General features: G+C 41.6%; 2 protein-coding genes across 6 annotated transcripts; one reads left to right on the forward strand and one right to left on the reverse strand.

Moving 5' to 3' along the window:
• The first annotated feature begins 20307 nt into the window (after positions 1 to 20307).
• On the forward strand, positions 20308 to 79965 carry PFKP (phosphofructokinase, platelet). 4 transcript variants are annotated; one of them, XM_088150604.1, is made up of 23 exons: positions 20308 to 20752; positions 31040 to 31113; positions 37892 to 37969; positions 39055 to 39244; positions 44137 to 44302; positions 46785 to 46829; positions 46919 to 47027; positions 49046 to 49141; positions 51428 to 51520; positions 53967 to 54092; positions 54971 to 55035; positions 56058 to 56127; positions 59118 to 59264; positions 61675 to 61745; positions 62011 to 62098; positions 63302 to 63454; positions 69448 to 69600; positions 71047 to 71211; positions 73277 to 73338; positions 74812 to 74923; positions 76167 to 76266; positions 77768 to 77873; positions 79292 to 79965. In XM_088150604.1, the coding sequence occupies exons 1-23, from the start codon at positions 20671 to 20673 to the stop codon at positions 79428 to 79430; spliced, it is 2490 nt and encodes an 829-aa protein (XP_088006730.1). In that variant the 5' UTR covers positions 20308 to 20670; the 3' UTR covers positions 79431 to 79965. The 4 variants fall into 4 exon arrangements, with proteins under 4 accessions (XP_088006730.1, XP_007422072.1, XP_088006729.1 ...); XM_007422010.3 differs by lacking the exon at positions 63302 to 63454; XM_007422009.4 differs by lacking the exon at positions 69448 to 69600 and having other exon boundaries at positions 20311 to 20752.
• PITRM1 (pitrilysin metallopeptidase 1) lies at positions 79749 to 117457 on the reverse strand. 2 transcript variants are annotated; one of them, XM_025175654.2, is made up of 27 exons: positions 117299 to 117457; positions 116206 to 116314; positions 115148 to 115254; positions 114541 to 114692; positions 111340 to 111454; positions 111151 to 111247; positions 109692 to 109852; positions 108517 to 108643; positions 107036 to 107124; positions 105214 to 105342; positions 104574 to 104687; positions 103417 to 103513; positions 101992 to 102126; positions 99600 to 99738; positions 98721 to 98837; positions 97407 to 97539; positions 96749 to 96869; positions 95356 to 95432; positions 94756 to 94921; positions 93469 to 93569; positions 92187 to 92307; positions 91099 to 91170; positions 90346 to 90458; positions 88147 to 88272; positions 87407 to 87552; positions 85395 to 85497; positions 79749 to 82128 (listed from the first exon to the last, which is right to left on the reverse strand). In XM_025175654.2, exons 1-27 carry the CDS (start codon positions 117334 to 117336, stop codon positions 82035 to 82037), a joined length of 3099 nt encoding a protein of 1032 aa, XP_025031422.2. In that variant the 5' UTR covers positions 117337 to 117457; the 3' UTR covers positions 79749 to 82034. The 2 variants fall into 2 exon arrangements, with proteins under 2 accessions (XP_025031422.2, XP_088006728.1); XM_088150602.1 differs by having other exon boundaries at positions 106928 to 107124.
• Between the last annotated feature and the right edge of the window lie 26722 nt (positions 117458 to 144179).

The raw sequence follows: 144179 nt of genomic DNA on the forward strand, positions 1-144179 counted from the left end.
TTTAAAAAAAATCAGCTTGGGAAAATGGACTTGAAGTAACCCAGTTCAAATGAGAGTTGGCAGTAATTCTTCATCTTTTTCAGGCACATAAAGGACTAGAGATAATAGTAATGAAACTGGGCCTAGAGACTATGCAGAGATTTCAACCTAGGTCTCCTAATTCAATGTTGATAATAAGCAAGGATTCATTGGTTCTTTAAAAAAAAAAAGAGGAAAACACAAAGTAGAAAGTAGAAGATAGGAGATATGGCAGGTTTTTATTGCTTTCACCAATCTGGGATAACATTTACTGCCTATTAATAACATGCAAATAAAATATAGTTCAACCAAAAATGAACATGGAAAAGATAAATCAAAGAAAGAATTCTGAAATGAGGGTAAAGATGTTTTGAACACTGTGGACCCTCCCCCATCGTCAGGACGACCCAGCTGCCAATCCAACAGCAGCAGCCAATCAAAAAGCAGCAATAAGAAGGGGGAAGACAAGATGGCTGCCTGGGAGCTTTGCAGCTCAGCCCTGATGAGGAAGAGGCTGAATAAACCAAACCAAAGCTCAGAAGTAAATAAAGGGGCAGACTAAAAGATAGGCAGCCCTGATGAGAAAGAGGCAACCGGACAGGAGGCGGCAGCTGAGAAAGCTGGGAGGAGAGAGGCGTTTGTTTCCTTCCCTCAGACTGGCCTGAGGGAAAAGTTCTTCCCTCAGAGGGAGAAAAGATTCAGAAGAGGAGGAGGAGAATCCAGAAGCCCAGCCAGGGGCACTCAAGCAGAAAACGTGAAGAAAAAGTCAAGACTTTGACAGAACAGAAAGAGAAAGCAGAAACTGAAAAAAAGATAGAAGACAGATGAAACTGTGTAGAAAAAGGAATATAGCTCTATAGAGACACAATATGGAAATACCAGGATTAAGACAACAGAAATATAGAAGTCAGCCATAAACAAATATATTGGAAATATAGAATAGAAAGATATGGACTTTAAAGAATATAGTGTAGCTAAAGAGCATATAGAAAATAGTTGAAATAGAATACAGTTTTATTAGTAAGATACTAATTCCTGGACCAGTTGAAGGCATTTATAATTTACAATTCCTTTTTTTTAAGCTTTCCTTCTAATGTAAAATTAAAGTCTGCCCAGCCATTGAAGGGAGATCGGGGGGGGGGGGGGAGAGAGAGGGAGAGAGAGGGAGATCAGGAGAGAGAGAGAGAGGGAGAGAGAGAGAAACCCAACCAACTATTCAAATTGCCAGTGCTTTGTATCTTTATTGAGTCTGGGTCAATCTGATTCAAAAAAGAATCTGCAACAACCACTTGGATTGAAAAATTCACTTATATCTGCTGGATTGAGGATTGCAAAAAAGCTCAGCTTTTGTGCTGCCACCACGTGGCCATCAACTGAAGAATGTGGAAAGCAAATGAATATAGCCATTTGGAGAGCTATGTCTTTAGTTCACCACAGGAGAGCATCCTGGCACTGTCTACTGAAAATCTAGTGTGAGATGGAGAAGGCAGGACAAGTCTGAGGAGAGACACTGTTTGAAAAGAGAAAATAATCTCTGACCAATCTCTCACTTTTTTCTTGCTATAATGGCTCATTTTCTCTGCAGGGTGGGAGTGGAAAGACTCAGGCAAATTAGCCTATTAGCCTCCTTTCTCTGAAAGTTTGAAGAAGGAGACTTTGATTTGATTCCTTAGAGAAAGTGTTATATAGATACACTTTGAAATTATGGTGTCAGACTGTAAAATGGTTGGAACAAGAGCAGAATCTTCAATAGGAGCAAAGGTTCAAAGTCAACATCCTTTGCCATGAGATATAGTGACTTCATTATATTGATGGTGAATTATATTTTATTTCAGTCAGGAAGAGTTAGAAGTCTGTCTGAGAGGACAGGAAAAAAGTCAGTCAGTCTGGGCTGAGTTCATAACTGTATCCAACTAATCAGGATAAAATCAAGGCAGCTTAATGCCTACAGCCTAACAGCATCACACATTTAGTAACTGGATTGCAAGGGAGGAAAAAAAACTCTAGACATGAAACTCTGACAAATTGCTGTTGATTGGACAATAATGACCAGCAGATATTTGCTAAGTTGGTTCATTGTAATACTGTGGAGCAGACTACTGAAGAGATGGAAGCTAGAAATCTAAGATGACTTCCATAGACTTTGCCCTAAAACTCCACCATTAATATTTTTCTGTTACATTTTCAGGATTGTAGAGCCTATGATGAAGGGAAGGCGATATAGTCTAATTTGGGGGAACAAGCAAATGCTAAGAAATGCAGTGCTTTATGCTATGTGATTATATAGTCTTGTACCCAGGGACAAGAGTGGGGACTAGTTATCTCCACTGTTGCCAGTGCAAGCAGCTATTATCTTCCCATCCCATAATAATAATAATAATGCATCTTGCTTGCCTCCATTTCTATAATCAGAGAGCAAGCAAAAGAATTTTCCATCAACTTATAGCAGACTATTTAACAACTCCTTTGGGAGACACCTGACATTTTAAACCAGAAGTTCCTTGTTTGATGAAAACTCTCAGTTCAGCTTTAACATTCCTGCTTCTGGACTGTCAGCAGATAACTTCTCCGCTGTTGCACTTTGGGGAAGACAAAGAACTCCCTGCAAGCTTCAGCCCTACGGCTATTCTTGACCTTTCCTTTGAAGTCTGAGGAGCTTCTTTTGTTGTCAAATCTGACTCTTCTGGCTTTCTTTGGCAAGTCAGATCTCCTGCTCTTGTTACAGATAAATTAAGCTTAATAGCATTGTGGTCAGAAAACTCCTTGCTGCTGCTTCAAGGTCATCTGGGGTTTTTTTGTAGCACAGATACAGTAGCCCTAATCAAATTGCCCACAACTCTGAATCTGTTCATTGCTTAATGTCCAAAAGAGAGAAGGCTTATCTCCCTGATTTTTTATCTTACTGCAAAATTTGCCCATTTGCTTAATTTCTCATTATACTAAATTCCTTACTAATCTATCTTTTCTTTTATTAATTAGATCACCTACACTCTGAAAAAGAATTCATAGAAGCCTATCATATCTATTGGACTGCCCCTAAACTTCCATGCCAGGTGTCAGGCTCCACTCTTAGGCTTAACAGTAAATCACAAGATGCCAGACACTTAACTTTAGTTCACCATTTGTCTAGATTTGGCAAAAGAACCTCAGATAAAACTCAGCTAGATTAGAACCTTTATTGCAGACAAGAATGAAGCCTCAAGCACAATTGATTGCCCACAACAGTGCAAAGAAGTTAGAGACTTTATACATCCATTCTCCAGGATTTAAATTTAGGATTCCAAATACTGGAGAGCTGGCTGGTCTTGGTCATTTGAGTTATGACAGGTTTCTTTAGTCTGAGAACTGGTGGTTTCCTTCCTGGCCTCAGTCTGAGGCCATTCCTATTTTCAGTTGATGCTTACCTTTGTACAATTTCACGCTATGTTGTAGGTGCATTTTTTAAAAATTAAAATGTTGATAATAAAATGGCTAAAACCTTAGGAGATATTTTATACAAACACAAATGTCTTTATTTATTGTATTTGTAGACTGCCAAATTAATAAAAGGACTTGCAAGATTTGGCTGTCTTGTGAGATTTTGGCCCTTCAAAATGGACGTCCTTGATTGCAATCTAGTAAAGTTGTAAACATTGTTTCCCTTGCAGTTGAGCTCTCTTACTGCACCAAGTTCCTTGTTTGCTCTGAATTGTGAACTCCTAGAATCTGGGAGGCAATATTAAGATCTGTGTTACTGGTGGCCTTGCTACCTACTAGCTCACTGACTTTCTCAAGCAGTCAAAGTCTTTCCTGCTAGATCTTCATCCTGGAGCACACAACTAGAAAAGTTAAATAGAGCACACTAAGTTGGAAGAAGGAAACTGAAACCTCTAAAACAAAAACAAATCTAGAACCTCTAAAATTAAAAAAAAAATCTAGAACTGAAACAGTTAAGCCCAAATCCATCCTATATACCCCCATTTTAAGCTTCAGTTACAAATCATTCAAAGATGTTCCTTGAATGTAACGATGACATTTAAGGAAGGAGAAAGTGAATCAAGCCTGTGCTGCAGTGCTAGCAGAAACAACCTTGAAATTATTGCCATGAATTATGTGAGATTCATCTGGGTCATTTATATGATTAGAAAAAGAAAGCAGGCTGGATGGAAACAGAAAAGCTGCTTCCTGCTCAAGAAATTTATAAAAAGAAACAGAAAGGCCAGAACATTTTGAACTTTAGAGAGCTTATATTGTATACCCTTTATTTCATAGGGGAGTGATCCAAGTGTTGCAGAGAAGCCTTCTTCACTTTTCCCACCAGGTAGAGGACCAGTGTTTTTTGGCACCTGAATGCAAAGAAGATCCGAGCCCTTTGCCACATTACTGTCCCAGACAGGAGTGCTTTAGTCATGTCCCTTCACAAAAATGGCTGGATTCTGGACAGCTGCTCATTGAAATGCAAAATGGACTGACTGGTACTGGCTGAAGTACACTGGAAGATCTTGTGCAATATACAGGTTCTCTTTTATGCAGTGGAACCAGAAGACAAGCTGTAAATCACACAAGAACTTCAGATGTACTCATTCAAGTTGTGTCAAGCATATTCTCAAAAGATGTACTGTAGCTCTGGCATTTCATTGGGAAATTGTATCCAAATGGCCGGAGGTGGCCTGAGTGGTGGTGTGTGTTTAAATTGTGTTTAATTAGGGGTTGGGGGATTATTGCTTAGTTTTCAAATTTCCCACTGTAAACTGGCAGGAAACACCAGGCTTTTCAGTTCTTATGATCAGAGGGGAGTCACAGTAGCCACAGATGCATCTCACAGGTTTGTTTACCCAGCTTTACTGGTAAGCAACCTTTCCCAATGTGATGACCTTCCAATGTGCTAGAATACACCTTTCATGTCTCCATGAAAGCTTAGTCAGCCTTTTCCAACCAGGTGCTCTTCTGTTGAGTTAGGTTCCCAGTATTTCCAATCAAACTTTGGGTATGCTGGCTGGGAATTCTGCCAGCTTTAGGTCAATACAGCTGGAAGCACTAGGTTGGAAAAGGCTGGGATAAAGAGGGTAAAATTAGGTTACTTGCTGGGGCAACTCAGTTGCTCTGAGAATTATTAATACCCTTCAAAATTATCTGCAGTTTCCTAAAAACATAAGAATTGAATATTATTCTCAAGGTAAGGACTTGTAAGAAAACCTAACATGAATGAGCTGAAGCAGGAGACATCAGGCACTTATTTTCTAGTTTCCGAAAAGTAGCTCCTGGGGAATCAGATCCATAAAGCAGGGAGAAACTGAAGCATTAGGATCAGGGAGAGCTCCCAGACAATATTACTTCCATCAAGGAAGACAACTGGGAGCACAAACAACCAAACAGTTTAAATTAGGAATAGAGAACCTGTAGCCCTTCAAGTTTTGTTAAACTACAACAGCATCCCTTGCTGTTGCCCCTACTAGATGGAACAGCTGGAGAGTTGTAGTTTACAAACATCTACAGCAACCTTTGCCAGCTTGGTAAGTCTCTTGGTATGAAGAGTTGTTGTTGTTTAGTCGTTAAGTCGTGTCCGACTCTTCGTGACCCCATGAACCATATTGCACCAGGCCTTCCTGTCCTTCACTTGGAGTTAAAAGCTACAGTATCAGTGTACTCGCCCTAAGTGTGTCAGGCCATGAAGTGATCTCAGCCACTGGTCTTGGGCCATGTAGACAGACAATTTTCCATGGGTTGGAAGAGTGCTTTCTCTGAATGCTGGGCTGGCTTGGGGTCCAGGTGTTAAAATCCAACCAAACTCCTGTTGACATGCATCTACTTCTGCCTTGGTAGCCTTGTCCAAGCACTAGGAACTGGGACATGAGGCTATTAAGCATTGTGATTACCAAAGCACAAAAGTGCATTTGTATTGCCCTGAGGTTTTCATAAGCAAGAATATATTCTGACAGCTGTGCCAAGCCCAGTGCCCAATGAAATTTCCACAAGCAGGATGTCCAGCCACAAACAAGCAAAGCACTGTTTGTGCTTGCTTGTCTTATTCTCTAAGCACTTTGGAGTCAATATGTCTCTCTTCAAGCTGAGTCATGCTGATCTTCATCTGAACTGCCATTAATAATCAGTATAGAGAGAAATGACTAATCTTGAGAAACCCGGCCAAAGATGCTCTAAATGTCAGTGCATTGTGTTGCACACCTTTGTATTGCCTTAGTGGATTGAGGCTGATGTTTTTCCCTCTACCAAAAGCAGAACTGATCAACATTAAGACAGGACAATTATGAAACCGTAATTTTTCTTATTAGGACTTATGGACAGTCAATTGGAAAAGACTAATGGACAATTGGTTTTATATATGGTAACGGCAGCGAGGTTACTATATGCTCAAGATGGAAGAATACAGAAATACCTATAATGGAAGAATGGATTGTGAAGATGGCAGAGCTTGCAGAAATGGCTAAATTGACTTGTTTGATCAAGGAGGGAACAATAATTATTTTTGTAAAGGACTGGAAACCCTTTATGGACTCTTTGCTGAGAATGGATAAAAATCAATTGATGATTTCTGGAGTTATTGATTAAAATGGAATGTATATGGGAAGAAGGAAATTTTCTTCTGTAACTTGGAATTCTGGGAGTTGAAGTCCACATATCTTAAAGTTGCTGAGGTTGAAACACACACATACACATACACACACAGAGAGAAATACAGACATACATACAGACAAGATAATTACGATTAGGGTGGAATAAGTTGATGAACTGAGTGAGACCAGGGTCCAAGATAGAGATCTCAGGTTTGGAAGGCCTCCTAATATAGTTGTGACCATTCTTCTTTCCTCTCCCAGAAAGAGGAACAAGTGAGGAGAAAAAGAAAACAAGATGGGTGGATAGGAACATAAGAAAGAAAGGGTTAGTTCAGTGGATGGGTGGATGGATAGAAGGCAAGGAAACAAAGAGGTACAGGATAAAGCCTCCTTCAAACGTGAGTTCAACTCCTTATTCCTACTTGGAGCACATCCATCTGGTTTTCTGGGCAGCAATATGGAAGTGGTGTGTTGCTGTCTTCTGGGTACTCTTTCAACTTCACATTCTAGCCTATAGCCCTGGGGTTTCCTGGTGATTTGCTGACCAAGAACAAACCAGGTCCAACCCTGTTTAGCTTTTCAAGATCAGCCACAGTGTGAGCTGTCACTCAGTTGGGCAGGGAAAGTGGACTGAGTGGGAAAAGTTAATAGTGGGTGGGAAAGATGTGGAGATTACTCAGAAGGCATTACTTCAGTGTTGTCCAAACTTGGCCACTTTAAGATGAGTGGACTTCAACTCCCAGAATTCCTCAGCCAGCCATGCTGGCTGGGGAATTCTGGGAGTTGAAGTCCACTCATCTTAAATTGGCCAAGTTTGCACAACACTGCATTACTGAGGTCTCCCATAGTCTTGGCAGTGGCTACACCTTGACTGAAAGCTAAACATTTCATAAAAGATGAAGGATTTTTAGAACGCTAAGTGCTCACATTAACTAGTGTGCTATTCATACATTCTATTATTCAACATAAGCTCAGGATTTGCAACAAAATCCCCCCCCGCCTCCCAGCATACTAGGAATGTCACTTTTAATTTAGAGAACATTATAAAATTCAACCTTGGTGGTCATGGAGATAAACTTGTAAACATGTTGGCCTAGCAATTCCAGAAACCAGAGAAGAGGTGAACACTTTCTTCCTGAAAATCTCCCCCCAAAGTCCTTGATTAGCCCCAGTATCACTACGTTGCAAAGAATAACAAAAGGTTTTAAACCTTGCTTTACTGTCTGCTTCCATACTTTTTTTTTTGGTGGGGGGAGTTGTGTGTGTTTCTGCTTTTTGTAACAGAAAAAGAAGTGGGGAATGTCAGGCCAAGACACAAAAATGTCCTTAAAGTGAGATGTAGAATAACACACACCACAAAGTGAAGAATTCTGTTTCCTTTAAATGCCATATATTTCTCAGGGGTATTCATATATGATAAACAGCTGGGTGTGCCCTGACCATTTATGGCTGCAATGTTTTAATGCAAATTGGCAGGGCAGTTGTCACATGTGGGAGGGATCATCGTCGTCATCATCATCATCTTTGTTTTTTTCCCCTGGGCTGGGGACGGAAGAATTTGAGAGAGTTTTGGTTTGTTTCTTTTATATTTTCTAATTCAGTATATTTCAGTCCTAAAATAGTTTATTTTGTTTTAAAATGATGCAAAATGATGATGTAGGTTTGGGCAATTGATTTGGAGGGGCCCTGAAGATATAGGTGAAGTACCTAATGAATGTTCAGAAAGAAGGGGGAGGGGGAAGAGGAGGAAGAGGAGGAGAGATGAGGAAAGCAGAATTTGTGGAAAGGGAATTTTAAAGGATGGAACTGTATGGAAATGACAGATTCAATAATAATTTTTATGTACAAACCATTAAAATATATTGTTTGGTTTAAAAAAATAAATTATTATGAGGTCTGCTTTATTGCACAGGGAAGCTCATAAGATAAGAGGAAAGTCTGCTATATTTCTATAATCTCTTGCTACTATTGTGTGCATATTGTCTGCATTAAGAAACCATCATTTGCAAAAGTAATCTAAATTCTGCATTGAAAACAGCCTTGTGTGAATACATTACATTAACTGAATAATTTTCCTTCCCTGCACACATTGTCCAATATGTCTTGGTAGCCATAAGCACCAGGAGAAGAAGGAGAAGAAAAGAAGAAAAGAAGGAGAAGGAGAAGAAGAAGAAGAAGGGGAGTGGGAAGGGGGAAGGGGGAAGGGGGAGGGGATCTACAGCCATCTCACTTTATTCTTTTTTGCTCCTGGAAAATTAAAGCATACAAATCACAGCATGAAGCAAACACCTTGAAGAACTAAATGCCCCCTTCCAACTTTTATGATTCTATGAAGAAATGGTAGAAAGGAAAATAAGGCAGATTGAATTCAGGCTCAGATGGGTTCATTTATACACTGTCCTAATAGCCTTTGGGAGTCTAGATATATAGACACTTGTAGTGTGACTCACCATAATAGCTATTATACTGACAGATTGCATCATTAAATAAATCTTAACATTTGCCCTGCATGGGATGCTGTCGCAGCTGATGGATGACGCATTATGGCAGAACTGGAACCATTGGAGGGAAAGTGAAAGGAAGCAGATTCCAGCTGAACACGTGGAACTGTTCATCAGTTGAATAGGCTGTCCTGGGAAACAATAGATTTAGGTAGAGCCATGTATAAGGAATCCAAGAGTTGAATTTCACATTGCAAGAACATGTACTGAGCATGATTATGGATTAGATCAGTGTTTCTCAACTTTGACAACTTTAAGATGGGTGGACTTTCCCAGCATGGCTGGCTGGGGAATTCTGAGAGTTGACGTCCACCCGTCTTAAAGTTGCTGAGGCTAAGAAACACTGAATTAGATAATCTCCAAAATCCTTTTCAGATTGTATGATGCAAAGGACATCGCGGGGGAGAATTATGTGACACTGTAAAGGCTAACTAATATCAATTAATTAATTATTAGCGCATAAACTTCTGTGATCATGTCCACTTTGGATAGATTCTCCCTCATGTACCTAGCAAATGGTTCACGCAGCTACCTCTTTGGAAACAACCCATTCTGGAGTCAATTGCTGGTTGAAACCATTGCTTTGATTCTCCCTTAACCTTAGAAGTAATTACTTCTTTCATCAAAATATCTCCAAACAGCTCCACACACTTTGTTTTGGAAGATCTCCAGTAAAGCAAGGTATTTCAAGGCATCCAGTGTTTATTTTGAAATGAGATGAAAGGCATCTGCTTATTGGTTCTTTTATCATTTTCAAGCTGTTATTTGTTTTTCCCCCCACCCACTTCCTTCCATCCATATAAATACCTACCTATTTACCTACCTACATTCCTCACTCTCTGTCTCTGTCTCACCTCCCTCTCTCATCTCCCACTAAAAGGAGTTGAGAAATATATTCTCAAGAACTCCAGACTGTATACATCTTTTGCCTTTGTTTCCTCAAGAAAAAAGGCAATTTTTCAGGGAAGGTTAGTTTTTAAGTACGAGGCTAAAGAAATCTCTGCCTAAAGCTCTGGGGCAAGAAATTGACTTTCCAATATTCGCATTGACTCCACAAATGATTGACTCATTGAACACTTTGACTTTTTTAAGTAAGTAGTCAACAAACATTAGCTAGGTCCTGCACTAAACCTAGAAGAATAGCTACCCCTTGTAAAGTTGAGTTAGGTTTTAGCTGACATTTAATTAAGGAGATATATATCCTACCCTTTGGTTTAGGAAAAGGAACATCCAAGCCAGCTTCATGGAGTTCACAGGATTTCCTTACAAGCCTTTAACAGGAACTAAGCACTGGATCAAGGACAATACCTTCAAAATTGTGGGCAGGAAGTCAAGCAAAAGAAAACAAAGCAACCCCCAGACCCTTGGCTCAAATTAAGCATCTGACTTTAGTAGAAATGGGCAGCATCCTTTATCACTGGTCATACTGGGGAGAATTGGAGTTCTTCATCAGCTGGAAGAGTACAAGTTGCTCCCTCCAACTTTATTGAGAGTTCAACACAGGGAGAACTGAGATTCAAACCAGTGTGGGAAAAGAAATAATTTGTGTTCAAGCCATTGAATATACCCTCGTATGGAATGGAAACATGACATATTTCTCCAAGACATTCCTAGATATTAAGAGCTGTCCTTTGTTCCATTGCCATAAACAATTAGGAAGAAGGCAATGACAAGCCACTTCCAAATCATGCCATAAAAACTACATTATGATGTGCTTGTATAAATCCCCAGGAATCAGGCAACTAAAATGTTATTCTAATATTATTCAATCAGTAAGATCATCCTGACTGCTGGAACCCAATGGGTACTTGAGACCCTTCCTTCCTTCCTTCCTTCCTTCCTTCCTTCCTTCCTTCCTTCCTTCCTTCCTTCCTTCCTTCCTTCCTTCCTTCCTTCCTTCCTTCCTTCCTTCCTTCCTTCCATTATATATCCACCAGTATGAGATTCGTGACTCTGGGTAGCTTACAATTAAAATATAAACAATACCAAAAAACCAAAAAAATAAAACCACCATACAAACAATACAAAATGTTAAAACAATTAAAAACCATGCAATGCAGTCACTGGGAGAGCACAGGAATTCAAGGACAGTACAGCCATTTTTTGGGCTCCACCCCACTCTCTGATCCCCAGGCCAGATGGCAAAGCCAGGTCTTCAGGCCCTTCTGGAAGGCCATCAAGTTTGGGGTCAGCCTGACCTTGGGGGGAATGATGTTCCATAGAGTGGCTATAGTGGCAGAAAAGGCCTTCCTCCTGGGTCCTATGAGAACAAGTTTCTTCTGCCCGACCTGATGGGATGGGTAGATGTCACTGAGGAGAAGCAGTCCCTCAAATAACCCAGCCTAATGTCATATAGGGCTTTATAGGTCATCATCAGCACCATTAATTGAACCCGGAAGCAAATTGATAATCAATGTAGCTCACAGAGCAGAGGTGTAATGTGCACGGATCTAGGTGCCCACATAACTGCTGGCACTGCTGCATTTTGCACCAACTGAAGCTTCTGAATACTCTTCAAGGTATGACAGCCCCATGTAGAGCATATTACAGTAATTCATACAGGAGGTGACCAGGTCATGAGTGACTGAGTGTAGAGCCTCATGATCCAGAAATGGGAGCAACTGGCACACAACTTGAAGTAGTGCAAGGCCCTCCAAGGCACAGCTGCTATCTGCTCTTTGAACAGGAGTCGTGAGTCCAGAAGGACCTCCAGATTGCGCACTGGGTCTGTCTGGGGAAGTGCAACCCCATCCAGAACCAAAGATGGTAAATTCCCAGATCCAGGTGGCCTCAAAACCATGCAATCTTGCCAGGGTTGAGCTGAAGCCTGTTGTTCCCCATCCAAACCCCCTACAGCCTCCAGACATAAGACAGGACATTGGCAACACTGCTTACTTTGCCAGGGGCAGAGATATATAGCTGGATATCATCAGCATACTGATGATACCTCACCCCATGGCTATGGATGACCTCACCCAACGGCTTCAGGTAGATATTAAACAGGAGTGGAGAGAATACCAAACCCTGCAGCACCCCACAATTTAGGCTCCGAGGGTGGGACCTCTTGCTCCCATTGTCTCATTGTCTTCACTGAGTGGGGCTGCAGTGTGCTAATGCAAGCATTCAAAATGTTGCATTGGTTGTATCTTGAATATTTGTTTAACAATGATGGTGGTGAAAATAATAAGGTGTCTTATTGGGTCCTCTCTCCAGGAGCCCAAGGCAGTGTGCTTAGTATTCCTTTCTCACAAGAACCACTTTGTAAAGTAGGATGGGCTAAATGAGATAACTGGTCCAAAGTCACCCATGGGTTTCAATGGCTGAGGACAGACTTGATCCCACTGGTTTGTCTCCAATAGTAACTTAATTATTACATTTGTTATGGGTTGTCATTCTTCCCACCTCCTCTCATTAGATACAATGACCTGAAAACTTTCTGAGCTCAAGGAGAAATAAGCTCAACTGGATCTTCTTGTATAGCTATAACTTCCAGTCTGGAAAACCATGATTAGGGGTTTACTTACAGAGCCAGAATACATAGCAAACCAGAAAATACAGCTGTGTTTTGATCAAAGTTCAGAGCAATATTTGACTACATTATTTATTTTAAGCTTATACATAATTAATTGTGGAAATCTTAGTTAGGGCCATATTCTAACTAAGCTATTTTTCCACGGAGGCTGTTTATCTCCTGTTGTGATATTGCTTCTATTTGTCTAGCACTGCCTTGCTTATGAACTCAGTAGACCTTTTCCACTTACAGTCCTTCCTCCTCCAATACACACTCAGAAATTCAATTGCGATATGTGCAGCCCTGTCTCATTTCTCCCATCATCCACCTGTCTTGCCTGATTATCTTCCTCCTCAGCCTTCTCCCACTTCCACAGACCCATTCTCTGAGTCCTATGTGCTTGGTCTCCTCACACTACATAGCCCTCACATAATTCATTCCAGCCCTTTGGATAATTTGTAGGGTTGGGCAAGGCATTTACACAAAGTGCATTGGTGCAAATGAGGTGCTCTTCTCCAATGTGTTGAGCCAACCATGTCCTTTGGAACAATGGGTTCGGTTGTTCTGAAGGCTTTAATACATGCTTGCACAGCAATTTTGTTAGCAGTTCTGGTGGGTAGGTTGACTGAGCACCAGCTAAGATTCTTGTCACCCACCCCCAACCCCCTGCCCCTAACACCTTCATTTAGAAACATGCATTTTATTAAATAAATTAATAATGTTCCGTATTGATACAAGAACATGATTACTGCTATAGCAGAAGAGTTATAGGAATATCAAACTGTAATAAACACATATATGTAACATACATGTGTATGAGGCCTTTCCTTAAGGTGTAGTGGAGTTATTTAGAGCTCAGGGCTTTGGCAACACATCAGTGACCTGAAAGAACTTTCCTGCTGGTGTTAGTTAGCTTAGTTCTCCATGGGCCTCATTCATCTTTTGGTCACACTGTATGTCTTTTTTGCTACTTTCATCCAGTCCTTTAATTTACAGACCACATGCGCAGCTTCCACAGCTCTTAAAGTTCCTGTTATCTCCTTTCTGGCAGTCCAGAGTCTTCCTATCAGTTCTGACTTTCAGTTTTCCCACTGATCCTGTTTCTTCCCACAGTTCCTTTGTTTGCAACCTTATGACCTCAATCCCTATTTATTCTTCTGCCTGTTAATTTTCTCCCTGGTTTTCCATTCATACTCCAAAATGTTTACATTGCACTGAAGTTGTAGTAGAAATAATCAGTGCATACATAGTCAGTGAATATAGATGTTAGAGTAATACTCATCAAAGAATGCCTGTAATTCTAATAATTAGAGGATGCCAGGCTAGGAAACTCTAAAGAGTATTGAATGGGTGAATTGCACTAGGGACAATCCAACATTTCCAGTATGATTCCCCTCAGATTGAGAGAGCCAGGTTGGGGAAGGCTGGTCTTGTCCAGCTCCCCCTGCCCCCTTAAATGGAGAAAACTGATACCACATTGCTAAATAACTCCTTCCAACAAGATGATTCTATGAATAATTCCTATATGATTGTTTTTCCTTTTCTTCTATGGCTGTAGTGCTATGGATGGATGGATGGATGGATGGATGGATGGAAGGAAGGAAGGAAGGAAGGAAGGAAGGAAGGAAGGAAGGAAGGAAGGAGTTATCGAAATTCAAAAGTCTTAATCCTGACCAGCATTGCAAGATGTTGGACAAAAATCTATTTCAGCCATCAGATCATTCAAATTTGATCCTTGGTCTGTCAAAATAATGATAGTTGCCATATTATATGTTCAAATAATGGCTTTGAAGGTCCAATATGAAAATTGTTGTACAGACCCATTACCATTGTGCAAAAACAACTCTGATCAATAAAACCATACATTTACATGGCACCAGTGTTCGGAGTAGCCTCCTTTGGAATTCTCTATTCTGTGTTTTCTTTCTTAAGCATTAGAAAGAATTTTCAAAGCAGAGGACAATTTAAACAGAACAAAGCTCATTAAATACATGCTTGGGAACCTTTTCTTCTTGAAGGTTTCCAAGGAATGCTAAATTGGTTGTTGGGTCCCATCCAACCCTATGCTTTGTGTATTTATAGTAACATACACTACACCCATTAGATAAAGAGCTTTCTCTTCCCCACATTTTAAATGAGAATTTCTGCTCTCTCAGGCTGAATTTGACTTTCCCACCCCCTTGTTGTGTTGATAGCAAATTTCCCCCTCCCCAAGCAGCACACATCTTATAAAATGAAAACGTTGCTTGTATTTGATGTTTTGACTTGTGGAGAACAAAAGCTTTCCTTCTGATGATTTGGTAATGTAGTAATCTGGAGTATTTATTATCCACTTGAAGTATACAGTATTTATTTACTTTTAAAATGGAACCAAAAGCCATAATATTTTTATTATGTGGCTCTGGGCTTCCTTGGATGGCAGTTTAAGGAAGGGTCAGACTGCCCTGCAGATTACACCTAGCCAACATTGGCTGATTTCAGAAAGATAAGCAGGGTCCAACCTGGTTAGTACTTGCAGGTGAAGACATCTGTACAGAAGTGGTCCACCAGTACCTTCTTCTGTGTAGGAAGAAGTTTCCCATCCAAATACTAATAAGACCCAATCTTGCTCAGCTTCCTAGCCCAGATAATCAGTCTCCCACCTATTTAGCCAAACTTGCCTGGTCTCCAAAAGCTCTTCAGGGTTAAACTTGGTTAACTGTTAGATGAAACACCTCAAGAATCTAATAGACTGGGAAGACTATCCTGGGGAGTTGAAAAAAAAAATGCGAGGAGATGATTCAGAATTGCTACCAAGAAAATTAAATGGACGTAGACATGTAGTCACCAGAAGTCTTGCTTGACTCAAAGACTTTTATCAATCAGAGGCCTGTTTCCTCATTTTCTAGTAGAGCGACCAGGGATTCTGTATCTTTAATAGTATCATAGAAGATATGTTTCAAGTGATGTTGATTGGAGAACAACCTACCCCTGCTAACGCTTCTTCTTGAGCATCATTATTAATTATATATATCTGGCCATCCCATCTCCTTGTCCTGGAATAGCATTTTATATTATTAACTGCAACCATGTTTATTTTTGTTTGAGAGGAACTGAACACCAACCATTTCCATTGCTCGCTGGAGTTGCGGTATCTGTGATACTTCAGACCTGTACAATGGAAGATGCATCTTCCAAGCTTATGCTAGTAATAGGAATCAGTGTGGCCAATGATGAAGGAAGCTCCAGGTTGCCCATCTGTCTAGCAGGATTCCTGCACCTAGTGCCTCCCTGTGTCAACATGGTTGTCTGGAGAATCTGGGCCTTGAAATCCAGCTATGAGAAAGCTGCCCCACAGTGTGAACCTAGAGCAGTGTTGTCCAAACTTGGCCACTTTAAGATGAGTGGACTTCAACTCCCAGAATTCCCCCAGCCAGCATGGCTGGCTGGGGAATTCTGGGAGTTGAAGTCCACTCATCTTAAAGTGGCCAAGTTTGGACAACAATGACCTAGAGGAAATCTAAGGGAAGTTTTAAAAGGGAGAGGAATGTCTTCCCTCCATCCTGGTTCACTACTTATAAATAAGATTGCCAACTTTTAAGCTTGCCTCCTGCAATCCTAAGCAGGTAGCAGGTTGTTAAGACAGATATTAGAAGGTGATAATAATTTCCTATCTGTCTAATTAACAGTCTTTCTTCATCTCTTTCTTCTAGTCTGTTGGACATACCTACTACAATAGCCCTGAATTGTACCCCAGCTGACCTGAGGAATATATGCCACGTAGAACATTACTTTGCTTATGAACAGTATTTTTATACTATGGAAGAAAAAAAAATCCCAAAAATATGTTTAAAGATTCAAAATCAGTTCAATTGAAAACAAGTTAAAATGGTAGACAATTAAGGAAGTGAATCTGAAATAGCAAAGCTTTTATGCTGTATAAACACATATGTTCATTGGCTGTACTGAATTAACCCACGATGCTGAGTCATAGCATTGTTTGTTTAGTGTTGGTTTGGTGCAATGTGGTTTATTCAACAACCATAATTAAAACCAACCATGTTTAATGTGACATGTGAACCAAGCTACTCTCAAAGCCATAATTCAGTGTATCGTTTGCTTTAACTGTAGTTTGTTCAATAAACCACAATTGATTCCATTTGCACAACATGCTGATATGGTTGACACATTGCTTATGGTTGGATTCACACAATATGCTAGGCCCTAATTCAACTTGTTTATGGCTTAGTAAATAGACATATATACACAAGTCAGTTATATATCCTCATACTTTCACACATAATAATATCCTCAATCTACATGACTGAGAGCATGATTCCTTTCATATGAAATAAATAAAATAAAATGCAACAAATAGATATGTAATTTGAAAACAAATCCATCAAATATATTTTTAAATAATCTTAATTTTTTAAAAAAAATACATATCTTGACATGGTGATCCCACCAGGCCAGCTGTTAGAGCAGAGAAGTTGGGCTTCCTATAAATTAGGGGCCCTGCTCCCTCCTTTTGTAATTAGAAAAACATGGCTTTAAAAATAACTTTGAAAGGCCTTTTCCCCACAAAAAAAAAAAATTAAATTAAAAAATGCTCTGAAGGAAAGGTATGCCCGGATGCAGATCTTTGGTAGGAAAAGAGCACCCCAAACAGTAAAACAGCCTACAAGTGTGGAAGGAGGGAGAGATGGCAGTTGATGGCAGTTAATCTGGATGGGAAAGAGGAAAAAAACCAGTTCAAAAGCGTCAGAATGTTGTGACTGAGAACAAGGTTGCAGACAGAACCAGGGTCCAACTTTTTGAAAGAGACGAGAACAAAAAACAAAGGTGAAAAAGAAAAAAATAACCCGCGAGACGATGTCGGAACGTAAGTCCATAAGAAAAAAAAAATTGAAATATTGTATAAAAGGAAGAAAACGAACGAATGAGCAAGCACAAAAGCCAGAAAGTGATTTCACGGTGCCAGTAAGCGAAGGACACAGGGTACCGTCTGTTTGAAAGCTGTCCCCCCAAGTAATCTGGATTAATACTTTATATCTGACACCTTTTCAAAAGCCAGGATGATTAGGAATGGTTCGTTCCCACTGTGATTAACTGGGATCTAGTGCTGATGATTTATTCTCTCTGTGGTTTGTTTTCTTTATACTTACTAAGGCCCAGTTTAACAGCACCTGCTCAACCATCTAGACTTGGAAGCTGCAGAGGGTCAAATCTAGTTATTTGACAGGAGGCAATCCAGAAATCCCAAGGCTATAGGCCAGTGTTGCTCAAACTTGGCCACTTGAAGATGTGTGGACTTCAACTTCCAGAATTCCCCAGCCAGCCTTGCTCCTTCTGGGAGTTGAAGTCCACACATCTTCAAGTGGCCAAGTTTGAGAAACACTGGTATAGGCTTCACTGAGGAATTGGAAAAAAAGATCTCAGAGATCAACAGCACCACTTTACTGCTTACCAAATCATATCTGATTGCCTGGCTTTGCATTCTGGGGCAGCTGATTCCCTCTAGGAGGGAGGGGGTTCCTTCTGTCATTTCATGTCTACCATGCATGTCGGCTATCTTTTCAGCTGCTTTTGAATCGGAGCACACTGCTCTAGCTTAAGAGTACTAAATGACCCAGGGGTGTCTGCAGGGAAGGCAAAAAAAAAAATTGGCCAGCATGACCATTTCAATCATGCAGCTGTGGCTGCCATTTTGACTTTTTTGACCCTCCCTGTGAACGCCCTTGGCTAAACTTGTCTTTAAAAATACCCTATCTTAACCGCTGATAGGACCAAGGAGGAAGGGCTTGCATGGCAAAAGAACACTTTTCTGAAATAACGTTAAACCCATGTTTAAGACTTGCTGCCCAAACCACTACAGGCACTGGATCTCCTTTTGCCTGGAGAATGTATTCAATTTCATCCCATGTTTCTGTCCACAAATTTGGTGCAGAATTTAGAAAGGTTTTTGGGGCCTGTCTTTCAAGTCGTGCTCCTGAGTTAAGCCAACATTCTGGGATTTATAAAATACACAGAGCCACAAATTAGCTAGCTACATTTTAGCCAAGCGTGTTGCAAAAACCTGGCTCCTATGGTCAGTTTACGATCCAGTGCTTTGATGAGAACCCAGAAAATGGGTTTATTCCCTAAATCATGGTTAGCCAGGGCTAATTGTGCTATTTTGCCACAACCACTTAGTTCACAGGTAACGGAATATCTTCGTGCTGCCCTAAATTCAGTGAAGTGTTATGTGTCTAATTCTCTGCAGGTTTGTAACCACTAAATACAGCCTGACTGTTAAATAACAGGATGGGTCTCTTTGTATGCTCTCTGAGTGTTTTTCAGATGATCTGTTTGTGCCAGTAATTGCTATATTTAATTAGGACTAACATAATTAAATCACGGTCGCTCCTTTAGTGCAATGAAGTTATTGTAAACAAGTAGTAGCATGGATGTCTGCTTTTAAAGAGACAAGTATTGCTTCCTACCAAATCAACCATTTTTAAAAAATATGCAAACAAGATCTATAATGCAGTAACATTAGAGTTTAATCCAACGGTCCAAGACCTCTTCCGGACCTGATGTTTTCATGGAAGTGTGGAAGAAAAAGGTTTCTTAGGCAGCTTTATGTGGATTCAGGGAGCATGTAATATCCTCAAATCTTGTTATTCGCCACATGTGTGCTGCCTTTAGGCCCAAGGTTTGGTTCAATTGGACTAAATCTGGGCTGCAACTATCCAGACAACAAATAGATGGCAGCAAAGCATTATGAGGTTGGTACCAGCTGTTGACTGCCCCTTAGGCGTCATTCTGGGTTGTTGCAACTCATCTGGTAGTCCCAAATTGTTACTTTTTGAAGCAGGTTCTGTAGCTGTCAGTTTAGCCACCTACCTACCTAAGTCAGAGATGCAATGCAGTTCATTTGAATTGAGAGATCTCTATGTCTAGGCGAAGTAGCGCTCTCTATGAATGAAGGATCTAGAACAGCGTTTTCCAGACTTGGTGACTTTAAGATGTGTGAACTTCAACTCCCAGAATGCTGGCTGGGGAATTCTAAAACCGGGTTTATGGTTTACGCATCCATAAAAATAATTTAGTGCACTGGGTGTACTCAGTCTGTGGCTGGGTTCACACAGCATGGCACGCCATGATTCGTTTGTATAGAGTGGGATTCACACACTACGCGAAGCCAAAATGTGGCTTCTGAATCCTGGTTTATGATAGCTTCCCCCCCCACCGCCTTCGAGATCTGCGGACTTCAACTCCCAGAATGCCTAGCCAGTAAGGCTACTGATGATTGTCCTGGGAGTTATAGTCTTAGCCGGGGGGGGGCGTTACCAACGTCGGGGCAGGCAGATGGATGGCTCGGGGTACTGTGCAAAGCAGGTATCGGTCGATATGCAATACGCTGCGCTGGCTTAGCAAGATATGCGAAGGCAGCCATCGCGGCTGATCCAAACGTAACGTGAAGCCATGCGTCTGTTTTACAAACTACACCGGCCGGGCACACTACACACAGGAACTGCAACTGCGGCAAAGCTCAAGGTACGTGCAAGGTGGGGATTTCTCCCGGCCGATTCCCCTCCCGCCTTCCCTTCCCTTCTTCCAGGAACCTCGCCCCCTCCTCCCGGAGAGCCCCTTGCAGCCTACCGCAGGCTTGCAACCCCTCGTCCCACCCTGGCCGCTCCTTCCCATTGGCCGCCCCTCCCGCCTGTCAGAATGCCGAAGGTCCGCTTTCTCAAAGGGAAAGGCGGGGCCGAGGCGGCTGGCGTAGCAGCGCTGTCCCCAGGCGGCTGGAAGGAAGAGCGCGGGCCGCGGCGAGAGGAGCTGCACGGAGAGCAGGGCTACGCGGCATCGCCTCGCGACGCGTCTCGCATGATTTTTCCCTCTCTCCCATGACTTAGGCAAGAGCCAAATCCTGTGCAAGGTGAAGATCCAAAGCGTCTGCGTCCGCGCCACGCACAGCCCCGCAGCCCGGGACGCCGTCCAGCCGCAGCCGGAGACCTCGCGCTCTCCCTCGCCCTCCTGCAGGGAAAAGGAGACGTCGCCGCCGCCTTCTCCTTCCCCGCGGAGATCGGCTCCCTCGGCCAGAGACCTCGACGCCTCCGAAGCCATGTCGAGCAAGAAGCTGTTCGAGAACCTCTCGGGCAGAGGCAAAGCCATCGGAGTCCTGACCAGCGGCGGCGATGCTCAGGGTAACGGGCAAGCGGGCGAAGGGCTGGGGGGGGGGGCAAAGGGGAAGGGGGTTCTCCGGCATGCCGGAGTGGGTGGGAGGTTGCAGGCTGTGCAGCGTGGATGCTCTGACAAGGTGGGAGCGGGTCGCCACGGAGGCTCCAGCTCCCATCAGTCCCCGCTTAGCTGGAGGGTGCTAGGTCGGGGAGGCACCGTAGGTGGTGAAGGGTCTTTTGAAAAGCTGCCTCAGCCAAGCAGGAGCAGCAGGCTCTCCTCGGTGGTAGCACAGACAATGCGGCCTTCTCTGATCTGCTCCGGATCCACGATTCCCGGGATCTCCGGCTGGGCATGCTGGGGATGAGGGGAATCCCGCTTGCAGCACTGGGGTGGGGACAGAGCGGAGCCTGGACCGTCGGGACGAGGCACCGGGCTGCAGAAACGGGGGAGATAAAAACGGCGCTCGCAGGATGCCCTGAGTCATGGCTAATGCAGCCCTGATTTGCTCTCCGAGTCTAACCGCAGGCTTCACACGAACGCGGTCACGGCATGCGAGCAACGACGCCGGGGCCGCTCCTTTCGGGCTGCTCGTTTTCAGCAAGCGGCCGAAGTTTCCCAGAGGGAAGCCGAGAGCCCGCAGCGCACGAGTGGAGCTCGAGTCGCGAACGTGCTCGGCGGGGGAGCGGCTTCCTGGCCTTTGCCCTGTACGGTGACCTCCCTCCCTTCCCCCGCCCAGGCCCGCTTTGCCCTTGTCCGGGGAGAGGAAGGGGCTCGCCGGAGGGTCATAGAACCAACCCGTCGGCCGGCCGGCCGCACAGCCGAGAGCGGAGGGGAAATTGGCCCGGCCCGATAACCCCTCGCCTTTCCCTTCGCTTTATGACACACCATTTTTGAAGAAGAGGATGAGCGCCCGCAGGCTGTCAGGATGCGAGTCATAAACCGCTGGGACTGATCACGTCCTCAAGAAGGAATGCTTGTCCCTAACGGGCTCTTGGCGAGAGAGTTTCCACGTAGAGGAACGCAACCCTGAAATAATCCGAATTAGTGCCTGATCGCGGTGTCGCGTTCATAGGCTCCGGCACCGTACCCTATTCGTGTGGAATCAAACTGGATCATAAGCGAGGGTCGCGGTGTATCGCGGACAAAGCGTGCCCTGGAGTCCCGGGCGTGTCTGGTGGGGGAGACATCACATCCCGCCTTTCATTCCCCCGGGGAATTGCGCCTGATTATTCTCGGCTGGCCCGAATCTTAACAAGATCGCGAGTTCCCGGCGCTCATCCTTCGTACGCTATGCTAACATGCGGAAACCGTGTCGGCTTATTGCCACGTGAGGAATTGGCGTCCCGCAGTCGAGGGTCACTAAGAGGCGCGCTTTTGGACATGCCGGGTAAAGGCTGGCTGCGCCGGCGCCCTCGTGCGGTCTTGGAGCGCTTTAAAGCCTTCTGGTATTTGGGCCAATGGTGGGGCATGGAAAGAAGCCGGTTAGGATGCGGATACTGGAAAGCGGGGGGGGGGGGGTTGGGGGAGCGGCACCGCAGAAAGTGCTCCAGCTGCAATTGGGTGAGTGTTTCACGTCCCCAGGATGGGGAGAGGGTGTCCGGAGGACCACCGATCGCTCCCTGCGCCTGGTTTGACCGACGAAGAGGAAGGAAATCACCCGTGATGCCCACGCACGTGTGCGCTGCTTTCAGGAAGCGACCTGGACTGCCTGCTTACGCTCGGTTGTGGCGGCGGCAGCAGCCGCTGCTCCCTCTGTATTGGTGAAAGTGTGCCGGGATCCATCAGGCTTCCTAAGCAGCGAGTCGCCGCCTCCGCCGTCGTGCACAGGTGCGAAGCTCGAGCGCGCCTTCGCTCGCCTGTGCGCGTGGGCGCTCGTCGAAATAGGCCCCGCCTCCGGCGAGGAGGCGGCGGCGGCCGCCGAGCGTGGTTCGGTGACGTCGCGCAGCGTGTCGCCGGCCCGCACTCTTCAGCTCCAGGCTGGGTCTGCTTTGCTCCGCTTATTTTTTAAGCTTTGATTTCCTTTCTTCTTTTTTGTTTTCTTTTCTTTTTTCTTTCCATTTTAGGGCTCTGGTTTGGGTTTGTAACTGGGGCAAACAACCGAGAGGGGGCAAGTTCCATCGTGCAGGATCAGGCTATATTTTGAGGCTGGGTTTAGGCATCTGGATACTCCTTCCCGGTTGGGTGGCTTTGCTTTTACTCCGCAGGAAGAGAAGTATTTCTCTGAGGGAGTGCAGAGTGCACCCCACGCATCACTGCTGTGGTAGTAGCAGAAGAGGTTTCCAGCATCCTGCCCACCTAAGTTGCAGTTCTGAGGTGGCTCCTCTGAGAAAGGAGGTTGGCTGGGGCTGACTTCTGAGGAAAGCACGGCTGCTGAGCTGATGTTTAAGATTAAGGAGGTTGCGCTGGCAGCTGCTGCTGGGCCTAATCTTTGCTCTGCACTTTCTCAGTGCTGTCTTTCTGCAAAGGAAAGCTCTGCAGAACTCTTAATTTTCTTCAGGAAATAGCTTTAATCATCCGGAGGGTGAGCCTTGGCACAGTTTTGCTGCATAGCTGGGTCTTACATAACCAAGGCAAAAACAGGCCTGTGTCTGTGAGAAACAAGAAAACTTTTCTTTTCCTCCCTTTTTTTGGGCCAGAGCCTGATACATTGCTGCATTTAATCATCATCCCCGTGTTCAGCCCCTTCTAGTTCACTTTGCTTGCCTAAAGAGCTTTTTGAAAATGGTTGCATGAGTCAGAAGAGGAGGTAAAAAGAAAGTTTGGATTAGTTATGACCGCGGCTCTGGAAGTTGGATTTCAGCCTGCTTTATTCCACTGGTGGCTAGGGAGGAAAAACCTCTCAATCCCCTTTAAAGACTTTGGAGATTGCTTTTGTCTGGAGGGCCATCGAAGTATCCCTCTGGATAAAAGACACGTGTAATGGAGAGGGAGCATTCTGGTTTATTAATCTGTGCAGAAGCAGGGTCCTGGGAAAAATATAACTGTTTTCTATTAATATTCCACAAGGAGTGTGTGTCTGCAAGTCTTGCTTTTGAGTCATAGTTTCAAGGTCACAGGGACAAGGTGGAGCCCAAAATGTCTGAGTGAAGGTTCATAATAGCTGGGGGAAAATTGTGTGAAGCAGCTTGGTTAAACCACCGGTTTTCCTCCTTTTCTGCACATTGGCCAACCACATCATTTCAGAAGAAAATGCTTTGACTTTGCCTCCTTTTGTTTTCCCCCAAAGCCATTAAAATTTCTTTTTAATTCAAGAATAGGTCTTATGAAATTGTTAATAACCAGTGAGAACCTTGCTTGTTTGCCTCAGAAGCCTGTGAAAGGTGTTCTGCGAATTGCAGTTTTGATTGGGAAGCAAAGTTTTAATTACATTTAAATGAAATTAAAGTTTTTTGGTAGCAGCCAATACTTTTTGGACTCATTGCAGCATAAGCTATACAGACAGTCCTATACTTACAAACAGGTTACATTCCAAGAGGCTGTTTGTAAGTCCATTTTGTTCGTACGTCCAGCCAGGTATAAAAAACATGCCTCTGAACACGCGACAGTGCTGCCAAGAATAGGTATGAGGGACACAGTAAACTAGCACTTTCCTGCTTTCTCTCGCCTTCTGGGACCTTCTAGGTTGGAGTTGTGGACAGGTTTGTTCGTATCATCAAAAGTTCGTTAACTTTCTCAACTGCCCAGAGCCGTTTCTAACAAGAAGGGTGGTGACGAATTTGATATATAAATAAATAAAAATAAATAAAACTCAAAAGTTTGTAAGTAGAGGACTGTCTGTATATATGTTTGTGTACATGTGGATAATCCCTACTGAATTTGAGAATATGTCTCAACAAGGTTAGACTTGGTTCACACAAAGCATTTAAACTTAAACCTGGGTTAGGAAAACATAATTGCTGTATTAACATGCTATGCTCAAATAAAAAAATAAATAGTATGAATTCATGCAATGGTTAGATTTATCCCTTGAGATCCAAAAGAACTTCTTTTCAGCCTTGGTTAGCCTGTTATGCAATTCCAGCCATGGTTGGGCTTCTGTTGTAGTCTTAACCAAGTAATCTCTAAAATGTAGTTGTGTACATTCCAGTAAATTTGACAATGTCCTATTGAGGGAGAAGACAAAGTCCTTATGATCAGCAGGCTTTGAGAAAGACATTTTAGGACAACATGGGTCTTTTGAAGAAAACAACATACCTTATCAAGACTTCTACAAAAAAGAGTTGCTCAATAGCAAGGCAGGTCTTAGAATTTGTCCTTGCTGTCTGTGTTTGTGGAGTCACAGTTTGCAAGTCCATTGCTACCTTTATTAGTAGGCCTTCATTTCAACTAAAGGTTGGAGTTGCTTCTCAGCAGCCTACACCCCTGCACATTTACCTAGAACAGTGTTTTTCAAACTTGGCAACTTTAAGATGTATGGACTTCAGTTCCCAGAATTCCCCAGCCAGGAGGCTACAGAATTCTGGGAGTTGAAGTTCATACATCTTAAAATTGCCAAGTTTGAAAAACACTGACCTAGAATTAGTCCTCAGATGTTCTCCCAAGGAGAAATCCAGTGACTGGGCTTTAATTACATGTTACCATGTCCTGCAACAACGGAGGCTTTATTTGTTGATTCCCATGAGGCAAAACATTGAGGAAATCTTGTTGAGGCTTAGTGTGAATTCCGTTGTAAGTACTTGGCAAGCCATGGCTTATGCTTGGGCCTCTCTGTCAAGCAACTCCATAGGGAAAGATGGAAGGGTGCCTCCTGAGCCCTCTATAAATTGAGCTTCTGCTATACCTGAACATCGTGGTTTGTTCACCAACCTAACGACAAAGACCATGGCATTCTCCAGTTTTTAACAACCGATGCAACCTTGACTGCATGGGAAACCTCCTAGGTGGAGAGTGAACATATTTCATTGATCCACGATTTAAACCTGGATGTTACAGAGTAGTTTTTTTTAACTACACCCCATGCATGATAATCCAGAGTTCTTCATAGGTCATTACATTCCAAATGTTTAGCATAGAGTTCGGGGTTCCATTATTTGTTACAACATTCAACGTTAGCTTCTTTGAAACTGATTTCTCTTCCAAATACATAAATATTAAACCAAAAGGGAGCAGGCCAAAAAAATACCCATCTGTGTCCCCTCCACTGTTCTGCTCCTCCAGTTTGAGGCAAGAAGGAAGGGGAAGGGGAAAAAGCCCCAAACCACTGTTGAGACTTTGAAGGGCAAGCTAATGCCTGTTTGGAAGTGCCCAAATCTGTGAGCAGTATGACTAATTTTTTAAATTATTCTTACATGCCCTGCCTGCCTTGGAAGTTGATAAAAGCATGCACATGAATACTCCTGTAATAATGCTGGAGAAGTCATACATCTTGACTTCAGCAAAGAAAGTACTCCATTGTGTTACCTGATTAGCAAGCAAGTTAAGTGTGAGCTGCATGTCCTGACCTTTATAGGGATACATGGCTGATTCCAAAATTGAACCCGGTGTACTTGTCAGTCATTCCTGATCAAACTAGAATGAGGGATTGAATGAGGTCCCTCAAAGGTCAGTCTTGGGCCCCAGATTCTTCCATTGAATGATGATGAAGAAGAGGAGGAGGAGGAGGAGGAGATGGAATGCCTCTCAGATTTTCAGATATCGAATTGGATGAGATTAATTAGTTCATATTAACTTCTGGTTAGTACCCTAGAAGAAAGAAAAGTTAGAAATGGGTGAAAATAATGGGATGAAATTTAGCAGACATATGCAATGTTTTCGTTTAGAGAACACAAATCAAATGCATAAGTATAGGCTGGGGGATACCTGGTTTGGCAATGATGCTTTTAACAAAGATCTTGGAATAATAATTGATAGCATACGAACCAGTACAGTAGTGTGATGTGGCTTCAAAGAAGGCAAATGTAATTTTAGGCAGCATAATTTCCAAAGCACAGAAAGTCATCGTTCCACTGTCTTCTGTTTTAGTCAGGCCCCATGTTCTGCTCTAGATACCATCCTTTAAGAAAGTTTCAGAGAAACTGGAACAGGTTTAGGGAGGACTGGGAAGGAACAGGATAGCGCACTTCAAGGATCTTGAAGGATATCACACGGAAGGAGGTCAGGACCTGCTGTTTCTCACTGCAGAATGAAAGACACAGAATAATGGATCTAAGTGACAGAAAGGCAGATTCTGATTGGATGTTAGGAAAAAACCCCACAACTTTCTAATAGAGCAGGGTGGCAGTGGAGTCAATCACCGAGGGACCTGTTGGGGTCCCTTTCATTGGATGTTTCAAGCAGTGGCTAAATCACCATCTGACTGTGATTGACTTGATGGGCCAAATGTCCCCCTCCAATTGTGAATTTAGGATTCTGCCTTTGTAATGCTGCACTGGTGATGAGGGCTGTTCATTTGGGCCCCAGTAGCTAAATTAAGTCTCCACCTGAAAGGAATGATCCTGCATCTCTAATAGTGCAGTCAGGTACCTGAGTGACAGCAAGGACTGGTGTCAAAGGGCATGTAGGGGGTGAGACTCTAATACTTCATTGGAGACCCTATTGTACCTTTCAAGAAGACGGTGAGAACATTTCGTAAGCAAAGGCTCCTGCTCTGAGTGTGATCTTCAGGAAACTTCTGGTTGACAGTGGACAAAACAGGTGGGAACAGATGTAATGTTGGTCTGAGCCAGTGTTTTTCAACCTTGGCAACTTTAAGGTGGCTGGGGAATTCTGAGAGTTGGTCCACACATCTTAAAGTTGTCAGGGTTGAAAAACACTGGATTCTGACCCAACAGAAGGCCCCATAGATATTCTTACGTACAGTATGTCTTTATATGTAACAGTGTGATCAAACTCTATGGTGGGAAGTGTTAGGGTTCAAACCTATCTCTAATTAAGTATTAAGGATTCAGCCTCAGCTTGTGGTGAGAAAGATGAACTTGCATTGAAGCCTTTTCATTGTTTTCTTCTTGCTGATATCCCTCTTGCTGAATGTTGACTCAGAAAATTGGGCCTGCAACTTGTAACCAACTTGTAATAAAATTGGCCAGAGACAGTGGGCAATACAGTAAAAGTAAAGATATCTCCAAATTAGATGCTTATTTTAATTGTTGATTAGAACAGCCAGTCAAGACCACAAATCTAAAACAATAGTGGATCTTAATTAATTACAGTGAGGTTACTAAAAAAAGAGCAGCATAATGGTAACAAGCAATTTCTTCTTTTTTCCCACTGACAGGGAAGAGAGTTTCTTTTTTAAAAAGGATTCTAAGACAAATACATTAGAGCAGGAACAATATCCATACAGTTTGAATTCCATGTGGGAGTTGTAAATTATGCAGCTTCACTAATGATTTATGAGGTTATATCCACAAGGTTGTTTGATGTTTTATGGAATAGGGAATGTCTGTGATTAAAGTTGCTAAGCTGTTTTCTTCACCTTTAATCAATACATTTTGGATTCATTTAATGGAGTAATAACATGCAGTGTTTCCAGGAGCCACACTGTGCTGTTGTGCAATCATTATTGATGAATAATGGCAATTATGGATAGTGTAAGATTTTTCAGCAGTTTGAACATGAGCCACAAGCAACTTTTAGGCTGGGTAGTGAAATAATTTTGCCTGAAAAAGGTTATATAACACAAACAGCTGACATTGACAGGTTGAAATTGGTTGGGAGAGAGTAAGAACAGCCATCTTTGAATTTAATACTTTGCGTTTTGTTTTGTAATCATGTAAAGATGGATGTCTCTGCTTTTCAGTTGCATCAGACTGGGGCTACGTGAACTTGCATCATTCAGACAATTTTCCAGCAACATCAAATGCAGATTATAAATTGGGGAATTGTCTCTTTTTGAGACAAACACCAACTTTTTTTGGTTTAAATTAAGCTTTTGATGGCAGCAGAGATTACAGCAATGCCACAGTGATACACTAGACCAGTGTTGTCCAAACTTGGCCACTTTAAGATGAGTGGACTTCAACTCCCAGAATTCCCCAGCCAGAATGGGAGTTGAAGTCCACTCATCTTAAAGTGGCCAAGTTTGGACAACACTGCACTAGAAGGAGCAGGCTGAACTTTTCACATTTTTTGTTTTTCTGTTTGAATTTTGTCTCCTGTTAAAAGCTTAATATACCTATTTTGGTAATTAAAAAAAAATACGTGGACAAAAAGATGTGCCACTGAAAACAGGTGATTTGTCACTGAATTATAGCAGAGTGAATCTGGTGGGGCCTCAGAAATGGGGCTAGGGTTTATATGCAATCTATAGGGGGTCATACAGATTGCTCATCCCTACTGTAAGTGAAGGATCATTAACAAATAAATACATTATTATCTTGCCACAGCTTTAAAATTTAGATGATACCATTCACTTGACGGGTTTTCTTCAAGATTCATTGAAAAGCCTATTTTCTCCTAAATCAGCTGAGTATTATGATATCTTAAAGAATAAAAAGTGCATGAACTTTAAAAGGACTTATCCACTTTAAAAGATGTATTCACTTCTATCAGAAAACATCCATAGCATTCTATCTGATGCAGAACGTTATGTCACCAATTCAGGACCTTTTCAGTGAATTGCACAACACAGCTATGGACTATGTTTTATTGCCAGCAGGTTAGGGGGCAATTAAGACCCATGATCAGCACTGACAATGGAGAACCTCTGACGTATAAACAGATTCAAATCCACCTACTGTGCTTCTTGTATTTTCTTGAGAGTGTTTCTCACCACCTGTCAGAGGCTCTCCACATTCCCTACATTCCTTCTGTCCTGTGATTGACCCACATATTTTTATTTAACACTAGGAAGAGAGGCTGGTTAGAGAAGCTAGCTCTTCTTATTTACCCTCATGAGTTGCAAGATTCTAAGCCCAGTTGCAACTGTTCTAAGCCCAGTTAGATAATCATTTCCCACTTTTGTCTTAACTAGGTGCCCAATACCTACCAGATTCTTAACAATGTAGCTAATCCTCACTAATATGTAACCTTGCCTTGCTGATACTAAACCAAGCAACACTGTTGGGGTGGGGGGGGAGAGTTGAAGAGCTATAAAGTTTGCCCAATGAAAGCAATTGGTTTTTGAGTTGATTTTATAGAATGTCCTCCTTGCCCTACTTTGGTTCACCGTGAATGTTCTGGGAGGAATCTCTTTGATGCTATAAGTATTGTGATTTCTTTAATAAACTTTAATTAATTGTAATAACCCTGGTATCTTCCCCTGTGTACACCCTCTTTGGTATCCAATCCAAAAATGTTAAAGCCGGCAACACCTTCCACTAGAAATAGGCAAGGTGTTGGTCTCAACCTGAGAACTGTCCTCTCTGACGTGCTGCTGATCCTTGGTTTTGAGTTGATTTCTGGGGTTGAGATCTAAACGCAGATTCTACATGTCTCTGAATTGTGCAATGGCCAATTCAAGTTCTTCCCTCCACTGCAGAATGTTAAAGTTGGTGCAATAACTATTCCCTTCCCTATGTAGAACCGTCTTTACTTAATTAGCCAATGGGACAGTATAGGAGACTCCTGTCTCCATTTGTTTGTCTCTCTGGAAGAATTTTTGAATGCTTCATTTTTATATACTTCACCACAAACACATCTTTTAATCGTATTTGCTTCACTGTGGAGAGTTTTGATTGAAACACAGCAGTACATAAAATGGAATAAATCAAGCCTAAGCTGAGAAGTAGCATTTGGTGCAGGGTCACCCAATGGACTAATGGCTGAATGGTGATTTGAAACAGGTTTTTGTTTAGACTTTTGTCCATACTGAACTATCTGGACTCCTGTAATGTGATTACCTAGTGGTTGGAGTTGATAATTTTTCTGGCACTTCTGGACTGGAGTTTTCCATTAGATTACCTTAAACATCAGCCATGTCTGGATGCCATGCACATTAGGTGACTCAAAAAGTTTCCATTGTTATTTCACTGTCATTAATGGGCTCATAGTCTTTTGAAGGGTGCATTGGTTCAAGTGCTTATTAGCTTTATCTATTTATTAATTATATTTAAGTTAATTTGATTGTTTATTAATTGTTTAATTAGTTTAGTTATGTGATGATTTCCCCCCTGATGCTGGGAAAGATTGAAGGCAAAAGGAGGGCAGAGGATGAGATGGTTAGATAGCATCACTGAAGCAATGAGCATGAAACTGAGCAAACTCAGGGAGGCAGTGAAGGACAGGAAGGCCTGGCGCGATATGGTTCATGGGGTCACGAAGAGTCGGACACGACTTAACGACTGAACAACAACAACAACAGATTATGTATTGTCACCTACGTTTCCAGTTGATGTTAGATGGTAATGATGCCTCTCCATGCTCCTCTCTTCCAGGTATGAACGCAGCAGTCCGTGCAGTGGTGCGCATGGGGATCTATGTTGAAGCAAAAGTATATTTTATCTATGAGGTTAGTGTTTACTGTTATTCTACAGAAGCTCTGTTGCTAATCCCCAGACCTGTTATCTCTGAAGAGAAAGATCTTGCGAGCAAAATGTAGGACGAGATAATAAATTGGGAAATAATCTCATTGTCTATCTGACCTACAGCCCCACGTATGTTTAACAATTAGTATAAAAAAGGAAATTGAGTAGGGCATAGGGAAGGAAAGAAAGGAGTTTCTTCCTGTTGTCTTTTTCTCCATTGTTCATCTGAGTGGAAAAATTAGGAGCATATGAAAATGTCTTCTACTCTCTCAGGTCTTTGATTTATCTACCCCCAACATTATCCAGGCTGAGTAGCAGCAGCTTTCCAAATGTTCAAGTATGAGTCTTTTCCAGCCCTGCCTGGAGAGGTCAGTTTTTGAACCTGGGTACAGCTTCTCCCACCATATTCCTGTGGTCTTCTTTTCCAAAGTTTATTCTTTTTAGCCTATCCTTTATCATTTCCAGCTCAACTGGACTCCACTGTCAAATTCGCCGTGCAGACTTGCCTTGGATTGCTATGATGATGACTCTGTATTATTGCTTCCCACCCAAACTTACTGGGAACATCTAATAATTACATTGGAGTTAGATAGTGGCAGCAGCAACCAACTGATCTCACTCCAAAGCCATCACAAGATTGAAAGGGAGAGAACCCATCCTACTCATAGAGAGGGCATTCCAACTCCCAGTTTTCAAGAAAAACAGTTTTTAATGCTCACAGGTAACCATTTCCTCTCTACTGAATCCAAAGATTTCATCCTCACACTTCACGCACCAGCTTCTGATAGGCAGCCCTGCACAGAAACCAAACAAATGTTGCCGAGTTGATCCATTAAGGTTAAGGGGAATCTTAACGCAGCCACACCTTTTTGGAAACCCCAAAAAAGGTGCTGCTTTAATAAATAGCAGAAAGGGACTTTTTGCTTGTGTGAGGTCAAAAGTACTTCTGAATCATTTCCAAAGTGCATAAATCTTTGAGTGGATTATGAGATTTGAAAGATATTTCATTCAGTAATTCCTCTGAACTGATTTGAGGCATCAACTCAGTCAGGCCTTTGAATATCTTCGGAGAGGTTCACCGATGGTTCAAAGCTCTGATGGACTTTCTGGTATCTTCTGGCCTTGCACAATCTCGACCATTCTTGCAGCTTTTCTTCCACGTTAGGGAGAAAGCTGAATGAAGGCTGACCAATTTACTTTCTGATATACTGACAGGACCGATGAGTTGATGGATTTCCTTACCTCCATAAACCCTCCCTATCAAATACTCGGAAGAGTGCTGCTGTGCTGTGTGCGTCTCACTCTTCTGCTAGAATATCTTAAGCAGGTTCTAATGAAGGGAGAAAAAAGAAAGAATTCGTAGTTATTCTATTGCTTTCGTTTTATTTGTTTGCTCTTTTTTCTGTGATATTTTATCTTTCCCTCAATCAACACCTTTTTATTTTTATCCTTCCTTAAATTTCAGTTTATTTCTCTGACCTGCAGTATAATCTCTGTGGTCACTGTGTTTGCAGCTCTTTGGCTTTTTCACTTCCCCCTTTCATTTCCTTTTATTCTCCCTATGCTCTGCAAATAAAAATAAATAACTAGATTACTCTGTTTTACTTTGTATGGCTCTCTCTTCTGTCTTATACTGAGGCTTCTTCTTTGCAAGTAAGTCTGCAGTAGTGTTCCTCCTGCTTGAATACTGGGCATAATACAGAACATTTCTTTGTATCATTGTATATTCTGTGCATAACAGCGATAACCACACTCAGTTCTCAAAGCTCTTTTTTAAAAATTGTTACAAACTGGCTCGGCAACTTGACAGTCTCTGAAGGGGTTAACTTTGCCAATGAGTCAGCCTTCCATTGGAGGGCAGTGAATCCTTTGATCTTTAACAAGAGCTTCCTTTTTGAAGAGTTTTTGAAAGCTTTTATTTTTAAGTTGGAATGGGACAATTCCAGTATTGGATCAGCACAGCTTCTCTAAAAATGTTTTTTTCTGGACATTTTGAAAGCTGCTATGCTGTCTTTTCCTCATCCCTGCACTCTCTGCCTCAAAAAAGATGTACAGGGGAAAAAATGTAAAATTATTGCATTGAAAAACCTGAAGGTATTCAGATGACACTTCCCAGAATGAATGTCCTCTTAAAGGTTTACCGTCCTGCTATTTTCCTCCTATTCTGTCCCAAAAGGAAGCACTGCAGGCTTTTTGAGGCTTCCCTTTTATAGTCTGTGGTTGAATTTTTAATCGAATCTTAATGCACGTGAAATCAAATCTTGCCTCCTTTGAATCTCAAATGTTAGTTGGAGCTTTGTGGATTCATACACCCCTAGGACATAGCCTGCCAAATGGCCTGTGTACAGTGTGTTATCTTTAGGCATATTTTTGGAAATAATTTGCTTAACCAAATGCCTGTATGTAGAACTCTCCCTAAGACTCTGCAGGCAAAAAGAGAACTCTTGTGTGCTAAATGCAGCTGCAGATTAAGTTCACAGCCACTTCCCATTCTCCTGGAAAAGTTCCTCAGCTAATAAAATTTTCCTTTCATCAGAATAGTTCAGCCGCTGCCCCAAGCCTAGTCATTGTGCATCTAGGCCTTTGCTCCTGCCTGCCTGCCTGCCTGCCTAATGCTATAACTCTTTTGTCAAAGAGCAGCAGAGCATTGGCTCTGCAGATCGACCTGCTGTGTTTCTCAATCCTTTTGTCTTATTGCCAGAGCAACTGGCTGTGTTCAGTATAGCATGACAGGGCTGAAAGCTTCTCTTCGGTTCACACCTCTTGAGCTGTTGTGCTGAAAAGGAGCAGACTCCTTTTCCCTTTTCTCCTGATTTACGTCAAGATGTAGAACTTAACGGATCTAGTGCTGTCCTTTGTCAGCCGATCCTAAGAATTAAGGGCGATCTTGGCTGGTTCTCCACTGATCAACAGTGGAGGGGTTGGGTGAGGTTTTCCATCATGATCCAGACATGATCCAGGAATTGAAGAGATCCAACTGTGGAGCTTATGAAGGGGGAGATCCATTAAAGTGCCTGGTATACCAGTGGAGGGTGTTTAAAATTCCTGCCTCTTGGGTTATATGGAAAAATCAGTTGGTCTTGGTTTCAGCAAAATTGTGGATTAAGGCAATAACTTCATTTGTCCAAAATGTTATTCTGTGGGGGAAGTCATTTCATCATCTTTGCGTTCTTTTGCTTCGAAACGACCTAAAACGTGTCAGAGACTTACTTGGTTTGCATGTGTGGATACACACACCTGCACCTCACTGTTTCAAAGATGATCCTGGCTGGATGGTGGAGAATTTCATTTTGTGCTCTGAAAGTCCCAGCTGGCTGAGAATCATAGGAGATGCAATTTAGGGACTGTCATTTTGAAGGAAGTTGATATAGGTGTCCAGTAAAATCTCAGCCTCAAAGTCTTAACCTCAAAAATAAGTCATACTGTTATCAGTGGGGTTTACTATATTTTGTAGTGCAATCTGATCCAAGCTAATGTCTGTTTAGTGCCAGATGGGGGAACGAATGGGCTGGAATTCTTTTATATGTTTGGTGCAGTGGGTGAGTTCCAACTCCTTCATCTTTATTCAGCTGATTTTTTTCCCCACTGTTCTCCCACCCTCATCCCTCCGCCAGAGTTTGACATGTTTTGCCAAGCAATTATATGTGCTCTGAGGTTGTGGGAAAATGGAGCCCCCTTGTAAGCCCAACAGCTATTCTGATAACCGTATTGTGTCTGCTCTCAGTCAGTGAATGCTAAGAGTGGTATTTAGCAAACACAACTCAGGGTGGATACAATTCTTCCAGCTTAAGCTTGTCCTGTAGCTCTGATTCCAGTGCAATCTGTCCTGAGATACCAAAGAGCGTGATAGAAAACAGACCTTTATTTCGAACAGCCTTGCCCAGCTCATAGCCTGAGGCTGCAGTTTCCAGAATGGATAGCTGGCGTTTTTGGCTGAGCAGTCTGGAAGATGTGGTCCCAGCCCAGTTGGAAAGGATGAGACTGGGGAAGGATGGTCTAGAAACCAGCTGCAGTTGTCCTCTTCTGCGGTAAATACATTTCTGAAGGCAAGGGCTGCTGGACAGCTGGGATTGTCTGCTGCATGTGAGAAACGGAGGAGGGCTTTTGAAGCAACGGTTAACCCTGTGATGCAGCTCTTTGTGGTCGAAGCATCTCAAGAAACTGCAAGGCTGCAGTCTTGTGCTTCATTTCGTTTTATCTCCTCCCCCCATCATACCTGTGCAACTTCCCTGTTCTCAGTGAGCTAGATTGCTATATCGAAAAGCTGATTTCCAGTGGTTTATTTTAAGTAGCAGCATTTTGATTGTGCTAAATATGATTAATGTGCTAGTAGACTGTTCACCTTTAACCTTAAAAAAGGTCTAGTTGCAGCTCAAACACATCTGTCTTTCCTCTCGATAGATCCTGTCTCCTTTCCCCAGAGAAAGTGAGGGGACTGTGATTTATTTACATTTTTAAAAAGCCATCTCATGATTTGAAAGCAAGATATTCCGTAAGGAAAGCCCAATAGAACAGTTAATACTACACTATAAAGCTTAATGCACCTCGCCAAGCAAAACTTTATTAAATGTTACAGCTCTCTATTAAGTAGGATGTACGCAGGTGATTTAAGAAACATCTGAGCTTCAAACTCAGAGATTTTAATTCTACAGATTTGGGGAAAGGAGCTGAAAACTAAAGAATGGGGACTCTAGTATAGAGGTGCAGATGTTAAAATGCTCTTTCCCTCAATTCAAAATATAAAATAGAGACAGAAAAAAGCAATGCCTCTTTAGTGACCGGCTCTAGTGGTCTAATTTTGGTTTACCTGGACTGTTTCGTTAACTGAAAAATGAGTAAGCCCTATTGTGCCCTCTAATGCATGTTTTTTTGCTATAAAGAAGAAGCAGTTGTACATACTGGAGCATAACTGGACAAATTGTTGCTGTATCATGGAGGTTTCCTACCAAAGGACAGATGATTCTCCATTTCACGTCTGAAACCTTGAGCACGATGGCTTTAGCTAACGTTTTATTGATCACATGGCTCCTTTCCACAGTAGGGTGTAAAGGTGCCAGTGGATAATGTAATGAGCTTATGCTTGTCCTTGGTGGAGAACTTGATGTTCCATTTTATTAAAATAAAGTCACCCTGTTTGGGGAGAGTTTTTTGGATGTGAAATGCTGTCTGTATGCTCTCTACATAAATGTTCCATGTAGCTTGTGGGTTTATTATGGAAAAGAAGTGTTTTAGTTTGCATGCAGGCTGCTAAGTGGAGTCAAATTATGTAAGAGGATTTACATAAAAAAACAGATTAGGAAAAATTATCAATGAAAGCTTTAGTCTGTCTTGTCTCTGTCCTTCAGAGAAAAGGGAATGTAGAAGCAATTGAGTAGGAGATAATTGCTGGACTGTATTCATTAAGAGAACTTTTAAATTTTGGATTTGATAACCTTTCCTGGTGAAAAGAGGAGAGAGCCTGTTCTGTGAATTCCACTGGGTTTACATTGCCAGCACGTTAAAACAACTTTCTCCGATCTGGTTCCCTCCAGACCTCTGGAAAGTGCAACCTCAGCTCTTCTATGTGGGGGAGGGTGGGTCAAAACAGGCAAGGTGGTGGATGTGATGTCACGGTCTAAACCCACCCCTTCGAATGTGCACGTGACTTCAGCACCTATACAGAAGAGGCAGGACTTGGATTGCAACACCATGCCTGTCCACCTTGCCCTGAGGTTAGACACTCCTGGGGTTACCCATTTGGATTTTGAATTTTTGCAGGAATTAGAACTGCTGTATGCCTTGATAACTGGCAGGCTAAGGGATATGAGCTGGGTGTCTAGTTTGCATATATTGTACAGGTTTAATAATAAAAGTTACATTTCTCTTCCATTATTATACTTGTCCCTCGTCTTTCTCTATTCCATCTGAGCAGTGAGGTTACATGAATTCCTGCTGTTTAGCAGTTACAGACAAGCCGCTAAAGTGGGAAACTCATTGTAATGTCTCCTGTTTTACATGAGATTCTACCAGTATTAGAAACTTGGCATTTAATTTAGAATGTGTTTGTGTGCGCAAGCATGCACGTACACACAAACACGTTTCAAATATTTTATATAACAGAGCATGTAGGGGCCTGTCTGTGCCACTGGGAGCCCTGGATATAATCTTACTGTTAGCAGTCTGTCTCCTGGAAATATAAGATAAAGCTCTTTTTGTAGTTCTGCAGTTAAATAGTTTCAGGGATTGGGACTTAACTAGTAATATTAGTACTGAAGATTTCTCAACCTGTTTTAACACCATTGAGTATGTTAGCTTTAAAAAAAAGAAGAAGAAGAAAAGCATCAGTGTCAGGTTTAACCCTTCTGACTGCATGGATGTGTCCATGTAGGCTTTTTGGCAATGATACAGAAATGGATTGCTTCTGCCTTTTTCCGGGACATTTAGCCTAAAGCCATGGGGTTTCCTCTAGTCTCAAATTCAACTATGAAATAGGTGTCTGATCCTGCTTAGTATTTTTCAAGATGAGCCAAGGTTGGCTAGATATGGAAACTCTCAACGTATCCGAACTGAATCTAAATAAACTGAAAGAACTGTGATTGACAGCAAAGGAAGTTCACAGTTCTCTGAGATTTTATCTGTTCGTGTACTTGCTTGTATTCCTAGTGGGAGTGTGAGCTTAAAATTGCGTTATCTGAACCAAAAAAAAAAAAAATCTCCTTACATGTATTATGTTTTTTTTCTCTCTCTCTCTCAGATATAAACAGTTATTTTTTCCCCCCACAGGGATACCAAGGTATGGTTGATGGAGGTGAAAATATTGTTGAAGTTACATGGGAGAGTGTTTCAAGTATCCTCCAAATGGTAGGTACTGAATTAAGGAGAATTTTAATACAAATGATTACCTGTGTAACATGCTAAATCATCGCCAAACAACTGAAGCTAGAGATCAGAATAATATGCATATTTGAATGATCCAAGAAGACTTACTGGCATTCTAGCCTTCTGTTGCTATCCAGCTTTTTCACTGTGCTTGCAACAGAACCTAGGCACGAAATCTAGAGTCTGATGTCTTTTTATATTGCTTTTCATTTCTCTAATTATGAGTCCTTTTACAAACCATTGTTATGTTAGGTGTTGATTATTAACAGCTTTGGGGTTGGGTGCTCCACTTGAACATCAATTTCATGGCTCTTCCCTGCCTACTGAGGAATTGGTACAATATCCTGAAAAGCTACAATGTTTGCAACGAAGGAACATACATAACAATGTTCTTTTCTGCTGGCACACTTTTCTTTGATAGATTGATTATGTGCTATCAAATCAGTGTCATCTCTTAGCAACCACATAGATAGATGTTAGGGATGATCTATCCCTAACCTGGTCTTTCAGGTCTTCCAACAGTGCAGAGAAAATTTATTTTGCCTCTCCTGGCAGGTGACAGGACAATACCTACGATTAAGCATTTGACAAAAGGAAATGAGATCATTCACAGAACAGATTCTCTGTTTCGTAAGATTTGGCTGGCACCCAAATTTCTTCCTGGCTCCTTAATCTTACTGTGTTTACATATGTACTGAGGGTGTGGAGGAAGAGAACACCAAGTTCAGTGAAGTCAGGAAGGTGAAACAACAGCAGATATTTTCATTTTTGAAAATAGGAATTCCATTTAGCTTTGTAGTATACGTGAGATGTGTATTAAGATGAATGCCTTGCCTGTCAGTTGTGAGAGTTGAAATTTCTGCATCTTTGGAGGGTCTTAGTTGAGAAAGACTGTCATAGACATTGTTTGTGTTCTGTAAGCAACTTTTGTTATCTGCCTATTACTAGTAATGCAAAGAGAGAAATGAATTCTTTCCAAGTGGCCCGAAATGTTGCTTATGGATGATTTATGGCTACTGAAATGAGATCCATTTTTCTCAACTGAACTCTTTCCTTCTGTATTCTAGGGGGGGACTGTTATTGGCAGTGCTCGCTGCAAAGCTTTTCGGACTCGAGAAGGCCGCTTGAAAGCGGCCTGCAATCTGGTGAAGTGTGGAATCACAAACCTTTGTGTGATTGGGGGAGATGGCAGCTTGACTGGGGCTAATCTCTTTCGGGAAGAGTGGAATGGCCTGTTAGAGGAGTTGGCGAGAAATGGTAAGCTGTCTTGTTGCTGTCAAAGCATTGAATCACCATCGTACGCCACGAGAACACCTGTTCTCCAAATTGTTATCTGATTTCCCAAAGTCTGGATACTGTCCAGTCATGAAAATGTAGCAGTGGTTCCTAAAACCCACATTTTCAATCCAAGTTGTAACAAAGGGAAGTTTAAACCAGTGAAAGCTGGGATACCTCTGTATCTGGTTAGCATGGAACAAGCTCAGAAATCCCAAGAAGGTCCCTTCCTTAGTGGTGGGAGACCTGGTTTGCATTGAGTATGTAGAAGTACACATATTATGAGCACTAGCATTTTGCTACAGTATTTTGACCACACTGTAGAGATGCTCCACTCACTTTCTTGCTTTGTTCACTATCAATAGCAAAGTTCAATTGTTTGGAATTCAGATGTGTTCTGAGTCTGGAAAATGGAGGCAAGGGGTAAGGCAGAGGGAATTAAAATGTTGGACTCTGGAAGCAGCCAGCTGGGAGTGTTCTGAGCCATCATCCTGTGCCAACATTGGTTCTCACGGTCCTTCACATAATGAATAATGTACAGCCTTTTGATGTTGCCAGGAGAGTTAGCAGCATGGCAGGGTGAAGCAATTAGTGCTACACATCCCATTGTATACGTGAAGCTGTGTGAGATTGAGTGATTGTGTTAATAATTTTTCCAAACATGCGGTGTTTGTCATGCAGGAAGATTCACAGATAGGATCCCAGCACTGTTGGGCATAGAATTGCTATCTACACAGTTAAGACACAATGTAACTGCAACCTTAAATGTTTCTCCTAGTGTTGGTCATCTTAATTCCCCTTGGGGAATTACATCAGTTTTCTTTTGTTTCTCTCAGTAAATTCTTTAGTTTACAGACCACAAGCACGTTATCAGAGATTCTGTTGCCTTCTGCTTGGGCCTTCTTATCAGTTCTGATTTTCAGCTTTCCTGCTGACCTGATTTCTCTACACAGTTCTTTTGTTTTGCAACCTTATGAGTTCCCTCTGGTCTTTAATTCTATCTCCTGTTAATTTTTTCCCTCGTCCTCCATTCATGTGCTGAAATGCTTCACTGCATTAAATTCCCTGATTGTACATGCACTGATTATTTCCAGTGCATTAAATTGCACTGGAAATAATCAGTGCATGTATAATCAGGGAATGTAGATGTTATGATAATAAGGATAAATGAATGTCTGTGGTTCCAGAGTATACCATAACTCTGCAAATACCAGTGAGTATTCTATGGGTCGTTCACTGCACCACTACCAGCATAATCTGAGGAAATGTAGTTCAAAATATGACCATCTCATTAGGTGTAGATCACTGCTTGGTGGAACACTTTTGAAAGAACTTTGTTAGCTTGAGTTCGGAGATTTGCAGGAACAGGGAGTATCTCTACTCATCAGTAAAGTGGAGCTCTGCAGTAGTGGGGGTAATGAGTAGCACCACCAGTTGTGGGTCAAACGCCACATCCTTGGTCACTCCTAATGTCCAGCACCCTAAAACCTGCTGCCCATGCAGATATAAAGGTGGGCATATTTTGGCTAAGTCTTGGTTCTGTTTCACTGACCTCTTTCAGTTCATCCTATAGTTAAAATTTCTTGGAATTGACAGCCTCATTGTTGAGTTGCGAGAAGTGTTGGAGCTTGTTCACAAAACCATTCAAGTCAGAAAATGCTTGAGCTAAGAAGGGTCGGCTTCTCAGAAAGCCATCATGCTTTAGAAGCAACTTGCCATGGCTGAGCCCTCATCTGATAGGTCTAAAATACTAGGTCACAAAACAAGAGATTGATTCCCATTCACTTGCCCAAACAAATGATAAAACTCAAATTCTGGAGAAACTCTGATCAATTCCATGAAGTACGTCCCGGGAAGTTAGTTGGTGTCCTTTATAAACCATAATTCCAGTATGAGCCACTGATGTAGGTGCTTCAAGCAGGTTGCTCTTGTCAGAATAGCATGTAGTTTGTCCCTGAATTGCCTGGCAGAAGGCACACGCAATCAACTGTATTGGCACTGTCCTGTTGTCTTGCTTTTGTTTGCTTTTATGAGTCAATAGAGTCATTGATGGCTAGCAAATGAAGAAAGTGAGTGGTAGCATCTCTACAGTGGGGTCAAAATACTGTATGCTAGTGCTCATCACATGTGCACTTCTACGCACTTACCTCCTATATTTGCTTCTCTGATATTTCTGCTTGGGTACTTCACTGTCATTTCAAACTCCTCTTATGCACATTTTTCATGTATCTTCCTGCAACACCTTTTTTACCCATTGACACCCACCCTGGTGAACAGGTATATAGCTTTGACTTTTATCTGTCTCCCTTTCCACTCCCCCCATCCTCTGCCTTGTTTTTCAATCCACTGCTAAGTCTTATCATTTCCAACATTGCAAAATGACATCCCTTCTTCCTTCACTGGTCCATGCTGTGTTCATCTGTTGCAATCTTCTTCTCTCTGGGAGCCTATTGTTATTGGTCCCCTCCCCTCCCCTCCCCTCCCCTCCCCTCCCCTCCCCTCCCCTCCCCATTCTATTCTATTCTATTCTATTCTATTCTATTCTATTCTATTCTATTCTATTCTATTCTATTCTATTCTATTCTATTCTATTCTATTCTATTCTTTCATTCTCATTAGCCTTCTAATCACTCAACATTCTTTTTTAGATCCCTGCCTTAGCTTGCTGTGCAATTTTGGATCCCGCGCAAGCTTCTTGTCCTTCCCTGAACAGCCCTCTATAACCATCCCTCTCCATTCCCCCATCCTTATGCCACAGTATGTCTTTGAACTTTGTCTTTACTCTTCCGGCTCCTCCAGCTTCCATTGCCTGGAAGTCTTACTTCCTCTGCAAATTTTACCTGAACTTCTTTGTTACCCTGGAACTGTGTCTTAGAAATCTGTATTGCCATTTCTCTTTATTTCATACAGTTGATCCCCAAGCCCGCCTCATGTGTGAAATCTTTGGCTGAACTAATTCCCCTACACAGTTGTTAGCCACATAAAGCCAGCAGGCCTTTTCTATTTATCCTTGCCTTGCCTTGTCTTCCTTTTTCTTTTATGTTGTTTTTCCCACGTCACATTTGGAAGACTGTAAGCTCCCTGTTGTGGGGATCCCTCCTTTTTTTATCAGTGACAAGTTGGTGATGAGCAGAAGCTGGACAAAGATGGCTTAATTTGGGTTGCTTCACTGATCCTGAGGTTGGACTCAGTGGTCTAAAGGACCCCTTTCAATTCTATATTCCATGAACTAATTCCTTCCCCTGAGAGAAAACAGTCACCAGCTTGGAGAAGCGAGAAAAATATAAATAGGCTAAGAGGATGAAGTAGGGGTTGGCGATTCTTAGAATCTGTAATTTTTAGATCTGTAGAAGATTTGCAAGGCGGCATCAGTATCAGAACTCTTCAATTTGGAGAAGGATGGAGAGCATGACATGTACTGGCTACTTTTGTTGTTATTTTTAGCTGACTTCTATTTTTAGGATAGATGTTGAGAAATGGGGAAGCTTCAGCTGCACGCTGATCTTGGAACCACCATATACAAATCTAATACCCACAGCCGGCAAGATGTCCCCAAAGCTTGTTTGCCACACACATATGCAATTGTCCAGATGTTAGAGAACTTTTCTCATGTTTGTATTTTTTCTCGCTTTATTTCATATTTCTGTAATTTCAGCTGTGGAATTTCATGCATGAAAGCTATTGAGTAGTTGAGTTCCAAACAGGCACGTGTAACATCTCACCCCATGAACAGGGAAAGTAAAGTTGACAGAAAGTTTTTTTTTTTTCCTTTTCTCTCTCTCTCTCTCTCTTTCTCTCTCGCTAAGCTTCCTGTTTGCCTCTCAGTTCTGAAAATGGCAGTTCTGAAAATGCCCTCTATTTGTAGTAAGAAAAATGACTACGAAGATTAATTTGAACCAGCATTACAGTACTGCTTGTACAAGCTCTCTTCTCCTTCAGGTCTTTGGCCTACAAGAATACTTTTCTTCTCCAACTGTGTTCAGTTTGGTGAAGCTTTGCCATATCGGTAGTAGAAGCTGGCATTCAAAACTGAAAGAGCTTCTTGTCACCTTTAGACTTCAGGAAATCATTTGCCTTTACTTGTGAGTGAAACGCTGAGCAAGCCTTTTGCCATATCTTAGTTAAAATTTGCAAGGGGGGCAGGTAGAAGTGGCTTAGGTCCACTCATTTAAACATCAATAATAGGCTTCAAATGTGCAGTCCTATCTATAAATCCAAAATGGCCTTTTACTGACCTCCATAGAGTAAAAACCTTATGGATGTAAATATATGGAGTCTTTGATAAAGTCAGTCCATTGGTCCATCTATACCAATGCTCCTTCTCCTCTTCCTTTTCCTCTTCCTCTCCCCCCCCCCCCTTCTCCTTCCCAATGAGCAGCAGTTGTCCAAAGTTTGAAGAGAGGCCTTATTCAAATCTGCTACCTGGAATATTTCATACTCACAAAGTGAGTTCTCAGACATTCCAGAAAATATCCAACGAGGCTGGCATTTATGGCATTCAACCTGTTTTTCCACCCTTCCTAAAACAACCATAGGAAAAAAGGAAATTACCATACACTACAGACAGTTTATATTCTGAATTAAAGGTCAGATTAACTTTTCCTTTTTCATATCATGCACTTATGTAGTTGTTGTTTAGTCGTTAAGTCGTGTCCAACTCTCCATGACCCCATGAACCATATTGCGCCAGGCCTTCCGGTCCTTCACTGCCTCCCTGAGTTTGCTCAGTTTCATGCTCAATCATGCACTTATACAGCTGCACAATGCTAAAGCGACATTGTATATATCTCGAGACTGTAAGATCCTCTTGAAGTTGTCTTTGAGACCCAAAGGGAAGGGATGCTTCTTGTATACTTACGTTGCTTTTTTGGCAGGTGAGATTGAAGAAGAAGCTGTAAAGAACTATGCTTACCTCAACATTGTGGGAATGGTTGGCTCCATTGACAATGATTTCTGTGGGACCGATATGACCATTGGCACAGATTCAGCCCTGCACAGAATCATTGAAGTTGTGGATGCCATCATGACCACTGCTCAAAGGTACTTGATTCACCAGAAAATGTCGGAAAGATTGAGATAACATATAGGAAATTCAAGTAAAGGCTAAAAGTCCATAGTTTAAGAATTACGCTGAAGTGCACTAAAAATCTGATCCATTGCAATCTTCTGCTAAAATTCCAAGGGAGGTAATTATCATGTCGTCTGTGTTATATTTTGTGAGCAAGAGAGGAACTAGTTGCAATGTCAGATGTGGACTTGCTCTCAAAAGTAGTATTCCTGTTTCACACTTTGGAAAACTGTTCCATGAAACTATGGTTTTGTGTCTTTCACTGCCTTGTCTTCAGTGGCAGTCAAAACTTACCTGCTGCGAATGAGTTATATATAAAGGCTGGCTTCATAGATTGCACTAGGCCAAAAGGTAATTTGCTGATTTAGTATAACAGCTTGTATGAATTTATTCATTTTGGTTTATAAACTCTGGTCTGTGGTTAGATGTGTGAACAGAGCTAATTGGCATTTGTTCAGCAAGTCCGTGATTAAGCAAGCTTTGGCTTAGCATAATGTATGAACACGGACTCTGATGTCCTTTTCCCACACATTTTTTCTAGAGAGGGGAGGGTGAGGGTATTCACTGGCTAGAAAATCCCCTTTTTCTTCCACCTTTTAGAAAACCATTTGAGAAGATCAGTAGGTATGGATACTTTCAGGAAGACCTGGAATAGCTGAAGAACATCTACATGTTCTCTCAGTCTTTTCTGGAAGATATAATGCACCTTAAGTTCCCCATGATATTTTGGGATAGGGTATTCCATGCTGTAGTAATAAGCTGCATTTATGGGGTACTGCTGTTTATTATAGCATACTATTGGATTCAGCTTCTGAGTAACTCTAAACTACGTTCCGTAGATGTCCTCCATGTGGAGAGCAAGAAGCTCCTCTTCCACCCACTCCTGCCCCATCATGTCATTGGAAGCATTTGTTTCCTTTTTAAAACTAACCATGGTTTATTGTACCTCAAAAGACCAACTTGTGGTTAGTTTAACCTGGAATTTGTTGCAACAAACAACATAATCAAGGATCAAAAAACAGCCGAAAGCCCAAATGAGTAAAAAAAAAAGGACACTTTATTCCCAGTATATTTCAAGATATGTTCCCCTGACCTAGGAAAATTCTTCCTTTGTTTCAGATGTTTCCTAAGTAGCTGCATGGAAATGCTGTGTAGAAATTTGTTCTTGAGAAAAATGCTGGGGTTTTTTTACCTTATTTTTAAGATAGTTGATTTTCCCCCCCAGAAATATCTCTTGATGGTGTTTAGTGTCATGGAGGGTGCTACTCCTAACATTATTGTTTTCTGTTACATGTTTACCAGCAAGCAGATGCCCTCCCTAACTTTTTATACTTTGTGATCTTAAAAGGTTCAGTGGGAGGACTTTCTCCCTTGGTTGTCTTCTCTTGGGATTTAAGAAGTGTGGAAGGGAGAGTGCAGATTCTCCATACAGAAGTTTATATAATTAAAATTTAAATATGCATACGCATCCCCTGAGAACTATGACATGAAATCAATGCAAAGACATTCTACGTCTACTTCTTTGAAAGGAATTTTAAAGGCAAATGCCCCCCCCCACTTTTTTTTATTAAACTGAATGAAAACTAATAAAAAATAAATGCAGGAGAGTTTTTCTGCCCAGTGCAAATTGGGGCTTCCTTGCTTGTGGTTCATCCATAAAAAATGCCTTGTGGAACATGCCAGGATCACACTGTAGTCTATAATCTAATCTTCATGATGTTACGCTCTGGCTTAGCATGTCACTCAACCTGGACTTTTTGTATAAGTCCTGTTGCCATCAAAGAGCTTTAAGCAGTTCTGTGGAAGTCTGCAACTTTTGGCTGTGTGTAGAGAAATGGAAATGGAGCCCTCGGAGGCATTCATGAATTCCTAGGAACAGCAGCTGAGCCCTTTCATCACTTTCCCTGGCATTTGTCACATCGTTAGACATGTGCTATGATAGGAAGGTGGCATGTGAATATGAGGAAGGGGAAGGAAGAACCTGGACTCTCCTTTTCTAGTGTTTTCGCTGTCTGTTGCTTAGTTCTGTAAGCCAGTAAGAGGAAACATGATTGAGAAAGTTTGTGGAAATTTCCTTTGGCTTATGGTAGTAACCATAATTGAAAGGCAAGAGCAATGTGAAGAGTAACCTATAGCTACTTGTAAATAATATGTCTTCCTTAAATTTTAGAGCAATGTAGTGGTTTCCAACCCTAATTATGGAGGAGTGTGAGGGGAAAAACAAACACACACACACTTGGGTGGTTCTCATAAAATGGTACTGTAGAGTTTGTTGCCAACCAGAAAGTAATGAATTAAGGAAAGTCCATCTGAGAGAGGGTGAGAAGGAACCAAAAAAAAAAAAAAAAGGAAAAAGCATAGGAGTCATCCACTTAGTTCCAAATCAAGATTTGTATATTTGAATAATATTTTACTATTCGTTTTGGTTCTTGATCTTTCTTGTGATTTTTGTAGCCATCAGAGGACCTTCGTCCTAGAGGTGATGGGAAGGCACTGTGGGTATGTATCTCAAAGAGAAACCACTTTTAGTAAATGTTGTTGTGGTATATACTTCAGATACTGATTGGGAGTTTCCTTTTCTGCCCTAGGTATCTAGCGCTTGTTAGTGCTTTAGCCTGTGGTGCAGACTATGTTTTTATCCCTGAATATCCACCTGAGGAAGGATGGGAAGATCACATGTGTGCTAGGCTTTCTGAGGTAATCCTTTTCAGCTTTGGTTTTTTAATGCCTTGGGCTTCCTCAGAAGATTATCAGCTCCCTTTTTTGTTCCCATTTTGGTAATCTCGATTTTGTTGTCTTCCATGCCTTCAAGCTCTATAATGTCTTGGTCAGTTTTTTAAAGTTTTTCTCATCATCTTCTAAAAGTTTATCCATTGGAATCTATTTCCTTTCTGCGATATTAGTTATTAATATTTCAGCCCATGGGTTGAAAAACTCATTAAGATAACAAAACGTTATAGCCGGCTTAGCCATTTTAACTCTTTTCTGCCTGGTCCTTTAGTTCCCTCTAGTGTCCATTTGCATTCTTCATCAAGCCTCAGTCCCTAATATAGGTTTAGTTCCATTTCAGTCATTTCCCATGAGTATGTTATTTAATTATATACCTGTTTTTCAAATTTTACAGCAAAAATAACCAACATTCCAAATCTCGTTTAAAACTTTCTTAAATCAAAATCCCCCCCCCCTTTTTTGTTTTTGGCCAATTTTATGTTATTTTAAAGCCTCTGTTTAAAAATTCTCAGATCCGAAGAAGGTAAAACTCACCAGGTGTCAAATTAAGCTCACCATTTTGAAGGTCTCTGATATCCATAAAGTGGTTAAATTGAACATTTCTGAATGTGATTAAAAAGTGAGTTCGGCTGGCTTGGTGTCCTTATGAAAGATTCCGCCACTGCTGAGAGCAACAATGTCGTTTCCTTAGGCTCCTGGTGCTGAAACCCGCGGGAGACAGCTGTTTTAAGGTTTCTTCATGAGCTGCCATCCAGAGCACTCGTGAGCAATCTCCCCATCTCTCCTTCTCCAGAGAGATTAGAAGGATCAGTCTACTCGCTGGTCTTTTGTTCGTCACAGCAGTCGTCTCCGCTTGTTTGTGGAGACATCTTCAGTCAGCCATGGCTCATACTGTCTTGAGTCTGCCATGGCTCACACCGGAAGGCAGAAGATTATCAGCTCCCTGATGAAAACTGAGCGAGGACAACCAAACTTTCCAGTCTTTAAAAGGCAACTGCTCCAAAATGGAGAAGGTGCCCTGTGAAGGGTCTCCCTTTTTGGCATTCTTGGATTATTTTTCTGGTGTTCTTTTTAAAAAAAGAAGCAATGTAGCGAGGGTGGCCCCATGATGGAGTCCAATTACTTTTTAACTAAAAGTTAAAACTGTCACTAAATCTACAGCTGACTGGGCTTGCTGCCACCCGTCCCCCCAAAATAAGGTATTAAAAGTTCATTTTAGTAACAGAATTTATTTCTGAAGACCTTGGGCTGTTCTCTTTCAACATGTCACTCTCAGGAGAGTCGTATGCCTTAGTTCTCATGCTCAGCTTCAGCATGGCAACAGAAGGACTCAACAGCCTTCATGAACTGTGATTGTGACCAGGGTTGGGGAGTATGGTCCATTACAACTCCCAGAGTGTCCAGCCTTGGTCTGTACAGGTCCTTGAAGTCCAACAAAGTCTAGAGGCCCATTGGTTCCTCATCCCTGCCTCACAGCACGATCCACTATCCTGCTGACCCTCTGTAGCATTCACATGCATCTCAGCTGATGAGCTGATTTGAAAGGGTTCCTGAGAGCAAAGAGATTGAAACCTTTTGACTCATTTTATCCTACTGAGTTTTCATGCTCCACAGTATGGAGCCATACTTGTCCAATGTGGAAGTGGTTGTGGTCAAATGTGTATATAAACTTTCCACAATCCAGTATTCTCCTGATGTGTTGCAACTGTAGTTTCTATTCCTAGTCATCATGGCTACGAATTCTGGAAGCGAAAGACCCAGTACATCTGCAGCGTGCCATGTTGAGGTATATACATTCAGTAACATTAGAAAAAAAGAATAACAACAAGGCAGAGTTCCACTGGATGCCTTATGTACATTTTCAGAATATTTGTATCTCATGTAGTAGATGAAAAGTTTCCTAACTATGGCCAGAATTCAATCTTCCACTGCTTATTTCAACTTTTGTAGCTTTACTGATCTGTCTTCAATTTCTCTCATCCTAGAACCGTGCCCGAAAGAAAAGGTTGAATATTATAATTGTGTCAGAAGGAGCAATCGATTCCTGCAACCGGCCTATCACTTCTGAACAAGTTAAGGATGTAAGTTATATAGGTGTCCATCATGACTTCTGCTGACTATATACGCGACTCCAAAACTCATGTAATTTATCTATAAATATTGGGGGGTTTTTTTGTAGTGTGTCCTATAATTGAAATGCAGTCCTAGTAAGTATGCTTACAATCAAATAATTGCCTTTAAAAACCACACATAGGCAGAAAAATCTAACCGTAGAAGATTTACTTTCACATTATTTCCTTCTGTGTTACATTTAAGGGTGCATGTTGAATAAATACCTGGTGGGTAAAATGTTTTGACAATATCGGTTAAGCTTGTTCTGCAGATGCTTTAGTTTGAGTTCTATTGCACGTCTCCCTGGGCCTGCTATGCTGGAAATTTCCCTGTTTGAGTCTGCTCAAAACAATGTTTGGTAGAGGTCTCAGTCCATTTCAGTTCCAAGCATGGTTCACATGAGATAGTCAGTTGGCAAAATTCCAGCTTTCTAAAAGTGCCGTTGTTTTGTCTAACTGGAAGCCTAGGGAACACATTTAAAGTATTTTTTTCCTGTGCATTGGGGACCTTTACTAGATTGTAATCAAGATGTGGAATGGAAGAGACAACTTTTGTTTTACTACTGTGTTGGTAGAAGAATACAGATTAAGACAGTGCCTCAGTTTCCACTGTAGCAAGTTGCCATTTGATTCATGGTTGTCTGTATTAATCCAGATAGTCAAATGACCCACACTTAGAAAATCCGTCCCCTGATGGTGCAGCCATCTGCATAGATTAAATAGTCAGAAAGGTGTTCCATAAACTTCCTCTTTTTTTTTTTTTTTTGCTGAAGTCACTGTATCAAACTACACCTTACCTGAAATACATATTTTAAAATGCAAGGTTACCGCTGGCACAAAATGTATTTAACAGGAACTGATGTGGGATCCTTTTTTCCCCATTCTTAACTGGACACTCATTGCAATTTATTTAACCATCTAGTTATACACACATTCTTTAAAGCATATGGTTAAAATAATGTGTAATTTGGCCCTTATTTTTTTAACGCAGCATGGTTCAGTTTCAGCTGTTCCATGCTGACTCCCTTTGTTTTTGCCTTTTTCCCAGCGACATGGGAATTTAAAATCTGCCCAGAAAGTATTTTTGCTGCTTTGAACATATTGTTCTTAGTCTATTTCCCCTCATGTGTTTTGTTAATAAACATCTGAGTAAAAGCCCATTAAACAAACCTGATTTGGTGTTTTACAAATGAGAAAGCCATTGGTTTCGACATAATCTATCAACAACCCTTGTCAAAGCAAACTTTTACACTGAATTGTGGACTGTGGCCGTACAGTGAATCAGAACGGCTATAAAAGGATATAAACACATTAGGGACAGCTTATTTATTTATTATTATTTTAGTCAATTTATGTGGCCACTTGTCTCTCACATAGCAACTCTGGGCAACTACAAAAATTTAAAAATCAATTAAAAAGCAACAAATAATATGCATACAGAGCAGGGGCCCCCAAACGCTTTAGCCTTGACTTCTTCATGAAGGTTCAGATTATTCATCGACCCCCAAATGTGTATTATATGAAAATAATTTGATAAATTATTTAAGAAGATTGAAGGCAAAAGGAGAAGAGGATGGCAGAGGATGAGATGGTTAGATAGTATCCCTGAAGCAATGAGCATGAAACTGAGCAAACTCAGGGAGGCAGTGAAGGACAGGAAGGCCTGGCACGATATGGTTCATGGGGTCACGAAGAGTCGGACACGCTTAACGACTGAACAACAGCAATTTAATAAATGCTACTTTAACTAATAGTACTATGAATAATAATAATTATTATAACAACAACAACAATGACCCCTTGAATAGTCCCATCAACCCTTGGAGGTCAATATTGACCAAATTTGGAGAACTGGATCTAGAGCAGCTGAGGAGAACGACAGTTACAACCTTAGCAATCATCGCATGCCCCCCCTCCCCCTCAGCCTCCTGATCCCCACAGTTGGGTAAACAGCCATGTTTGCATGGCTTTCCAGAATGCTGGCAGAGTTGGGACCAGCTGGATGTTGGGGAGGGGGGTGGATTGGTGTACCAGAATGCAGGTGCTGCAACAGAGAAGGCCCACTTCCTGGGTCCTGTCAGATGGCGTTCTCTAACACAGAAGAATCCCAGAGATTAAGTTTACTGATGGAAGAATTAGAATTTATCATACACTGTATGCATGAGAGGCATTTTTCAAGGTTTAAGCTAGACCTTCTAGTCAGTGCTCATGTAAGGAAAATGTTGGCACAGTTTGACCTTTGGACTTCTTTTGCAGCTTGTGGTGAAACGATTAGGGTTTGACACACGGGTAACCATTCTTGGCCATGTGCAACGAGGAGGCACACCCTCTGCTTTTGATCGGATTTTGGTGAGTGAATCCAACCAATTTGTTTCTATCAGAAGAATAGCCTGTCCACCACTATACATTTTTATGTGGCGTTACTTAATTCTTTCTGTTTGTTCTATCCTTTGAGCAATTGCAGGAATTAATGGAAAAATGTCTGGACTTAGGTGATAACTCAGGTTTGAATTTCTATTCAGCCATTAAGTTGCTAGACAAAATTGAAAAGATCCTCCCTCCCTCCCTCCTTCCCTCCCCTTTTTAAAATTTAAAACAGATATATTTCCAAAACAGATAATATCTATAGATGGACAGATAATTACTGAGGTTATACAATTAATGCTCAATGTAACATTAATAAGAGATACCAAGTAGAGTACATGGAGGTATTTTCATGATATTTGAACTTAATAGCAAAATCTCCATTATTATTTATAATTGTTAAAAAGAGAAGGAAAAAAGAAGGAAAGAAATCCCTAGAAACCATATAGATTTAATTTGACTTTCCTCTTCTTAATTCTCCAACCAATTTACAGTATCTATTGGTATAAACTTTAGAAACCCTACTCTGTGTTTGTATGTACCTTGTTGTGTAATATGTGATGGATGGATGGATGGATGGATGGATGGATGGATGGATGGATGGATGGAAGACATTCTTGCTTGAATTTACTTAAACTTCTGTTATGTATGTATACTGTTCGTTTTGCCATTACTGCATATTTTCCCATAAAATATTGCTTTCTCTCAGCATCACCTCGGTCTTATGAGAGTGCAGTGACAAAGAGGTGGGGATGCTGGTCTTCCTCAACCAGCTATCCTCAAGATGGATTCAGTTTTGGCTCCTGTAATTCACATCCCACGTGGCTGTTAGAGTAAGCTGGTGTCTCCCAGCCTGAATAAGAAGGAAGAGTTTGTTGTACCAGAGACACAGTACACAAAGCTTCTAAAATGTACACTAGAAAGCGTGCTGGTTTGTTATGTCCTCTGTAGCAATATATCACTAGAATGTAAATAAAATGGGAGACTAACATTTTTTGAGGTAAATTCACCTGTCTAAATTAGTCCCTTAATTTTCAACACCCTAGTCTGGGATAAAACACATTTTTCTGAGGGTGTTCGCTAAGGGCAGGCAAACTATTCTGTTTCGGAATGTTCTGAGCTTGATGTGGTGAGAAATACTTCCATACCTAACAATGAAGACACCAACAAGTAAAGAGAAGGTTCCTTCTTAGAAGAGCAGCTACTGCTGGATCTGTTCCAGAGGAAGAGGTACCAACACCCAAGTTCAGGAGTTATTTATTGGCACCTGTGCATGCCTTATATTACAATTAGATTGTTTGCTGTGAACTTATGCCTATATGTAATGATGCTGTAGTAATACAGAAAAAGCCCCTTGAGCATGCTTTCCACTCTGCCAGGACTAAGTTGTCATTTCTTCACTCTTAACAGCTCTTGCATTCCTTCATCAAGATTATTTTCTCATTCCCTCTATAGCTGTATTCTAGATAGACAGATAGATAGTACAAAGGCTGTATTCCTTATATGAGGGATGAAATACAACTTTTGATATGTCAAACTTGGGAAAATTACCTGCTTTTGGAGAAATGAAACTATGGGAAGTTTCTCCAAGTTCTGTAGTTAGGTACACCTAACCACATCCTCTTACAAAGGTTATATGTGCTTAGTTTAAATTGAAGAAAAGGAAATGGAACATATTAAAAGCCAAAAAAGAAAACGTTCTCTCTTAGGCAAATTATACTTTCAAGCTTGTTCATATTTCTTAGCCATTACACCAGAATGGTCGGTCTAAAGTGGTCCAGAAGTGGTCCAATCTCAAAAGAGGCCATTCTGAGTGCTGCAGCATGGCTGTACATTCACAAAAAAAGCCAGTTGGAGTCAGAAGGGAACAGTGGAAGAGGCAGAGCCCAAAGTAGAGGGGTTTGTAGCAATTCAGGGTCACTTAGCCTTCTTTGCCTATCTCTAGTATGCATACATACAAGCCCATACAATGACCCAGAGAATCAGAGTGAACCTCCAGTGTCAAGGGAGTTGGATAAGGCTGATTGCTGCAAGGAATTAGATGAGCCACAAAAAAGAGCAAATGGACAACATGGGGAGTTGACAGAAGATTTGGGGGTATCTCCCTATTAGATATGATCCTTGATCCCATCTAGGTCCTTTAAAAGACATATTTAATGTAGAAGTGGAGCCACATAAGTAAATAAATAAATACTTAGTCAACTCTGGTATCATGAAAGCAAATACTACATTCTCTAGAAGGTTTCTGGCCCTTTCAAAGACTCACAGGGTTCTGTGCTGATAATATGATAATTGGTCTCCCTCTCTTCTTAATTTTATGGAACTGATATTTTTTAAGATGCATTTCACAGGGGACTGTTGGCATGCTTCAAAGTCATTCTCCACCACATGTTCTAATATCCATAAAAGCTCATTGTTTGGCTCTTGACAGGCCAGCCGTATGGGTGTGGAGGCTGTCCTTGCCCTTCTGGAAGCCACCCCTGAAACTCCTGCCTGCGTGGTGTCCCTGTCTGGAAACCAAGCTGTCCGCCTGCCGTTAATGGAGTGTGTTCAGATGGTGAGTTGCGGCAAGGAAGTGGCTGTATTCGTTTGTTAGTATTATCTAGCAATGAATAGCCTGTTGTCAGCTGGAGCACTTGCAGTGACATAAGAGAAATGCTTATCAGCACTGGGGACAATGAACTCCAGTCGTCTTACAGTAGGAGTAATTGGGCTTAACTGCTGGGGAGAGTTGGATAGCAAACTCGGCTGTTGGATTGTGATAACCCAGAGACCTTTGATAAAATAGTAGTCTGTTTACCTTAGGCTTTGTTCTTGTGCTACTTTAGCCCTCGTGAGTTTTTGCTTGTTTGGCAGTCCAGAGCATTTGTGCACCCGCATGGGTGTGTATTACATCATAGGCATATACTGTACATTGGCTGAGATCATTCTTGGTGCTCAAAACCATCCAGTAAAATTAAACTGGAACATTCCTTAGGTTGAAGTCTATTAATGCATACGTTCAGAGAATCTGCCTTTCCCTATTTGTTTCTGTATTTAAAATGTCAGTCTTACCATTCACAAATATTGAGCCAAGGCAGCCAAAAATAATACACAAAAGAGTGAGTCAAATTAACAGTTACATGCATAGAACTAAGTGGCCAATAAGTCAGTCAATTTACTAGTGTTATCTACAGCCTTGAATAAGGCTGGATTGTTTAACAGTACATGTGTTTACTCAGAAATAAGCCTTATTGACTGCAAAGGGGCTTATAGTTTGGGGTAAATGTATATAAAATTGCATTGTAATCCCATCAAAATCATTTAGGATTCAATTACTTAATCCCATTTGTAGAATTGCAATGATAGTCTACCGGCTTTCTACTCTTGGGACTTGTTTTGGGGGGTGTTCTTGCCTTACATATTATTTGTTTTTGTTTTCCCTTAATTCCAAAGACTCAAGATGTACAGAAAGCTATGGATGAAAGAAGATTCAAAGAAGCAGTAGAACTCCGTGGAAGGTACTATATTATCTGCCATCTTTTGGCAGAAATTGTTGGGTTGCTTTCCAGTGAACACTGGCTGATTATATCAAAGGCTTCTATTTTGTGGGTAATCATGGGAAAAAATGGATTCTTTTCCCAATAATTTCTTTCTATTCAAATGGGGAAAATCTTAGGTCTTGAATTGCACCAGAGTTAGGAGATAATGGAGAAAGCATGACTTTTTGAAATGCCATTTAGTTAAAATGGTGGAAATTGCTTTGAGAAAAAGGGAGTATATTCTGAAGCATAAATATACAGTATTAGTGAATCTGGATCTTTCTCAAATGTACATGTGGTGGTAAGTATATGAAGTAGACTTTTTCCCTTTGGCGCCCTCCAGATGGGCACCATGGTTAGGGTTAGGGGATGTCTAGATATTTTTTGTTTTTTAAAAACACGTGAATTGCTGTTGCCAGGTTTCAAAATGTTATCATTCTTGCTGTCATTGGCTGTGTGCCATGGAGGCAGATGACTCTTCTTAACAATCTGTACAGACAGGATAATAAACTCTCTGTATAGTGACTGCCCCCCCTTTATTGCAAAGCAATAAATTCTCTTATAATTTCTTGAATTAAAAATGGTTGATACAGAATGAGGCAGGCTAAATTTCACAAGAGTTGTGTGTTCTTACAGTATGATGAGATTTGGGCTATTTGATTTACTTTGTATTAATTGATTGCATGTGTAAATATAAATATTAGGTTTTTAAAAAAAAATCATGGGAAATTGCATGTAGTACCTGCAAAGGTAGCTGACTTCTGGAGGAGGAACATCATTTCAAGGAGTTGAGGCTCAGTGCATTAAATAAAGGGGTCTGATTAATTAATGTATTTGTTGTTTGTTTATTTACCTACCTACCTACTTACTTAACAAATCTATATGGCCACCTGTCAACTCAAGGAACTCTTTTATGCTGGTTTAAGTCATAAAAATACTGTACCACCATGTTTTCCAGTAATGTTCTGAAAAGAATAACAAGATGAGCATTGTTTTTATAGGAGTTTTTCAAACAACTTGAATACCTACAAGCTCTTGTCTGACAAAAAGTCAGAGGCTGAACTGCCCAAGGTACGCTTTATAAAGTTCTCATGTTCTTTGTGTTATTTCTCATTTCTGTTTGCTTGCTAATTGTTTGACATTATGTTAGAAAAGGAAACAGATTTGTATTTCGAATCAGAGTTTGGAAAAACTGCAGTGAAACCTTGTTTAACAGACCAGCTGCAGGGATGGGGTGTCCCTTAAATCAAGGAAGTCCATTGAATCAGTTAGGGCATTGCTGAAACTGATATGTAAACATCATGTAAATAGCATAATTTGCATACTTTGCATAATGCCATAATTTGAGTAATGCAAATGATATCGGTCACAATAGAATTTGGCCTGCTGCTGCAAAGTTCATTGTACTGAAATCTGGTAAAATGGGGTTTCACTGAGTTCTTGGGGATGATAGAGGGCAGAGGGAAAGGCCCTGAAAGACAGGAAGAAGAGCTGCCACCAAGCCAGTAATCAGGTAAGAGACGCTTGAGCCCCAGCCAAGAAAGTAACTTGAGAAAACATCTCAGACAAGCCCTTCCTTATTTCTCACGAAGATAAAGGAAAGGAGGGGGAAGCACATTCAGACTTGCAAGATTCGACTATAGCTTTACAATAAAAGTAGTCCTGACCTACATGGTGTTGGTTTCTTAGTCTGGTCTACCTTGTAGGGCTGGCAGAAATCTTCTTTTTCTTATTATTGTGCTTGTCAAAGTCTTATTATATACTTTGATAGGGAGATAGTATTTAAATATTAGAAATGAAACAAATAAAATACTGTATAATATTTATAAATTTATAAATTATTGTGTCATTTAATTAAGCTTAGTAGTCCAGTGATCAAATTTTGGAAATGAATTAAAGAGGCTGCATTTAAAAAGATATCATGGGAGTCTTTCAGAAAGTTTCTAGTTCTGATTGAAAGACCGTGACTAGCTGTTTTGAGAAGTATGCATTTTTGTTTAGGGCAAAGGAATGTTCACATCTGTGTACCTTCTAAATGAGTTTAAAGTCCAAGCTTTATATGAAAATTATCCCATGGTGGACTGGAGCAGAACGGCATGAAAAGAGTTGTGGTGCCTTAAAAGCAACTTCCTGATTATTTCACTAATTTCATTGGTTGTGCTGTTGAGTAGCATTTTAAAATCAGATACTGGTCAGTTCAAGGTACATTTGGCTGTACTATTTTTGTTTAATGTCTAGATAAGTTAGAAGTACTTGTAGGTGGAGTGTTCCTACTAAATCATTCTGTTCTCTTTAACAAGTTGGTAGAACTTGTCATTAAAAAAAGTCCAAGTAACTTTACCAAGCTTTTTGTCTTGCTCTGTCTGGAGGCTCTTAAGCCATATATTTAGAGATGATCTTATTTTTTGGAATTTTGTGGAATTTGGAACACAGCTATTTAATAACTTTCATTTAAAGGTGTAACTGAGGATTAAGGATATTAAGCCAGGGACATATGTCAGAAAATAGGTTGCCTTGTTACAGTTCTTTGGCAGATGGATCAGATTAATTCATCTTGTACTGTATGTGAACACAGAGATTTCATTGTGTAGTTTGAAGTTTGACATCCGTGTTCTGCTACAGATAATTAAGAAAAGACGTTTAGCACAATAAACTGATTGCTTCTTTTGGTGAATCCCATAATGCACTTTAGGGAATTCAACACCTTGTTGACAAAAAAAGGATGGAAAGGTGTTTGCATGTCTTCCATCCCTTCAAAATGTTCTCTTTAGAACTGTGCATTTCTAAAAACAGTTTTAGGGAAATAGTTCAAGGCCGGTGTGAATATTTTCCCCATATTGAGAGTAGAGGTAGCCCCCAGTTTAAGAATGAGTTCTGTTCCCAAGGTCTGTCCTTAAGTCGAATTTGTATGTAAGCCGGAACAGTATTATTGTATAATACTGTAGAAGTAGTATTGTGTAATGAACTTGAACCGTTATGTATATAACTCAAATTTTGCTACAATACTGTAGGCTCCATTCTTAACTATGGGTCAACTGTATACCAGGCATTCTTACCTCGAGGACTACCTGTATAATGAAATATTTCCAGTGTCCAGCTGGATGGACAGGATTTCCAATTTTGGATTCTGCCCCCTCTGAGATTTTTCCAGCCTCATGGAATGCCAAAATATTTTGTGAACTTTAGAATGCCCTATCAAGTTAAGAAGTGACTGGCATGCTAATGATGTTACAAAGGTGAAGAGAATGATTGTCAGATGCCAAACTAACAGAAATGTTCAGTTGTGCTTTCCATTGCTCAGGCAGGGTGACATATGGCCTTCCATGCATTGGTTGCTAACCCTTAGGAAACAATCTTGCAGGAAAAGGGTTTCCAATGGAAATAATAATTGAGGTTCACGTACAGCAATATTTCTGAATAAATACATTGCAGCAGATAATGACAGGTTGACTTTTTATGTTGGTTTGTTGGGTAAAAAGTCCTTACTGTAGAGGGCACAGTGTGGGATTTTTCACTGGATATACTGCTGCTTGGGAACAGCAAAAGGTTTTATGGATGATGACTGATTGACGTGCAATCTGAGGCTAGTAGACAGGGTTTAATCACCTGTTGTTTTGTAATGTTTTAGTTATCTGCTGTTTTCCAGCACAATATAGTTATTGTGTGTGAAAGAATGTAGCTTTTGATATTTATTTCAGTTATAAGAAAATTTATCTTTTCTTTTGTTAATTGCATAGGTAATAGCCAGATTAAAACATTCAAATCAGTTGTGTAATAATATTGCTTGCTTTGCTGGTTTTCTAAAATGATGTTTAGGTAGTTAGAGCCTTCTTCAAACAGGAATGAATGTAGGGGCATTGGGATTATAATAAGAACTCTGATTTTTTTTTTTTAAACATGGGCTTTCTAAAATCGGGAGACCTGTCTCTAATTGCTTACACTGGAAGTTGTTCTAAATGTCTGAATTCATGAACTGCTGACTTCATTTTTTATTCTAAAATCATTCTGCTATGCCCTGTGACTTCTGTTGTATCCCAAAAACCTTGTCACTTCTTCTGCAGAGCAATTTCACTGTCGCTGTCCTAAATGTTGGTGCACCAGCAGCTGGGATGAATGCTGCTGTTCGTTCCGCCGTGAGACTTGGGATCAGTGAAGGACACAAGATGTTAGCTGTCACTGATGGCTTTGAAGGCTTTTCTAAAGGGCAGGTCAGTATCATCACAATTGTATGGGAAGTAGCCTCAGCAGGTAGATACACCTGGCCAACCTTGCCTGGGCTCAGAAGCTACATTAGTACTTGGATGGTAGACCCCCAAGATATCCCAGGGTTGAAAGGTAGACTGGGAACTCATAAGAATATAAGCAGTGCCGTGCTGGATTGGACCCCAGGCCCATCTAGTCCAGCAGTCTTCTCACAGTGACCAACCAACTGTCCAAGGAAGCCTACTAGTCTCCCAGCAGATGGCCTCTAGAGACAGTCACACTGCCATCAAGGTTAATAGCCATTGATCCCCATGACTTCCATGAGTTGGTCCAACCATTTTTTGGAGAAGGTGGCAATGGCACTTCCATATTGTTGCCAAGAAAACTGCATGGATGTGTCTACATAGTCACAAGAAATTGAGGACTCAGACTTCACCTTTATTTTTTAGATAGAAATCATAAGCACATTAAAAGTTCCCATTATAATTCTACCAAAATAGCTATCTGAAGGCGGTTTGCAGAAGAGGGAGGGGGAGCAGTATTCCTCATTGGACATAACAACTGATAATTTGAATTTGAATGTAATGACACTTTTTGGAGATGGATATTTGGCGCATGGCCTTCGTCACCTTTTCTCCTCCAGATGTTCAGGGTTATAATATACATGGGTTGGGAAAGTGATGTCCAGCGTACTGTGGCATCATCATGTCTTCTTTTGGATGCCTGTGATAATAACTTGTCACTTCAGGAGTTTGAGTGAAATATCTGGAAGGCTTCAGGTTGGGAAGGGCTGCAACACAGAAGAACAATGAGGTTGGAGGGTATCCTACTCTGGGACATAGCCCATTTTCATATAGTCTCTATATAATTCTGCCCTAATATTTTGATTGCCCATATTTCTGAAAAAACATTTGCTTCCTGAATGCCTGGTGAGAAATCTTTGGTGTCAGATTCAGTATATTGTTCAGAGGGCAGCTGTTAGGTGATCTTGATTTTCTAAGAACAGCAAAGAATCATTACACTATCTGGAGATAAGAACACAAGCTGAGTAGCCACAGACAAAAGTCAATTAGATCACAGGATCTGTTCTCACATTGAATTTTAGTATTTTCCAATGAGAAGGTGTTTATGAAAGGAAATGTGTAATGTACATTCAGTCCTAAGACTTCTGATCCAGCACATTTACAAAGCCTTAAAATAACTTTAAAAGAAAACCAATTACCATGTTTTTAGTTAGTTAACAATTAAAGTTGTTTAGTTTTTTCAGGTAGTCCTCGACCTACGACCACATTGGGACCAGAACTTCCATTATTAAGTGATGTGGTTGTTAAGTGAGTCACGCCCAATTTTACAACCTTTTTGCTGTGGTCATTAAGCGAATCATGAGGTCATTAAGCAAATCCAGCTTTCCCCATTGACTTTGCTTGATGGAAGCCCCTTGGGAAGGTCGCAAATGGTGACCACATGATCCCAGGATGCTGCAACTATCATAAATACATGCTGGTTGCGAAGTGCCTGAATTTTGACCACATGGCCATGGGGGACGCTGTAACAGTTGTAAGTGCAAGGACCAGTTGTAAGTCACTATTTTCAGCACCTTCATAACTTCAACAGTTGTTAAATGAATGGTCATAAGTTGAGGACTACCTGTAGTTGCTAGAACTGCAGAGTTTAATTCCAAAGTCCTTGAGGAGTTTGACCCACTCTCCTTCTGGGCAATTGGACACTGATGATCAGGAAATCTAAAAGATTCTAATTTTTCATCCAGCTAATCTGAAAAGTATTCCTGTTGGAGTGTTTTCTTCCCAACTAACTACTTGAAATCATCTGCGGTAGTGGCAGTCTGTCACAGGGCCCTGTGATTTGTCCCCATTTTGCTCTGCTTTTCAAAGTAAAGACATCTAAGCTTTTGTGCAATTGACCTGGACTACTTAGCTTTTCCACTTGCTCCAATTTAATTAAAAGCTATTCCTGTTTGCTTTAGAATCCCATAAACGAAGTGGCTTCACACACACACACCATGCTTTGTTTAAGCTGTCACTGAGTTAAGGATTTTAGATTTGGAGTTGGACAGAAGAGTTTGGCATGTATTGGAAATTGCATATATAGTGATACAATGAGCAAATAAGAAATGGTATTTAGTTGCAATTAAATCCAATAATTTTAGGTAAAGTTGTGGGCATCCTCGCAGGGGGAGGCAAATTATAGTAAATGCATAATGACGTCATCATGCAGAAGATGCAACTTATGTATTTGCATCACACTCCATGACATCTCTGACTTAAATTATGCAGTCACATTTGTGTGCTTAACTTTGACTTTTGTCATCCACTGCAGGAACGCATGTATTTTAAGTCATGTTGGCAATATGAGCATCATTTAATCAACACATCTTTCTGTGGTTCTAATTTACAGATTAAAGAAATCAAGTGGGGAGATGTTGGCGGTTGGACTGGCCAAGGAGGGTCAATACTTGGCACAAAACGGTAATTCAACAGTATTATATATTATCTATCTGGAAATCAAAGAGGCAACAGTGCATATGCCATGAAATTACCATAAAGTTGCACTGAACAGATTTAATCTATTGCTGATCAAAGGGAATTTGAAGTGTTAGACCTGATGATTAGATCCTTTGCAATGTATAGTTGTGCCTCAGGTGAATACAATCAAGTGAGATGAGAAATTAAATCTGTGTTATTATTTTACCCTACATACATTCCTGACTGTCTTTTTAAAAATATATTTTAGTACACTCCCTGGAAAGTATTTGGAGAAGATTGCAGAACAGATGCGAGCTCATAACATCAATGCCCTCCTTGTTATTGGTGGCTTTGAGGTATACAATCTTGCTTTTTTCCTCTCTTCTAAATTCTTGTTGGTAATTGAGCCATTATTCAATAAACCACGGTTAAAACAAACCATGGTTTAGGGGAGTCTGAACCCAGCCATTGAATGGGCTTTGAGAACATACAGCATTCCATTGTCCACACAAATATATTGTGTTACAAATTGTGGCATGATGTAGAGGTACTGGGCAAGTGGCTTTGGGTTTCAATGACAGCCTCATATTTCTAATTATCTATAGCGTTGGTGTTTAAAAAAATAACGTTCATTAATGTTAATTAAATTTGTTCAATTTGATCTCACAGTGTTAAGTCACTGCTTAAACTCTGTGCCTGTTCAGGAATATACATTCTGTGTTTAGAAGTTGATTCGTAACTCTGAAAGTCTGTTTTTAAATAGGGAATGCTATTTTGGGTGGTTCATTTAATCCATGAATGAATAGAAAAATGTAATCACTGTAATATTCGTGTAACTAATTTATAATATATAAATGCAGCTAATAAGAGAGAATAAGATTTACTTCTCTCTACTACTGTATTGTGTATTCTGTAAGAGAACTTGCAGAAATATTGAAAAGTACTTACGCTAAAAGTTTTAAAGCTGTTTGCTTTAGGTGGTTTTCTGTTACGTATTATACATATAGTATTTATATATTGCATGAGGTCTTCCTGGTGACTCTCTACTGCAGATGGATGGTAATTTCTAAGAGCATTGGAAGTAGATTGAAAAAGGTGTCACCTCTCGTGCAGCACACCCCTGTTTCCTTTTACAAGGAACTTCTACCTGGAGTCAAACCAAATTTTGAAAAAGTGCCAGAAATTGATTGCCGGGGATAAAAGGTAGGATCAGATATACTCATGAGCAGTGACCCCTCTTTCAAATCACCTTTGATTCTCTGAAAGGGATAACTACCATCTGTCATCAGTGTGTGTGTGTCTGTAGCAGTATACTGAACCTTGGCCACTTGAAGATGGGTGGACTTCAACTCCCAGAATTCCCCAGCCAGCCCTGCTGGCTGGGGAATTCTGGGAGTTGAAGTCCACCCATCTTCAAGTGGCCAAGGTTGAGAAATACTAGTCTATAGACAGCCAATCTGGGACCCAAATCCCCACCTGCCTTGTATTACCTGTTGCTGCAATTCAAGTTTTCTTTTTCTCCCGTTTAATTTTACATAATTGCTGTATGTGCCCATCAGGCATACCTGGGACTATTGGAGCTCTCTGCAGTCCGGGAGAAATATGACGCGTTCTGTATTCCCATGGTTATGGTTCCTGCAACCGTATCCAACAATGTACCTGGTTCTGATTTCAGCATTGGTGCAGACACTGCTCTGAACACTATCACTGATGTAAGTTTCTCTTTCCTTCTGCTGTTACTCACTAACTACCCCTGCTTGCTATTCAGCATGGCTAGAACTGGAGATTTTCTTGGACCAGAACGCCAGGAAACAAGATCGCACCGTAAATCAGGCGTAAACGTAAAATCACATACACCCAATGCACGTGCACGTGTGCATGCACACGCACGCATACATGCATGGGTAGTTTGACCTGATATTAAGTTTCAGAAAATACAAATATAGCATTTTATTTATTTGTTCATAAGAAACGCATATCCCAGTCTTTGATCCACCATCTGAGCTTTGGTAAAAACGACTTCTCTTGTTAAAGCAACGTAAAAATACTCATAAGAACAGATCCGGTTTAAAACAAAAAAATCTGCAGAACACATAATTTCTCAGCGGTTATACAGATATATCTGTATTTTTTTTTTTTTTTTTTTAGTAACGTGGAATTGATTTCCCTTTGCCTTTTTTTGAGATAGTTTTTTCCATGTTCCAAGTCTAATCTCTAGCCCTGAGTGTCCTGGTGGTCTCCCATTCGAATATTAACCGTCACATTCCAGAGGTTTTTTAAAATTATTATTTATTTATCTTTCAAGTTTGTCACCGCCCATCTCACTATGGAGTGCCTCTGGGCAGTTTACAATAAAAACAGAATAAACATTCATTAAAATAGATAAATACTAATTAATTAATTAAAATACGCTACAAAACAAACTTCGTGTATGATACAGTGGTACCTCGGGTCACGAACTTAATTCGTTCCGTGACTCTGGTCGCGACTCGAATTGGTCGCGACCCGAATCAAATTTTCCCATAAGGTTCAATGTAAATACGGTTAATCCGTTCTGAACCATATGTATTTTTTTTTTTAAACCACAAAAATATGACACAAAGTACAGTACAGAACACCATGAAGAGAGAGAATGCTAACCTTGCTTGAGGCGTGGAGGACAGGATGGCGGGTGGGGAGGCGGTTATTGCTTGGAGGGAGAGTCCCCCTCCCTACAGGAAGCCACGACCACGTGTCACGGGAGGGAAAATGGCCGCGGATCCTGTTCGTCACCTGATGCGGAGTTCGCGGATGGAAGCAAAATTTTGTGAACGGTGCTGTTCATGACCCAAATTGGTCGTGAACAGAAGTGTTCGTGACCCGAGGTACCACTGTACTTCCAAGAGGCTGATGTTAATTAGGTGTTCATAAACTCTGACAAAAGTTCTGACAAATTGTTTCAGATCGTGGCTGGGTAGAACTGAAAGCCAGAACGCTTTGGTTGTTTAAGGTTTTGGGTGAAACAAGATCTAGATGGCGTGAGTAGGTTAGGGCTGGTGTGCATCACCCCCTCTCTCGCCGTTGCGTCTCCCAGTCTGACATCTCCATCTTCCCAACACTTTAGTTTCCCTGCCATTGTGACATATCCCATCAGCCTGCCTGGCCCTCCAGTCTTCCCAAATCCACCCCGCCCTGCCCTCGGTCGCTCATGTCCCCCATTCTCTCTGCCCCATTTGCTCCTTCCCGGATCAAAACAGAACCCATTTCATCACATCTGTTTTTCGCCCTGGCCACAGATCTCCTGAAACCAGCTGTTGTGCACAGACTAGTTTCTTGCATGGAGTGTTTTGTGCATGATTTAGCCGGACATTTGGAGAGAAATGCTCTAAAACAGGGCTCCTCAACCTTGGCGACTTGAAGATGTGTGGACTTCAACTCCCAGATTCCCCAGCCAGCCCTGCTGGCTGGGGAATTCTGGGAGTTGAAGTCCACACATCTTCAAGTCGCCAAGGTTGAGGAACCCTGCTCTAAAAGACAATAATTCCATTCGACATTTAAGCCTCAGGTCACAGATTCTGCCGGACGCTTCTCTTTTTAAAGGCAGTGCGTTGACATGATGTGCAAATCTTTTAAGAATCCCATGATGTTTGAAAGGTTGGTTGTGATTTAAGCTTTTTTGGGCTGTGATTGACAAGGACAAACGAGCTCGGAGAAATATTTTTTATCGCCTGAAGCAGAACGCCTAACAGATGTTTAAATAGTCTGTCTCAGGTATCAGGGTGTTCACCAGGGGGGGCTCAAAAAAGTCAAGATGGTGCCCACAACCATGCAATTAAAGCCAAGCCCTTTTTTAAGGGGTGGGGCTTCAATCATATGGTTGTGGCTGCCATCTTGACTTTTTTGACCCACCCCTTTCAATTATAGTAAAGAATCTGTAGGGAGCCTTGATTCCAGTTCTGGTACAAAACATTCTCCACTTCTATGTTCGTAGAAAACCAAAAGTGAGTATTTCCTGCACGTTTTTCACTGTCTTTCTCTCTTTTACGAGTTTTCTTGCCTTATTTAACTGATCATTATTCCACTTGTGGACTTTCCTTTAATTCTGCTAACCGGATGGTCGTTAGATGATACCGTAGTTCCCAGCTCTCTTCTAATGGAATAATTGCTCCATATTAAAATCACAGTCGTTTCAGTGCTAGGGACGCATCGTTACTGATTTGTTTGTTCGTTCGTTTTGATCGTTCATTGAATTTGTTGCCCCAGCAACGGCTGAGAAACCTTTTCGAAAGACAGGCGATTCACCAGTATTGAACATCTGCTACTATGTGCAACTGTGGAGGAGTGGGATTCAGATCTGAATACCTGCTTTGCTTGCACCCCGTGTGAACTGCACTGTACATGTTGTGTGACAAAGAATCCAAGCCCTGCCACAGGAAGAATTGGTGTGGAAAGGAAGTGATAAAAGCTTTGCCCCCGTTCCACTGCAGCATTCCCAAGTTCCACGTTTATTATTATTGTTGTGGCTGTTATTTTATCTTGCCTTTTTCATATGTAACTCAAGGCAGCAAATGTACCTAATGTTTTCCTATTTTCCCCACAACAACAACCCTGTGAGGTGGGTTGGGCTGAGAGAGTGGGACTGACCCAAAGCCACCCAGCCGGCTTTCTTATTCAGCCCATCTTTAATGTCTTCCGAATTGTATTTTCAGCTTTTTCTAAAAGGAAAAAAAAAAATCACGGCATTTCAGTAAATAGTAATTTTATGCAAACCATTGGTTCTGACCGTTGCTAACCAAAAATGACAGTATAGGGCTTCTGTATGTGAGACTGTGTAAGCCTCAGTACTTAGGTCTAAGAGGAATTTTATGGGTAGATGAGTTCTTTGATCACTTTTCTTTGACCTCAGTATAAGGTGCTTCTTTATTGTGACATGAATCCATTTGCTTCCCTTGCATACCCCCCTCCAATCCAAAATGTCAGTCACCAACAAACTTTTTGAATTTTTCTCATGTTAAAAACAATCCAAGCCTGTAGCCATTAACATTTTGGGGAGCTAAGTTCCATACATTAAACATGGGAACTTTTTAGTGTACTCAGTCTTCTGTAGTCTATGTTGTTAGTTTAATTCTGAATGATGAGAGAGAAAAAATGTTTTTTCCATAACCTCCACACTGAGACAATTTTTAAAATTTCTGCCCTATTTTAGTAATCTTCATCAAGAATTTTTGAAAAAGGATTTTGTCAAACGTTTTTGGAGGTCCAAGAATGTAAAATGTAATTGGATCAAATCTGTGCATATGCTTTGTGGTTTGCTCAGAGAACCACCAAAGTTTACTGGCGCAATGCTTACCTTTGCAGTAGTGATTTTCCACATCAAGATTTACTGTCTGATAAATCTTTCTTATAATCTTTTCACAAATGAAGTACCGAAGCTAAACTCTTTAAAGGTTAGCTCCTCCTCGGTCTGCTTTTTTTTTAAAAAGACCTGAGACTTTAGGGCCTACTTTATTATCCTTGGAAAAGAGGATTGATTTTGAGAAACAGGTTGAATTTTTAGTTAGATCAGCAATTGCATATTCTGGAAGAATTTTCGTGCCTCCAGTGATACTATAATTAATATGCTGGCCAAGAGATTCAACAAATTTTCAGTCCGGTTCTGTATGTATGTATGTATGTATGCATGTATGTATGTAATTTTAAAAAATATGGTTCAGCCGCCAGGCATCAGTTGATTACAGCGGGATAGAAACAAGTGCTGTCCAGGTAGTCCTCACTCACCAGTGGTAATCTGGACCGGGAACTCCATTGCTCAATGATGTGGTCATAAGGCGTGACATCGTGTGACCGCACCTATTTACGATGGGAGTTCCGGCAGTCCCTGTTGCCCATTGACTTGACTTGTTGGAAGCTGGCAGTGACGGTTGCAAATCGCGATCATGAGCCCATGAGATGCTGCAACGTCGTAATTGCAAGCTGGTTGCCAAGTGTCCTAATTGCAATTGCGTGATCGTGGGAACGCTGGAATGGCTGCCACTATGAGGACCCGTCATATGTCCCCCTCATTCAGTGCCGTCGTAACTTCAAATGGTAGCTGAACCAGTGGACGTTAGTGAGGACTACCTGTATATTAATCCAGAGAAACTGTAAGTATTGCGCAATCTGAAACTATCAGCACCGCTAACATCTTCCAGTGCATATATTGTGGCAGTTCCAGGAAGTTTGGCCTGACAGCACATAAGAGTTGTGCTGAGTCTTCTTCATTTGGCTGGGGCAGCAAAACACTTTTTTCACAAAGGCACTTCACAGGTCAGTGGAGGCCCTGTGTGATGAACACTTGCCTGCAGCTAGAAAAAGAATACATTCAGGAAGATGGCTTTGCTGCTCTTTTCTCTCTGTGCTTGCTACATATAGATGTTTTTTTTTTAAGTGGCGAGCATAAAAATGCTGAGTGCTTTCCTTCAATTTGCCTGAAGTTTTCCGGATACACAGAAGGCTGTGCTTCCAGCTGAGGGCCCTTGCTTATAGCTGCCATGGCTGATGACTAAGGGGAGCTAGTCACTGACTCCCTGCAAGAAGCTAAATAGGTCACGTATGCCTGCTTCTAGGTGCAGGGGAGCAGAAAACAAAATTTGCTTCAGAGTCATGGGTTTTGAGTGGAGTGAAGGAAATGAAACAGTAACCCACACAATCCAGGGAAAAAAACCCACTTAATTTGGCAGTACCTTTTATTAAGACCAGCCAAACTGGCTCCAAAGAATAAATAAGATGTGAAGTGATAGTCTCAAGGGATAGCTGGAATGTGTCCACAAGGGATGCAGAAATAAGAAAGATTACCGTCTTCCTACCAGCAAAGGTTGAGAGCAATTGCTGCACAAAATTAGTAGATCTCCATTTCATCATTGCTGTGGAAATGTGAACTTACTTAATGTAACTTGACGTTAACAGTTAAGGATCAAAGTGAAATGCAATGAAAGCCCCAGGGATCTGGTCAACAGGTGTTCAACTTTAGATAACTCCAAAGAGTGACAAATGTATCATGCACAATATTGCTATTGTCTTGCTTTCACAATCTTCTGTGGACCTTGACATGAGAAGCTACCTTCTCATTGCCTGACCAAAAGCAAAAGGAGAATTTTCTCGTAAATGCTTATCTTTGGCATATTTCTGCCTGCTCCATAGCTCAAAATGAAACAATGGATCCCTTTCTGCCCTCTTTGGCATTCACAAAGATGAGTGGAGCAGGATAAGATTGGGGATAACCATGAATGATGACTGGCTAGTTGAGCTGTGCCTGGCTACAGGTATTTTCTTTGAGTTATTGACCTAATCCTGATCCAGTTTAGGAAACAAGCTAAAAAAAGCGAGGTATAAGTCAGTGAAGCCCGTTCACTTCCTCCAGATGTTTAGAATGCAAAAATTCAGTTTAATCACCAGGGCTCTGTCCTCTGCTACTTTAACTTCTCTTTTGCTTGTATCGCCTTTCTACTAACTCCTGCTGATCTTCTTCTGCACCAATGCAAATCCAGCACCCCGTTTTGAGTTGCTGTAAGGAATACAAACAAAATCAACCAGCCACATTCTTTAAATCGGCAGTGTTGGGGGATTTGCCACATTGGCTGGTCAGACGTTCCATTGCCACACACAGGGAGCCACTAGTAGGACGCCTAACAGCTGTCCAGATACGGCCCTAGGATGTTGCTTATCATTCCTTGTCCCACTGCTTCAGGCCTTTGAAAGCTGCTTGCTGCTAGCTGAAGCCCGGGGCCGCTATGAGGAGTTTTGCATCCCGATTTGTGTCTTGCCTGCAACTATTAGCAATAATGTCCCAGGCACTGACTTAAGTATTGGTGCTGATACTTCCCTGAATGCCATTGTAGAGGTAAGAGAGCAAATGTTCGGCCCAGATCTGGGATGGCAAGTCTGAAAGCTTAGAGTGCGTGTGTTCAGGAGCCTTTTATGTTTTCATGGCACGAAGGTAAGATCCTAGGATTGATTGATTAAGTGGGTGGTCTGAAACTCATCGAGATTCCTTCACATTAGCTTTTCCAGACAGATTATCCTGCAGAATCCATTGCTGGTGTGCCACGTGCATAGGGTAGGGTTTAGAACAGTGTTTTTCAACCTTGGCAACTTTAAGATGTGTGGACTTCAGCTCCCAGAATTCCCCAGCTAGCCATGCTGGCTGGGGAATTCTGGGAGTTGAAGCCCACACATCTTAAAGTTGGCAAGGTTGAGAAATACTGGTTTAGAAGATGTATGAAGCCTGAATCAGGCAAAATGTACACTCCTGCTGATACCACATCATTTTAGTTCTCCATTGTGACACAGCTGCTTAAGAATCTGGCTTTAGAATGAAAAATGCCAGTGTCAGCATATTCACCTAAGATCCCTGTCTGATCTGCTGGAGCGGCATTTGCTTTTTCAGTGGCGAAGATTCCCACCGGTTTGTTATTTAATATTAGTCTGTCAGAATAAGTATGAAGTGGACATGTGGTTGATGTGGGGGGCCAGTTGAATTGAATGTGCGGCTTGACAGATACTAAGTTGCTCATCTGTGTGCCCTCCCTCATATTTCCTTGGCCAACTTTTTCTCCCAGCATTCCCAAGGGCTGCAGAGCAGGGGAAGGAGGCAAAGGAGGGTGGCTTTGTTGAACTCTGCTCAGTTTGCAGAGAGGAACTGAGATATGGAGTTTATCATCACAGGCACAAGACCATGATGAACAGACATTCTGTCCCAGACAGACTTCCAGAGCATTAGATCATGACCCCAGAGTGCAACACTTTCCAAGGATGAAATGAGGGACTTCTGCCTTGGGTTATTAAAGAAGTTTGCCCTTAAGCACCACATATTTTTGTTTGCTTATTTGGGGTGCCTCTTAGGGGTTGAGATTGAGCCAGCGTGGCTGCCATTTCATCCGCTTTGTATATTTCAGTGGCTTATTTGTTTCTGTTTTTCAGTGTGTGATTCATCACCCTTTGATGGAGGACAAGATATTTTTCTCTAGCTGTCTTAGAAAAACAAGCCAGACACCTGAGAATCAAGTGCAGTCATGCAGTTGATTTCTTCCTTTTTTTAATGCCATTTTTATGCCAAGCATTTCATAGTTAACATTATGGCTAAAATGTGAAAAAATGGTAGTTGGCATCTAGAAGGCCAGGAAAGGAAAGTTAAGCATTTTTAAAATAACAATTTCTGCTTTTGTGTTGCATCGTAATTATAACGTGTCCACAAGTGGAATACTTGTAGCCTAGATGATACTAAAATGGCTTTCAAAGGTGGGAAGCCTATTTTTGTGTCAGTTGCTAACAGATCTTCCTTTGATAGACCTGTGACCGAATCAAGCTATCAGCAAGCGGGACAAAGCGACGTGTGTTTATCATTGAGACCATGGGAGGCTACTGCGGCTACCTGGCTAATATGGGGGCTTTGGCTGCAGGTGCCGATGCTGCGTATATTTTCGAGGAGAAGTTCGACATTCGGGAGCTACAGGTAGGCAACGTCTTATGAGAAGGTCGTTTCCACATTGGTGGGCTGGTTCACACTTTTATGAACTGCGATATCATTGTTTGGATGTTGATAGTTACATTAATAGGCAAGATCTACCTCTTTGGTTATATCTGAGCTGGCTTGCATCTGCAAGTCATCAGTTGATATGATAGCCATCAAGTGATAAGTGGGGTGTGCATGGACCTGTACACAGTGTTAGTTAAGACTTAGTGTCAGGACTATAATTCGCCAGCAAAAGTTATTCATCTTGTCAATATTATTAAAAACTCCCTCCCTCCCTCCCTCCCTCCCTCCCTCCCTTTTTTATGGCCACATACTCTGCAAGTGGTAGTCTTTAAAGCCCTTCATTGCTTGGGGCCAGGTTACTTGTGAGATCATCTGTCCCCAATTGTTTCTGCCCATGCTATTTAATCTGACTAAAGAGTATCCGCTGGTGGGGCCAAGACGATGAGCCTTTTGTGTTGCAGCACCCACCCTCTGGAACATCATCCCTCCAGAGATCAGACTGGCTCCAATCCAATTCTGATTGATTTTGACCAAGATCTGATTTTCTGCTTGGGCCTTTGGCCTTGAGAGTGAAGGAGCCCGTTCCTGGCTATGCTGATGATTGTCGATGATCCTTCTTGGCTACCCTATATTTTAATTTTTGTCTATGTCTCTGTTTTTTTTTTTCTTTTCATATTGTTAACTGCCCAGAATCATTTATTGAGACGGGCGGCCACATAAATAAATAAAGGGATCAACAAGTTAAAACATTAAAAATGCATCCACCAGGCACACATATAGCACCAGGAACAGTAACTCACATAACACAACTAACATGTCCTAACAGCTCATGTAACCTCCTAGCTCAGTGCTGGGCAGGTTGTTCAGGGCTTTTCTAAAGCCAACAGGGTTGGTCAATGAATCTATTATATGGACAATTTATGTATTTAAAACCCTAAAACTCCTATTTACATTGACCTCCCATTCTGCATTCAAAGCATTTTCCTAATCCACTATTACTTTGTTGCATAAAGCTGGCAAAATAAATAGTACCACTCTCAAGAGTTAAACTTGGGTAATTTAATTTAATTTAATTTAATTTAATTTAATTTAATTTTTAAACCTGTATGCTGCCCAACTTTCAATGACTCTGGATAACTCAAAACAATAAAACAAAGAAATTATAATAAAATCAATAAACATAATGGTGACTACCGAGAGGTCCTTTGGGAACCTTCTGTTTAGATTGTCTTTTAAAATAGTTTATAAATTCTCATTGGTCCAGAATTAGATTATGAGATTATTAACTGGGACTGGAGCTAGTGATGACAAGACACCTACATTTTGTTAACTATTAGTCCAATGTTTGAATAGTTCCAAATCAGGACCTGCTCTTTCACGCACACCTATCCAACTCTTCGGGTCTTCCAAATCCCCTGACAAAATGAGCAACTGCTAAGGAGAGGGATGGTACCCAGTTGATTTACCTGCCTTCTCTGTGGCTGCAGGTTTCTCAGTTTGTGTGTTTCTGTGGCTACCCAGCTATAGCAAATCAATGAATAGATAAGGTGCAATATGATAACAATATGTACTAGGGATCTCCCTGCAGTATTTGGGATCAGCTAAGGTCTCCAGATCATTGTTAAGGCAACCCAGTTGCAGTTGGGGCAATGCTGGTGGTTTACTTCAAGCTACATAGAGTTCATGGTGGTTTTACTGCCATGTAGGAGTTTATGGAACCACAGAACTGGTCAGAAGGCAGGCTGTCCCTGTAATCACCACCACCATCACCTCTTCCTCCTCCTCCTCCTCTAGAATTTTTTAGAATGTGTATGGCTGCTAAATAAAAAAAGACTCAAGGTGATCTACAAAATTTAAAAGTTCATAACACCCACAGCCAACATGCTTTGAGCTTATCTGTGGCTGAGCCATGAACTTAAGTTGAAGTTCCTCATTCACTCCTTAAATATTGTTTGGAGAGGATGATTTATTCCTTCTTTGTGTTCAAAAGACGGACATGCTGGTTTTCCCAGTTTGGAAAGAAATTCTATTTATTTTGTAGGCCAATGTGGAGCATCTAACTCAAAAGATGAAAACCAGCATTCAGCGAGGTTTGGTGCTGAGGTAAGTGGTGCCTGACATGTTGTGGGGAGAAGGGGGAAGAGGCAAATATTTTTCAGGTCTGAAAGAATACATCATCCTCTGAAAAAGACCAAAAAGTACAGGCTCAGACTTTGGCATTTCATAATAAAGGATCTAGGGCGCAGAAGCACCATCTGAGATTTTAGAATTCCTGTAAGCCTAAAGCCAGACATTTCCAGAAGTTACTATCAGAATGTAATTTTCAGTGAGACAGAGAGGAAAAAACAGACTTACATAGCAGACTGGAGACCAGTCTTGATAATTATATTTAATAAGTGGGGTGTGTATCCCCTTAATCTGATCCAATTCATTGAGTCAGTTCAAAATAATTGAATTGCTTCCATTCAAAAGGATGTTCCTGTTTAGGACAATCTGAGCATATTGGTTGGAATCATTAGATTTTGGAGAAAAAAGTACATGCCCCAAAGCAAGAGATTTGCAAATTGATTCACAGGTTTGACTGAATCAACCTCAGGATAATATCTCCAGGTTGATTTTTGCATAGGCCCAATATTTAATTTTAATTTAACAGACTTGTCAATGGAACTATACCAGTTTTGAGGTTTTGTCCCGGCCCTACCCAATTTTTTTGAAGTGCGCTCTGCGGTGCATCAAAAACCAAGTCCGCTTTGCATTCTAGAAAAAATTGCACACCCCGATAGAGAGTTAATTAGAACTACGTAACTGATGCGTGGAGGACTCCTAGCTGTCAGAGGAGACAATGTTTGGCTGGATCATCCAGTCATTCCACTTGATGCAGGCAGAACTAGCTCTAAATTCAAATCTCTTTCCCTAGCTTGAGACTGTGACTGGAGCGCTGCTATAAGGCAACAGGCAAGGGTGAGATTTCCGTACTTCTTGACTGCCTTTATTTTAGATCAGTGTTTCTCAACCAGCAGCTTTAAGATGTGTGGCTGGGGAATTCTGGGAGTTGAAGTCCACACATCTTAAAGCTGCTGAGGTTGAGACACACTGTTTTAGATGGAGTTCTGGATGTTGCTGGAAGTTGCTGGAATAGGATGACCTATTCCAGTCACAAGGGTGGGCCTCTGTGCCACCTTGGCAGTAGTCCAGATTTGTCAGGGGCATGCTAGAGGCTGGGTGTTTTTCGCTTTGACTCATTTTCTGGCTGCCCAACCTTTTTATATGCAAACACATACATACACTTATCTCTTGAAAGAAAGTAGGCGTAGGACCTGATAATGCCTTCCAGCAATAGTGCTGAATGCACCTGAATCCATGACTTCTCCGAAAGGCGATTATCTTGGGAACATGACATTTGCTCTGTTTTTTGCCCTTTAAAGCTAAGCAGGTCTGGATCAGGGCAACGTCTGCATGGGAAACTAATCTGGCTGGCTGGGGAATTTCAGCCACCCCAAGTACTTGTACAGAAATACCGTAACATAGAAAAGTTGCATCAAATAAATAAGCCGTGCTTCTTTGGGGATTACACAGGAACGAAAATAGTAGCGAGAACTACACAACTGACTTCATTTATCAGCTCTATTCGGAAGAAGGCAAAGGGGTTTTCGACTGCCGAAAGAACGTGCTGGGTCATATGCAGCAGGTGAGAATGGCTGAGTACTCCAAGTTGGAACAAGAGGCTTGAAATGCTTCTTCTAACGCAATAAGAGCAGTGCAAATGCCCCAAATAGGTTGGAACTATATACAAAACCAGCCCCTGATCACGCTTTCACAGCTGGGTTTCTGTATCCCTAACAGCAACCTGAGTCTCTGTCTGCAGTCTGTAGGGTAGATGGGTTCTCCGTGTTAGTTGTTGCTGCTTAATTAGCATTAAAGAAGTTTAATCTCCTCCAGTAATCTCAGTAGCAATTGTTAAGTAGGTGTAATGATTTCATCAGTGACTAGAAGGCATTCTGCAAAGCTTACGTGACTATCTCAGTCTCATTCAAGTCCCAGCTGACCTAATCAGTCCAAATGGTGTAGCTCGTGCACTAAGAGACTAGAGGCCAATATTTATTAGGAAAATAAATCAGAAGAAATGAAAATTATCAGGGTATGCATGGTAAATATTCTGTGACCCACATAACCAAAGTGATTATTTGGTTGTGATTCTCAATAAACTAGCATACTTCTCCCAGCTGGCACGCTCTAGCTGTGTGTGTGGATTGAATCATTTGATTTATACCCTTTCAACTCTAGCAGGTACTCAAGGTGGCTAACAAAATCTGGAAAAAAAGTGGAAAGACATTCAAACTAAAACTAACAGTTAAAAGACTAGTGAAGCCCCAAAAGTTATTTCCTTGATCTCCAATGCAGTCAACAGCCAGTGCTGGCTGGGAATTGTAGGAGTTGAAGTTTCCAGGATAGCTGGGGGGGCACCAAGTTGGAATGAAGAATGAAGAATGTGAACACATCTTCCCCGCGTGGGAGACATGCCTGCACCGGGCTATGTCTCATCCTGTGCCTAAATGTGAGACAATGAATCTTGTGCATGTTTAAAATTAGAAAGAGTCTGGTAGCACCTTTTCGTATTAATTCATTTTATTAAAAGTCACAAGCTTTCATATACTAAAGCTCACTTCATCAGATGCAATGGAGCGGCTGGACTGATATAGGATTTAAACTGGAATCAGTCTAACTGCTCCATTGCATCTGATGAAGTGAGGTGTGTAAAATTTGTTTGTCTGAAAAAGTGCTGCCAGACTCCTGATTTTGATTACTATAGATGAACATAGTTCTCTTCCTACAGTTGTGCATGTTTCTAACTCATAAAGACATCATCATAATTTTCCCCCCAAAATCTGAAATGTACACTTCATTGTTAAATTAAGTGTTGAATTTCACAGGGTGGTGCCCCTTCTCCATTTGATAGAAACTTTGGGACAAAAATTGCAGCAAAAGCTATGCTGTGGATCTCTAAGAAACTGAAAGAAAGCTACAGAAGAGGTGAGGAAATGTTAGATGCATTTTTCATTGCGTAGCTGAGCGCACCAGCTGCAAATTGCCACAGGGACCAGGAAGCTTGGGCACCATGGATGGATATTAAATGGAATGTTTGCAATGCATCTAAGTTAACCAGATGTGTTTCTTCTTCCATGTGTCTTGATTTCTGCAAAAGACAATCTAGTATAGACCATGGTTGCCCTGTTTGTTTTTCTTGACTGGCTGGTAAGATTGGATCTGTGAATGACACCCTTCCCATTCTTTCCAAATATCAAGTTCAGGCATCTGTGTTATAGAATAAAGGTACTAGGGGCCCTACTAACACAAAGACTGATGTGCAGCAGAAATTACTACAAGATACAGCTCCCAGACTTTGATACAGAATGGGGCACAGATCACTGCTGGAGAATCTCTCCATCTGACCCTGCTGGGAAAGAGTGTGGTGTTAGTAATCTTTGGATCACCACAATAGAAACCAACATCATGGGCCCATTTTGTCCCTGGGTGTATCTCTGGTATGCTAATGTCCAGGTTTTGGATCCCTCCAGGAGTGTCATCTCCAAATCAGACGAGGAGTTGATGATTTTCACCCAGATCTGGTGTAATGCTCCGTGACACTCATCATAATGTTAGGCCTAAGGGAAACAACTGGGAACTGCTGTTTGAGAATACTTTTATCTCAGTAGGAGCAGACTCTGCTTTATATGCCTAAAGGGCAATTGACTAGAAGGAAGTTGGTACCATCTAGGAGAAGAGCCTTTTTCCCCATAATGGCATGTCATCAGTTTGGTTGACCTACTGCTTGTCTTTCGGAAGCACGTTTTGTTCTGATATGCTTTATGCTAGTTCTGCTAGTAATTTTTTTTAAAGCGAATATTAATACATAACATTATAGAAGGGTATTATTTTGTATCTATGTATGTACACACACACACACACACACAAACACTTCTATAATGTTATGTATTTGTTAGATTTATGTCCTGCCTTCCATTCAGGAGCTCAAGGTGGCATACAAAGTGCCCCCTCCTCTTCTTTTTCCCCACAACCACCCTGTGAGTTGGGGTGGGATGAAAGTGACTGTCCTTCTAAAGTCCTCAGATTTGTGATGTCGGGATCCTCCCTGCCCAGTACTCTCCTCAAGTTTTAGGTTCCTGAATATGTTTTACAAACTAATAGGCAACCACAATTTTAGTTACAAGTATTCTTCCTTTCTTGTTTCTCCCTGCTTGCCGTGGCTACATGGATCACAGAAGAAGGTAATGTTGTTTATTGTCTCTCCATATTATCAGCACCGGACAAAGCAGACCTTACTATAGTGTTGAAAAAGTTCTATTTCTTTTTTAAAAAACTAGTTTTGTTGAACGAATGTTCGTTATCAATTAACCCCAAGTTTTTGGACTTCTCTAACACTTTTTCCCTCCCATGTCATCTTTTTTGGTTAATATGTACCATTTTGTTACACTTTGTGTGGCTAAAACTAGTTTTTTTCCCCCACCAATAGGAAGGGTGTTTGCCAATACTGCGGACTCTGCGTGCCTTCTAGGAATGCGTCTGAGAAACCTCGTTTTCCAGCCTGTGATTGAGCTACAGGATGAAACAGACTTTGTGTAGGTCAAAGTTCTCCATATTATTATAGAACAGCCAGCCCAGACCTGATGTCTCCACATCAGTTGAACTTTAATTCCCAGTTAGGAGGACCAACGTCCTGTGCATCTGCAGGTCATCAGCTGAGAAAGGTCACAGGTGGAAAAGAGGACAAAGCATGTGCTCAGGGCATTATTCCTTGGTTGGTGTCAGAATGCTGCTGTAGATGCCTTGCGTTGAACCAGTTCAGAGTTGAAGTTCCCATTACAAAACAGTTGAGATTGTCCTATCCAGATTCCCCATAGCACAAATGGCTTCCAGATTGAGTTTGGGGATGTTTTTCAGCAAGATCAATTTTGTGTAGGCATTTTTTTTCCCTGCAGCCCAAGTTGCCTATGGTAACATTAATTCATGCTTCCCTGAGGCTGCAGTTCTCACTTGCCAGGGCTGTCTGGGTGGAAGAGTTGGAGTTGCTCTTCAACTGAAAGAGGTTAATTCCAATTCCAGAAGCCACTGGGGGGGAGCTGTATGGTAAAATGATCCAGTTAGGCTCTGCTGCTTTTGTAACATTATAATTCAGTTCCTGAAGTCAGTCAGTCAATCATAGATTCATTCATTTATTACAGTGACCCATCTTGAGAAGTGGTTTATCAGGACTTTGAAACAGGGTTATCCATGGGGAAGGGGAAGGTCAGCAAAGTCAAGATGGTGGACAAGAACACGTGATTGAAGCCCCATCTCTTGTTTACATGCATGCCCTGCTTGCAAAAGCCTTCACTTGGGCTTTCTCAGAGCTTTGGCCAGTTTCAGAGTGACCAGTGGTTTGGCTCAGTCTGATGGTGCTTTCGACCATGGGATCACCTTGCTTGAGCAGGACAAACCTGGATTTGCAACATTTAATTCACAGAACAGATGGAGTGAGCCCTTCTTAATGCTGTGTTACTGTTACAAATCTATTTGGTGTAGGGTTCCCCAAAGTATTGACCAATGGGACTATTCAAGGGATCGGTGTTGTTATTATTTGTAGTACTATTCAAGTAGTATTTATTAAATAATTTCCATATAATAAGTGTTTGGGGGTTGATGAACAATCTGAAACTTCATGAAGAGGTTGATGAGCTGAAGAATTGGGGGACCCATTTTCATTATAAACTATCTGCTACTTATTAAGAGCTGGGTGACACAGATTCCCCCATCTTTCTCACTAGTAAACATTCAGCTGAAAATTGCCACATGTGCTGCTTCACGAATGGGTGGCACAATTGTCTTACTGTTTTTAATTGGTTTTGTTATGAGCTCCCTCAGATTATTGTATGTGAGACAGGAGACCATATAAATAAATAAAACGTCTTGGTTTCAGCTTGGGTAGAAGCCTCAGTTGCTCGCAGATGTTCTACTAGAAACGTCTAATGGCAATTTCCTCCCCTCTCTTGATCCACAGGCACCGAATTCCTAAGGAACAGTGGTGGCTAAAACTGCGTCCCCTGATGAAGATCCTGGCCAAATATAAGGCCAGCTATGATGTTTCCGACTCAGGTCAGCTAGAGCACGTGCTTAGACCAAAGGCATCAGAAGCCTGAGACTGGGACCCCAGGATGTCATAAATTGAACTCTTTCTCCATTGTGTGTCGACAATGCTTTAGAATATGTGTTACAGCTTCTTTTTTGTAACATCTAAGTTATTGTACCAGCACTTTATGTGGGAAGCAAAAACTTCATAATCTCTCTGTTCCTGGTTATTTTTAGGCTTCATCTACACAGAGGGACACTCTAGCGCAGTGTTTCTCAACCTTGGCAACTTTAAGATATGTGGACTTCAACTCCCAGAATTCCCCAGCCAGCATGGCTGGCTGGGGAATTCTGGGAGTTGAAGTCCACATATCTTAAAGTTGCCACGGTTGAGAAACACTGCTCTAACTTAACAAAGAAAACCCAGTTACCAATGTGTTCCTTATGAATAATCTGTTCAAAACCGGTTCTATGCACTCAGCGTGATACTATTCATCTCTTGCACTTTTACCACATAGTGTTTACACTCAAAAGCATAGTTTTGTGTAATAAACAGTAAGAGACACATATGCGATCCAGCCAGAATAAAATACTGTATTGCCATAACGTTTGGGGTCTTTTGTTTAAACGCCTTGTTCTCATACAGCTTCCACCAGACTCAGCCTTCCCACCCTCGTTCTTCTCCAGCTGTCCTGGGCCTTCCTAGGGGAAAACTTCCAACCCTTTCACAGCACATTTGCTGGGAGGCTTATATTTAGGCATCTAGTACTGGGACTTTGGGATGGAGTGTATGCGCAAGCCAAGCTGTTCTTCCAAGACTTGCCTGTTGCAATCATTTTCACTCCAAGTGCTTAGGCAACTCTAGTAAAAGGGAATGAATAAAAACCACCTAATTGGTAAAGAATTACGAATGGCCTGCAGAGTTTCAAAAGTGCTTTGATGGTGCTTGAAGCACTGCTTCGGAATTGCTTCATGAAGCAATACAGGTAGTCCTCGCTTAACCGGGACCGGCAACTCCATTGCTAAGTGACGTGGTCGTAAAGCACAATGTCACATGACTGCCGACTTACGACAGCAGTTGCAGTGGTCCCTCCTACCAGCTGCCCCATAGACTTTGCTTGGACTGGGAGTTGAAATCCACATATCTTAAAGTTGCCAAGGTTGAGAAACACTGCTCTAACTTAACAAAGAAAACCCAGTTACCAATGTGTTCCTTATGAATAATCTGTTCAAAACCGGTTCTATGCACTCAGCGTGATGCTATTCATCTCTTGCACTTTTACCATAGTGTTTACACTCAAAAGCATAGTTTTGTGTAATAAACAGTAAGAGACACATATGCAATCCAGCCAGAATAAAATACTGTATTGCTATAACGTGGCAATCACATGACCATGGGACGCTGTGGCACTGTAATTGTGAAAGGGTTGCCAAGCTCCCAAATCGGCAATCACATGAGACAGGGACACTGCGACAGCTGAAACTACATAAGTCTCCCTCCTTCAGCACCGTTGTAACTTTGAACGGTCACTGAACGAGGACTACCTGTACACCCACTGCCCCTGTCTCTAAAGTGGCTGTGTTCCTTCATGCGCTCTGCTGCCTTCAGTTCTAGGAGCTGGAAAAGATTTCTGCAGATGTGCCAATGCCTCTTTCTGACATTTTCTGCTGAAGATTTTGAGGTAAACCTCAGCCTTCTTGCATAGCAAAAGCAGCGCTTCTCAACCTCGGCAACTAAGATGTGTGGAACTCCCAGAATTCCCCCAATTCTGAGGCAACTGGGGTGTTCAGGGAATTGAAATCCACACACCTTGAAGATGCCAGGATTGAGAAGCACTGCTGTGAACAATTATTATTTACAGTCACACCTTTTACTACACTGAGACTCTCGGTTCGGAATCCAGACAGCCCCTAGCATTTGGGAACTTTTTAATGTAACAGTGACTTCTGTCTAATCTTTTTGCAAAAGAAGTGTAACACTGAAGTTGTAGAACAAGCAGTGTGGACACAATTAGAATGCTCAAAACGTCCTGTACACACTGAATGTCTGACAACACAACACACAAAACCTAAGGTGAACAAAATATACCATGTTCACTGCAACAGAAAGTCCTATGTCTGATTCCTCTCTTCCCCAAGGTTAGAGCTACTTAAATCCTGCTACAAAAGCCCCGTTAGGCAAGGTATCCTTAACATGAGGCTCTAACTTGCCCAAGACTGAAACACAAAATAGGAAAGTTAAAATCGATTATATACCTTTTAAAAAATACTTTATTAACTGACCATGATCTAAGGCAAATGGACTAAAAACAATTCCACAATTTTATAAATAGGTGAATGCTACTGCAGTGTTTTGGGGGGAATCTAGCTGAAATTAGGACCAGTTGTCATTCAGAGCCAGAAATGGCTTAATCTGGAATAACTTCATAATTGCTGCAGTCAAGACGAAGATTGGGGGGCAGAAAGAATGTGGAATTCTGCGAGAGTCTTCAAATCAACTTACTTTTTCAATAAAAACCCTACTGCAGTATCAAGCTCTTTCGGAATGATGTGATGCAAATAATGTCTTGTCCTAACAGTACTTTAAAGTCCTTTTTCACAAAATTTATTTTGGGAGACATTGTGTGAGTTGCACCTGTTGGATTTCCTTCGAAGGCAGACCACAGCAGGTTGCTTTATCGTATAACCCAGGAAGGGTCTTTGGCAGTGTCTGGGTTATCCGGTCCAAGAATTGCCAGTCCCCTTGTGCTCTTCCCAGCAATGAGGTACCTGAAAGTATAAAGGCATCTATTATTCCAACCCGAAATGCAGGCAGACCAGTCTTCTCCAGTGAGAGAGAGTCTCATCTGATCAGGATGGGGACTGAGAACATTCTTCACCCCACAGAAGGCACAACCTTCCTCTCCTTTTCATAGACAAAGAATGAAAAGGGAGGCCATTACTGGTGAACCGTCCAATAATTTATCCAAAATTATTAATTATAACTCTCCATGGTTCTTAATAGGGGAATGTGACAGCTTCATCTCACAAGACTAAATGATGCTCCTTTGAATGTACAGACATTCAGAGGTATAGTACAAATTAACAGAAAACACCTTGGCCATATCATTCATCTCTCCATCCTAACTGACTTGAAATCTCAGCATTTCTTCTCCACTTTCCCTATTGCTGCTCCCTGATCAAACTGCTTGGCACTCAACTTTTTCTGCTTCTAAGGAATACTGAGCACCTCCTAGATATGATTGAGGGGAAGTGCAAAGCATTAGATGAAGATTGGGATAAGCAATGGAAAAAGAAAGATAAAACCATGAGATGGGCACTCTCAAATTCTGATGCTCTAAAACAATACCGAACAAGCATCTTCTGTGTATTGTCGAAGGCTTTCACGGCCGGCATACGATGGCTGGTGTGGGTCTTCCGGGCTGTGTGGCCGTGGTCTTGAAGTCTTGTTTCCTAACGTTTCACCAGCACCTGTGACCAGCATCTTCAGAGTGCAGGAGCACAGACAGGAGCAGTTCTCTCTGTGCCCAGGGTGAAGTGACCCTTCTGTGGGTATTTATAGAGATCTGGGGGGGGGGGGTGGGTTACTGAGTGGCTGCTTGTTTTGGAGTCAGCATCTGTGTGTATTTTCCTGGGGATTAGGCAGGGTTTTTTCTTCTACTGAATTGTTAACAAGGGGCTGCTGGGGGTGATTAGCAAGTTCATTGTGTGAACTGTTCACATGTCCTGGTGGTTGAGCAGAGTTCGTTGACCTTTTGCAGGCTGTATTTTTCAGGGTTGGTAGCCAGGTTTTGTTGATTTTTAGACTCTCCTCTTTTTTATTGAAACTGTGCTGGTGTTTGTGATTCTCAATGGCTTCCCGGTATAGCCTGGTATAGTGGCTGTTGGCGTTGTCCAGTATCTCTGTGTTTTCAAATAGGATTTTGTGTCCAGTGTGCTTGAGAGCATGTTCAGCTACTGCAGATTTTTCTGGTTGCTGTAGTCACCGCCGCAGGAGTATACCGCATACCATGCAGTTGCGGGCAAGTATACATCGGGACCACAAAACGCAGCATCCATACCAGGATAAAAGAACACGAAAGACACTGCAGACTACAGCAACCAGAAAAATCTGCAGTAGCTGAACATGCTCTCAAACACACTGGACACAAAATCCTATTTGAAAACACAGAGATACTGGACAACACCAACAGCCACTATATCAGGCTATACCGGGAAGCCATTGAGATTCACAAACACCAGCACAGTTTCAATAAAAAAGAGGAGAGTCTAAAAATCAACAAAACCTGGCTACCAATCCTGAAAAATACAGCCTGCAAAAGGTCAACGAACTCAGCTCAACCACCAGGACGTGTGAACAGTTCACACAATGAACTTGCTAATCACCCCCAGCAGCCCCTCGTTAACAATTCAATAGAAGAAAAAACCCTGCCTAATCCCCAGGAAAATACACACAGATGCTGACTCCAAAACAAGCAGCCACTCAGTAACCCAACCCCCCCCACACCCCCCCATCTCTATAAATACCCACAGAAGGGTCACTTCACCCTGGGCACAGAGAGAACTGCTCCTGTCTGTGCTCCTGCACTCTGAAGATGCTGGTCACAGGTGCTGGTGAAATGTTAGGAAACAAGACTACGGCCACACAGCCCGGAAGACCCACACCAGCCAAGCATCTTCTGTCTTAGCATTTGCCAAATAATACTTAGCACAGACTGATAAAGGGACTTACCTTAGACTAACCTTGGCCTACTGAAATTAATAGTTAAAAATTAGAAGGTTTGCAGTGTTTGTTTTTTGGTTATATGAGAGAGATTGGGGAGGGGGGGCTGTTTTTGTTTTGTTGACACATAAATATGTTCAGCACATAAGCAGAGCAGCTGAAATGCATTAATCAGACTGTATTGCTTGAAAGACCCTTCCATTTCTATGGTTGTAATAATAACAACAACAACATTGACAAAATCACCATCAGTCCATTGCAAAAGGCAGCTTTACTTGGAACAGCTTCCATCCTGCGACGATACCTTTAACACCATCAAACCTCTGCCTATCCCAGGTCCTTGGGAAGGACTCCGCAGATGGATAAAAATGTCAAATCCAGTCTAAACATCTGGCTGGCTGTGCGACCAACCATATAACAACAACAACAACATCATCCAGTCTAAACATCTAGCTGACTGTGCGAGCAACAATAATAATAATTTATTAAACTTGTAGGCCACCCAGCTCTCAGTGACTCTGGGCAGCTCGCAACAATCAAAGGAGTTACAATAATTACTGTCAATCTCATTCGGACATAGAATAAAGGCCATGGTTTTTCTCACTGCAGCAGAAACCACAAAAGAGGGAATGGAAATGGAATTAGGAAAGGGTGTTATTTCCAATGTGCCCCTTCTGTCCAATTCAGCAATAATTCATTCAGCAATGAGCAAGCCAGGCCAAAGGAGCAGAAAGAGACTCAAAGCCATCCAGCATCTGACACAGGTTTCTGCATTTTCTCTTATTAGATGTTTATAGGGGTGTGTCAGATACACACATTTGTATTTTATAATCTGTGGATACAAATGATCTCTCTCAAGATTATTGAGAACGGTCACGCTGGTGGGGAATTCTAGAAGTTGTAATCCCAAGACATCAGGAGCCATGTTTAGACTCCAAGTAACAAAACTGGGATGATCTTTGAGACTGAATACACTGGCCACCCCTGTTCAATGAGCCTATTTCTTTCTAATGCCAGCATACAGACAAGCGCTATCCAGACTTGAGTTACATGACCCTCCCCCTGCCCTGCACTCCACAATTGTCAGAATACACCAAAGGAGTATTCGGCCTCCATCTACAAACATCAAGTGAAATCTGATATATGGGACTGAATCAACTAGCAAACTCAGAGGGGAAGAGAAATGTTCACGCACCCACCAAAAGAGATGCCAAATTCAATGGGCCATGTAGCAAATGCCTCAGTTTCCCCTCACTGCATCCGCAAGGGTTTCAGAAATCCCAGAGTTTCTCCACCAGGAACTCAAACTCACTTGTTAGCTGCATCTATCAGGCTATCCCTGGAGGCGGCAAAGAGATGTTCTCTGTGTCTCTGCTTCATCTCATCAGAGATTCCATATAAGAAATTATTCATCCCTAAAAGGAGAAATCACAAATGCTAATAATTCATATCAGTCTTAAGTATAACAGCACCAGATGGTAATCCTACACTCCAGTTCTTCAGTTCATAAACTAAATAGATCCATTTGTTAACATGCACTCCCCTTTAATTTATTTGTCTGGAACGATATGCATATCCAAACATTATGCAAATCAATTCTAAGTAATTCCCCCATTCTGATGCATTTGCATTCGATCAAAGGCAAATAGCTTAATATGTAAACACAGAGAACAATTGTTTGCCTTAACTGAAACAGCTAACTGGATTTCTCTACTTAAAAATGTATAAGAGATAAGTGAATTTGCTTGCAAACTAATATTACAATTTTCAGAATTCTGGCTTATTTATTTTCAACCACCTAGAGTCATTTAGAGCTTCTACGGACATTTAAATGGCTGCACTTGATCTCTGCTCAGTTGAAGTTCATTTTTGCTTCAATGCTACCAAGCATTTTGTCATGCTTGGAAGAAGCCTAACAAATGGGTTAGCAAGCTGACCCCTAAAGTTGCCAGATTCTTACTCTGATTTTATGAGAATTATGTTAGTTATCTGTACTTCATCTCAGTGTCCTAATTTGGTGCCAAAAATTCTAACTACTCATACAAGCTAATGGGATCAGAGCGAGCAATGACTGATGAGGAAAGAGATCTTGGAGTAATGGCAAACAGTTCAATGTGGGTGAGGACACAGCATACATCTGCTGTGTCTGTAGGGAGAATGGTTTTGAAAACAGAGATGCCAATATCATTATGCCCTTATATAAATTAATACTTCAACCGCATCTGGAATATTATATGCAGTTCTGGTCATCACATCTCAGAAAGGATATAGTGGAGCTAGAGAAGGTCCAGAGGAGGGCAAGTAAGATGACCAAGGGGCTGGAGCACTTCCCTATGAGGAAAGGTTGAGACATTTGGAGCTTTATTATCTAGAAATGAGGCAAATGAAAGGGGACATGATTGAGCTGTACAAAATCATGCATGGTGTGGACAAAGTGGACAAGGAGAAGCTTTTTCACCTTCCCAAAATACTAGAATGAGACATTACCCAATGATGCTGAATCCTGGAAGAATCAGGACAAAAGGAATTTTTTTAACACAATGGGTAATTAAACTTTGGAATTTGCTACTATATGTAGTGCTGGCTACCAGCTTGGCTTCAAAAAAGGATTGAACTGATTCATGGAAGTCATGGGGATGAATGGCTGTTACCCTATGTGGCTGCCTCTGAAGGCCATCTGCTGAGAGACTAGTGGGCTTTCTTGTGCTGTTGGTTGGCCACTATGAGAACAGACTGCTGGACTAGATGGGCCAAGGGTCCGATCCTGCAGGTCACTGGTTATGTTCTTATGAACAAAGGAGGATGTTTTCCCCTAGTCTTGGGATGGAGAACTTGGATGAGGAGATTCAAGGTCATGGGGAGAAGAATTTCAAGCATCTCCTCAGCCCGCAGCCTGAGCCTGTGAAAGCAAAGAGGATGGGACTGGCACCACCCTAAGGAATTCATGGTGTTTAGTTGCAGACTTTGGGAGTTAGAGTTAGTCTGGTGAGATTCTGTCTAGCAGGTGTAAGCTAATAAAGTAACTGAGCAATCCCAGAAATGTCCCATGGAGTTTCCTGGGCTGAACCTGACAAGTCTCTACCATATAGTGCAACTTTTAAGGAAATGTAACATTTATTCATCCAGCTTTACTCTTCCTATCACCATTTTATTTCCCCTAAGCATAAGCAAATGTTCTTCAGAAGTTAAGAAGTGAACTCCTACCCAAGACAACTATGGTTGAGCCAACCATCAAAATGCCTGCAATGTGAAAACTTATGCAGCTCCATCTCAGGGGAGACTGTGCTCATGAGGTTCAGTCCAAAAGAAGAGAAGGCTACCTACCTTTGTCAGAAGGTGCAATTGGAGCATCGACTGATGCAAATACAGCAAGTTTGGCTTCATCAATGTCTTGCTGAGTAAACTCCCCTATCTTAGCCCATTCAGCAGCCTTTTCAAAAGCAGCCAAAGTATTCATGGAGTTTGGATCCCTGTAATGTCAAGGTTGTTATAGTAAGCTTACAGCCAGATAGCACTTCACCTTTTACTTGTGTCAGATTAACCCAAAACACCAAAATGAATTTTATTAGACACCTCACCTGCAAAATACATACATTTGCTACATGGCCTTTGGAAAATAGATCCACTACCCAAATTTTTCATTATCTACATGTATGTGGTTGTGTGACCAATGGAAGGAGTCACACTCTTCATTTACTGATTCTGCACATACATCAAATTCATATAGTATGCTGGGAGCTTTTACTGTACTTGTCTAGATAACAGATTCTTCCAGTCTCATTTAATCTGGGGAGGCCAACTTTTGAATTAAACTACATCCAGGTTTTGGGGAGAGTGAGTGGTGGGGTTGGAGAGTTGACCTCTACAATGTGGAAACAACCATATACTATCCTTGCTTTCCTAATGCAGACTTTCTGAAATTCCCACTTTTGAGGCCATTTGTTCGGCAACCTGAGAAGAATAAAGAATGCTGGTGTTCACCATGACAAATCCAGAAGTTGGGGGAAAAAAGACGGGTCCATGCCACTCTACCTCCTCCCCCCTACTCCCAGTCTAGCTGTTACCTATAGGAGTAGAAACTGAATACGCCGTTATGGGATATGTGAGCACCACCACCATAAGCACCTCCTTTCTCTCTGATTTCCGTATGCAGGAATTTTGCTGTCATTAAACGGGCCAGGAGGCGAAGGCTGAAAGAAGAGAGAACACAAGATAAATCTTCATCAAAAGCTCAGACTCAACTGACTTTCGGGGAAGAAATGGCAAACTGAAGAAATGTGTCAGAACCTCGGAATTTATTGCTTTGTTTCATGTTATAGCTAGCTTGCTCAGTTCTGCCCTAATAAGATGGGGGTATGAGGTGTATAACGGCTAGTGCAGATGGCTTCACTTTATCTAGGCTGCAAGAATGTCAAGGTCGTACCCACGTGAGAGCAAGTGAAGGCACCAGAAATTTAAGAAACTAAAGGGGGAAAAAGAGGGGCAAGTAGTTGGGTTAAAAAAGAGTTGCTTAGCGCGGGGCTTTTCAGTTTCAGCAATTTTATTGCCAAGGACTGTATGCTAATCTTCAATAAACTGACTGACTTTTAGACTGGCTGAGTCTCTGGAGAATGTTTCTGTTTCGTTGGGATTAAAGTTTGCAGTGACTGACAAAATGGGATTTTAAACTTAATTGAAAGAATCCTTCTCCTGGGAAACAGTTGATCTTTTGAATTCCAGAAAAAAAACCCCAGTATGATAGGATGGGATTTTGAAGGTTGGACACTAGAGGGCTCTAGAAGGAAGTAAAGATTATAATTGAAGGAGAAGAACACCTATACAGCCTATTAACACAGAATGGAGCAAAATTTTTATTTATTTATGTATAATTAAATGTGTATGCTGCCTATCTCCTCCCAACGGGTGACCCTGGGTGGCTCACAGTTAAAAGCAGAAACCCCATCAACAATTAAAAATCCCCCATAAATAGTTTAATTAATCCATTAAAAATCAAATATAGACAAAAATATATTAACATTGGATGTACTGAAGGTTATTTGTGAACAATGGACTCAGAACTTAATTTCAAGAGTGTCTGCCATCATAAATTGTGTGTGTATAATGTCATGGGACAAGTTCTGCCAGAAAAGATGAAATAGATTTGAACATGAATTTAAAAACGACTGGCTACAAGAATGATCTGGAAAAAGATGAAATACTAGATATACAAATGAAACTGGCTGATGTTTTAATAATTAAAAGGGATATACAAATAACAAACCAGGAGAGTGATCTGGATAATTTTCCTATATTGGATTTACAAAGGAGGCCTGATAAAGTTTTAGAAGATTTGGTGAGAAGGGACAAAGAAAAAAGAAATCAAGTTCTAGGAGATTATTTGAAGGGATTAAAGACCAAGATTGTCAAAAGTAAAGGGAAGGAAAAGTAAAGTTGGTTTATTTGATCAAGGTTAAAATAGATGTTATTTCTGGTAACCCTTAATGGACTTTTGCTGACATCAGGACTGAACAAGGTTTTAAAGATTTGTCTATAGATAAGAGATGTAATATGGGATGAAGAGATTGTTGTATTTTAAGAGAAAGCGATAAGTTGTTAAAATTCTTTATACTTGTGACGAAGGGGGAAGTTACTTCTTTATATTTTCTTTCTTTGCTATATTCTTATTTGTTTTTCTTGAAAAAATTTTTTTTAAAAAAAAAATAAAAATTTTATTTAATCCTTCCTTCCTTCCCATACTATATTTGATGTCTTTTATGAGTGGCTCTGGGGTTTTTGTTTGTTGGTTAATGTTTCTAATTACTCATTTTCGAATGAACATACAATAAATAAATCAAAATTCAAGATTTACTAGTAAGATTGACTTAATACAATAAACTAAATTCAAGCCAAGGAAACTGTGTCATGACTTAGCTCGAGAGACATTGTGCCTCCAGATGTCTATGTGCAGTAGCCAGGGAACCAATTACTGAAATCAACAGATAATGATTTCCATGATACCTCATGTAAAATTTCACCCTGTGTGAATTCAGTTTATATCTTTGGCAGGTTTGGAACTGGCTTTAAGTCAAAGCATAGATCTACTTTATAATTATGTTCTTTGCATTCCAAAAGAGTCCAGCACCTTGGAGTATAAATCCTCAAGAGAGCATCATCATCTTTTTCCTTATTTCTATTCGCAGCACAGTCACAAGAAGTGATGTTTTACATTCCACCTTCAATTTTATCTGCACAAATATGGTTAGACAGCACATCCCTCTGCCTACCTTGCATAGTCTGGGGCTGTGAAAGGCACAGTTCGAACACAAGCACCAACGTAATTTACAGGGAAGGGAAGCAGAAAATGGGTCTTCATCTGACAGGGCTGAAAAGTGGGATCCTAAAGGAAAAGTCAAAGTGCTTGATTAGACCACCTCTAGCAAAGATTTGTAGGATCAGGTGTCCTTGCCAGAATTTGACTTCTCTCTAGAACTGTCCACCTCCCCCTGACACAAGGAATTTGGTTGTAAGAAATTCATTTCTCTTTCATCAGCTGTCTTAACACTGGACTTTGGAGCTGAGGTAGTCCCTCCACCTACAAAGCTGCTTATGAGCTATATTTAGGACTCCAGATTAATCGCCCACTTCCAGGTTTCCTGTTATTTCAGAAGCATTTCTGAATTCTCCCTGCTTTGTTCTTGCATACATACATTGATTTATGGCTTTGGCCTATGCTGATGGTTACTCTTGGCATCTACAGCAAACACCCCTAAATAGCTATCCTGACCCTTTCCTGCCCCCCAGGATTAGAGGTATGGATACACATGTCTCATGCAAACATATAAATATCTTACATCTTGCATGCCACTTTGACAAAAAAGTGGCATAGAAATATAATAAAAGAAATGTTAGGTTTTACAGAGACTAGTGATTAAGGCGTCAAGTATTATAGCAAGGTCAGCTTCATATTCTCTCTGCAAACCCGCTCTCCCAAAAAAGGGGCAGATAATTATAACTTAGGCCACAGAAAACAGCCTCACCGTTATTAGCTTCCTTGTGATCCGAGAGCAAGCCACTGCCTTACTGCCAGCGGTTTTGGAATCTGAAGGTTTCTAGAAATACAAGACTCAGTTGAAATAGTACAGGTACAACTCAGTCTTACTGAGCAATGCTTCCTAATACTCTGTCCAAATCCAAGTTATGGACGCTGTCTGGCAAAGTCCCTCTCAAGTCAAGCATGGCTCCTTACACCAACCTATCCACATAGGGCTTTTTCGCAGCAGTAGAGAATTGGCTTGCCACTGTTATTCTGGTTTTAGTTTTTTCAATTTCCCAGCTCTGAGATTTCCTAGTGGTTTCTAACTCAAATGCTAACCAGGAGCAACCTCGATTAGCCTTCCAAGATCTGGACACACCCATAGCCAGGATTAAAGATGAAGACTCTCCATGACAGGTATGAACCTTGTATTCCCAAAGGCCACTACAATCCCCATACCCCCAAGCAGCATGGCCACTGGCATTAAACTGAAGCAGGCTGATGTAGGGAAAGGGAACAGGAAGCATTTTCTTGTATCTCCTCCATCATTTGATTTTAACGCAGTTGGGGGGCAGGAGGCTGCGTCCGATCAAAGTAGCAGACACTTAATCAACAACCCACCTCTATAGAATTTTCCCACTAAACCTCTATTAGTTGGCTATAGAAACCGACAATCAGCATTGCTGGGGAATAACACAGGCACTAGATTAGTATTCCCTTCCTCCCTCCTTTCCGCAAAAGCTACTTGAAGTTTTGACAGAAGTGTTTTCTTCCCACTGATTTTATGCTCCTCTTTAAAGCACTTCTCTCCGGCTGCTTTGAAGTTCTCCGTACCAGTCAGAACCAGAGACTCCAGGAGCAAGATACAGCTTAAAGCTGGTCTCCACTATAGCACCCCTTCCTTTGACTGGACACATATGACCTGGGGATTCCTACAAGCTGCTGAAATGTATCACAGTGATATGGCCATTTATTCCTGATAGTTCTCTGCCACAGCACCACCAATGGCTCTGAGCATTCCCTTTATATCTCACATTTGCCTAAGAGAATCCCCAGAATTGGGAACAAACATGTTTTAATTTCCTCCGTTACCTCAATCACATGGGGACGGACGGGCTTCCGTTCCTTTTTACTTCTGGCAATTCCTTGGATAAATTTTTCCACAGCTTTCACGGCACTGGGCATCTGCTGAGGTGTGGCATTCACCGAACATCTGTGTAGGAGGAATACATATAGTTTTCCCCCAAAAGAGGGCTTGTTAGAAATAGAGGCCATCTCTGCTCCTCCCAAACACCTTTTTCCATGTTAAATTACGGATTCCCAATAAGTATGATGGATTTTTCAAATCTTGGGGAAGCTTCAACCATTCCTTATGCCACGCTTGCCATAGTGAGCTCAACGTGACCTCTGGTGAATATAATGAGTAGCTAGCCTGCTTTCCCAGCTTGAAAGCAGAGAACAATTCAGAGGAATGTGCACCTGCTATATCTTAGCTCCAAAGATGGAAGGAAATCCAGGGATTGTTTGGCAGCTCTGGGGCCAAAATCCCCAGAGAACCTTGGATACAGAGGCCAAAATTTTCAAAGCCAACATACTCCTAAGGGTGCTTACTTCCAGAAAAGAGCAGATGCCATTGGACTGAATGGTAGGTAAGCTAAAGCCCTGCCTGGAGTTTGGTTGTTGGTGGTGCTCAAGTTCCTGAATGATTCCTCCTTTGTAGAAAGCCAGCAGAGTTGGGAGCTATGAAGTTTGAGCTTGGTTAGAAAGGTCTGCCTAGAAATGTAGACCCCTGGCATTTGGACTCTCAAGGCCAATGTTTCTCAACCTTTGCAACTTGAATATGTCTGGACTTCTTGGCAACGTGAAGATGTCTGGCTGGCTGGCTGGGGAATTCTGTGAGTTGAAGTCCAGACGTCTTCAAGTTGCCAAGGCTGAGAAACGCTGCTCAAGGCAATAACCTTAAGAAGCAGTCTGAGGTTATTTTCTTCTAAGTCTGGAATCCTACACAATAACAATTCAAGAAGCCTCTTCAAAAGTCCCTTGCTTCAGTCAACTATTTTATTTAGAAATTAGATTTTCACTGGTGGAAACAGCTGGGCACAAAACAACTCTGTAACTGAGGTCTGCAATCAAACAACAGTTTTTGAAATACATAAGGCAGGGAACCAAGTCTTTTTCATCTAGGGACTAACTCTGATGATGATGATGATAATCCCTCCAAGTTTGTGGCAGTGACCTAACAAGTGGGTGAATCTTTTAGCTCTTTTAAAGCTAGTTTTGGGGATTCATTTATAAATCATTAGGTAGGATGAACATTGTTATCATGCATGTTCAGTGGTGCCTGCAAGGATTACAAAGGTGATCCAAGACTCACCGCAGGTTGTCACTATTTAAAAGATATTTCTTGATGCGCGGCAGTTTTCGGAGCACGGGCTTAATATCTGCCATTTCTGCAATTCGCTTCATCAGTTTCACCTGGACAGAAAAAGGTTGGAGGGGAATTAAGAGTAAAAACCTAGATAAGTCCAAGGTTAAAAAAAAAAAAAAGGGTAACCATATCTGGACTGATACATCTACTGATTAGGATGTGCTTATCTATAACGCCCGAGAAGTTTCACTGGAATAAAGTGAGGAATAGGTGTCAGAGATGTGTAAACATTCTGGGGACTGAAACATTCCATCATTCATTATAATGTTCCACCTTTCTCTTAGAACAGTGTTTTTCAACCTTGGCAGCTTTAAGATGTGTGGACTTCAATTCCCAGCATGCTGGCTGGGGAATTCTGGAAGCTGAAGTCCACACATCTTAAAAGTTGCCAAGGTTGAAAAACACTGCCTTAGAACATGCCAGCATAGCTCCCCTAGGAGTGGCTGAGCAGTTTTGTACGAGTCAATCTAGAATCAGGATTTACTTCCAGGGTGCACTGAAATGTTGCATCCCCCGAGGTGAGTTGGGCACATAATCAGTGTGCCCACAGTGAACCTCCATGCCACATCTGAACAAAATATTGCTGCTCACTCAGAATATTCAAAGCCTTTCAACTTTCATGTCTTTTTTCATTTTGGAATTCCTATAACAACCTGGGAAGCTCAGGGAGCATTTCCCAGATGGGAAATGAAAGACCTGTAAATTCAAACTAGGGCAATCTCAAATTGGTGCTCAGAGTCTTAGCCCTATATTGCATCAGTGCAAAGAAAACTATTTCACAGTAAGATCAATGTTTACAAGAAGTGCTTAAATGCTTTGAGGGCCTCAGCCACTGACACTGTGCTTAAATCAGACTGACTAGTGGCCCTGAGAGATCTTGGGTTTCCTTTGAAAGGATCAGCAACTCATCCCCTACCAGAGCCTGAAATTATACTATGAAGGACTGTATCACATGGTCCTCCATGAGGACACCTGGAGCATTTGATGATACCCCAACTACAGTATCAGTGATGGAAGACCGACTTCACATGCAGAAGGTCCAGATTCAGTCTTGAGCATCTCCAGTTCAATGGGGGAAAAAATAGGCACTGGAAAAGACCTCTACTTAGTGCAGAGCTGTGGTCAATCTTAGTGGACCGCATTGGGCAAAATGGACAAATCATCTAACACAGAACAATGGCATCTTCCCTTTTTTCATGCCAGAGGTATCAAACCCTTTCCCTCTCATTTTACCTGCTCCATGCCATTAAACATTTCTTGCAATTCTCCTGCAGGTGTCAGAGTCCTGCTTGCTCTAATTAAGGCATACAGATGTCCAGAATCTGGAATGCCATTTGATAGCTCCTGAGCTGTCATTTTAACCAAGACTTTGAAATGTTCCTCATCTTCAAAATGGGGGCTGCAAAGAGAAACAGGAAAAGGAGAATGGAAAAAAGGACATCTGTTACAAACAAGATGTAGGAGTAAACTGGGTTCTTCAAACGTTTACTAACTAACTCTCTCACTAATGGCCATCACAGCTAGGGCTGCTCGGAGATCTAATTCCATTCACTTCATGCCTCCTCTCAGTCCATCTCCACACTCCTTAAAAGAGCTCACAGCACCATCAGCTCTCCACACAAGGCAATTATTGGCCTTCCCTTCCTCTTAATTAAAGCATCAGCCAACAGGGTTATTCCTGTATCAACCAATATGAAATTATTTAATAAGGTGTTTTAGTATTACCAAGGTCTGTCCATTGGAGGTGGCAGCTATTAAATTCAAATAAACATAAATAAAGCAAACATACATCTGCATCTACAGAAAAAAAATGTCCCCTAAAATGGATCATACTTGTTGAATATTTCAGTCCAGAGATGCATCATGTCAGGCAGATTTCTATCCAGGCATAATGAAGAAAAGACCACACCCTAAAGGAGAAATTTTGGAATGAATGAATGAAACAAAATAAGATAAACCAAAGTGATACCCAGGGAAATTACTTAAGGAACACTAACATGTGATTTTTGCATTAAAAAAAAATTGCCAATGGTAGTTTTGAAATTATAATCAAAAACTGAAATCCAACTTACAAAATTATAAACAAAAGTGATATTAGTCCCTTCTGTAGATATAAATCCCCTATCCAGCAATGACCTACGTTAAGACATTCACTTCACAACTCTAGCACATCTCCATCTTCAGAATTGGAAGGGTCTATTTAAGCCAAGTCCAACCCCTGTCCCCCAGTTCAGTACATAAATCCTAATGAAGAATCATGGTTATTTCAATGGCCATTCAACCTAGACCTTAACGAACATTATAGAGATAGAGAGATAGAGAGTCTCCAGCATGCATAAGTTATCTCCTCTCCTGCAAACCCATCCAACCCTCCCAAAGGCCTGCACCCCACATACTCTGTAACATTTGTCTGATCCGTCAGAAATCAAAAGAAGTTGGAGAGGGGAGAGAAACAACTTTGACCCAAGTTTCCCTGCTTGGTACTATTTCCTCTATTTAGGAAAAAGTGGTGAGAAGATTGTGCTGGGCTAAACTGTCCTTCTCAAATCTTGGCTCTGGAGTGTATAGCTTGCATCATGGAAGACAAGTGGATGAAAGCATTTTACCATTATAAAGCAGCTTAGCTTCTCCTTTTGTACATCTCAGTGTTAAGAACAGTATTACTACCACCTAAGTAGTAATTCTAATTCCACGCCATTTATTATTTGCTTTCCTAACCATAAGAGTAGCCTGGCAATAGAACCAATTATCCAGGGAAGTGGAGTGAACACCCCCCCCCTTTTACTTGTTGGGTTTGACTTGGATCCTTGCATGGAACAGAAACTGGGTCTCGAGAACTTAAACAGCCCCTTTCAGCTCTCTGATTCTACCATAATGCACCCATGGATACTGCACTTTCTGCTCCAAACGCATTAGTCCCATATATTAGCAAACTAATTGTTACAATAATGCTGACAGGTGGACCTGACTTATTATCCTCATACTACAGATAGCGGATTAGGAAGACAGAGAGAAAGAGAGAAAAAAGCAAGTGAAAGAGTTAACAGTTAGATAAAGACCTGGAGAGAGAGAGAGACAATGACAAAGAAGGAAGCCACTTACTGCATCAGACAAAGAGTTAAAGCTCAACCTTGAGACTTCTGATCAGTAACTCTGTCTCAGTAAATACTTAGTTGGTTACCCACGTGCAGCTGAGTGACCAGCCCTTAACTGGAGATGGACTCACCTGTTCATACATGTCCAGATGGGAGTCATCGACGCTGATATGTGGGCCCACAGAAAGGCCACCTGTTTTCAGATCTATTTCCAAGGCCTGTTCTCGGTAGCTGAGTGCTCCACACCCCATCCTTATGAAAAGCAGAGAGAGAAGAACAAGCTGGGTTCTCATACGGATTGTGTGGATCTGCTGACAAGTTATTCCCTCCAGAAGGTTGGGAGTACATCCTAGGTAAATCCCTGCTACTACACCCAGTGATTAGCAAATGTTAATATTTGTGGCAGCAAATTCTTGTTGCAAGGAGAGGGGCATACGTGGCCCTGCATCATTCAGTCTTTCCTGGAACTTGGCATCTCAAGTGCCTCCTCATCCCCCTGCCTTGTGCTTCTGCTTGGATCCTGGCTGTCTGAGATGATACTCAGAATCCTTTTGCTTCCTTATGTCAAGTGTGACTGGGCCAAGTCAGTTACTCTGCTAAGGTGGAGAAGTGGCAGCAATACTCAGAACAAGTTGTGGCCAGATCTAGCATTCCAACCTAGCCCCCAAACCAAGCTATGTTAGGCAATTCCGGCACAAAAGAAGCTGATGGCAAGTGTGATTTGGGGGGAGGTATCCAGGAAAATTCTTGGATGGAGGCGAAAACTGCCGAAACAGCCTCTTCTCTTACTTGGTGATGACACCGCAAAAAAGTGGAACGTAAGGCCGAAGCTCTTCCGGGAGTGTGTTCAGGCTGGAAATGGCTCTGAAATATACCACGCCATTTGTGGGTTGAGTACAATACTGGACAGGGACATCCTCAGCTATGGAGAAACAAGAAGAGATAGCCTTATCAAATGATGTCAGAAATGCTACGCTTAAGACAATTCAACTTAAAACTGTGTCCATGTTGTACATTCAGACTCACTGACCTGTCTTTTTTCTTTTCCCTCAAATCTATAATCCAGCAAGAGAGAAAGGATCACAGGTGTGCAAAGTGATGGAACCTCCCAGTACCGGTAGTCCTCAGGTTATGACGGCAATGGGGACCAGGATCGCTATTGCTAGGTGATGCAGTCATAAAGTGTGATGTCACATGACTGCACTGCTTAACAACAGCAATCTTGGGCAGTCCCGGTTGCCGTCATAACCCTATGATGTGCAGGTTGGAAAGTGGGAAGAAGCAGGAGTCCCAGGTAAGAAAGCATGGGGCTGTCCAGGGGAGTGCCATGGGGGAGGGGAGGGCCTGCGCAGACAAATTGTGGGAAGCTGGGGAGGGGCTGGCGCAGGTCACGTGACCACAGCTCCCCGCGACATCGTAATTGTGAGCCTGGCACCCAAGCGCCCAGATCACAATCACATGACTGCGGGGATGCTGCAATGGCCAGAACTTAAGAGGACCAGTCGTATGTCCATTTTTTCAGTGCCACTGTAACTTTGAACAGTTGCTGAACGAGTGGACGTAAGCTAAGGACTACCTGTACAAGATTCTCTGAGAACAGTCTTTCCCCAGGGCTCCTGTGACCTTATTAAGATTTTTTTACATTTATCTTGTTCAACACATACCCATTTCCACTATGAGGTGTACCTAATCCAAAGGTTCCCCAATACTAGCGTCCGTATCCAAATCTGCTCCTTTGTCAGGAGGGGGGAGACAGAATTGCTGCGCTCCCTCATGTTAGGGGGGAAAAAAGCCCCTTCCCATTGCTGTAAACTGGCCCATCAAGTACACCAGAGGAACTGGCTATATTCCCATAAGGTGGGTTTGTTTGTACATACAGAAGAAGGAACATTATACATTCTTCCCTCTGTTCCAAAGTACTATGTTCCAGAACTCTACTACACTGATACACTATCGCATGCTGTGTAAAAATGGCTGGCTGGGGATTATGGGAACTGAGGACCACACAGGAGTCTGTGAAGTCTACACTCTCCATTTGCTATGTAAGAGAACCCAGTTCTTTTGTTTTTAATCTCTCCCCCATCAAGCTCCAGTTCTCCTAACCTGTAAGTGCCATCTCCAGTTCAGTAAATGGAATCCTTGGTTCAATATCTGAAACTTTCAGAGCAGGGAGACAGGATGTATCTTGAGGCTTGCTCTGCAGATCAAGCAATTCCAAACCTGGCAGATCAAAGGGAACATTAATTCAGCAATTCCAACAAAACCAGTTACTCAAGTTCCCCCACAAGGAAGGGAGCCTTGTAGCATTAGTAAGAACCTGATAATGTCCTCCAGGGAACTATTTCAAGTCCTTAAAAAGGCTATTGATTATTTTAAAGACAAAATGAAAAATACACTTGCAGTGTTTTCAAGAATCATCTGAGTAACCCCCCCCCCCAAAAAAAAAGGACAACACATAGGCTGCAGCATGACACAGCACCCACTGGCTTCCAAAATTTGGGGGGGCTTTTAAATTATGAAATAATTTTAACGTTTACTTTTTGCCTCTTGCAATATTACTTGATGATGCTTTTCATTTGCTTTAGAATCAATGGCTAATTGGGCAGGTCAGTCAGAATCTCCCTAGAAGTTCTGCTGGTTTTGGGGGTGAGGACTCTTCCAGAGAAATTGGATTATTGTAGAACTCCCAGAATTCCCAGCAAGCTTGTTGGAAATGCATTCTGGGAGATGCAGGTCAACACCTCTGGAGAGAAACAGGTTGGGAAGAGCCACTGCAGGTGTAATTCATCACACACTGAGGTCATCTGAGAAATTAGGACTGTTTAATTTCACTGCCACTTGAGTGTTGAATCAAGAGAATGGAATGGAAAATGCAGGAGAAAAAGAAGACTTAGAAAAGAAACTGAAGAGCACTTTCCCCATGCAAAACAAGTATCAGTCAAACAAACAAGGCCACATTTTAACGACCCAGAAGAGATCCACCTTTTTCATAGATTTGCTTCTTCTCTTCTTCGGAAAGGGCCTCAACCTTCTCTTTCAATTTGTCTGCCTCCATTGCCGCTTGCTTGTCATGAAAAGCCGCATCTGGACTCATAGAGAGTGTTAATCTATGTGGGTTGTCCTTTGGCCAAGAAAGAAGAACTCTAATCAGTGTAAAGACAATTTCTCTTGGCTCCTGATGCTGTTCAACAACTGGTATCCATTGCTTTATTAATTACGTCATAGAGAAGCATTAGAGCCTTCCCTTTGCAAGAAAAGCTCTACCAAGGGAAGAAAACCAGAAGATGCACCAAAGACCATTATTTATGGCTGGGGTATACAAGCAAGGAGTCATACAAGCTTGCAGGAGATACAGAATGGTCTCCCTCTGTGGAATGCAAAGCCCCGATGCCTATGAGGCTTGGCATCTTTTCAAAGACCACCCTTTTATGTTGGCATTCCTCAGCCATTTACTCCAACGTTTCTTAAATCAACTGCATGTTTTGAAATGAATAAACAAACTGTACTAAATCAACTGTTTTGTTCTGAAATATTTTTAACATTATTGCAAAAAATGTTTGATTGGCTCTGACTCTGCTGCCCTTCAGAAAGGCTTTAAAAACATGACTCTTCCTGAGAGTCAGGGCTGGCATCATTAAGTTCCCATTGGGAAAAGGGCAGAAATGTGAGTCAGGTTGCCTATTATTGATTTGTTATTGATTATTGATTGTTTTTACTTGTCTGTTTCTTGTAAGCCACCTAGTGTTGCAATGAGTTGGGCAGCCACGTAAATTTTATAATCATGCTGCAATACTAATATCATTGTACATAAATATACGTACAATGTATCATATACTAGTCAAGTTCATGAACTCAAAGAAGCAAGACAGAAAGCATATTGATGCTTTTGAACTCTGGTGTTGGAGAAGACTCTGGAGAATACCATGAATAGCCAAGAAAGCAAACAAATGGGTCACTGACAAACCAACCAAGTTGTCCCACTCGAGGTACAAATGACCAGGCTCAAATCATCATATTCTGAACACATTATAGGAAACCCACCTCTCTTGAAAAGTTCATAACATGGGGAAAAGTGGAAGAAAAATGTGGATGGACTCAATTATGGTGCTGATGGGTCACTGCTGGGATTCCTATTGGGTCAGGTTGGGGACAGATCATCCTGAAGAAAATCTATAGGGTTGCGAAGAGTTGACACTGACATGATGGCACCTAACCAATCAGCCAAGGTCAACTACCGGTGTCTTCATAGACGTGGCTATGTAATTGTTCTTGGGAGCAATGCATTGGTGGTTTGGCACCGTCTATCTCCAAGATGGTTTTTTTTTTTTTTTAAACTTCTTGGTCTAGTCTTAAAGGCCCAGGGTTTCCTAGTAGCCTCCCATTTGCATATAAATCAGGTCCAACTTTGCTTCACTTTTTCAATATCAGCCAAAGGCTGCCAACTACAGAACAGGAGCTCTGCAAGTCCTGCTGGGGGGTGACTGGAGAAGAAAAATGATAAACTTTGGTGAAAACTAAGACAAAAAAGAAAGGAATGGCCTGAAAGGAATGGCAGAAAAACAGAACTAGTAGCAGCTGATGAGTCTGGTATGAAAACGACAATTTCTTTTTCCTCGAATGCCTGGGTTCATGGTAATTTTGGATTTATGAGCAAGCCAAGACCAGTTAGGTGCTGCCATTAGCTCAGTCATTTCATCTGTATCTACATCTCTAGCTATCACACAACATAATATTGCTTTGGGATTTTTTTTTGGTAAATACTATAAATAATATGAATTATATAAGTAGCCAATTCAGTTAGAAAGACGGGATAAGAGTATTTTAAATAAATAATGTTAATGAGGTTATTAATAAAACAAGCCAACACTGTTTTTCCTCCACCAGTATCCCTTTACTGGGAAGCAAGAATATTGTTGGCCTGAAAGAACAGCAACATCATGGACTTTCATGATAAACCCTAGGACTTCTTTCATTCCCATTAACATGGGAAGAAGGGGTATTGCAGAAATTTTAAAGCAGGGGACACTAAGCAGAATGCCAAAGCTAAACAGTGTCACAGAATACCAGCCCAAGAATAAACCATCATGGCATAACAGACTTTAGATGGCTGGATCAGGAAGCAACATGTTAATCACTTTGGTTCTTTCCAAGCAGGATAAAAAAAGGGAGGTTTTAAATCCTGTTCTCTTACATGAGCCACTGCAGATCAAAACAGGGCAAAGGAGGTCACCACTATGCCCTTGATCCCAGGATGCCTGGCTGATCACTCTCGGAGACAGTGTGTTGCATTAGAGGATCTTATACTTGAACTATCTGAACATTTCTTATATGTGGTTGCATAAACCTTCACAGGTTCAACTGATAAGACTCCCACCTTGAAATATTGTTTTACTTTTCCCTGAAGGAAATGGGGGTCCTCCTTAAGGCAATGCTTGAGTTGAGATACTTTCTCTGCTATCTTCAAAAGGTCAATAGGATCTCCTTCATGGTTCCAGCAAGAGGCAATATTCTTAAAGAAAGGGAAAGAGTTAGAAGAAAGAATACAGATATTCCACATGGAAGACATAAGACCAGCACAGCACTGTCCCTCCAGAGGGAGCTTTTTCTGTCTGTAGCAACTCCCACTAGCGGTACCTGACCTGCTCAAAAAACACATGGAAGATAGCTGCACACCCTAGCAAATGCCCAACAATTCAGAGAAAAGCCCATGTTCTGCTTTAAAAAACAAAGAGGAAGAAAAGAATGAAGATGGATGATCTCTTTGGTCATCAAGGCCAAGATTCAGTCCCACTTGGGAATAGTCTGGCCTGAAAATTGTTTATCCCAACTTGGCATCTCCGGGTAAGTTGCAAGTGCAGTTCCATGCTGGCCAGGAACTCTGAAAGTTTAGCCTCAAGACAGCAGTAAGACACCAACTGGAGAAGACTCATCTGCTCTGATCAGCAGCAGCACTCTTAGGTCACAGGCTTTCCCATCCCCGACCATCTGATTCTTTTAATGGGAAGGGAAACCTCAGGTCTTCTGCATATAGAACACAGACTGATGGCTCCTCTCAAAAGGACTAGGCTCTGTCCTAAATATAAGGCAGCTTCATATGGGATATGAGAATTAATGGAGATATATAATGCAAGGGCTTCCCCAGCACACCTTTTGCAGCCCTTCTGGCGGTTCCAGAATGGGTGGACTGGGGGGTGGAGACAGGGGCTAGGAATTAAGGAGCAAAAAGGATGTTTGCAAATACCCAAGGCATCTGTTTCTCCCCTTAAAACTCACCCCAATCCATCAACAGGTTCTGACCTAGCCCACTTTCCAAGTACAGCTGCTCAAGGCCTGGTGCCGCTCTTGAGTCAATAAAGTTCAGCAACGTTGATTTAGAGAGATGCTCCAGGAGAAACAATTACTGGCACTGGGTTTGAGTCAATCAATGTTCTATTTTTATTTTTTTTTTTGGCTGAGCCATTCTGTTTTGTTAAGAAATATCTCCCCCGTGTTCAAGTCTTAAGTTATTAGTGGGATTTCTGCAATTCCAGCTGTCTCAAAGAACAACCATAACCCCCAGTACAGAGGAGAAATAGCAAGATCAAAAGATGAGACCCAATGCGCCTTGAGACTCTTACAGGAGTTCCTTTGATGCGTTTTTAATTGCACTCCGATTTGTACCCTAAAATCCTATTGCAAATGCTTAAAAATTGTGCAGTTAGGACTATCCCATACAAGCAATGTTTAGAGGTTTGTCTGCAGGTTTTATGGCTGCTTCTATTAAGCAGAATCCATCTGCTTTCGAAGGAGCATCACTTACTGACGTCAAGGCGAGTCCAAAGCCGGTTGACTGATGCTTCATCTGGATCTCAATTTTGTGGAGTAAAGCCTCAATCCTTTCTTTCTCAAATCCATTCCTGGGGATGAAAAGAAGTCATTTAATTCTGTTCCAACATCCCAGGGGCAAAACTCTCAGTTCCTGAATGAAGTGTATTAATTCGGTGTGGTCTGTTCATCTAACACAGAAATATGTGGGAGGTGGGGATGTATTTGATTTAAGGAAGGAATTAATTACAGGTAGTCTTCACTTACTGACTGTAATTGGGACTGGCAACTCCGTCACTAAGCAACATGGTCATAAATTGAAAAATCACATGATGTGCTGACTTATGACGGCAGTTCCAGTTGTGGTTGTTAAGTAAATCCCGTGCGGTCCTTAAGCGAGATGTCACATGACTGTGACTTGCAACTTCCTACCAGCTTCCCCATTGACTTTGCTTGTGGGAAGCCAGCAGTGAAGGTCGCAAATCACAATCATGTGACTGCAGGACACTGCAACCATTGTAATTGCCAAGCATCCAAATCATGATCACATGACCATGAGGATGCTGCGATGGCTGGAACTTTGAGGACCAGTCGTAAGTACCACTCATTCAGTGCCATCGTAACTTTGAACAGTCGCTAAACAAGTGGTTGTAAAGTGAGGACTACTGTAATGATTTTTTGTATTCTCCTACTATATGATGACTCAGATCTGGTGCTTCTATGGCTTCTCTACTTTTTCCCCCCACCATCTAACTGGATAAGTATAGCAACATTAAAAGACAAGACACACCAAAGCCAGCATCATGCTCTCAGCAAAAGCATATTTTCCCCACGTAATTAGATTTTAGCCACAAAGATCTACATTCCTCCTTTCATTCTTTTTTCTTTCGAAGTCCAATTTTTAGCTTTCAAGGTGCTAAGCATATATCAAAGGGATACTTTTGCCCTTCTTTATAAGGGGATTTATAAATAGCAAAATGATCTCAAATTTACATTTAAAACAGCTCAGAAAAGCAGCAGAATTTAGAGGTTTCTTTTCCCAGCACAGAAATTATGAAACACCATCACCACTGTCACAAGTTTCAAATAAACAAAATCTTAACTAGTTTTTTTACAACAGGGCAACAATTAAAAAAAAACGCTTGTCCTTACTCAATAACTTCATCAATTGTTTTAGCAATAATTTGCTTTACAGTGTCTATGTTTTCTTCAGAAATCCCTTGAAGACCTACACTAAAATAAGCTTCTCGTGTGGAGCAGTTAAACCTAGAAAGAGAGACAAGAATACAGACATCTTCACTTATCACAATTTGAACTTTGGGGAGCTGGATCTTGATAGGAAAGGCTGGATTCACATTTTGCATTAAGCCACGGTGGGTTTTATTTGTGGCTTAGCATGAATGTGGGAGCCCTCTAATATGGTTTAGGGTGTGAGCCAAGCTCCAAGGACTTGTGCAACAAATATGGTTAAAAAATATATCCTGGCTCAGTGTGCAACTATGCCCTGGGAAGAACAGGAGGTGGTTTGGTGAGAGAGAAGGCGACTTAATCGAAGTTCAACCACATTGCTGCCAAAACATTCCTTTAGGCTTCCTATTCAATGCAGGAAGACTGAGGACCAAAGAGGAATTTGGTCTATGGTCTTATTTTAATCTTTCTGAACTCCCACACAAAATTCCTTGCATATTTCAGATCCAAAAAGCTTGATTAGCCCCTATTTTAAACACCCCATCTAAGAAATCAAACTAAATTCCAGCTGTGGCATTCAGAGAGCCACCAGCAACATACTTACCCAGCATCTGGTGAAAAATCTGTTCCAAGACCAGCTTCGATCAAAGCTTTATAAAAGGGAGAATTTGGGCCAGCAACCAGTAGAGAAGACAACAAGTTCAATGTGAAGATTTCAAAATTATCTGTAATACTAAACACAAAGGAAAAAAGAGAGGATACCACTGTGGGATTCAACATACGTAACAGGGATATGGGAGCACAACAAATCACTTCTTGTTCCAGAAGATTCAGTTCCAGAAAACTGAACTAATTATTACTTTTTACTTGTAAACTGCCTAGAGTCACTTATACATGCGATGGGCGGTCGTAAGTTTGATAAATAAATAAATAAATGACGGGGAGCGGGTTAAGTAGTGTTACAATTTTGCTGAACTCAGTGCATTGGACTCCTGGGTCCAATTCAAGGTGCTGATTTAACCTATAAAGCCCTACATGGTTTGGCACCTGTGTGCTTCTGATTAGAACTGACCCATCCAATATGTTCATCCTAAGAAGGTCCCCACCCCACATGAGATAAAGGAGTAAGGGTCTAGAATCCCACCTTTTTAGTGTCAGCCAGCCCCACCCCTTATGGGATATCTAGACCCCTATGGTATAGGAAGCCCACGTTGCTGGCTGTTAGGATGGTACTGTTCCAATGGATTTTTGGTGAGGACTGTGAATCTGAAATGAAGAAATCCTTCAATAGATGTATAACTAAGTATAAATGGCATACTTTGGTGAAGTACAAAACATATTCCATGCATTTACTCACTTCCCACTTTCTTTTGACTTATTACTAAATTCATATACAGATAGTCCTCAACTTACAATGGCAATTGGGACTGGAATTTCCATCGCTAAGTGATGCAGTCATAAACCATGACCACATTGCTTAGCAATGGCAAACCCTGCAGTCCCGGTTGCCATTGTTAACTGAATCCCATGGTCACGAGGCAAGGCAACTTCCTGCCAGCTTCCCACAACCAAAGTCATAACTTCAAACAGTCGCTGAACAAATGATCATAGATCGAGGACTACTTGTATAGCTCAATCTAGCCCAGTATTTCCAATACTGACTGGCAATGTGTTTCAAAATTTCAAACTGGAGTCTTTCCCAACTTTATCTGGTTTGAATCTGAGATCCCATCTGGACCAAGCATGAGCTTTACCTTACAGACAGAATCTTTCCCCTATAACTTGCAAGATAATGCTAACGTCCTTTTCAGTAACTATGTACTACCTACTTCTCCAACTTAACAAGATGTTAAATAGGAAAGGGGAACAGAGCCAGATAAAAGAATTTACTTTCCACACAATACTAACTCTGCAATACTCAATCCAGTTCTCCCTTGTAGTAGAACAGGGCTAAGTATTGTCCTAGCAATCCCAAACTTCACTGCCCCACGGGGCTGGAGTTCAAATTAGATTGTTTGGATAGTACACTAGTGAACAAAATATTTCCAATTCTAAAAGTTTTGAGCTCAAAGCAGTGTGCGCTGCTCTCTCCAGAAGTGTTCCAAGCTCAAAACGGGAATGAGCGTGTGTCCCGACGTGTGTTTGTTTTCAGCTTGGGAAACTTCTGGTGGATAAACAACCCACAACCCATTTCAAATTCAAAATCTTCTGTCCCCAACATGGTTGGCTGAATCAGACCTATAGTTCAACCCACAACTGTAGTACATCAGGTTGAGTTAAAGTTAGGATGTACAGTTGAAGGCAGGAAGATACCTCACCACCACTTTTGAGGTTCTTTCATAGCAGAAAGTGTTTGTATGGAGTCCTCAGTTGCATATAAGTAGTATGATTCTAAGAGGAAGAACTCTTGCATTCCTACTACGTACTCTGCTAGGAGGTAGCTGATGCTGACCGTTGTCTGCTTCTTAGAGTCTGTAGCAAATGAATCTGCAGCACACGTCACATGGTGTTCCCTCTGCAAAAAAGAAAACAATGAGTAGGAAACAGGAGGTTATCTCCTCTTGTTGTTAGCTTGTTGTAGGCACGTTCCTGGCCAGGAAGGCACAAAGCATGCAAATGATCTTGTCCTGTTATTAGCCTTTAGTCCAGTGTTTTTCTCAACCTTGGCAACTTTAAGACATGTGGACTTCAACTCTCAGAATTCTCCAGTCAGCATGCTGGCTGGAGAATTCTGGGAGTTGAAGTCCACATGTCTTAAAGTTGCCAAGATTGAGAAACACTGCTTTAGTCCATTATGGATAGGTAATGCTGAGGAACTAGAAACAGTGCAGAGAAGAGCAACAAAGATGGTAAGGGGTTTGGAGGCTAAATCCTACAAAGAGCGGTTAAAGGAACCTAAAGAAGAGAAGGCTAAAGGAAAACTTGACAGAAGAGGGAGTAGATTTATTCTCCCTAGCATCTGAGGGTGAAAGCTTTACAGTGAGAGATCCAAACTTGAAGTAAGGAGGAATTTCCTGACTGCGAGAGCTATTAAGCAATGGAACAGCCTGCCTGATGAAGTTGTGGGTGTTCCATCACTGGAGGCTTTCCAGAAATGACTGGACAGCCACTTGTCAAGAATGGTATGAGGATTCCTGCACTGGGCCGGGGGTCGGATTAGAAGATCTCCAGGTCCCTTCCAACCTATGATACTAGGTTGTTAAGTCTTTCTGATCCCTGAACTGCAGTATCAGGGGATTGCAACTAGTATATTTTTCCTGCAAGCTAAAATGGACAGGCAGTAGAGAGGGCTTTCTTTGTGATGGCACCCTAGCGCTAGAACTCTATCAGTAAAGTTCCACCTAGTATTATCCTCTCATCATGGAGAGTGAGAAGCCAGGTTCTAGCAAGTGAGACGAAGCAATGGTTTCTCTCAAATCTGGAGCTACAGAAGAGAGAGAGGAATGAAGCCCACTCTTTCCTTAACCACAAAGTAGACACAGGTAGGTTCACTGGGGGTATGCAAAGCCTAAAGCAAGGTTTACTTTGCAGTCTTCTTTCTTTTTCCACCCCCCCCCCAAAAAAAAAGTGGTGGTGGAATCCTTCCACTGAGACATCTAAGAGCCATGAGGTCTACAAACAGAGGTAAGGAGACCACATCCCTCTATTGACTACTCTAATTTGGCAGCATCATGGTTTCAGGCAAGCTTCTTTTCCATCCCTTGCTATCTGGCCTTTTTCAACTGGACTTATAGGTATGGAACCTGAGAACATTGCATGCATGCAAAGGATGGAGTTGGTGCCTTGGACACTTGCATCAGAGCTGGATCTAGCTCCAATGAAGCCAACCCCTCTTCTAGCAACTGATTCTACAGAATACAGAGCAGGAATCCTGGTGCATTCAAACATAGCAAAGAAAAAAACTTACAGGCTTGTCCCAGATTTTCTGTGGTGGGACAGCAGTGTTGGGTTCAATTTTCTGGAATTTACTCAGGGCTTCCTCGTGGATTTGTTTCAAATGTTGCTCTAGTGGGAAGTTACCGTAAGTGAAGAACCTACAATTGAACGTAAGATTATTACTACTGGCCAAGGGGGGGGGGACCTAGAAAATCCCATTCATGCATATGGGAGAGAGCAGATACCACAAGAAAGCGTGTTCCCAGTGGATAGCTTGTTCTCAGTTGTCTATACTATCATATTAAACAGTGCTCTAGAAGAACTGCTGGAACCCCTGGCCTTCAGGTCTTGCTGAAGGGATGTGCTTCCCAAGATTTCCAGCTCTGCTATGACCTCTAAGAGCATCTTTTTTTCTGCAGGTGGGGCAGAGGTGAGACATCCTTAAACATCTTTGCACATACAGATCAACACATTCATTATTTATTCATTTGGAAAAGAAATAAACATACATTTCCAACGCCCTTAATGGCTTTGGATGGCTTGCAAAAAGACTATTAAAAATAATCATAATCACAATATAGTTAAAGGAAGAAAATATGAAATACTAAGAAGCAGAAATGGAAACATTAGAACATTGAAAAGGCTAGTTAAATAAAGATGCTTTGAGCCACCCTGAGAACTGTAATAAGGAAAGGCTTGATTCAACTTCGGTGGCCCTCTGCCTCAAGGGAGAAAAGAGAATTGCTAAAAATTTGAAAGAAAATGATTTGTCTCTGTATTGGCATTTCTTCAAATAGCCCATTCACATTCACATGATTCACACCCATGCAATTAAACAGTTTCAATTAATCACAGTTTCCCATTTTCCCTAAACAAGAGTTTTATTAGCTTCCAGTTCAGTATTTTTAAACAATCTTCACCTTTCATTAATATCCTGGGTTGTTCCAAAGTTGGTCTTCCGGTTCCAAAGAGACTACGCTATGGTTAATAAGAGTCTTCCTGGCTTAATTTTGTTAGAGCAAAAGGACTGCACATTTAGAGAAAATGGATCAGCCAAACCAGTGTGTCCAAAATCTTACTTGGGAATACAGAAAGGTAAGCTATTTTGCTATCTTGAGTTCCGTCATTTGCTGAATGACAAAGCAATTGTTGCACAATTATTACAATGCCCCCACTTTCTCTTGCTTTCCTCTTTCTTTCTGATACCTTGCATTGCTGGGATGATAATGAGTCGCGTGGAACTGTTTCAGCTGATCCCAGGACAGATCAGGGATCTTCAATGGATCACCACCAGACACAACTGCATATGTGTGATCAGGAAGAATCTTGTTTTGAAGGTGCTGAGAGAAAACTCTCTCATTGTCTGCCTTAAAATAAATATTTTATTAAGAATAAGAATAATTGAACTGATCTTCTATGGCCCAGCACTAACCAAACATCAGATCATCTCTGGGCACTGATGGCCAGTTATCTCTACGGCTGCAAAAAGATATTATGTAAGTCCTCCAGCGTCCCTCAGCATTGGACAGCTGGGTGAACCTGGTTGTTCAGCAACATCCAGAGGGCTACCATTTTCCCACTGCCACCCTAGAGGTCAAGTAACATCTGCAGAATTGACTGCAGTTCTTTGACTCTGCTAACAAGACAGCTGCAATACGATTATTATGGGGCAGAAACTTCAGTTGGAAAGATAAAAGTCCAATTTACACAATGGTTCAACTGAGAAATTGAGCCGAATCACAGCTGAGCAAGCTAAATTATGGGTTGGCATAATGCCAACCGTGGCCTTCTGATTCTCCAGCACACCAGAATCAGAAAGCCATATTCTGAAATGTGCCTGAAAACCTCAGTTTGCACCAAATACATTCTGAGATTAGGAGTAGTTCCACGCATCATGTTAAATTACAATAAGGCATGCCCATTTCTGCTTTAGAGTCATGTGTGAATGGGTCAGTGTGAAATCATGGTTTCCTGTTGGCTTATCAATTGCAACTGTGGTGTAACATGCCATGTGACAAGGCATTATTTGTTTGTAGACCCCTGATTTACCCCAAGCTTCTTATCTAAAAGCAAGAGCAGCTAAACCAGGAAAGACAACTATCACAAATGTCCAAGTAAGCTATGCTTGCCACCTGAAATATTGGATCTGCATTCACAAAAGCCACAATTTTTAATCATGACTTGTTGACGAAGCTACAGCAGCCTGATTCACATGCAACACTAAGTCACAGTGGATGGGTTCATGCATAGTGCTAAGCCATAACATAATTTGTTTGGTTTGGATTCAGTACCATGTATAAACCCATTTCACAAACCACAGTTAAAACAAGCCATGGTTTGGTACAAAGTAGGAACACAGGCCATGTCTGAACCTGCAAAACAAGGAGACAACTCTAAGAAGAGCCTTGCTGGGTGAAAACCAATACACCCATCCAAGTCATTTATAGAAAATGTTAAACGGTGAAAGATCTAAGGCATTCCTTTCGAATCCTGAAGCCTTTGCCATCTCAGTGAGTTTTAGGCCTCAGAACAATTCCTTAAGAATTTTATCCTATCTACCCCTTCCCTGGGCCCAGCCTGTCACCACTCAAAAACAGAAGTATTTTATAGCAGCTCCCCAAGAATTCCTAACCAGCAAAAAGTGTAACAATAAAACAGGGCTTACAAAAGCTCCCTTCATTTCGTTAAACACAACTCCTTTGAAGGTTAACGGGGTCTGAGGATCTGCTGGACTCTCGTGTTCCAACCTCCAGCCTTCCTGCCTGTGGAGATTTCAGACATGCAAAACACGAGTTAAGAATTTTTGGGGTTGTACATCGTGGCTCTGTCCATGAGCTGGAACGCAAGGTCTTACCAGAAATCCAGAGGCCTCAAAGAAGGAAAAAACACAGCGTCCAGGTAGACAGAGAGGAGGTTCTGAAAGTCCTTGGGATTTTGGGTAGAAAATGGGTAGAGTGTATAATCACTAGCTGCATAAGAGGACGACAAAAATTAAAAATAAAATAATAAAACAGTTCAAAATTAAATCCATGAGTTTTACAATCTTCATCTCATTTTCAAACCAAGCCCTGTATCATGATATTTCTTTTCTTTAATATAATTTTCTTGAATTTTTAAATTTTAGTAAATAATTTAATAAATTTAAATAAATTTTAACATTTATTGAAGTTTTAACAAGATAAAAACAATACAAATACTAGAAAAGAAAGAAAAGTGAATGAGTAAGGAAGAAAATAGAAGAAGAAGTAGAAATAGAAAGAAACAAAGAAAAGATTTTAAAGAAATGGCTTCCGATCTTTTTGACAGCGGTTATAAATGCATTTGTATTTTACCCTCTCTCTCTAAGGTTATATCATAATTTCCTTCTTTCTATAAGCTACCCTTTCTAATTCTCAAACACATAAATCACAAGTTCATTTTTCTCTTTTTTTGCAGCAGAAAGTCCATAAGGGGTCTCCGGTCCCTGATAAATGCAGTTATTGATCTTTCTCTAATCAAACAAGTTAATTTTGCCATTTCTGCTAGTTCTGTCATCTTCACCAACCATTCCTCCATTGTGGGTATTTCAGAGTCTTTCCATTTTTGCACATGTAACAGTCTCGCAGCAGTAATTATATATAAAAATAATCTTCCGTGGCTCTTTTCTAATTGACTGTCCATTAATCCCAGCATGTTTCATGCCATTTCTGATGTTTAGGCACATGTACCATTTCTTAGGGAGCCAATTCTATGGAAACGTGGAAATATTGGAAAGCTTGAGAAAGCTTCAAGTACAAAAGGCAAATAATAATAATAATAATAATAATAATAATAATAATAATAATATAACCCCAAGGAAGGGATAGGTACCAGTATCCCTCCAGATGTGGTAACTACAATTCCTCAGCTGCCTTGGGCTACCAGGAGTAAAAGTTCAACATTGACTGGAGGACAACAGGGTACAAGCCCCAAACCAAGGGTTGACCGTGTCATAAAGTGCCCTTAGAAAATCAGGAAAGGATGCAGAGAAATGGTGCCCTCGAAGAGAGATTGTGCATGGCTGACTGGTACAGTACGTGGGAACAGTCCATTCCTAGGATGTGCATAACATGTCAAATATCAACCCTCTCCAACTCTTCTTGAGTTCAAAGCGAGTTGTTCTGCATTTGAAACAGGCTATTTTTATCCTTCTTAGACAGGTTTTGACCTCACCTTTGTCTCAACCTTCAAATGGAGCTATCTCAACCTCAAGGAACTTCTAAGGTGATCAACAGTCCAGTTTGAATATGAGGAAAGTGTTTCACACTCAAAACGGGGTGTCTCACTACCAAAATGGTTGGAATCTAAAACATTTTGGACACCGCTACTTCATACCGCGATGTTCTATTAAAGGATCCACTTACAATGAAAAGATGCAGGGACTTTCACCTGTTAAAAAATTTGCTTCCAAGCCAACAGGCCCCATTGCAACCTACCTGAAGCCACATTAGAGAAAGCTAGACTAGGGCTGGGAACCTAGAGACAGCAAGCTTCTGGTTGGGTTCACAGACTGCTTTAAGCTATGCTTTGCTCAACCATGATTTAACAGAAAAATCGACAACGGTCTGGATTTATATAAGCTAAGTCAACACCAAACAAAATATGCAATGTTGGTTAGTGTGTGGCATAAACCAGATTTCTATCAGCAAAGGATGTTCTTTGCCACTGATAAAAAGTTGAAGTCACTGGTTAAAGTTTAAAGAAGTCCACACACGCTTCTCAGGAAGCGTACGGAAGTACTCTGCCACTGTGTTCTTCTGAAACGTATTTATTTATTTTGACTTTCCAGGCTAGATACTAAACAGGCCTGATTTTGAGCTTTCGAACCAGATGGGAGCAGCTAGATACGGTCTCTGAACCCCTGGTCAAACAACAAGACAGGGAATGTACTTTTATGTATGTGTGTGGAAATAGTCTGCTCTCTATTACGTGTGCAGAAGTGTCACCTCTCCCTTATCTAGATCCAATCATAAAAACCTTAAATGGAGCTTTTTGGTTGCCTTGAGTAGAAATTTCCCATAAGCGGTCAAGAACACACATGCCCCTAAGTAGGGATGTCAAATTCATCAAAAAAGAAGCAGGACATTCCTGAGAACTCAGCAGCCCTTTGTTTCCCTCAAGCCTAGGCCAAATCTCTTCCTGAATTGTGCCATTTCAGGAGCAATTTCCAGAAGTAGATTCTCCAAACTCAAAGCAATGTGAGTTATTCTAGATACTTACCTATACAACCTGTGCCAGATGGGAAAGTTTGGGTGGAGGTTCAGCATGCTCCAGAGGGAAACAAAATGTTCCTGAGTTCTACAAGATATTTGGCTCCCAGATCAAAAATGTTGTGTATCCCTACCACTGAGACAGTGAGGCAGGGATGAGATGGGACATCTGCCAGTATCACAGACAGTTCAGACACTTAAATGAGGGTGCATTCTGCTTAAAGAAGATTTCTTCTTTCCAAGATTTTAATGCTAAAACATAAAATCCCTGCTCCTAATTTTTTTAAACAGGATCAGAGCTTGGTTTCAAAAATCTATTTTTTACCATTACTTTAATTATATAATTCAGGAAATTATTAAGAACAGAAGTTTTTAAGCACATCTTTTAGATATAGAGGATACCATCTAATTTTAAGGTTTCTTGATGGTTGTCTTCTGATTTTATCTGTGGTTTACTTATTGCTTATTTATTGTGAAACAGCAATAAAATGTTGCAGTACATCTGCCTCCTAAAAAAAGTGTTCCCGTTCAGGGTTTCAGCTAGCTGTCGCCTGCAGTCAGGACAGTTTGCCCTCCTTCTCTCCAATGTATTCCATGCGCTGTTGATATTTCCAATTGTCACTATACATTTATTAACTATTAAGCATACTAGGCTTTTCTTTTTTCTGCCAATTTGGGGGAGGGAGTGTCTTAGTAACCCTGTTTGGGCAACAGTCTTGTTGGCACTCACAGTCAGAATTCATCTTGGAAAAAGCAATCTACGTTGCAGACTTCATTGTACAAATAAGCTGCCACGTACACAACCCTGTCAGTTCCCATTTCCTCACCTGTAAATGCATTCATGAAGGTAGAGAGCGACCGATTCAGCATTTTGAAGAACGGGTCCCTGACAGGATACTTCTCCGATCCACAAAGCACAGTGTGTTCGAGGATGTGGGGAACACCCGTACTGTCCATGGGGGTGGTCCGGAACTGCACGCTGTAAGACGAACAGGAAAATATTGAAGTTTTCATTTTTCTTCTTCAAGGGGTACCTTACGTTTTGGTTTAAATAAGCACTCAAGGTAACTTACAATAAAAAAGCAAAACGCTAAATATAGAGCATAACAGTACAATACGTGATGTCACCCGCATAAGGAAAAACATTCATGTCTCTCTCCCCCAATCAACACACTTGAGGAAGCAGAATAACCAACATGCCAAGGACTACAAAAGTGAGTTTCACAACTGAGTAGAAGTCTGAACCCATGACTTCTGGTAGAAGACAAGAACTCCCAGGTCCCCTTTGCATTCAGAGCTTTGGCGCTGGAAGTTAATACTTCTAAACAAAAGGGGAGTAACAAAAATGCCAGACATTTTAAGGGCAAATATGCTACACAGCCTCAAAGGCTTTCAAGACCAGACAACCCACAAAAGAGATTCAGCACTCTTGACCTGAACAGATTGTTGGAATCTTCTCGCGCCACGTGCAAATATTTGGCTCCTGTCTTGTCATGGTTGAGTTTAAGTGCCGTCAAGAATAATTCAGGAATTGCCGTCACCTGGATAAGAAACAAAATATATATACACACATCTCTCCCAATTAACACAAATGATTAAGCCACCAGCACTTCTGCAAAGCTTGAGTTCACAATCCATGCTCAGCCACATTGCCCCAGAAGCACAGCTGGAAGGACAGTCAAGTTTGGTCAAGCCAGCTGCACACCCCCAAATTGGAACACCCGTAGCACATCAGGGTGGTGGTTCTCAAAACTAACAAGCAGAGTTTCTCAGAAGCTTCCTAAGCTTTCTCAAGAATACTCCCTCCTCCCTCACCTTACTGTTATACATTTACAGGTAGTCTGCATTTAGCAACCACAATTGGGACCAGCAACTCGGACGTTAAGCGAAGCGGTTGCTAAGTGAAATTGTGACTGTGCTTACGATCTTACCGCTTTATAGACTTGCGAAGGTCATAAATGTGATCTTTGGTCGCAAAGTTACTTTTTCATCACTGTCATAACTGTGAACTATTGCTATATGAGGTAGTCGCTAAACAAGGACCTGTATTTGCTAGTTTGTTTGATTTGCCTCCAGGGGCTCAAGGCCCCTTATGTGGGGATTCCCTTAAATTTTATTCCTGCAAGGTAGGCTGGCTGCAAGAGTGTGACTTTCATGCAATGAGGCCTGAACCTGAGTCTCCCTGGCCCTAAACCACCACATTCCTCCTGTGTCTTTGCAACCATGCAAAACCACGGTTTTACAACCAAGGTTTGCAAGGCATCCTTTGTAATGTACAGTTTACGTTGCATGTCATCAGGGGTTTCCACAGGCCTCAGAGGCAGGATACAGGAAGACCGAAATTGCACCGTGCAAGAGAAAAATCAGTGCTTTTAACTTCTGACCTGTTTAAATGCTGCCAACTTTCACGGAAATGAGCTCTGGAAGCCCCAAATTACCAGGAATCCCGAATTCAAGGTGAGACGGTGACTCTTGGAAACAAAACTTTGTACCTGGCTTACGGTGAATCCATGGATGCGATCTCCACTTTTATACTGCAGCGCCCTTTCATGCGCGGAATAACTCTTCCATCGCCACAGTCTCGGCCCAAACAATCCGGAGCTACGAAGATGCATAAGACATAACAAGGACAGTGCCCAGCTTTGTAAAGGGAAGAGGGCAGAGCAGGGATCCATTTTCAAAAGCAATTTCGCCCCAGAATTCAATAGATAATCATGGGCGTGACTGCAAGGCTAACACTGGAGTGGAAAAGCCGAATCACAATAAACCGAAGAAATGAAAGCAAACCATTCCAGAAGACTCGAGAAAGAAAAGGAGGAAAACAGGAAAATAGCAACGCCTTGATTTTTATTTTTAACTCCTTGAGACAAACCCCTATTCCAGAGCTTCCATGTCACTCCATGTCATTCATGAACCTCTTTATTTTTGCAGATTCTCCTTTGCACCGACCCGTCAGGCCCTCCCCAAAACAGGCAAGTTAAGAAAAGTCGCAGCCAAAGTCCCACCCAGATCTCTGGAGGATGAGTGGGGTGCGCAGCTGGAGTATGATTTGACTTAATGCAGGGAGAAATCCTGGGCCGTTTCGCCAGCCCACCCCACTTGCAACACTGCACGGCCAATGCCGAGGCCTAACACAATGGAAGCAGAGATACAAAAGTAGCGCCTATCAGCTTGCTTCTCCAACTAAGTTTCCTTTAGTTTGTTCTACGACGAAGGCTCCTAAAACCGCTCCGGGAACGATAAAGAGGAGAGAGGCTCTACCCACAATCCCCACGACGAAGCAGCGCGCATGCACAGCACAGCTGGTCAGGTCGGCGCGGAAAGCACTTTGCACATGCTCAGGGCCCTCCTTCCTTTCCCGCGCTCCACCTCAGAGCGGTTTCCAAAGCCCCAGCCCCCCGGGACGGCTCCGGGCGTTTGCAAACCGAGGGTGCTCGCCCTCTGGGGAGCAGCAAGGGGTCGGGGGAAGAGGGGGAAGCCCCGGAGCCCCTGAGCATGGGCAAAGCGGTTTCCGACGGCGCCCCGCGAAGAAGCCAGGCTCTGCCCTCCCGCCAGCAGTCCCTCCTGCTCCTCTCCTCTCCTCACCGGGCGAGGCTTGTCCGCGCCAGCCACCGGCCCCACATGGCGACCTTCCCGGCGGACAGCAAAGCAAGAGGCGGCCACGCTACGGCGGCTGCTGCGCGGACCGGGACGGGCCCCGGGAGTGCGCATGCGCGGGTCTGTGCCCGCTGACTCCGGCGCGGCTGCGGAATGGTCACTCGGGCAGGGGGCGCCCGCGCGGCTCCGCCCCTTTCCGCCTTTGCAAAAAGGGGGCGTTGCGCCGCTGCTTGGAAGAGCGCAGGTGGCTGCGGGGCGGGCGTCGCTCGTTCCCGGCTCCCTCGGCCCGGGTGGGGTGGGGTCGGGTGGGGGGCAGCATGCTTGCCCGGGCCCGTGGGCTGTGCTCGTCGTCCCAGCAGGAGGCAGCAGCTGGGCGCGCTTGGCAAGAGGTTGGCCCTTGGATGGGAGACCACGCGGACAGCCCCGCTCTGGAAGCTGGGCTCAGAAATCGGGGCGCGGGGGAGGTCGCAGAAGAAGGCAATGGCAAATCGGGACCCCCATTAGTTCAGATCTTCATTTTCAGAGGCGGTGACAACGTGTGTTTAGAAAGATCTTCATTTCTCTTATCTTTTTTCACCAGCAGTGTGTCCTGCCTTCTCTTTGTCTCTCCTGCATTTAAATGCATGTCATTACAATGAAAAGGAAAACACTTCTTTAAAAAATAAGAATTTTCTAAACTTAGGAAATTGGGGCATGGGGGGGCTTGGATAGAGGTATGATGACCTAAAAAAAAATTTCACACAAATATGTTTTCAACGTTGTTTTTGTTTATTTTGTCTGGAAAATTTGCAGTGAAAAGATGATGTATTTTCTAGCATTTTCTTTTTAAATAATGCATCAAGTGATTAAGTTGCAAAAGAAATTGGTTTATGTTTGGAAATAGACCAAATCAAGAAAGGAAGTGAGATGGGAAGGATAGAAAAACCTGTATCGATTCAGACAAGCCTCTATTTTTCAGAATCCCTTGAAAATAATTAAAAGGATCATAAGAATTAGAAACTGCTAATTTACAGAAACAGAAAATTAAAATGTTTTATATGGCAAAAAATCCATTCCAGTTATTTCTTTCCTTTTTTTGTTGTTTGGTGTTCTTTGTATATATAGCAGATGACAAAATCTAAAATTGAGGAATACCTCAAGCATGGGGATGGCTAACCCCATAGAGGCCTCCTGTCTTCAGCCTCAGATTTTTCATCTTGGACTCTCCTTCCCCCTTTTTAGTAATTCTTCCATTCATTCATTCATTCATTTGATTTCTCCCCTGCCCATCTCCCCCACAATAGGGGACTCTGGGCGGCTTACAAAGACATTAAAACTATAAATATATATAAAATACATAATACATAAAAAATTAATACTAAAAAAGGAAAATCCAAGAAGATGGAAAATTGGGCCGGGCACTTTTTAGTAATGCTTTTAATTCATATTTTATGTGTATGTGTGTGTGTGTGTATGTATATGTTTTTAATGTTTGTTGTGAGTCGCCCAGAGTTCCCCCATTGGGGGGACATGGGTGGGTGAGAAATTTAATAATAATAAAAAAAAATACATAACTTTTTAAAAATGCACACTAACAGTTTCTTTGGAGTACATGTTAACTTTTTGCCTGCCCATTTTGTTCTACAAGGCATAAATGAAAAAAATGCTACTTTCCTTAGCATTGGCAGCTTTCACTTCTGTTTGTAACAAAAAAAAAAAAAATCAAAACATTGCAATCCATAAAGATGTCATTTATTTTCTTAATTTTATATGCAAAACTTTTATGAGCAAACCAAATTACACTGCCTGAAATTTTTTTAAAAAAATGCTTCAAAATGTCGAGAAATTTTATGGGGGGTGGGTGGGAGAGAGAGCCAATCATAAGTCAACAAACAACTTTAAATGCATTTTGACTGTCTTTTAAAAATGGTAAAGGTATCTTTCAGCTGAGAGCAACTTCTTGTGACTTCACAGACAAAACAGTATTGCAGTTGTTGGCATCTGCTTATTTCTGGGGTATTTTCCAAATTCCTAATCTAGTCTAAACCCTCAGTATTCCCTGGTTGTTTCCTATCTACAAACTAACCTGGTACTTCTGACCGACCGTATCAGCCAATTATCCTTAATGTCCCCTTTCCTCTATGGGCTCAGTTTTCAGGCCTGAGTAGATAAGATGTGATAGTGAACATTGCTAGTATTTTCCATGTTCATATTTTTATTTTGTTTTGGATTATATGCCAGGGTCTCACTCTACTTACCCCAAAGTTTGTGGCTCAGCGCGGTAGTTGGAAAGGCTCTGATAGAAAATCTGGAAAAACTTTCAGAAGAAATAAAAAAAGACAAGGATTAAAATTATAACTAGCATTACCTCTTTTCTCCATCTTAAAGCTGGACTCCCACAATCAAACTGACCAAGTCATTCTGGAACAGTCTTATGTTATTATCTCCTACCCTGATGGCCAATCAATCAATCAAATTTATGTAATGTATTTTATGGAACAGTAATTCATTTAAATTTTTATATATTAACATAGTGGTAATTTTAGATACTTACATTTTACATTTTATATCTAACATGATCTTAGTGACTATATTTTCACCTAGTATACAATCAATCAATTCAATCAATTACTTTATTACAGTCAATTAGATCAGTACAGCACCTAGTATACACTGCACCTTAAATTGCACCCATGGAGTTTAGTTAGTTTTATAAATGTATTTTAACTTTATTTTAACTTTTAATTTTACTTTATCATTTTAAGATAGACTATGTATACTTTTACGGAGCATCATCCTTGTACTGATCCAAGACCGCAATAAACTTTGACTGACTGATTGATACCCTGATGGCCAAAACTACAAAGGATCTGCAAGCTCTAGTAATAACAGCCAAGGAGCACAGTGAGAAAGTGGGACTCAAATATAAAGAAAACCACACTAATGACAACAGGTAGAACAACCAGCCTTTGAATTGGCAATGAAGATATGGAAGTGCCGGAGAGCGTCTGCCTTTTAGGATCCATCATCAACAAGCAGTCAAGAAATACGATGCTGTGATTCATTTATACCTGCAAAGATCAGAATAGTGCAAGCCACAGAATTCCCTGTGACCCTCTATGGAAGCAAAAGTTGGACTTTAAAGAAATAGGATAGGAAGAGTATTGACGCTTTTGAACTTTGATGTTGGGGAAGACTCCTGGGAATACCTAGATAACCAAGAAAACAAACCGATGGATCATCAAATGCATCAACCCAGAGTTCTCACTCAAGGCACACTAAAGGCCCTTTTTAATGTGTGTCTTTCACACATACAGAGAGAGAGAGAGAGAGGCCCCTGGTTTTGTAGGTAAGTGGTACTTATGAACTCAGTGGGGTTAATTGGTTAGACCCATTTGCTTAGCCCTGGTGCAATGTCTGATATTTCTGAATATTTTCTGGGGAATTAAGTCCCAGTCAATTCAAAGTGGCTTTACTTCAAAGAAAGAATTTGGAGGGTGATACCTTCCGCAACTGTTAGCAAATAGGAATTAGGAGACGATTTTGATTAGTGCCAAATATATCTAGATCGCAAACCAACACGTCAATTTCTCAGTACAGCTGGCCTCCTAAAGATTTCCCTCCCCCCCCAACAGCCCTGGATGGCAAAACATCGTGACATGATAAGCCCAGTTAATCTTGTTTAAGCGAGAAAGGCTAACTCTAGAAATCATGTTAGATGAGATTTTCCTGGGCTTTGCTCTAGTTACCCTGAATTCTGTCAACATACTCTATTGATTGCAAGAGTTTGTTAGCTTTTCCTTAATGCCTTGCTTTCTTCAAGAGAGTTTGGAAAGAAGGACCTTTGAGATAGGACAGACAAGCCTTTTGGAGAAGGGAGGATATGCTTGTTTTAGTCTTGGCTGTTCCAAAAACAGAGTCACGAGCTTCCTTTCTCCAGAGACTATCAAAGCTTTAGGGCAACCCGCATTTAGCTACATCATTTCCATCACTGGCTCTTACGCAGTCAGCTGTGGGCACCTTCCAGCAGTGGAAAATGGGATGCCGGCTTGGAAAAACAAATGTTCTTAAATCATTGCCAATCGTGTGGCTTGCAGAGGTACCCATCTCTGAATACCAGTCCATATTTAAGCACAACATCACCATTTGTACCAAAGAAAGATCCCACATTTTGCCAAAGTATTAAAAGCTACAGGAAAAAAGAAAGAATAAAATACAAATACAAAAGTCCACAGGGCTGACCATGTTTTTAAAAAGAATCTCCTTGAAATCCAGCCTGATTTCTGGTGTTTTCACAACGTGTCCTTACTGAGAACAATATAGAAATGGTTTGCATGCTTTTAAAGAGAGAGTCTCCTTGAAACACAGCTTGATTTGTGATGATTGCCACTGCCTTCCCCTGGGATTTTCATTTTACTTCTCAGTCTAGTCTACCTGGGGGTTACCCATCCAAGTACTAACCAAGTCTGACCCCACTTAGCTTTTTGAGACTAGCCAAGAAGAGGTAGATGGTTCTTCATGAGCACAGAATGGAGAGTGTACTAGGGGTAGGAATACAAAAACCATAAAGAGGGAATGATATGTCCTGCTGGCTGGCTGGCTGCCAGGAACACTGGACACACTTAACCTGGTTACTGAATGAAGTCATTTTCTGGGTTAGCAGAATGCACTGAAGCAAACTATCTTTAAAAGCTGGATTCATGCAGTAGGTTAAGTAAACCACAAAAACTCACTCAGGTCCTCAATGTCCAAGTTTAGCACATCATGTAAATGCAGTTCCTCCACCTTTGTCCTGGTTAATGGTACCGTGGAAGCCATCTTCTGTGCGGCAGTATTTTGGTCCTGCAACTCCACATTTGATTCACAGCAGAGGGTGTGAACCAAGTTGGTAGTGCCTGAAGTGAAGTTCCATTATGTGAAAATGGTATGCGTTGGTAGGATTGCCAGATCTGGGTCAGGTCACCGTTATATGGTAGCCAAATGGTGGGGAACACTCTTGACTGTTTGCTAACGGTGGTCAGGTAGGTTTCTGCAGCCCAGATCTGGCAACCTTCACGCATGGTGAACTCTACCAGGGCCTCAGCAAGATGGGGGAAGTAGAACTACTTTCAACTAGTCTCAAAAGGCCTACAAACCCCTGAGGAAAAATTCAGAGCCGGGCTGAGAATTTGTCATGCATTTTTTCTTCTACCACTTCTCGTTCAATGCAATGAAAGAGAACTTGTTTCAAACCAAGCTTCAAGATTTGTGGACTTTAAAATGTGTGGACTTCAACTCCCAGAATTCCTCAGCCAGCATGAAAACTTAAGCAGTGAAAAACACTGGCTTCAGCAAGCCTAATAACCAATTACTCTGCTATAGCCTTTTCCCCATAGCAGCTATGTTTTCCTCTACTGTTGAGTTTTACATTGATATCATGTCTCCTGGGTTGCTTTTTATCTATTGTTTTGATGCTATGATGCTATATTCCTTTATGTAGTTTTAGAAGATTGTTATTCTATGTCGTTTAATATTTACCTAGGTTTTGATGGTTATTTATTGGAGTCATTATGAACTGGTTGACTTTGCTGGGAATCTAAATGAGCCATTCATTCATTCATTCATTCATTCATTCATTCATTCATTCATTCATTACACTTATGCGGCTGCCTATCTTATGCATGATAATCCTATCCATCTCACAACAAATTTCCATAAAACCAGAATAAACAAACCCACAAAACCCCACAACAACATTGTAGTGCCACATCATCTCACTAACTCGCTTCTCATTTCCATTTGCTGGGCTCGCTTCCATCCTAGTCCAGTGCCTGGGTGAAGAGCCAGATCTTCACAGCCCTCTGGAAGGCCAATGAGGTAGGGGCCCTCCAAATCTTAGGGGAAAGGCTGTTCCAAAGGCCCAGGACAACCATACTGAAGGTGTGTTTCTGAGGTCCCACCAGATGGCAACATTTAAGGGAAGGGACTTGGAGTGCGCCCACCCTACCTGACCTGAGGAGATGGGCAGATATCCTCAGGGAGAAGCAGCCCCAGAAATAACCTGGCCCCATGCCATTCAGGGCTTTAAAAATGATAACAGGCACACTGACTTGCACCTGGAAACTAGCTGTAAACCAGGGCAGCTTGTTCAACAGAGGTGTAATGTGGGTGAAACATGAAGGGCCCGGAACTGCACCGCTGCATACTGGCTCAATTGTAACTTCTGGGGGAGGTCTTCAAGGGCAGCCCCATGGACAGCATGTTACAGTAGTCCAACCGAAAGGCAACTAAGGTGTTAATGACATGACCAAGGCTTTCTGGTCCAGGAAAGGATGCAATTGGTGCAAAGGCCCCGCCCCTAGCCATGGCTGCCACTTGCTCCTTGAGTCCAGGAGTGCTACCAAATTGCACATCAACTGGGTCAGGGGAACCACTACCCCATCAAGAATTAAGGGTGACAATTCACTGGCTTCAGGGGGCCCAAAAGTCACTCATCTTGCCAGGGTTGAGTCTAAGCCAGATCCTCCCCATCTAGACCCTCACAGCCTCCAGCCACTGGGTCAACACCCGAATAGCATTGCCTGCTCAGTCAGGGGTTGAAATGTATAACAGGATCAGCTGCATACTGATGATACCACAACCTGTGTGTCAAATGACCTCACCTGGTAGCCTCATGTAGTAGATGTTAAATAGGACAAACATTATTTCTTTCAAAGGAAAAAAAAAACTTGGGAGACATTCTCCTGGCTGGAGATGAGCATCTTTCTACTAAGTCAGTGATGACTTGGTCAAGAAGGGTGGTGAATGTCTTTCAGTTCCCCAGCATTTCTCCTGCCATCTGCAGCCTCTTTCACATCCCATGCCTTAGTTTAAGATAAAAAGGCGTCCTTGATCTCATGAGCAACCAGAGACTTAAGAGTGATGCTAAGATGGGTTACTGAAATCAGCACCATCAGCCCCGAAGAGAAATTCAGAAGAAATTCTCAAGCTCCCTGAGAATCAGGAACCTCTTTCACAGAGACAGCATAGTTTTAAGAAATTGCAAGGCATATTCCAGCACGAACTGTGAAAACAAAAAAATCAAAACCATGTGGTTGAAGTTTGGTGGGTCTACCACACCCCCCAGTTGGGACTTCCAGGGCCCTTGATGGCTTTCCCCTCCTTGCAGAACAGCTTTCTCCAACATTTACTAAGCAAGGAAGATTTTCACAGCAATTTGTTCCAAACAGATTGAGAAAAGGGGAATTTTACATCTTGGCACCCTACAAAAAATAATGCTGGGGACATTACTGGGGAATCAGCTTTAGGCTGCTGTCAAAGGTTGATTTCACCTTTCCAAATCTGCCCACAGTGTGGTGGCTTCCTACCATGTTTGAAGAAAGCATTTACTTTTACCCAAGAAAACCCTTGATATTCTTTGAAATCTTGATTCTCCTCTCCTGCAGTTGCATCTCTTTCCATGTGTCCACACTCCTCCCCACTGCTGCATTTTGTGCTGTCCATAAATTTCCATTAAAATAAAAGAAGCAAGGGCATTATCTTGGAAATATGAATAGGGGGCTTTAAAATAAGTGCCTGGTATACAAAGCGCTATTAACCCTGTCCCTCCATTTGCCAGCTTTATATTAAAAACATATTTTCTTGCACCCATCAAGATGCCGTATGGACAAAATAAATAGGACTTTCTTGGGGAGTTTATTTTTCTCCCATTGAATAATATCAGTGTTTACTTTTCTTCATTACCACATTGTCATACTATATCAGATGCTGGTAGACTTACCTATGATAAACTTAACTCATCGGGCTCAGTACAATATGATTATTGTCAATTTAAGTGTGCAAGTTATTCCTCACTAGTTTATCTCTGCCGAGCAAAAATCATTGCCAGGAACATCATAACTACTGTGTTTTTCTTCTTGGGGGAACAGAGTGGAGGGGAGGGTACAGTTGAGTGCAATGCATTCATGATTTTCCCATTCCCAATTCCCATTCCAAAGTTTTTAATTTGCCATATTATTTTTGTAACTTGCTCTTCTTCCATTTACCTTCACAACAACCTTGTTACAAGGCATGGGGCCTGTAGGCTAAGCAGGAATTTAAAATCAACTTTCGAGGGCCATTACTGCCCAGTGGTCTCCAAGATAATGTTGATCATTGTTCCTTTTCTAACGTTCAGTGTTCTTCTCAAAATTAGCATATTGTTCGTTCATAACATGCCAAGTGAGCTTCACTTTTATTTTAAATTTCACCCAAACAGGATATTGATCTGAGGTCATCTAGAGTGTTTGAGGATAAACAAGTTTCTGAAAAAGGATTTAAAGTCCTGTGCAAATGTTTGCAAGTACAAATGGTCCCCAGTTTAAGAGTGAGTTCCATTCCCAAGCTCTGTCCTTAAGTCAAATTTGTATGTAAGCCGGAACAGTATTATTGTATAATACTGTATAAGTAGTATTGTGTATTTAATCCAAATAATTGTGTATATAACTCGAATTTTGCTACACTAGGCTCTGTGGGTCATCTGTAACCTGGGTGTTCTACTATGGGTCATCTCTAACCTGGGTGTTCTTAACCCAGGGACTACCTGTTCTGTACCTCAGATACCATGTCAGGCAGATGAACTCAGTGTTATCCTGAGGCCTAACTTCTGTAACAGTCTTCCCTGCCCGATCCTATCCTGAGGTTCTCCTCTCTTCAGAGCAATATTTATCTGTACATGTTCACTGGTAGTGGGAGAAGCTCACTAGGTAGGACACAAAGCAAACCCTCAATACTGCCTTGCTGGCTGTGCTCCCCAGTGCACCTGAAAACATGGCAGCATGCTTCATAGCTCCTTTGTGGTCTTTCCCCTAGCACAACTGTAGATGTTTCAAGCCAAAAAGAAGGGCTGGCCCTGCCTTCTCCTATAGTTGTCCATCCACCTCGCCTCCTTGCATATGCTACCAGTCAGTTGGTCTTCTGAACTTTTACACACAGCATTGTAGGATCAGTGTGCAAGTTTAGACCACCACGATGAGCCCACAGTCCCCCATACGAGTCCAATCAAGGAAGAGTCTTGGAGGCAATGAGTAGCAATGGCAGAGTTTCCAAACTTCCTAGTGTGGTTTTATCTCCATTTCTTGAAGCAGCTTACAGTTCCTCTGAATCCAGCTACTCTCATGGACGCTTTCTCCAATTTCTCAGTCAATTTCAGTAAAAGGACATCAATGCGTTTTTCTGGCCCTCACAGGCAAAAACAGGAGAATTTTGGAGGGCCTTCAAAATGGGCCAGAATTCAGTTCAAGCCCAATACAAAGTGAACCCCACAGAGTTAGTGGGAGTTACGTTTTTTTAGGCACGAACATAATAGCTGAACCCTTACTATGCTGCTATCTGAGTAATAATTATAATGATAATAGTAATAATAATGTTGAAGTAACTGAAAGAGATTAGGAAATGCCAAGTTTTGTAAATACAGGTTGCAAGCATTTGAAAGAAGTTGACAGTGATACCAACTTTAACTGGGGCCCTAGGTGTAATACCATGAGGAGTTACAAAAAAAAAGATTTGCCTAGAACTGCAACAACTTATGAAAGCCCAACAACAAATCAGGAGAAGAGAGGAGATGTTTCTATCATGGTGGGATTCAGGTCCCTTGGCAGAGTGATCGGCGGAACATAAAATGCCAGAGGTCGAGAGCCATTGCTTTAGTGTCCAGGGTGTTGCCTTCCCAAATCCCCAGTTTGGAATCAATCAGTGAAAAGCTTTTTTTTCCCCATGTTACAAAGATATGTCCAGATTGGTGGAATGGGGATGATTAACTGCTAGTTTAGTTGTTTTTGATCCCCACCACAATTTGTTAAGATTAAAACAAAGTTTCAGGAAGGCATATTTTCAAGCATATAACTCTTATACAGTATACGTGGCTAAACATGGGGAAAGGACTGCTCCAAGGTTGTATAGTGTCCCCTTATTTAACTTCTATGCGGACTTTATCATAAACGCTAGACTAGGGGGAATAGAAATTGGAATTAAAATTGCTGAAAAGAAACATCAACAACTCAGATATGCTGACATACCATTTTGTTGGCTGGAAGCAAGGAAGACTTGAGGAATCTGTAGCTGAAGGTGAAAGGAGAGAATGCAAAAATCAATTTGTTGCTCAGTATTAAAAAGAAAATAACCCCTCTAAGATTATGTCACCAGGCAATGTCAACCCTAATAGGTAGACCATAGAAGTAGTAACAGACTACCTTCCTAGCCTAAAAAATTCACAGGGATAGTGACTACAGTTATGAAATAAAGAGATGTCTTCTCCTTGGAGGAAAACTTACAACAGATCTAAACAAAATATTAAAGTGCAGGTACATGTTGTCAAGACTGTGATTTTCCCAGCTGTAACATATGGCTGTGAAAGCTGGACCATCAGAAAGTCTGAATGAAGAAAAATGGATACTTTTGATTTGTGGTGCAGGGGAAAATTTTGGAGAGTACCTTGGATAGGAAGAACAAATTATTCCACATTAGATGAAGTAAAAGCAGACTGCTGCCTAGAAACACTAATAATGAAATTAAAAGTTAAATATTTTGAAGCAAAAGTCATTGGAGAAGACCTTGATGTTTGGAAAAACTGAAGCAATCGAAAAAGGGGCTGACAGAAGGTAGATACTATCACTGATGACACAGCATGATCTTAGAAGGACTAATAGTTAATAGCAGACATCCAGGGAAAATGATGTCCATTAGGTCGCAGTCAGAAACAAGGTAGTAGGAGGACAACAACAGCAATATATTCTATCTGAAAAACTTACTACAGAAAGAAAAGACCTCCATAGTTATTTAGTAACCATAATGACAGCCTACATATTTTTCCAGTTTCAAGCTTCATCCAAAATTGCATGTGGAACTACTATCAACAGTCCTGCAAACACAGGTCTCCTCCTCAAGTATGAGTTAGTCCAATGATCAGCATCACCTTCTCCAACCCAGTGTCCTTCAGATATCTTGGTCTTCAGTTCCCATAATCCTTAGCCAGAATTGGCCTGTTTACTAAGAATTATGGGAGCTTGACCAACCCATCTACAGCATTGAGGTTGAGATAAGTGTCATTAAAACAATCGTAGTTAGTTGATGGCTTTTTTAAAAAAAATCCAACAAACTTCTTTGTGTAGACTCTTGGACAATTTTAATTCCTTCTAATGTATTTTTTTTACTAGGTGTTGTGAGTCCTCTTTCTTAACAGAAAAGCTAGGTTGGGAAAGGAAGATTTAGCCGAACACTTGAGGCCTGCTCAGATGATAGAACTACGCTAGGTGGCGGCAGAGAGCAGCAAGATAGACTAGCCAGGAAAAAAAGCAAAACTTCAAAGTGAAGTGGGAGATCTGAGACTTCTTACGCACTGTGCACTATTGTCTACAGCCCATTGGCCTCACTTGATACAGCTTGGCATGAATGAAAGAAGGTTAATTATTACTAACCTCTTTGGGGCCATGCACATGGCCAGCTTTCTCTCTTGGCTTCTTGCAAATGGACAGGCATTCACCATTCACTTCTGAAGGAGCCAACGATTCACGCAATCACAGAAGGTTCTTGAACACAGTTGGCAAGAGACATCTGAAGCTGCCTAATGCTGAATCAAACCACTGGTCGAGCCTTGTTGATGCTTGCTGACATTTGTTTTCATAGCTCCAAAGAATATAGGAGCTAAAAGGGCCCCTGCTCAGGGCCCCAATTCCCCATAGATGGCCATCTATGCATACAACACTGCATGAAAAACTGCAATAAGGAGATGTCCCCTCTGTTCTAGGCAGGTGGTTCCACTCCTTAACAGCTCTTCTGTCAGGAAATTCCACCTAATAGTCAAGCAGAACCTGGGGTTTTGTTTTGTTGCTTAATTTCAACCAGTTGGTCTTAAGTTTTTTCTCAGCTTTGACAGAGAACAGTTCCCCCCTCCTCTTGAACATGACAGCCTTTTAGATATTTGTAGACTGCTATCATGATTGGCCATAGTCTTCCTTTTGCAAGCTAGTAAGTCTAGCTCCTTTAACCATTCTTGGTTTTCAGTCCCCTTATCCTGGTAGATCTCCACCAGCAAGCAGCATCAAAGTCAACAAAGGTAGTCACCAACTCTTGCTCTCCAAAACTGTAGATGAAAGTATTTCCCACAGGGCTGCTAGATCCAAGACTACCACTGGTCAGTAAGACAGAGCTTCAGAAAACTCTGTAATGCCTTGCCGCCATCTAGTGGTCACCTGGGGTGTTGTAGTCCAAATCTGTACTCTTAGTTTCTCAGGTCTATCTGGAGATGGTAGAAATGAAGTTGAGATTCTTTGCATGAAGCTCTTGCCTTCTGCTGCTGAACGCCTCTTTTGCCCACTTAGGCTCTGCCCTCCTAAATCCTTATCATATTCAACAGAAGGAGAGGCAGGTTTAAATACAGGATTGGGGTATACCTTTTATAAAGAAATATTAAATAAATAATCTTGGAAATCTTTATTTATTTGTTAGGTTTATATTCCACCTTCCCTTTAGGAGATCAAGACCACATACATGTTTCTTCCTTCCATTTTCCCCACAACAGCAACTCTGTGAAAGAGGTTGGACTGAAAAAGAGCCCAAAATCATTCAGTGAATTTCCATGGCTCAGGATGGATCACAACCTGGGTTTCCCCAGTTCTAGTCCAACACTTTAACCAGCATACCACACTGGCAGTTATTATAGATAATTAGGATTAACTTATTTGAATTCACCACATGAAATAGATGTTTATGCAGAATTATCTCTTTGACCATATAGGGCAAATCAATATCAATTGTAGTTGACATGATACTGAACTGAAGTTATTTTATGTTGAAGCATTATCATTCTCATAATTTCCAGTGTTTGGGCATGAGTACTACTTATGTAATCAAAACAGTGCAATCCATGCACAAAAAGGTGGCCTCAAAAGATTGGAGAGAAACCTAAATGTTGTGCAGGTTCTAAACCATCTTTAGCAGGAAAAATAACCTTGGTAGAACCCAAAAATAGCTCAGTAAGGACAGGCTGATTAACAGGCCTAGAATGTTGGAGGAAATGGGTTAATTGGAAATGGAGTGGAACATCAACAAGAAATGACTAATGGCCTGAACTGAAGCACTTTGTGTTGCAACATTTCATTGCAGATCCTTTTTGGACATCTGAATACAAAATGCTAGAGACAAATGAAAGAAGATGAAAAATGGTTCCTCTGTATATTTCTGCTACCTCTGGCTGGTCATTATTGGAAACGGATGAACTTTGTCATGATCTATCAAGTTCTTATTTTTGAAAAAAAAAATTCTTCTGTATTGAAGAAACTCCATGCAACTGCCTTTTTGAAAAAGGAACAGCACATCGACCTCTAGTGCCACAATAAATTGGTTGGGTCACTAACAAATGATTCAGCAATTTGATTGCCTTGTTCCTTTTGAAGAGCTAATTCTTTGTCTCTCTTGTGCATTCAACCCAAATGCTCCTTAAAATACCTTAAAATAATTTTTATCAGCAATTTAAAGTCTTCTTCAGCAAGCATTTAACCATAAGCATTCCAAGGAAGCTTTTGAAATGGGTGAGATCAAATAATTGTTCTGAAATGCAGTCAGTCTGTTCAAATAATTGCAGAGTGATGTATCTTACAATACATTTTTCTTTTCCCTTAATTTATAATAATATTGCTCTGGGAGGAAAAAAAAAATCCCTACAAAGCCTGGACAGAGCTAACATCCACAGAGCTAGAATGGTGGTGTGTTTGAGATGTGTGCTCCCATTCATGGGAGGACAAAGTTGGCAATGGGTTGAAGCTTCCATCTAAAAGCTACCATAGATGTCCTTCAATAAGCATCACTGAGAAGTCCAGAGTTTTTGCTCTTGTAGAAGTCAGTTTTGAGCAATTGTGAGACATGGAATAAGATCCAAGAAATGTATTCATGGGAGGAGGAGGAGGAGGAGGAAGAAAAGGAAAACATACATAACTTACCAAGAACTGTACGCTAAGGCCAAGTTTAAAGATGGGAACTAGGATTTTAAATTCAGATTGCTAAGAAGGAGCATGCCCGGGACATTGAATGAAACCTAGAAGGAAATTAAAATAATAGAACTGAAGAAAATCACAAAATATCAAGACCTGCAAATAGAAATAGGACGACTGTGGTAAAAGAAAGCAAAGATAGTACCAATAGTTATAGGCACAATAGTTATAGGATAGTACCAATAGTTATAGGCACTTTAGGTGCAATCCCAAAACATCTGGAGCACCACTTGAACGCCATCGGCATTGACAAAATCATGACCAGTCAATTGCAAAAGTCAGCTTTACTTGGAACAGCTTATATCCTGCGACAATACCTTTAACACCATCAAACAACATCTGCCTATCCCAGGTCCCTGGGAAGGACTCAATAGGTGGATAAAAATGCCAAATCCAGTCTAAACATCTGGCTGACTGTGACCAACAATAATAATACAATGTGTTAAACCACAACAAAGCCTAAATTTACTACTTCGGAATGTGTTATTATCACTATGAAACCACATTAAAAAATGAAATAGGGACCAGATTATAATCTGTTGGATGCTTAACAAAAAATAGGTTCACACTAAGCTCCTATGAAGGTTAGTTTGATCACTATTGTTATATCACCAGCAGGCAGCAGCACACTCACAGGGATGACAATAAATACATGAATAGAAATGAGGGAACTCAGCGTGTAAGAACAGCAAGGTTTGGATATCCGAGGCCTCAATGCTTTTCACCAGGAATGTTGATTACTGGAAAACATCGAGTAAATTTTTACGGGAAGATAACTGTTCCAAAAAATTCTTTTGCTTTGTTTTGCTTATACTGCTAAAGTTGTCCTGCCTCTTAAAGGAATGGAGGATTTTCAGGACGGAAATCATATATGGCCTCCAGACCATCTTTCAGACCATCATCATCTAGCCAGAACGTCAAACCTTCAGACACTAACAATACCATTTTTATGGGCTGCAGACCAATAGGCTTAAAGTATCTATTTTATCTTTTGGTTCAGATTTTTTTTTAAGCAGTCACTCTTCCAGCCCCATCATTCGAGAGATGTCATTGCATCATTGCTGTTTTCCTTGCGAACCGTGGCACCGTGCAACAAAATTAATTATAATAGTTTCTCCCCGCTTGGTCCTAAAGTAAAAGCATCTTGAGAACGGTTCCCTGACTCCCTTCCAATTGATCCCCTTAAAGAATAATGACCAAGCATGGAATGTCAGCAAAATTAATCCAACCTCTCCCCCATCCCCAGTTTCATCACCTCCCTGTCTTACCCTCAAGAGAAAAGTATAGATTTTTTTTTACCATTCAGCTCATTCGTTTTACTGGCTGGCCATGTTTTACTTTCTTCCTGATACAAATGAATATAAGAACCAGAACCGAAGCTCACTTCGTCCAGAGACCAAGCAACGTGTAAGGTTTGAAATACATCCCTCAAACTTATAATTCAGGATTGCCAGTAGAAGTGGGGTGAGGAGGAGGGTCCCAAGCTCCAAGGGGCCCACCAATTTAGATCCTACTTAATTAGTTTTAATATTTAAATTAGGTCTCCTTCCCTTTTGGGGGGTCTTTATTTTCATGGGTCATCTTTGTGAATGTTTATGATGGCCAGTGACCTCTCGAGACCTGTGACTGCAGGATGGGAATGGGGATCATTGCCAGCCCAACCCTAAATGCCGTGCATGGATGCATATATATTTAACTGCTGTTGTTGCTTGTGAACCCATGCCGGCAATTTTGCCCTTGGAGAAACGACAGCACCAAATATACAGCATTCTGCAGAAATAACAGTTTCCCTGCCGTTTCTTCACATCAACCCACTTCTCCCTCTCCAGTATCCCCTAAAGCTAATCTGCCCCCCCACCCCCCGTCAGCCGACGACTCTTCGAGCTATTGCAGAGCATGATGGCAGTCGTTTATAAGAGGCAAGGTTACTTAGCACTATGAATCAGCCACCTTTTTTTTCTGCTCTGGGGACAGCTCTGCTGTGGTCAAAGAGGCAACTATAAACGCAAACACATTATTGCCTTCAAATCATAAAATTGTGCATTATGAGATGCTGCGAGCATAGGCCCACAGCAGCCGTCAAACAGCAATGAAACGTAGGACAGCGCTTCATGCTCTTCGTGGGCATAATGGTGCAATGCAGCTGCTTTTGCAAGAAAAGATAACTTTTTGGATCAGGGAAACAGAAGAGCAAAACTGCAGGTCTTTCCCCTCCCCCCCGCCCCCCAAACATGCATGCTACAGAACCATCCCAGATCACGAGCACCAACCCAGCATGTTGGGGTTTGGGGCTGTTTTCCCAAAAGGTGAGGTCCACCACCCCACAAGGACCAAGGGCTTACACCCTAACCCTGAAAGCATCAACAGTCACATCAAATGGGAAATCAATCAGTTGCTAGGCGACTCTACCACGCACACTGTTTCTCTTTTAAATATGCACAGCAATGGAGGAAAGATCAGTGGTGGAGGGATGGGTGAGAAAGCCTTTACAGAGAGCAGCACGCTGTTTGCCCTTCTACTGGTCCAACCGCTAACTTTAAACCCTCCCTGCCTTTCCAATAAGCACTATAGGCATCAATTTACCACTTGACTGACAGCGGTGTGCAACTGGGTTTTCAGGTTGGGTTAGGAGCCGTTCTGCATAGGGCTGAACACTCACAGACTCACATAGATAGAAGGCTGAAGAGTCGCCCATGAGAAGTGAGAAGGTGAGTGGGTGCGGTTGTGGGGGAGGAGCACTTGGCACCTCTTTACACCCATTCATAAACATCTGGAGGGCTACCTGGAATAGCACAAGGCAGAAAGTGGAGTGTAGTATTCTTGGATTGACTTTATATCAACGCAACCGAGGCGTCTGGATCCCTTCTTCCATTATTTACAAACTCCCTGGTTTCTCACCCTTCAGTTCAGTCCCAACTATAAGAGACCTCCTTCCACGGACCTTGTTCAGATTTGAAAGCGTTGGGTGGCTTCAGGGATGGAAAGATGCATAAGACAAAAGGCCACCCCCACCAATAGCACCAGTCTCTCTGTCTCACAATAAACCCAGCTCAGAAGGACCTCCAAAGGAAATTCAAAAGAAAAAATCCAGCCCCCTTGAGAATCCATCAGGAAAACAGAAGCCTCTTTTGAAGGGGAGGAAAACATTTAAGGAATTGCAAGGAAGTTTTTGGCAAGGCACGGACAGAGAAAAAGAGAGCTTCTGGGGTTGTCAGGAGGCCAGTGTAATGCCCTAGGGTTCTGTCAGGCTTCAAGAAATAGTTCCAAGTTTAGACGAACTGCTGATTGTGAAACCACACCACAGTAATGATGATTTCATCTGACTTGTCTGTCAAAGCTCAGTCAAATGCAGCCTTCTTCGAAGTCAAAGGGCGGTTGGGGGCGATTCTTTTTTTCTTTTTTCTTTTTGGCCAGGACAAAGTTGGCATTGTGTCTTGCAAATGGGTGGGGCTAGATAATTTGGGGGAGGGTTTTATTAAAAAAAAAAAAGGCACATCAAGCCAAAATTTGAATACTTAGAAACCTTTTCTTGCTTCTTTGCCTTTCTGTTGGAAAATTAGCAGGAAATCACATCTCTGCCATGTTCCTGTGTGGTGTCAAATTTCATAGCAAGTCCCTGGAGGCCACAAAAGGATTGGGAAGCTTCACCTCGCCCATGAACTCCTGGTGGCCCTTCACTGGCCTGGTTCCTGAAGAGCTCACATCTCACCCCACCTCCTCTTTTATGCTGGTCTTCCTTCCATGTGCTGTTCAGCAACCATTACTTCCTCATATAATAACAAAAATAAAGACTGCCTCAGATTTGAATTGGTGCTCTTGATGGACACACCCATTCAGGTTTTTTCTTTTGGCCATAATATAGAAGTGATTTACTATTGGCTTCTTCTAGGCACTAACCTACATTACTGCATTTCCTAGTTTTCTCCCCAGCGATCAAGATCTGATCTGCTTAGCTTTTTTGTGAACAGCCAAGTTCTGGCACCTTACATCCAAAAGACTGACCAACCGTGATGACATTTCCTTGGGATCTCTCTGCTTCAGATCTACTCAGAGGATTCGCATGAACAGCCTGGGATCCCACTTTGGGTAGAGCCAAAATGTTCAGCTTGGTTTAGTTGGGGTTGGGGGAGGCTTTAAAGGACAAAAAGGGGGCTTTAACCTTTCAGAAATCTAAAGCACACATTTTGACCCTTTAAGCAAGTTAGGGAAGACATGTAAAGCGTGGCTTCTGGAATTTTATCTAAGCCATCTACTGGTGGTGGCTGTAGGAGGTGTCTGTGTTTTCTTCTGTATAGTGAAGTAATATGTTGGGTCTTGGTGCATATCTGCCCCACCCACTGGTGTGGCATCTATGTGTGTTTGTGTATATCAGTATTTCTCAACCTTGGCAGCTTTAAGATGGGTGGACTTCAACTCCCAGAATTCCCCAGCCAGCTTTACTGGCTGGGGAATTCTGGGAGTTGAAGTCCACCCATCTTAAAGCTGCCAAGGTTGAGAAACACTGGTGTATATGAACGCCCTTGGAAACACAGGGTGGGGCAGACTCTGCTTTGGATCATGTGACCAGAAGGGAAGGGGCTTATGCGCTCCACTCCGGATCATGTGACCAGAAGGGAAGGGGCTTAGAATGGAGCAGTTGGCAACATTCTGAGCCACTGTTCACTTACCTTTCCTATAGGAATTGCTTTCTCTGCAGCCCCCAGATGGATCCAGCCCATTTCCTAATTCATTTTTCCTTTTGCTCGCCTCTTCCCCACAGCAAGGGTGATCCCGTTCTGTTTTCAGAGAATGATCCTGTTGATGGACAGAGAGACAGAATCCGGAGACCCTTTACGTCATTTCTTTCTAACATTCCTTGGGTTGGAAAGAATAAAAAAAGCTCCCCCCCCCATTTGAAAAAAACCACCCAATCTTGCAAACCCCTATCTCCAGTTTGGAAAAATTATTTCCGTTGAAGGATTCTCTGGGGACGTGTTAGTGCTTCTGAGAGCAGGAATGTAACCTGAGCAAGGATTAATAAAACATATTTTGTACTATTACAGAAAGAGATTCATTTACAGGGAATAAATTATAGCACCTAGCTAAATACATCCTACCAGAGCACGCATGTGTGCCTGGGAAGAAGGACAGAAGGGAGTCACTTCAGATTAGTCATCTCTTAGACAAAGAACAAGCAGAGTCATATATAAAGAGGGTTCAGTCCCATAATTCTCTGTCTACACCCTACTGCTCCTTGCAGTCAGTATCTCATGTGTTAAAGAGTCAATGTCATTAAATTTGGATCTTCAATAATTTTAGTCCAGACTTGTCCACCCTCTCATCTGAGGTTTGTGAAACTTAGGCCTAAGTGAAGGTCGAAGCCCAGAAATACTGGTAGGGACTAATTTGGAGCTCTAGAGTCACTGGGAGTTGTAGCATATAAATTTAATAAATATTATTATTATTATTGCAGTGATTTTCAAATTATCTATCTTCACATCTCACATCAGCCTACCTGGCATGGAAACTTAGCTTATGTTCTGCAGAAGAGGCTATGTTATTGTTTGTTGTTGTTATCAGTACTGACAGGCCACTCTCCAAACCTTGTGTAACGCAGTCAGCAACAAGTTGGAAAAGTTAAAAGATGAAGTATTCAAATTGTACATATAAACTTAGGAAATGAAGAAGCCCTTTTGCCAGTGTCAAACAGGGCAGCAAAATTAATGTGGGCTTTGGAGGAGGGAAGGGAAGGAGGTAACTAATAACTAAGATAACACCACTAAGAAAGCTCCCCCCCCCCCCGATAAGCATTGCTAAGGAAACTTCAACATTGAGAAGATCCTCCTGATTTCAAATGGTGAGACAACTACTGGAAACCTTCCACTGAAGCTTTGCAGAAACAGATAATATCTATGCAGGCATGCAGTCCTTAAATTAATTTCTGTTCTAGAGCTTCTTAGCAACTTCCAGCCTTGATGCGACTATACTGCTGGGGTCTACTATTTAAGGACAGCTCAGATGGCCCTGAATTTTCACTGAAGCAACAACATTGAGGCAGCCTGTAGAAAATAAGGGAGATGATCTTAGCTGAAATAGGCAAGAACCGTTATCTAAGCAAAGAGGGGTGAAACCTTCTTTAAGTCCAGATAAACAAGATAACATTCGGAAGCAAATCGGGCAGATGCCTCCCTGATTCACTGGGGTATAAGAAGGAGGAGAAATACAGCACAGATTTGCAAGATTCTTTTATTATAGCCAATCTTAATAAAGTATAGTTCTAGTCTTCCTGTGGAATTGATTTTATTGTGTGGTCTACCTAGGGGGATGAGACAGCCTTATGTTTGTGTTTACCTCCTCACTTTGATGGCCTTGCATTATGGTTTACTTCTGATCCTTTACTGTCAATTGTGGCCATATCTTGCAAGATGGACCACTTCTTGGCTCTTGACTGAGTCCTGTATTATGAATCATTGGTTGTGATCCCTGATATGATATCAGATGCAACAAAATGTGAGATGACTTGGAGGTTCTTGCTAGGAATGGTAGTGATCTGAAAGAATTTCTTGGGTCTCTAGGGGAAAACAAGAAAGGTGAGAAGCTGGAGTCAAGGGACTTTTGTTTGGAAGGCTGACTTCAATTTATCAATGACTTCAGACTCAGTTTATTGGTGATCTATTGCAATTGTCCAACCAAACAAAAAATATTGAACACTAGATAGTGGCTCCTGTCATTAAAGTCATCCCATAAAGGCAACTGGTTTGGAATACTTTTGGTATAGACCAGGGTTCCCCAAGGTGGTCACAATACCAACCCACAAAGGTCAGTGGGACTATCCATGGGGTCGATAAATGGCTGGAGGTCAAAAAGGATGTCACTAAATGTCTAAGGGGCAGTAGGTGGTTGATAAACGATGGAAGGTCAATTGTGGTCAATTAATCTTTTGGGTGGAGCTCCACACCAGTCCCTAGTCCTGAAAGTGAGGTGGCTAGTCATGAGACAGTGTTACCCAGGGTCAGATGGTCAGCTACCAGCAAGAGTGGCCTTGAGTTGTCTTTATTATTATTGTTGCTGTTGTTACTTATAGTACTATTGGTTAAGTAGTATTTATTAAATTATTTTCATATAATAAATGTTTGGGGGTTGAAGAACACTCTGAAACTTCATGCAAGGGTTGATGAGCTAAAGAGTTTGGGGACCCCTGTTGTAGACTGATCACTTTTTAACAGCATCAACTATTTATGAGAATTTTCAGTTTAGCAATTTTGTGAATGCAAACTGCTGTTTTAAGTTTCAAGAAGTCTCCACTGATAGAAGTTGGCCTGGGATTGTATCAAGCACATCCATGGTGTCTATGTGTCAGTCAAAAAAAAGTCAAGAAGTCAATCAAAGCTCCACCCTTTTTTTGTATTTGTTGTGGATGCTGGTTAAGCCTGACTCTATTGTCTTAATGCAGAATGCTTTGATTTTTCCCCCCCTTTGAGTCCCACAGTATTTAGGATATCTCCTAAAAGGTTCCTATCCTCCAAAATATAGTTTTCATCTAGAAGGAAACAACCAGATAGCAATCAAAGCCACAACTAAGGATTCTTTGTTATTGTTTACTGTGAGCGCATGGTTATTGCCATGGTAAAAGAAGGATTGATCACTCTCTTCAAGGGCCCAACTAACAAACTTGAAGAGACACATGTGCTCCAAAAGAAGTACTTTTAAGGAAAAAAAATGCTGTGTTTGGTTGGTGAAGGGCTAATTACAAGCTTACTAACATAATGTGGAGCCATTTTTTTCAAGCTCTTCGAAGGTCAGATATAGAACATCTGCTGTCAGGGTGCATTTGAAGGACTTGGAAACCAGTCACTTCTGACTCAAGGCTTCAGGAACATCTGGGGCTAGGAGTTAATGTATATTATTCATGGCTAGGACTGGAGGCCCATACTCCTATGAAAAAGCCCCACCGACCAGACGGGGTCTTATTTCTGAGTAAACATGCCTTTTATTCAGCTCAGGTCTCTGACCTGAGTCTTTGCTTTTGCTATGCATTAAGTTAGCCATCCCTTCCACTATCTAGATAGGTTGCGATGGTAACTCCCAGAATTCCTTGCTGCATTCTTTTCTGGGAATTCTGGGAGATGCAGTAACAGCAGATCTGAAGGATGTCAAACTAGGAAGACTAGCACGGGTGCACACAGGGCCATTATCCTCGATTCCTCATCTACAATATGTAGATGATGATTATAATATTGGCTTACATCACAGGCGAGATCATTTAAGATCATTTAGCGGTATTCTAGTATTATCTACACTCACAACAAACTTTACTTTCCCTATTAAATTCATTCCAATGTAGTAATCTATCCCAATGAACAATTATTACAAACTTTTAATGATAAATCCTTTGTATCTTCAGGGCAACAATTTATTGCTGATAACTTTTATTCTTCCTACTTTTGTTGCTAACAGTCCTTTTGTTGTTTTAATATAAAAAACTCCTTTTTATTTCCAAGCTGAAATTGCACCATGCTGCTCACCCCCACCTAGCCCAGACAATAGTAATAAAAGCTGTCTTGGAAAGAATGATGTCAACCAATTTTGGAGACATTGCACCAGAAGGAGGCCAGCCAGAGTCAAGATGACATGAAGTCAATGGCAAATGGCCATGGAAAAGAAAAAAGAAAAAGAAAAGAAAGCTGTATATTTATGTACATTTGTCTACCCTGAAACTACATTCAGGCTTAGTACCAGTTCCCGAGTTACTGCTTTGAGTGCCAATGTAATAAAACAGGTTTAATGCAGCTTCCTTTTGACATGTTTATGCATTGGCTGTGGACTTTTACCTCTGTGTCTGAAGGACATTCTATGGCTGCATCAACAGGAACATCCAGTTCAAGGTCTGAGATACAGATGCAGATTCAGAACTTAAATGGCTGTCACTCTGCCTTGATCAAAATCAGAGTATTCTGAGGACTGACTGCTGTTCAAAGCCTATTTATTCCACCTTTGCCCTTTTGTCAAGCTCGGGGCATTTTTTAGGAGCTGCTGAAATGTATAGATGACCTGAGCACTGTCTTGAGATCAGCAACTGTTGAGTGATCAGCATTATAGCATGCCCTGGTCTGTGTGGCAAAAGCATGGCTGTAGATTCCAAAGCCTACTTACAGTCAGAGAGAAAAACAGAGATGTCAGGCTCAAATTAGCCCAAATCCTAGTTGAGGCTCTATCAGGTGAGAACAAGAGAACAAAAAATAGAGGCCTATCAGTAAAAGTCAATGCTAGGGAGGTGTGCCCTAAAGTCAAGGTTCAAGGGTGCCGAATTGCATAGGCATGAGTAATAGATGTTGTTGTATCCAACAATGAGCTGATCTCCAACAGAAAGCTTTAGACTGGAAGCTGTAGCTACCTTGCCCTTACTCAGCTGGTATTCATCAAGCCTAACCTGTCTGCAAGGTCATCCAGATGTACTGAATTACTCTTGAACATACTTCTATTGCTGAGGCACTCACCCTTATAATCAAGCATTTTATTGCCTCTATGCTTTCTGGTATTTGACTCACCAGTAGTGCTGTTCTCATGGGTTGGGTTGCTACTGTATTATTGAGTCTAGATTGATTACTGATTCTGGCCCAAATCCTATGCTAGGGCTTTGCTCTTCTGTTATAGAAGGCTTGAAAAGATCACCTCATCTATCTTTTTCAGATGAGGCCTGCAAACTGCTTAAATGGCTGATAGCTGAACAAACTCATCAACTCTTACCCCAGTATACGTCCAATGATTTCTCCTGGTTCGAAGGTTAATGTATATGCAATAACTATGAGGCCATCTGAGAACTTCCTGCAACAAAGTAGATCTGTGCCTCAGTGTTTTAGAAAGAGACATTGGAGGAAAAACCATGAAGTTTTATACATGTGCACTTACAGAGACCAGACAAAATGGATGCGTGGAGCTGGTTGGTCCAAAGTAACTTATTTCATGTATTTCATTGGTTTCTACTTATGTAAAATACAGAAGGAATAATTTTTAGCTATCAAGAATGGGTCATAAGCAATTCCAACAGTGTGTGAGTATACATACTTGTGCATAAGTCCACAGATCACATTTGGGCTACCATTCACATATTTTTCTAAATTGGTATTTATTCAGTTATACCCCATATTTTTCCTGTGTAAAAGTGCAAAAACAGTCTTTGGAAGCAAAAACAACTGAAACATGTTTTGTTAGAAGGGTCAGTTTAGAGACGACAAGGGAACCTACCTCCTGTCTGGAATCCTGCAATGCGATCCACATGGGGCTGCCCTGGAAGAGCATTCAGAAGCTTCAGCTGGTGCAGAATGCAGCTGCATGGGTAATAAGTGGTGTCAGTTGTTTGGCACATATAACTCCACTACTCTGTGAGCTGCATTGGTTGTCAGTATGGTTCTGGGTGCAATTCAAGGTGCTGGTTGTTATCCTTACCCTTCATAGCTTGGGACTGGGTTACTTGAGGGACCATCTTTTCCCAGTTGTTTCTACCCATCCAGTCTGGTCCAGCAGGATGGGCATGCTCTGGGTTCCATCAGCCAGGGAATGCTGCCTGGTGGTGCCCACGAGGCATGCCTTTTCAGCCGTAGTGACCACCCCATGGAACATCCTCCCTCTGAAGATCAGGATGGCCCCGACTCTGCCAGCCTTTCATAAGGCCCTAAAGAACCGGTTATGTGCCTGGGCCCTCCAGCATGTGAAGGGTCCTGTCTCCTGGTTGTGTTAATATCCATGGATCGTAATATTTTCCTCGGTTGCTATGTGCATTTTAAATTCTGTATTGTGATGGAAATTTTGTTTTTAATTGATTTTATGATTGTTTGCTGCCACTTTTGTCACTTGGTGAGATGGGAGGCCATACTAGTTGAATAAATAAATAAATACCTAGGATATTGCCCCATCACTGGCCAAGGACACAGCTCATTAAGTTGAAGTACCACACAGGTCTGACATCTTTCTTAAAAGCTAGACTGTGTAAGTATGTTTGTAACTTCAGGAAACAAGAATTTGAGAGGTTTAGTAAATTTTTCTGACACTTGGTGTATTGCAGGTTTATAATTGAATCTGAGATTAGCATTTACAGGAGTATCGCTCTCACCCCTCTTGGCCTTGCTTCCATCTCTTCATGGGCGGTGGGGGAGCCAAAAAGACACATTATTAAAATAGGCAGCTCTGATAACCTGCCTGCAGTTTGCTGTTTACATAGCGTGTGCACACACACACACACATTCACTTGAGATTAAACTGAAAGTCCTGTCATTTGTAAGCATCTCAGACTCTATGCCTTGTCTTGCAACCAAAATCCAAGATCACATTATAGATTTTTTTCAAGTCAGGTTGGCTGCATAGTTATTTGTAATGTAATATGACAAGTGCATGGGCTGGTAGGAGGAAAAAAAAGATCTATTTGTGTTTGTTAAAGGAAAAAGATGGCTAGTTGATGAACCACAATTCTTTCTACTAATATTGCAGAGTACAAGAAAGGCTTAGGTTCTGCAGTGTCTAATCAATATGCCATTCTTCACTTTTGCAGCTTCTGTAACTGCTCTCTCTTCCCTTCTAAATTGTCTTTCCTTTCTCAGATGCTTGCCACCTTCTCATTTCTCTGGAATATTAAGTGCTGCTGTGGTTTCATGGGTGTCTTGGAAAGTCCTCCAGGGAATGAGTCAAACTACCAGGAAGTATGACTGGGCACTTCTATTGGGGTGGTGATATCCAGTAGCCCTTTCAGTGGTAGAAAAGTGGTTGAAAAATAAATGAATAGTGATTCCATTAGAGGAGTAGATAAGGAAGTCAGGTACAAAGTGAAATCCTTTGAACCATGGGCAGTTCCACCATAATAGTTGTGTTGCAGCTAAATAGCAGTAGTAGGCAACTTAATGTCTAAGAACATAAGTCTGCTTGCTGACATTTTCCCTGATGCCTGCCAGACCTCGCAATCTACTTAACTTCATTTAAAAAAAGATAATAGTAAAGAGTTTGTTGCGAACAAAGTGCAGATTATGAGTTCTATCAAGTCCATCCCCTGCAAAATTCAGGAATCCAAACGAAAGTGTTCCCAACTGATGTCTGTTCAGCCTCTCCTTGAACATGACCTTGAATGAGAGTTTATCATCTCCCTTAATAATTGGTTCCACTAAATTCTTCCCGCTATTAGGAATTTTTCCCAATATTCTACTGGAATCCAGCTCCCTGTACCTTAAAGATATTATTTTGTGCCAGGTCAGGTTTTGATTTTCTTCTTTGTGATACTTCTTCAGATATATGAAGAACACTGTCACATTTGCACTAAGCCATTTTCCCCTCCATACAAAACTCCGCCAATCTATTCTGATTCATGTCAGAAACTTTGTGTTCAGTCTTATAGATAGAAGCTGTCTTTCCCTCCTTCCTGACTGGTCACTAAAAAGGGAATGTTTCCTCTGGATAAGCTTCTGCCAGAAAGGATGAACCTTGACATCTTCTGCGAGTTCACCTCAGGATTCACAAAGCATCTCCAGAGTTGTCATAATTCTTTGGATGCTACGGACATCCTTTTCCCAGCATATTTCTTAGAAAGAAGCCCCAGTCCCAGAAAAATATAATTTGAAAAGAAATCCTCAATTGCATGGAAGACATCTAATCAAAATTTGTTAATAGTCAAACGTAACCCACAGACTAAAACAAGTTACAAAAGCATTACAACTCCTAGCCTGCGTGAGGGAAAGAATGATTCTGAACCTTTATTTCATCATCCATTCTTCTTTTTTAGATGCAATATCCTTACTCAACTGTTTTGAAAAACAGGCTGTTGTTAGTAAAGTTGTGACATTACTCCACATCAACAAAGAATCAAAAGCAGTCTACCTCAATCAGTCTGTCTGTCTTAATGGACTGCATGTGTGTAGAATTTGTTA

This window comes from Python bivittatus, unplaced genomic scaffold, assembly GCF_059951505.1.
Source record: "Python bivittatus isolate LINGU-HERP-01145 unplaced genomic scaffold, Pbiv_v1 ctg000610_np1212, whole genome shotgun sequence".
Taxonomy (NCBI): Eukaryota; Metazoa; Chordata; class Lepidosauria; order Squamata; family Pythonidae; genus Python; species Python bivittatus.

What these genes read in the sequence shown, in the direction of transcription:
- PFKP (XM_088150604.1), top strand. Translation starts at nt 20,671, where the DNA reads ATGTCGAGCAAGAAGCTGTTCGAGAACCTCTCGGGCAGAGGCAAAGCC. An exon ending in TGTGTGCTAGGCTTTCTGAG is followed by an intron (nt 47,028 to 49,045) that starts GTAATCCTTTTC and finishes CTCTCATCCTAG; the next exon opens with AACCGTGCCCGAAAGAAAAG. An exon ending in CAGAGGCTGAACTGCCCAAG is followed by an intron (nt 56,128 to 59,117) that starts GTACGCTTTATA and finishes CTTCTTCTGCAG; the next exon opens with AGCAATTTCACTGTCGCTGT.
- PITRM1 (XM_088150602.1), bottom strand. Translation starts at nt 117,336, where the DNA reads ATGTGGGGCCGGTGGCTGGCGCGGACAAGCCTCGCCCG. An exon ending in ATCTGGACATGTATGAACAG is followed by an intron (nt 95,433 to 96,748) that starts GTGAGTCCATCT and finishes TTTCTCCTTTAG; the next exon opens with GGTGTGGTCTTTTCTTCATT. An exon ending in ACAGCCCCAGACTATGCAAG is followed by an intron (nt 88,273 to 90,345) that starts GTAGGCAGAGGG and finishes CTCTTCTTTCAG; the next exon opens with CCTTCGCCTCCTGGCCCGTT.